Genomic DNA, 121,896 nt, shown 5'->3' on the forward strand with positions numbered 1-121,896 from the left:
AAACCTTTGATTCTAGGAAACTCGGATAAATCAGTAGCTTTGTGAGCACTGAATGAGTGGGTTTTGGAGCCCAGTGAGTGTTTTTACTTGCCCACCGTATGCAGGCTAGGATTAAAGCTAATGGCCCACCAGTTCTTGGCTCCGTTGTTTCATTACTGACTGTCTGAATATAATGCGAACCTGCATGGGCTGGGCAGCTGTGATGGTGGCCGTGGCTACTGGCTTTACACTAATCCAACCCCCATCTGATGCTTGAATGCTCTTTACAACTTTCCTGCCTTGTGTCTGACAGCTTCTGGCTCCCACACACTGACATTGGCAGACAGCTCATTATGGTTCAAGTAGGCCTGTTTCAATTCTGGAGAAAGGTATAAAAAAGATCTTTCTTATATTGAGTGGAAACTGTCTTTATGGATTGCCCCCACAGACCCTGAATCTGCCCTTCTTTGGCTATACAAAATACCTCCTCCCTCTGTCCCTCTTCTACCCGCAGGAAGTTGAAGATAGACTAATGTTCCCAGAAATGGATTCAAAGTGTGGTTTAATTCTTCTAGTTACACTTGTTTTAATTTCTTGAAAAAAAGCATACTTTTATTTTGCTTTTGTAACTGAAAAAAAAGAAACTAATTTTAAAATACTTTATTAAGGTATAATTTCATAAAGGAAAATGTACAAATCTTAACTGTATAGTTCAGTTTTTCCATATGTGTACAGTTGGCCCTCTGTATCGGCAGATTCTGCAACTGTGGATTCAACCAACCACAGACTTAGTTTTAAGACTAAGCCTCTCCCACCCTTTTTTTTTTTTTTTTTTTTTTGTATTTTTCTGAAGCTGGAAACGGGGAGAGACAGTCAGACAGACTCCCGCATGCGCCCGACAGGGATCCACCCGGCACGCCCACCAGGGGCGATGCTCTGCCCACCAGGGGGCAATGCTCTGCCCTTCCGGGGCTTCGCCCTGCGACGACCAGAGCCACTCCAGCGCCCGGGGCAGAGGCCAAGGAGCCATCCCCAGCGCCCGGGCCATCCTCTCCCCAATGGAGCCTTGGCTGCGGGAGGGGAAGAGAGAGACAGAGAGGAAGGAGGAGGGGGTGGAGAAGCAAATGAGCGCCTCTCCTATGTGCCCTGGCCGGGAATCAAACCCAGGTCCCCCGCACGCCAGGCCAACGCTCTACCGCTGAGCCAACCGGCCAGGGCCTCTCCCACCCTTTTAATACTAAGATCTTTTCAACATCCTTCTAATACTAAGATCTTCTCAAAACTAAGCTTTTCCCCACTCCCTTGACTGTTGCATGATGTGGGGTGGTGCACTTTTATGAGGAATCCCATTTATGCCTCAGATAAGTGGCTTTGTATCAGAGACTTCCTTATTTGTATATTGGCTTAAAGGCTTTAATTCCTTTTTTTAATTTTTTTTTTTTTTTTTTTACAGAGACAGAGTCAGAGAGAGGGATAGATAGGGACAGATAGACAGGAATGGAGAGAAATGAGAAGCATCAATCATTAGTTTTTCGTTGCGACACTAGTTGTTCATTGATTGCTTTCTCATATGTGCCTTGACTGCGGGACTTCAGCAGACCGAATAACACCTTGCTCAAACCAGCAACCTTGGGTCCAAGCTGGTGAGCGTCTGCTCAAACCAGATGAGCCCACACTCAAGCTGGCAACCTCAGCGTCTCGAACCTGGGTCCTCCGCATCCCAGTCCAATGTTCTATCCACTGTGCCACCGCCTGGTCAGGCAAAGGCTTTAATTTCTACACTATCAAATAAGGCAGACCAGGGGCTCTCTCTCTCAGATCCTGCCATCAGCATTGCAGAGGAGAGGCAGCCAAGATGGCGGAGTGCTGAAGGAGAAGCCAGTTTGTGCAGACAGAAGGAGATGGGGAACAGAGGTGAATAGGCTGGTGAGGTAGAAACCTTTGATTCTGGGAATACTCAGATGAGTCTGTGGCTTTGGGAGCCCTGAATAGAAAGGGAAGTGTTTTCCCACTGTGTGTATTTCTGGCCTGCCAGGTGCGAACTAGGATTAAAGGTAATGGCCCACCAGTTTTTGGCTCCATTGTTTCATTACTGTCTATCAGAATCAAATGCGAACCTGCACGGGCCAGGCAGCTGTGATGGTGGCCATGGCTACTGGCCTTACACTGTATATATGTTTTTTCTATACATACATACCTATGATAAAGTTTAGTTTATAAATTAGGCACAATATGAAAAAAAATTAGGCACAATAAGAGATTAACAACAATAACTAGTTATAAAATAGAATAATTATAACAATATACTGTAATAAATGTTATATAAATGTGGTCAAAGTCCAAATATCTTACTATACTGTACTCACCTTTTCACTTAAAGCACTTTACAGCTTTTCTATAGCATATCTGAATTACCAACATCATTATGCCTGTGCTTTAGGATCATTTTTAAGTAAAATAAGGGTGACTTGAACACAAGCACTCCCATACGGTGACAGTCATTCTGATAACCAAGACAGATACTAAGTGACTAACAGGAGAGGAGTGTATAGAATGTGGATATGCTGAATAAAGGGAACGGTCATGTCCTCGGCAGGATGGAGTGGGATGGCTGAAGATTTTATCATGCTACTCAGAATGGCATGCATGCAGTTTAATACTTACCAATTTTTTATTTCTGGGATTTTCTACTTAATATTTTCTGACCACAGTTGACTGTGGGTAAATGAAACCATAGAAAGTGATATCGCAGATAAGGGGGGACCACTGTATTTTGATTTCTATCACCATAGATTAGTTTTGTTCATTCTTGAACTTCTTTTTTTTTAAATTTTTATTTATTATTTTTTTTACAGGGACAGAGAGAGGGATAGATAGGGACAGACAGATAGGAGTGGAGAGAGATGAGAAGCATCAATCATCAGTTTTTTGTTGGGACTCCTTAGTTGTTCATTGATTGCTTTCTCATATGTGCCTTGACCGCGGGCCTTCAGCAGACCGAGTAACCCCTTGCTCGAGCCAGCGACCTTGGGTCCAAGCTGGTGAGCTTTGCTCAAGCCAGATGAGCCCGCGCTCAAGCTGGCAACCCTCAGGGTCTCGAACCTGGGTCCTTCCGCATCCCAGTCCTACGCTCTATTCACTGCGCCACCACCTGGTCAGGCGTTCTTGAACTTCTTATAAATGGAATCATATAGTACGTATTCCTTTGTATCTGGCTTCTTGGTACAATGTTTTTGAAATGCATCTATGTTGTTCTGTGTATTAGTATGTTTTTCATTTTGATTAATGCTGGTAATATTCCATTTTATGAATACATTACAATTGTTTCATTGTCCTCGTGATGGATATTTGGATTTTGCCTAATTTTTGGCTATTATGAATAAAGCCACTGTCAATAGTCTGTACAAGTCCCTTATGGACATATGAACTAATCTTTCTTAGTATATGTCTGAATGTGGCTTTAAAAAAAAAAGCCAAATAACAACAACACAGGAGAATTCCAGTTACTCTACCACCTCAGCAATCCCTGATAATGACAGTATTTTATAAGTTGTTTTTTTTTTGTTTGTTTGTTTTTTGTATTTTTCTGAAGCTGGAAACGAGGAGAGACAGTCAGACAGACTCCCACATGCACCCGACCGGGATCCACCCGGCACGCCCACCAGGGGCAATGCTCTGCCCACCAGGGGGCGATGCTCTGCCCCTCCAGGGCGTTGCTCTGCCGCAACCAGAACCACTCTAGCGCCTGGGGCAGAGGCCAAGGAGCCATCCCCAGCGCCCGGGCCATCCTTGCTCCAATGGAGCCTTGGCTGCGGGAGGGGAAGAGAGAGACAGAGAGGAAGGAGGGGGGGGTGGAGAAGCAAATGGGCGCTTCTCCTATGTGCCCTGGCTGGGAATCGAACCCGGGTCCCCCGCACGCCAGGCCGACGCTCCACTGCTGAGCCAACCGGCCAGGGCCTTATAAGTTTTTATTTATTGATTTTTAGAGAGTACAGAAGAAGAGAGAGAGAGAACATTGACGTATTGTTCCACCCATTTATGCATTCAATGGTTGATTCTTTTTTTTTCCCATTGGTTGACTCTTTTTTTTTTTTCCAGATTTAATTTTTTTTAATTCATTTTATAGAGGAGAGGGAGAGACAGAGAGAGGAGAGACAGAGAGAGAAGGGGGGAGGAGCTGGAAGCATCAACTCCCATATGTGCCTTGACCAGGCAAGCCCAGGGTTTCGAACCGGCGACCTCAGCATTTCCAGGTCGACGCTTTATCCACTGCGCCACCACAGGTCAGGCTCTTTTGTTTTTTGAATTGAACATTTGTCTTTTTCTTATTGATCTGTGGGATTTTTACATGTTTTGGATATGATTTCTTCAGTAGACTATACCTTGCCTATTTGTTTTATCAATGCTATCTTTTGCTGATCAGAGGTGTTTAATTTTAATTTAAAACAATTTATTCATTTTTTATAGTTTAGAGCATTTTCTGATCTGATTGAGAAATCTTTACTTATCCTGATATCTAAAAATTCTTCTGTGTTTTTATTTAGATGTTTGTTGAAGTTTTTATATTTTGATCTATAATCTACCTCAAATTAATTTTTGTATATAGTTTGAGTTAAGGGTCAATGTGTATCTCTCTACACATATCTAATTGTCCCAACATCATTTATTGAAAGGTCATCCTTCCCTTACTTAACTATAGTTAAGCCATGGCTGCAGGATGGGAACAGAGAAAGAGAGAGGGGTGGGGCAGGGAAGCAGATGGTCGCTTCTCCCGTGTGCCCCGACTGGGAATCAAACCTAGGACATCCACACACAGTGCTAATGCTCTACCACTGAGCCAAATGGTCAGGGCCTGCACCATTTTAATTTAACCTAACTTATTTTCTAAATGTTTTTTTTTTTTTTAATTTTTTTAAAATTTTTAAAATTTATTCATTTTAGAGAGGAGAAGGAGAAACAGAGAGAGAGAGAGAGAGAGAGAGAGAGGAGAGGGGAGGAGCTGGAAGCATCAACTTCCATATGTGCCTTGACCAGGCAAGCCCAGGGTTTCGAACCGGCGACCTCAGCATTTCCAGTTCAACGCTTTATCCACTGCGCCACCACAGGTCAGGCTTTTCTAAATGTTTTATCATGAGGAATTTTACAAACAAAAGTAGAGAGAACAGTGCAATATGTTCTCATATATCTATCACCTCAATTCAATATATTTTTTTGTGACAGAGACAGAGAGAGACAGAGAGAGGGACAGATGGGGACAGACAGACAGGAAGGGAGAGAGATGAGAACCAACAATTTTTTGTTGCAGTACCTTAGTTGTTCATTGATTGCTTTCTCATATGTACCTTGACCAGGGGGCTCCAGCTGAGCCAGTGACCCCTTGCACAAGCTAGCAACCTTGGGCTCAAGAGAGCGACCTTGGGCTCAAGTGAACGACCTTGGGCTTCAAGCCAGCGACCTTTGGGCTCAAGCCAGTGACCATGGGGTCATGTCTATGATCCCATGCTCAAGCCAGCGACCCCCCCCCCCCCCCTCAAGCTGGTGAGCCTGCGCTCAAGCTGGCAACCTTGGGGTTTGGAATTTGGGACCTCTACGTTCCAGTCCGACTCCCTATCCACTGTGCTACTACCTGGTCAGGCTCAATTCAATATTTTAAACACTATTTCTCCTCATTTACTTTATTCCCTTCTCTCTTTTCTTTGCAGAAGTATTTTAAAACAAATCCCACACACCGTGTGTTCATACCTGCAGACCCAGCGAAAAGTCCCGAAACTGAAAATCTACTTCCATAACTAGAGGACAGAGAGAGACCAAAGAAAGAAGCTGGCCACTCTAGTCTGGTAACTAATAATGTCTATTAAGGGAAATTTGCATATAAGGTGTATCTTGGGTAACTGCAAGATGAAATGGATCCCTGTGCCTCTTGGCAGGCACCCAAGAATTCAATAGGGTACAGGGGTGGAGGTGGGACTGCAGGAATAGTCATAGGTATCTGTATGTCAGTGCTGCCGATACGGAAATTACTTTACATGCTTTACTGTCCAGGTCAGGACAGTGGCCTGTTCCAGGAACCAGCACAAATGGGAGGCAGGGATGGGGTGCCATGACCATACATAACAAAACTTAAAATAGTTCTTCGGTATCATATAATATCCAGTCTATCACCTTCCCTAATGTCTCAGATATGTCTTATTCTGGGTTTGTTTAAATTTGGATCTAAACAAGGTTTACATATTACATTTCCTTATTGTTCCGTTTCCATCTTTTCTATTGTTTTTAGACTTTATTCATTTTAGAGATGAGAGAGAGAGAGAGAAGGGAGGAGCAGGAAACATCATCTCCTATCTGTGCCTTGACTAGGCAAGCCCAGAATTTCAAACCCCTGAATTCAGCGTTCCAGGCTGAGGCTTTATCCACTGCATCACCACAGGTCAGGCGTCCCTTTCAATCTTTTAAATCTCCAGTGGTACTCCTCCTCTATTTTTCATACTATTGACTTATTGTAGATTTAGCTCAATTGTTCTGTAGAATGTTCCACATTCTGGATTTGTTCCCTTTTTACAACAAATTATTTGTAATTTTCCCTTTACTGTCTTGAAGTGAAATTCAGAAAGAATGTAAGTACTGTGTTAGTTATGGCCTGGAAGAAAACAGATGGCACATACAAGCAGAGTTCAATTGAGGCCAGTTTAATCAACGGATTATTGACAAAGATGTGGGCAAAGTTAAGAGAACCAACAAGGAATAAGAAAGTAGCAGAGGGAGTGTCTCCCATCCTCAGGCCTCAGGGATTGTGATTTCCCTTTGACTGATCCCAACTGGAAATCACAGGGTATGGGGAACCGGTTGATACCTTTCATAAAGGTTGTTCTCCTAGGGCAGGGAGCAAGGGTGCAGAAGGGCAGAGAATGGATTGGGTCTGCAGGGACAAATGCAGACTACCCCTGTTGGGTGAACGAGTGTTGAGGTTTGCTCGCTTGCATTAGGGCAGTACCATGTGTGTATAGTCTGTGGAAGGCTGCCCGTGCTGATTGCAGATTGCCTTCCTGCTTGGCTGGGCTATTGTTTGCTGGAGAAAGGTTTTCCCCCAGCCTGTTTTTGCTGGAGAGTGCAGAGGTGGGCGGCGGGGGTGGGGTGGGGGGATGGGGGAGGTGCTGAGGAGCTGGGAAGCCCTGAGAGAAAGGGAAGCAGTTTTCCCTGCCTATTTGCTCCTGGCATTTTGAGACTTTAATAAACAGAATGGCCCACCATTTTCTGGCTCCCCAGTTCCTTTACCATCTGCCCAAATCCAATGAGAACCTGCATCTGCATGGCCATAATGGTGGCGGCTACTGGCCTTACAACCCCTCACCCCAGTTTATACAAACAATTTCAAAATGATAAATTTAAGTCCCTGTAATATAAGGAGAAATAAGGGGAATCTAACACATGCAATTATAGGAACATGTAAAAGTTACACACTACCTACAGTACTTCAGTGGAAGCTCTAAAGCTATCAGCAGACGCTTGCAGCTATCCATCTCTAGAATCACTGTACCTGCCAAAGCTGCACATGCACACTGACCCAGGAGTGCTGGATTGGCATTCTAATACAGAGAGCAGTGGTGTTATTGGTTTTCCAAACAAGACAGAGCACCCTCTTCCATCAGTCACATGGAAGTAGCATTCTTGGGAATCTCAGTGTATATTAAAACCATATAAAAACACTGTGTTTTTATGTGCAGAACAGATTTATGCTCTCGATTGAAATGAGTAATAAACATATTTTTCACTAAATGAATGTCCAATAGGACATCTGAAAATCATGTGAAATGTGGGACAGTTGCTGTTGTGCAGAGAATTGTCTTATGCATTGCAGGATGCATAGAAGCCCTGGCCCCACCCACTAACGCATTATAGCATTTCTCAGCTCACCACTGTGCAGAGGTGGGCGGGGGTGGGGGGGGGTGGGGGTGCTGAGGAGCTGGGAAGCCCTTCTTCCCCCACTTATGTTCTGGCAATTTTCTAAATTTTTCTCTAGTGGGTGGATCATTCCAGGAAGAATCATTGGCTTAGCCTTAGGTGATCTTCTATACTATACCTCCCAAATTACTGATTCAACTTCATCCTCTCTCCTGAATACACACTTGTAGATTCAATTTCTACCTGATGTCTCTATTTACATCACTAATGAGCATCTCAAAACTTGCATGTCAAACCAAAATATTTTTTCCCATTGATTTGAAGAGAGAGAGAGAGAGAGAGAGAGAGAAAGAGACACCAACTGTACTTGTATACTTGGTAAATAAAGCTGCCCACTTGGGGGTGAAGGGGGCAGGCACATCAGGTGGTACTTTAGCTCTCTTAACTGCAGAGATATTTAGGTCCTATACCGTATTTATCACACTGAGGGACAGTGATATGTCTCTCTCCTTATGGGAAAAATATCTTTCCACTCTACTGGCAGCCAACCTCAATCTTCCAGGGACAGCTCAGCTAAAGTGGTAAGTGCCTTATATTCAGTCTGAAGTCCTGGGATGGGATCAACCTTCAATTCACCACTTACTAGCTGTGTGACCTTGGGTGTGTTATATAACCTCCCCCCCCTCCCCAGCCTCTGTGTACTCATTTCAGAAAAATCAGAAAATACTAACAATTGTGACTAGTAAAAGAAAACCACACTCTTTGTCCCCTTCTTATGTAACTTGCACAAGCACAGCCTGGAGGAGTTTAAGAGTTTAGTTTCAAAGCTTTGGCAGGGCCTTTGTGTCTTTGTTTAGAAAAGGGAGATGCTATTAAGAGGTACCTGACTCTTCAATAGGCCTGCTCATTATTCCCAGCAGGCCTAAAAGAACACAGGTTGGAAAGGTAAGGATCAAAGAAATAAATACAACTGTTCTGCATTGCAAATAGGAGTCCTAATCCATTGTGAGAGAGGCAACTTTGCAAATTATGGGGGTAGAGGGAATGAAGTAGCTAAGGTGAAACCCAAGAGTGGAGAATTGTATCAACCTTCAGAGAAGGTAGGTGAGAAAGTGTTATATAGGACAGGAATGGGAGGGGTAGGTTCCCCCTCCTGTTCTGACACAGTCTGTGGCAGCAGGGCCACCTCCATCCCACACAGGAAGTTAGTAAACAATGCCCCTTCTCTGAGCAGAAGCAGTTCTGTGCCAGGGTGCAGGATTTAGTGTGTGAAGTGTGGGTTGGGCTCCATCTCCAAGGCTATGCTCACTGGCCCCGCGTGCCAATCCTCACTGTAGGCTACTGGGCTGCAAGGAAGATCTGCCAATAGGAGTGGACCCAAATGGAGACAGAACAAGGGTGATGCTCAGGATTCTCCCCCCTCTCAAGACATACCTGGTAGGACAGAAAAAGGAGAGGCCAAACACATAGGTTTTTGTTTTTATTTTTCTTAAAAAAATATGGAGGCCCTGGCCGGTTGGCTCAGTGGTAGAGCATCTGCCTGGCGTGCAGGAGTCCCGGGTTCGATTCCCGACCAGGGCACACAGGAGAAGCTCCCATCTGCTTCTCCACCCCTCCCCCTCTCCTTCCTCTCTGTCTCTCTCTTCCCCTCCCGCAGCCGAGGCTCCATTGGAGCAAAGATGGCTGGGCGCTGAGGATGGCTCTGTGGCCTCTGCCTCAGGCGCTAGAATGGCTCTGGATGCAACAGAACGACCCAGATGGGCAGAGCACGGCCCCCTGGTGGGCGTGCTGGATGGATCCCAGTTGGGTGCATGTAGGAGTCTGTCTGACTGCCTCCCGGTTTCCAACTTAAGAAAAATACAAAACACACACACACACACACACACAAAATATGGAACGCTTCACGAATTTGCGTGTCATCCTTGTGCAGGGGCCATGCTAATCTTCTCTGTATTGTTCCAATTTTAGTATATGTGCTGCCGAAGCGAGCATCAAACACATAGGTTTTATATGTAGCTCAGCTCTTTACCCTCTGAGAGTACTTAAAATTGCCTCTAACCTCTAATCCCAAAACATATGGAGAAAATCTACAGATTCCTTAAGAATCCAGTTAATTCTCAGGGGTTACATGTTATCCCTCTAGGTTTCTGATTCCTTTCATGTGTATCATCTCCCCTCTTTCTCCAAGTTTTATAAAAGCTACTCATTCTTTCTTTCTTCCTTTCTTTTTTTTTTTTTTTTTTTTTTTTTTTTTTTTTTTACAGAGACAGAGAGAGAGAGAGAGTCAGAGAGAGGGACAGATAGGAACAGACAGGCAGGAACGGAGAGAGATGAGAAGCATCAATCATCAGTTTTTTGTTGCAAAACCTTAGTTATTCATTGATTGCTTTCTCATATGTGCCTTGACCGTGGGCCTTCAGCAGACCAAGTAACCCATTGCTCAAGCCAGCGACCTTGGGTCCAAGCTGGTGAGCTTTGCTCAAACCAGATGAGCCCGCACTGAAACTAGTGACCTCGGGGTCTCGAACCTGGGTCCTCCGGGTCCCAGTCTGATGCTCTATCCACTGCAGAACCGCCTGGTCAGGCAAAAAGCTACTCATTCTAAGCGTTGCTTTGAGTATTAGTTATTACAGAAAATGGGGATGGGCAGGGAGAAGAAGAAAGTGTTTGCATTGAAGTGATGTACACTTAAACTTTGCCTAAGGGAAAACTCCAATCTTAAAGTTCTTTTCAGTTATCTTGCCATTCTACAGGTTTCTCACTGACATTTAACCCCATGTACACCCAATCTTCTAGAATTTTGCTAGCGCCTATCTCCCCTTTCTATCTCTTCCTCCTTCTAGAGCTGTCTTCTATACTCCAAATTTGTCTTCCTCAATTACACAGAGAAATTTAGCTTTCTCCAACTCTGAATCTGCACCATATATCTAAACCCATCAAGTGGGGGTCTTATATTTAATGGAGTCCATCTTTCTTATAATACCATTAGTTGTAAGACCTTAAGAAAAAAATGTTAGCTTTGTTCAACTATGCAATTTGCAGGTGAACCTTCTGGATAATATGATACTTAATGAATAGGAGGCATAAAATATTAGGTAAAGTTAGAAGTTGAGTGATTAAATTTTTTTTTTTATTGATTTGAGAGAGAGAGAGAGAGAGAGAGAGAGGCATGGAGGAAGGGGGAAGGAGAGTGAGTGAGAAGCACCAACTTGTAGCTTCATTGATTGCTTCTTGTATGTACCTGATTTCAGGGCTCAAGCCAAACCAGTGACCCTTTGCTTGGCCAGCAACCTTGGACTCAAGCCAGTGAATTTGGGATTATGCTAATGATCCCATGCTCAAGCCAGCAACCTAGGCTCAACCTGGCAACTGGAGACCTCAGCATTCTGGGTCGACGCTCTATCCACTATGCCACCACTGTCAGGTGGAAGTTGAGTGATTTTTTTAGCTAAGCTGAAAACTTCAGTTTTCACCTTGCTTTTCACACTGCTGGGAGATATGGAATGTTATGCAGATACAGTTTGGTCAGAAATATATTGATCTTTTATTAACTTGATCTGTAAGTAGAAGTTAAGGTCTCTCAATAGAGAAATCTTCAATTTGCCATTCCCTGAAGTACCAAAGTGACAAAGTCGGGTTATGTGGGGTCTGAGGATTATATGGTTTCACAGGGGCTTTTTATCATGGTGGTTCTTTGTGTGTGTGTGTGTGGGGGGGGGGGGCTTAAAACAACAGACATATAGTCTTTCACAATTCTTGAGGCCAGAAATATGAAATCAACGTGTTGGTGGAGTTGGTTCCTTCTAGAGGTCCTGAATAAGAATCTGTCCCACACCTCCTAGCTTCTGGTGGTAGCTGGCACTCCTTGGCATTCCTATTTGTAGACACATCACTCCTATCTCTACCTCCATCTTTTTTTTTCTTTTTTCTTTTTATTTTTTTACATAGAGAGAGTCAGAGAGAGGGATCGATAGGGACAGACACACAGGAATGGAGAGAGATGAGAAGCATCAATCATCAGTTTTTCATTGCGACATTTTAATTGTTCATTGATTGCTTTCTCATATGTGTCTTGACTGCAGGTCTTCAGCAGACCGAGTAACCCCTTGCTCGAGCCAGCGACCTTGGGTCCAAGCTGGTGAGCATTTTGCTCAAGCCAGATGAGCCCACGCTCAAGCTGGTGACCTTGGGGTCTCGAACCTGGGTCCTCCGCATTCAAGTCCGACGCTCTATCCACTGCGCCACCACCTGGTCAGACTTCCTCCATCTTTGTGTGGCCTTTTCATGTGTGTGGTGTGCACACATCCGTTTCTCTGTATAATGGTGGCTTTTAAACATTAAAACATTGTTAAAAATGTAACTCAGTGGGACTTCAATGTCCTGCTTTTATAATGATGAAGGGGAGGAGTGCTTCACCTAGGGAATGCTAAGACTAGTTCAGTTATTCTGCACAGTTTTATGTAAAGATGGAGCTGCCATAAGCCAACACAGGTCCAGAGTGTTTAATTCTCCATAACTTGGGGGCAGAGATCAAAGCAAAAGGTCTCACTTCTAGTTAAGTTTAATAAGTCAGAGAATCTGCTGTTCCAAGAAGTTAAAATACATCTTGCATGGACTTCAGTGAATCACAGTTTGTATCTTAGATAGTAGAGAGGTGAGTCAAGTGGAACTACCTACTACAAACTGGTGTGGAAGAAATTATCAAGCTGACACAGTTTCATAATCAAAATATTTAGGATTCTTTTCTTTTTTAAAGATCAGTGTTTTATTTATTTATTTATTTTTACAGAGAGTCAGAGAGAGGGATAGACAGGGACAGACAGACAGAAACGGAGAGATGAGAAGCAGTCAATCATCAGTTTCTCATTGAGCATTGCGACACCTTAGTTGTTCATTGATTGCTTTCTCATATGTGCCTTGACCGTGGGCCTTCAGCAGACCGAATAACCCCTTGTTGGAGCCAGCGACCTTGGGTCCAAGCTGGTGAGATTTTTGCTCAAACCAGAATAGCCCACGCTCAAGCTGGTGACCTCGGGGTCTCGAACCTGGGTCTTTGGCATCCCAGTCTGACGCTCTATCCACTGTGCCACTGCCTGGTCAGGCTAGGATTCTTTATCAATGAAATTTCACAAATCTCTGGCAACCTGCCAGGGTTCTTGGGAGGGACAAAAAGTGGTGATTGTTGAGTTAAGAGTGTAGATGTTGAACAACTTAGAATGTTGGGGCAGAATGTTTCTCAGGGCGTCCCAAGAACATGGCATTTGCTGCTCTTTGTCCCCAGGTCCTCAACTTACCAACATCCTGAATCTCCTTTTTCTGGTAGCTATAAGAAAATCGGGTAAGAAGAGTTGGAAACTTGGTAGCAAACAGGTGAGATCTTTTTATTTTATTATTTATTTATTTATTTGTATTTTTCCAAAGTGAGAAGTAGGGGGCAACAGATAGACAGACTCCCACATGCACCCAACCAGGATCCACCCGGCATGCCCACCAGGGGGCGATGCTTGGCCCATCTGGGGCGTTGCTCCGCTGCAACCAGAGCCATTCTAGCACCTGAGGCAAAGGCTATGGCAGGGGTCCCCAAACTACGGCTCGTGGGCTGCATGCAGCCCCCTGAGGCCATTTATTCGGCCCCGCTACACTTCTAGAAGGGGCACCTCTTTCATTGGTGGTCAGTGAGAGGAGCACATTGACAATCTCATTAGCCAAAAGCAGGCCCATAGTTCTCATTGAAATAGTGGTCAGCCCTGGCCGGTTGGCTCAGCGGTAGAGCGTCGGCCTAGCGTGCGGAGGACCCGGGTTCGATTCCCGGCCAGGGCACATAGGAGAAGCACCCATTTGCTTCTCCACCCCTCCGCTGTGCTTTCCTCTCTGTCTCTCTCTTCCCCTCCCGCAGCCAAGGCTCCATTGAAGCAAAGATGGCCCGGGCGCTGGGGATGGCTCCTTGGCCTCTGCCCCAGGCGCTGGAGTGGCTCTGGTCACAATATGGCGACGCCCAGGATGGGCAGAGCATCGCCCCCTGGTGGGCAGAGCGTCGCCCCTGGTGGGCGTGCCGGGTGGATCCCGGTCGGGCGCATGCGGGAGTCTGTCTGACTGTCTCTCCCTGTTTCCAGCTTCAGAAAAATGAAAGAAAAAAAAAAAAGATTAAAAAAAAAAAAAAAAAAAGAAATAGTGGTCAGTTTGTTGATTTAAATTTACTTGTTCTTTATTTTAAATATTGTATTTGTTCCCATTTTGTTTTTGTACTTTAAAATAAGATATGTGCAGTGTGCATAGAGATTTGTTCATAGTTTTTTTATAGTCCGGCCCTCCAATGGTCTGAGGGACAGTGAACTAGCCCCCTGTGTAAAAAGTTTGGGGACTCCTGGGCTATGAAGCCATCTTCAGTGCCAGGGCCAACTTTGCTCCCATGGAGCCTTGGCTGCAGGAAAGGAAGAGAGACATAGAGAGAAAGGAGAGGGGGAAGGGTAGAGAAGTAGATGGGCGCTTCTGTGTGCCCTGGCTGGGAATCAAACCTGGGATTTCTACACACTGGGCCGACACTACCGCTGAGCCAACTGGCCAGGGCCCTTTTATTTTATTTTTTAAAATTGATTTAAGAGCGAGAGAAACACTGATCTGTTGCTCCACCCACTCATTCATTCATGTACCCCAACCAGGGATTGAATCTGTAAGCCCCGGCATATCAGGAGGATGACCCATCCAACTGAGCTACCTGGCCAGGGCCCAGCTTGGGTCCTTTTAAAGGAAAAAAACCCCGCAAAAGTATGAGTACAAAGTTATGTACATGGATCCTAAATCTAAAGTTTCATTAGCCTCATGGTAAATATGTTTCTCTTCTTGCCTGATATTTAGAAAATTTATTTCTGTTCACTGTATTTGTGGCTATTTGTCCTTCTGGAAGGTATTGTGGAAAAGGACTGAAATCCATCATATTTGTCCCTACTGAGTGATGGCATAACATCAGAGCAGCAACTCTGGGTCACTGTAGGAACATTATAGAGAACCAAAGGTCAATTCTGTAACGAGAGAAGAAAGTAGAACAGTAGGAACCTATCTGGAAAACATCGTGTTATTTTTTACTCTTTTTCCAGCATCCTCATGCTGAATGCTTGAAGTTATTTGCACTAGCTGCACAATGAACTGTGGAGAAGAGCCAAGATGATTAGGCCAAGTTCGGCTATTTATAACCATCCATCACAGTAACACCTTCCTCCTTTTTAAAAAAAAAAAAAATTTTTTTATTATTAATTTTGAGAGAGGAGAGAGAGAGAAAGAAGGGGAAGGGAGGAGCAGGAAGCATCAACTCCCATATGTGCCTTGACCAGGCAAGCCCAGGGTTTTGAACCGGCAACCTCAGCATTTCCAGGTTGACGCTTTATCCACTGCGCCACCACAGGTCAGGCCCTTCCTCCTTTTTTATTTTTATTTTTTCTTTTTTATTTTTTTTGTATTTTTCTGAAGCTAGAAACCGGGAGAGACAGTCAGACAGACTCCCGCATGCGCCCGACTGGGATCCACCCGGCACGCCCACTAGGGGGTGATGCTCTGCCCCTCCGGGGCATCGCTCTTTTGCGACCAGAGCCACTCTAGCACCTGGGGCAGAGGCCAAGGAGCCATCCCCAGCACCTGGGCCATCTTTGCTCCAATGGAGCCTCGGCTGCGGGAGGGGAAGAGAGAGACAGAGAGGAAGGAGAGAGGGAGGGGTGGAGAAGCAAATGGACGCTTCTCCTATGTGCCCTGGCTGGGAATCGAACCCGGGACTTCTACATGCCAGGCTGATGCTCTACCACTGAGCCAACCGGCCAGGGCCCTTTCCTCCTTTTTTAAAATTTGGAAATCACACAATTTTTACGATAGCCCCTGGTTTCCTACTGTGTAGCCAGGGGATGACACAGGGGGCTACATTTTCCAGTTACCTTTTTTTAATTAATTAATTTATTTTTATTATTCATTTTAGAGAGGAGAGGGAGAGACAGAGAGGGGGGGGGGAGAGAGGAGAGAAGCTGGAAGCATCAATTCCCATATGTGCCTAGACCAGGCAAGCCCAGGGCTTCAAACCGGCAACCCCAGCATTTCCAGGTTGATGCTCCATCCACTGCGCCACCACAGGTCAGGCTCCAGTTACCTTTTAAACTGGCCCATCACTATATATCTGATATGATCTGATTTCTATTTTGAAAAGTCCCCTCTAGCTGTTGTGTGGAGAGCTGATAGTGGGGACAAGAGTGACAGCAGGCAGATGAGTTAGGGTGCTATTGCAGTAGGTTAAGCAAGAGATGATAGAGGTTTAGATTTGGTAGGTAAGACTTCAGAAAAGAGGTAAGATTCTGGATATCTTTTGAAAGGAGAGTCAACAGTACGACTAATGCATTGGATAAATGAGTATGAAGTGAGGCTGGGGATGGGAAGGGAAAGAGGATTCAAAGTTGCTTCCTACGGTTTTGGCTTGAATTACTAGATAAAATTTCAGAAGGGGGAGATGAGGTCAGGTACAGATTTGGAAAAAAAAAATCAAGAATTCTGTTTTGAGCCTGACGAGGCAGTGGCACAGTGAATAGAGCATCGGACTGAGATGAAGAGGACCAGTCCTCCAAAGGAGGGCCAGAGGACCAGAAACCCAGAGGTCGCCAGCTTGAGCACAGGCTTATCTGACTTGAGTGCGGGCTCACCAGCTTGAGTGTGGGGTCGTTGGCTTGAGGGTGGGATCATAGACATGACCATGACCCCATGGTCACTGGCTTGAACCCAAGGTTTCTGGCTTGAGCAAGGGGTCACTAGCTCTGCTGTAGCCCCCAACCCCCATGTCAAGGCACATATGAGAAAGCAATCAGTAAACAACTAAAGAGACTAAGGAGCCACAATGAAGAATTAATGCTTCTCATCTCTCTCCCTTCCTTCCTGTCCCTATCTGTCCCTCTCTCTGTCTCTTTCTCTGTCTCTGTCACATACACACACAAAAAGAATTCTGTTGTTTGTTTTTTTGTTTTTTTGTTTTTTGTATTTTTCTAAAGATGGAAACAGGGAGGCAGTCAGACAGACTCCCGCATGTGCCTGACCGGGATCCACCCAGCATGCCCACCAGGGGGCAATGCTCTGCCCATCTGGGGCGTCGCTCTGTTGCAACCAGAGGCATTCTAGCACCTGAGGCAAAGGCCACAGAGCCATCCTCAGCGCCCGGGCCAACTTTGCTCCAATGGAGCCTTGGCTGTGGGAGAGGAAGAGAGAGACAGAGAGGAAGGAGAGGGGGAGGGTTGGAGAAGCAGATGGGTGCTTCTCCTGTGTGCCCTGGCTGGGAATCGAACCCAGGACTCCTGCACACCAGGCCAATGCTCTACCACTGAGCCATCTGGCCAGGGCCGAATTCTGTTTTGATCATGAAATTGACCAAGTCAAACTTCATTGACTATGGGACACCTATTCAAACAATGCAAATGTTCACTAAAATATTCATCCATTAGAGAACAAGCTCTATAAATACCAATGCAAATAATATATTTACATAAATAAATGTTATTTCTTTTACCCTGACACAGAGACTTCCGTGTCCTGTTAATATTATAACTGTGACATCTTAGGACAAGTGGTGCAGGCCACCAGCCATGAAAACTGAGTACATCCAGTACATGGCTGGAAGAAAAAGATAAACAACCATTAGAAATGTAGGAATATTTTCCACTGAACTCTATGTACCCAGATCAAGGAAGCCCCTACCCTAGAGACTTAGCAAAGAATGAGGTCAGCTAATCACACCTCTCCCACCCTTGTAAGCGTTGCTTGCTTGCTCAGCCTAGATAGCCACCCTATAAAAAGGAGCCATTTTAGAAGCTCGGGGCTGCAGTGTTCCCTTGTGTGGGTTGCCTGCAGTCCCTGCGCAGGTTTGCAATAAAACTTATAAAATTCACTTTGTGTTTGCTGTGGTCTGTTTCCTGGGATGTAACATATGGAGGCCCCAGCGAGATTGGCCTTGTAAGACCCCTCCTCACAGAGTGGGCTGCAGCAGATGTTGGTAGCTGGCCAGCCTCTGGCAGTTGCCGTTTGGAAACTGAATTTGGCTGATTCGAAACATTTGGAGTCTCGAGACTGTTTGGTAAGGAAGCTTCCTCTTTGAATATTTGGAAACAGAGCTCTGGTTAGAAAAGGGTGTAGTGGAGCAGGTGGGACGCCACCTGATTTCTCCCCACCTGGTCAGTCGGGGAACGCAGGACGCTGCCTTCTCCCTTTGGTTTTGGTTTAGAAGTTTTGTTTGTTTTGTGTGCATATTTGGTTTGTTTGTCTGCTTTGCCCGTTGCTTCCTCACAGGATTCCTTCGAGAGTCAAGGGCCATGGGTCAGGGGCAATCTACTACCCTAACGCCTCTTCAGTACTTTCTTGATAACTTTTCTGATTTCTCTCGCAGGGCACGAGACTATGGGACTCCTGTTGATTCCGCCATGTTGCGGACTCTTTGAGAACTAGAATGGCCAACCTTTGGTGTAGGGTGGCCCTTGGAGGGCACTTTCAATTTACCCACACTCTTTGCTGTCAGAGCAAATGTCTATCAGGTCCCGCACCCTGACCAGATGCCATATATAGATGTGTGGATTGACATAGCCACAGGAAGACTAGGTTATATTAAGAAATTTTTTAAGAACTATATTAAGGGAGATAAAGTCCGGGCAGGAGGAAAAGCTGTCCTATTGGCAACCCCAAACGAAGGCAAAGGGAGGCTTCCCTCCCCAAAACAAGAAACTTTGAGAGAACAGCCACAGCCTGCCAGCAGACTTTATCCAGTAATACAAGAAGATCCAGAGGCCGCTGAGTCCTTACTAGATCCCATTCCTCCTCCATATCCAGAGCAAGCCGAGGACCCGCCTAAAGCCGCGGGGCTACCTCCCGCAGCAAGTCCACAACCTGGACTAGCCCCCTCTTGGGAAAGCCCACCCCATACCTGTACAGGAGCCAATTATAGTCATCCTAGTATGCCACCAGCTCCAAAGCCGGCACCTTTGCTTCCTCTCCAAGAAGCTGCGGGGGGGGGGGGGGAGGGTGTCCTAGGGGTTCGGCTAGATTAATTTATGTCCCCTTCTCTACTAGTGATTTAGATAATTGGAAACATCAGAACCCCCCATTTTCAGAGAAACCCCAGAGTCTAATTTCTCTTCTTGAAACCATTTTCCGTACTCATCGTCCTACTTGGGATGATTGTCAACAGGTTCTTTATACTCTCTTCACTTCTGAGGAAAGGGAAAGAATCTACCAAGAGGCTGCTAAAGCAGCATTAGGGGATGGAGATCTACATAGCCTTAGTCAAAGGCAAGAATTAGAGGAAGTTCTCCCTTCGACCCCCCCTGACTGGGACCCCAACACTTCTAGGGGACAGGAGGCTTTACACAAGTATCATGATTTCCTGCTCAGGGGTCTCCGGGCAGCAGCAAGGAAGCCAACTAATTTTAGTAAAGTCAGCGAAATCATCCAGGAAAAGGATGACTCTCCTTTGGCTTTCCTTGAAAGGCTTTTAGAAACCTATAGAACATATACTCCATTAGACCCGGATGCCCCAGAGAATAGGAAGCTCATAAATGTAACCTTTGTCTCCCAAGCGGCCCCAGACATTAGAAAGAAGTTACAAAAGTTAGAAGGATTTAATGGAGAAAATAGAATCAAGCTTTTAGAAGTTAGTCAGAAAGCTTATATGAACAGGAAGGATCCAGAGATACGAGGTGCGGAAAAGGTGGCAAAAATACTAATCGCAGCCCAACAAAAGAAACCCGCTAAAGGAAAGCCACAAAGGAAAGGGCAGAATAGTAGACCGCCTCTACACAAGAATCAATGTGCTTATTGCAAGGAGACCGGGCATTGGAAAAATGAGTGTCCTAAGCTAAAGGAGAAGAAAGGACAGGTCCTCTTCGAGGATCAAGACTGAAGGGGCCGGGGTTCCATACCATTAGGCCCCCAGGAACCCATGGTAACACTGTCCATTGATAGGAAGCCCACAAATTATAGGAACTAAATAAAGACCTAAGAGAGTGCTAGAGGAAGTATAGAGTAGAAACTAGTTTCAGATATTCAGATATTCACCTACTGACCCAAAGAAATTTTACCCATTTAGAAAATAAAGGGTAAGAATTAATATTAAGAAGATACATTGAGCCTGACCTGTGGTGGTGCAGTGGATAAAGCGTCGACCTGGAAATGCTGAGGTCACCAGTTCGAAACCCTGGGCTTGCCTGGTCAAGGCACATATGGGAGTTGATGCTTCCAGCTCCTCCTCCCCTTCTCTCTCTCTGTCTCTCCTCTCTCTCTCTCTCTCTCTCTCTCTCTCTCTCTCTCTCTGTCTCTCCCTCTCCTCTCTAAAATGAATAAAAAAAAAAAAGAAGATACATTGAGAACTCTCTGTAAATTAAAATGGCCAACTTAAGAGCAGACTGGCCAAACCAAGGATTGCTAGACCCATAGAAAACAGAGAGTCTAGCGTACTATCACCAGCACCCACCCGCAGGCAGGTGGCATGGTCAGTATGCAGCCCAGTACGGCAGCAGAGGTAGAGAAAGAAAAGGCAGCCAGGCTGCAGCTGGCTGCAGGAGAAGCAGCAGAGAAAAGGAGAAGCGGCAGGCTCCCCTCACAGTTTCGGGCACCTGCCCTTCCCCCTTGGGAATCAGGAATCCCAGGCACCCTGACTGATTCCCTTATAGTGTATATAACAAACAAACCTCTTTCTTAGCTCAAGGGCTGAGCCACTGCTTGGTCAGGCAAAAGATAACAGCTCAGTAAGCTAGAGGCCATCATCACCTTGCTACAGCCCCCTGCCCTCCTCTGCTTTGGCTCTGGAGAATCCCCACCTCCTACCTGGAGCAAGACCCGAGGAGAAGATTTAGGGAATACGGCCCCTTCTTTTTTTTTTAATTTTAATTTTATTTTATTCATTCATTTAGAGAGGAGAGAGAGGGGGAGAGAGAGAGAGAGAGAGAGAGAGACAGGGGGGAGGAGCTGGAAGCATCAACTCCCATATGTGCCTTGACCAGGCAAGCCCAGGGTTTCGAACCGGCGACCTCAGCATTTCCAGGTCGACGCTTTATCCACTGTACCACCACAGGTCAGGAAATACGGCCCCTTCTAAACCCACTGCTTTAGCCATAATAGTCAAGAATTATAAGAAAAGGGTCCTCAGGGAATTATAGGGTTACTATGTTCCTGAGGAAATTGAGGACCTTAAGTAAACTAGAATACCCCACTGTTAAGAAAATAAGTTTATAAAATTGTGTTGTTGTTTTTTTAGTTTACTACCCCGACCCTTATAATAACTTAATGTTGTAAAGCTTAAGAGGTCAAAAAAGAGGGTTAGCATCTCATTGCCAGCTGGGAAGCCACAAAATAGTAACTACATTTTGACCATTCCTTATTTTTCTCTGAAAATCAGTAGTTCATTAGGGATAATAGTTTATAACCTCTTATTGTGCATCGTACTAAATTTGTACTAATAATAAAGCATAAAGAATTGTATAGTCTGTCAAATACAAAGACTTCCTTTTTGTACCAAGGATCTGTTGTTGTAAAAAAACATTTTCTATGTTAGAAATGTATATGTTATTTCAACAGTCTTTTGTTAATTCTCCTTTTCATTTGCTATTTCATAGCCTGTGATGTTAAAATTTTAGTTTAAATATTAGGGGATATGTAATAATTCAGTAATTGTTAATTGTTCAATGTTAGGTCACAAAACCCAGAGTAACAAATATTACTATTGATTAGCTTAATAGAAGAATTCTTAACATATCAATAATAGACAGAAAAGAGAACTCTAGAGACATAATCCTGAACCTCCACCTGATTTACCACCCTATCAAACTGCAATTGTTAATCAGCTAAGTAAATAAGTACATTAGGAAAAGTGTAGAGGTAAAACTGCTCGGGTTTTATTTAATATTTCCTATGGAAATGTCATAGATTAGAGCCCTCATAGTTCCAACCGAGTTAAAGGGCAGGGTACTGATTTAAGGTAGTATAAGAACAATAGTTCAATTACAGCTGATAGTCAAGGAAGGAGAAAATAAGAAATAGTTTAAATTCTTTTTTCCAAGTAGCCTACAGAATTAGAAAGCTCAGAACCCCCTTTTCTCAGAGGAGCCTCAAGCCTGAACAGGACTGTTAGAAATCTGTACTGTACATAAGCTGCCCCACTTACAACAACTGAGACCACCTTAAGAAAATGTTTCTAATTGCCTAGCCTAAGCAGGACCCCACCACTCAAGCAAGTAAAGAAATTTTTAAACACTTTCCACCAGTTTCTGTTAGCCTAGATCAGAGAAGATACTCAGAAAAATAACCATAAGTTTATCTAAGGTGTCAGAAGTTATTCAGGATCCTCAGAAGACCCCCACAGCTTTCTTAGACTATAGAAAGCTTACAGAGTTTATACACTCCTAGACTTAGAGGAGCCAGAAGATACTAAGGCAGTCAACATAGCCTTTACATAGCATTCAGCTCTAGAAATTAGAAAAGAAATATAAGTTTTTCATTAGGTAGAAACATCGGCTGCTAAAACTAAGCATTTTAGAAGGGACATTGCTCCTCCCTCACTCTCATGGCCATAAATAACTCTGGCCCCTAAGATGGCTGGTTAGCCAAAGACGGGTAAGATTCCTGAAGTCAGGAACAACCTAAGACAGGCACAGTTGAAAAGGGGCCATCAGGAGAAGGCTTAGGAACTAGCAAAGGTGAGGCTCAAACCCTCACCCCGGAGAATACAGGAGACTGCTCTCCTGAAGTAGTGGTTATCATCCACTGTCCAGGCCACCTAGAGAGGAGGACTCTGTAGAAACTCTCAAGAAAAACCAAGCAAGCAGCTGATGATGCTACCAATAAGGTAGCCCTAAAACCAGTAGGGTTTTAGGAAATTTTAGTAACTTTTCTAGAACCCAGGTTGCCAAAGGTTTTTGGGTTTTTTTACAACCAATTAGAAAAGTCAGACTTAGAATCTAATAGAGAAAGCATAATTTCGAAGCGTTCAGTCTGTACCCAAATAAATATTAAGCAAAGTAAAGAAATTATAAAGAGAAACAGAGAGAACTTTCCCAGGTGAACATTTAGAAATAGATTTTACTAAAGTAATTGACAGGTAGAAAACATGAATCGGATCTGAAAGGAAACTTTAAACTTGTTTTAAACCGGTAGAAAGTAGCTCACCTTACTCCCCTTAGCCCTCCTTAGGGTGAGGTATACCCCCTACAGGGAAGAATTCACTCCTTTTGAGATAATGTTTAGGAGACTCCCTCCCTTCCTACCAAATCTCAGAGAGGAAATAAAACAACTAAATTAAATAACCACTCCTTCCTTAAGTACTTACAGCATGTGTCCCCAAACTACAGCCCCCTGAGGCCATTTATCTGGCCCCTGCCACACTTCCAGAAGGGGCACCTCTTTCATTAGTAGTCAGTGTACTGGAGTACTGTGTGTGCGGCCCTCCAGTGGTCTAAGGGACAGTGAACTGGCCCCCTGTGTAAAAAGTTTGGGGACCCCTGAGTCTTACAGGATCTACAGATTACTCAGCAGGCTGTCCAAAAGACTGTCCAGGAAGTGATTCCAGCACTGCCAGAAGACCTAATACATCCCTTCCAGCCTACAGACTCAGTCTAGGTAAAGAAGTACACCACCCAAGGACTGACTCCCACATGGACAGGTCCACACACCATGATCCTGACCACTCCCACTATTGCCAAGGTGGAAGGCATACCCGCCTGCGTCCACCACAGCTGGCTGAAGCTTGCAGTCCCAGCAGAGACACCCTTGTAGACAGCAGAGACTGACCCTGCCAACCCTTGTAAGCTGACCCTGAGAAGGACAGCATGCCCTGCTTCAGCCACAAACCAGAAGTTGACTGGTCCACGCGTGGCTAATGCCTAGAGAAACTCACTAAGGACCTCCTTTTTTTTTTTTTTTTTTTACAGAGACAGAGAGTGAGTCAGAGGAATGGAGAGAGATGAGAAGCATCAATCATTAGTTTTTCATTGCACGTTGCAACACCTTAGTTGTTCATTGATTGCTTTCTCATATGTGCCTTGACCACGGGCCTTCAGCAGACCGAGTAACCCCTTGTTGGACCCAGCGACCTTGGGTTCAAGCTGGTAGGCTTTTGCTCAAGCCAGTTGAGCCTGCGCTCAAGCTGGCGACCTCGGGGTCTCGAACCTGGGTCCTCTGCATCCCATTTCGACGCTCTATCCACTGCGCCACCACCTGGTCAGGCAAGGACCTCCTTTTAATTAGACTTTGGGAAGGGAGGGGAACTAAGATCAAAGGAAAGCCAGAACAAGTTGTCTTAAAAGTTAATACATGTACTACTATAAGTCCCTTAGTTAGAAGGGAAGCTACAAGGTAATGAAAAATATATGTGTACTTACACTTAACCTATAAATACTAGCTACTGAGAGGGAGGACACCTCCAAGAGGAAGTATACTTTAAATAAAATTACTTATTGCCAGCTTAGTTGTCACTAAAGGTAAAGGTTAAGATTTTTAAAATTAAGAGTTCTAACTGAAAGGAAATTGTAGTTTCAGTAATAAAAGGTATAGGTATAGAAATACTTTAGAATGAAAAAGGGAGAAAGTAAGTTATTATAAAGCCAGTTATTTCTGAATAGATATGAAAGTTCATAAAAATTAAAGGTTTATGTAAGTTGCAGAAGGTTTGTGCAAGTTGTAAGAAGTTAGTACAGAGAAGAAAAATACAAGGCAGAAAGAAATTAGTATGAGAATTTATTCTCTTCATCCCCTTGGCTCACTACGTTATTTACTGCTCTTACCGGACCCCTCGTTTTACTTATAGTAGGGAGGTCACCATTGGTTCGTGTATTATCAACTGCCTCACGCAGTATGTACAATAGAGAATTCAAGCTGTAAAGGTTGTAGTACTAAGGGCACACTATCAGCATGCCAGCACATACTAGGGAGGACCCCTGACCCAATTAGCTTATAGCTACAGCTAAAGTAGAAAATTCTCATGAGCCTCAGCAAATCTAATCTTGCTAGCAAAGGCAGGATACGTTCCTTGTGTATCAGCCCTGCAGATATTGCAGGAAAGTAGTTTATTATCTTAGAACAGTGTGTGCTTGTATGCTTTTGCAAAGATATTGTACAAACGTGCTAAAAACATTATAACCTCGTAGGTTTCGCCTATAAATACCCCTCTCCCCCTGAGCTCATCACTGACCATTGTGAGAGGCATAGTAGGCTGATCACTAGCCAGTGTATAAAACCCAAATTGATTGCATCAGTTTAGGGTCCAGTTCCAGTTTGTTGCGGTTGCACCACAGCATTTGTTCGAGAAAAAATAGATACTGTAAGACTTATGGTCTTAGCTCAGCCCTACCAGATTATACCCAGTTCGGATGAGCAATACCAAAGTTCAATGATTTGAACTAGTAAGAAGAAAATGGGGGAATGTGATATCTTAGGACAAGCGGTGCAGGCCACCAGCCATGAAAACTGAGTACATCCAGTACATGGCTAGAGGAAAAAGATAAACAACCATTAGAAATGTAGCAATATTTTCCACTGAACTCTATGTACCCAGATTAAGGAAGCCCCTACCCTAGAGACTTAGCCAAGAACAAGGTCAGCTTATCGCACCTCTCCCACCCTTGTAAGTGTTGCTTGCTTGCTCAGCCTAGATAGCCACCCTATAAAAAGGAGCCATTTTAGAAGCTCAGGGCTGCATGCAGTGTTCCCTTGCGTGGGTTGCCTGCAGTCCCTGCACAGGTTTGCAATAAAACTTATAAAATTCATTTTGGGTTTGCTGTGGTCTGTCTCCTGGGATGTAACAATAACTAGGTCAGCCAAACCAAATTTCACTTCCATTTACTTTAAAAAGTAAATACAGTAAGTAAACTCAAATAACCACCATTTTTTAAAAAGAGTTTATTTCAGTGAAATTCACAATTGCCAATAAGTATATAAAATGCTCCCAAATAACCACCATGTTTGCAGACCAAATAATGACATAAAAGTCAAGTCTCAAGATTTAATGATCAGGCCTGACCTGTGGTGGTGCAGTGGATAAAGCATCGACCTGGAAATGCTGAGGTCGCTGGTTCAAAACCCTGGGCTTGCCTGGTCAAGGCACATATGGGAGTTGATGCTTCCAGCTCCTCCCCCCTTCTCTCTCTCTCTGCTTCTCTCCCTCTCTCTCTCCTCTCTAAAAAAATGAATAAATAAAATTTAAAAAAAAGATTTAATGATCAGCAGTAGACAATTCTGAAAGAAACCTTGTTAAGTGGGGAAAAGTTTTCTGTGTGCCTTCTCATTAATTACTTGATTGGTTAATTAGTGTAGTAATCTTACATGTAAACAAAAAATATACTCAATTCCTTCCAGAAAGAAACAATTTATGTCCAGTTATGGCATCCATTTCTTCCCTGGTTACATATGTTCATTTAACAAACATGTAATGAATGCCTATTACGTACCAGGCACAGTGCTAGATTATAAAATTTTTGATCAGAACATCTTCCTTGTCCCTATGGAGCTTCAAGTTAAATTGTGGAGATAGCAAAGTAAATATTTGGGACTTCAGCAATCTGTAACACTTAATAAACTAAAACGTTCTTATAATAAACACTTAGAAATGCTGGCTAAAATTTAAAGGAATGCTCAACTGAACTTGTGAGAAGAGACAAAAATCTCCAGGGAATAAAGTGAAGAGAGAGGTGAAAATCAGGGTGGTAAACACGAGAGCAGACGATGTAGCTATCCTGGGGTAGGACTTAATCCCGGTAATCTAAAATATTCTAGGACTTATTGAATGTGGGAGGACATAAACACCAGGAAGCAAGAATCACTGGGTGCCTTTTTTTTTCACTTAATAACTTAATCTTTCTTTTAAAAAAAAAAAAGAATTTATTGGGGTGACATTCATTAATAAAATTATACAGGTGTATAATTTGGCATCAGCTGTATATTGCATTGTGTGTTCGCCACCCCAAGTCAAGTCTCCCTCCTCACCATGTATCTCCCGTCTACTCTCCTCAAGTCTCCCTTTCCCTCTTGCAGTCCCCACAGTATTGTCTGTGTCTATAAGTGTGTTTTTTTTTAAATAGAGATTTTTCTTTTTATTGATTTTGCAGAGTGGGCAGAGAATGAGAAGTAGTTGCTTCACTTTAGCTGTTCATTAGTTGCTTGTCTTATGTGTCTTAACTGGCAACCCAGTGTTTTGAACTGGTGACTTCAGTGTTCCAGGTCACTCTATCCACTCTATCCACTGCACCACCACAGGCCAGGCTATAAATTTTTTTTTATTTCCTTAACCTCTTTACCTTTTTCACCCAGCCTCCCAAACCCCATCTCCTCTGACAGAGGTCAGTCTGTTCTTCGTATCTATGAGTCTATTTTGTATGCTAGTTTATTTTGTTCATTAGATTCCACATATAAGTGAAATAATATGATGCTTGTCTTTCTCTGACTGGCATATTTTACTTAGCATAATAATCTCCAGGTCTATCCATGCTGTCACAAAAGGTGAAATATTTCCTTTTTTATGGCTGAGTAGTAGTCCATTGTGTAAATGTATCACAGGTTTTTTTTCTGCTTACCTACTGATGGGCACTTGGGCTGCTTCCAAATATTGGTTATTATAAATAATGCTGTAGTGAACATAGGGGTGCATGTATTATTTTATATTAGTTTTCAGGTTTCTTTGGATATATTTCCAGAAGTGGAATTGCTGCGTCATAAGGCACTTTTGTTTTTAATTTTTTGAGCTACCTCCATACTACTTTCACAGTGGCTGCACCAAAATGCATTCCCAACAACAGTGTTTGAGGGTTCCCTGTTCTCTACATTCTCGCCAGCACTTGTTGTTTGTTGAGTTCTTGATGATAGCCATTCTGACAGGCGTGAGGTGATATCTTATTGTGGTTTTAATTTGCATTTCTCTGATGACTAATGACGTTGAGCATCTTTTCATATGTCTGTTGGCCATCTATATGTCTTCTTTGGAGAAGTGTCTATTTGGGTCCTTTGCTCATTTCTTAATTGGATTAGGTTTTTTGTTTGTTATTTTATTATTATTTTTAGTGCTGAGTTTTATAAGTTCCTTGTAAATTTTGAATATTAAGTCCTCGTCAGATGTATCAGTGACCTTCTCCCACTCAGCATGTTGTTGATGGTTTCCTTTACTGTGCAAAAACTTTTTAGTTTCATGTAGTCTCATTTGTTTTCAAGTCTATTTAAAGTCTATTTTGTCTGACATAAGTATTGCTACCCAAGCATTTTTTTTTATTTCAATTTGCATGAAATATTCTTTTTCATCCCTTTACTTTAGTCTGTGTGTATCTTTCATTCTGTGGTGGGTCTCTTGTAAACAGTATATATATGGGTCTTGCTTTCTTGTCCATTCTGCTACCCTGTGTTTTGATTGGAGCATTTAAGTCATTTACATTTAAAGTGATTATTGATAGGTATGTATTTATTGTCATTTTATTCTTTCAATTATGCTCCTCTTTTCTTCTCCCTCCCCCTTCTCCTCCTCCTCTTTTTCTTCTTCTCATGGTTTGATGGTATCAAACTCCTGTAGTTTTTTCTTGTCTGAAAAGCTCTTTATTTCTCCTTCAATTTTATTTATTTATTTATTTATTTTTATTTTTGTATTTTTCTGAAGTTGGAAACAGGGAGGCAGTCAGACAGACTCCCGTATGCGCCCGACCAGGATCCACCTGGCACGCCCACCAGGGGGCAATGCTCTGCCCATCTGGGGTACCACTCTGTTGCAAACAGAGCCATTCAAGCACCTGAGGCAGAGGTCACAGAGCCATCCTCAGCTCCCGGGCCAACTTTGCTCCAATGGAGACTTGGCTGCAGGAGAGGAAGAGAGAGACAGAGAGGAAGGAGAGGGGGAGGGGTGGAGAAGCAGATGGGCGCTTCTCCTGTGTGCCCTGGCCGGGAATCAAACCCAGGACTCCTGCACGCCAGGCCAACACTCTACCACTGAGCCAACCGGCCAGGGCTCTCCTTCTATTTTAAATGATAGCCTTGCTGGGTAAAGAAGTCTTAGTTGTACTTCCTTGCACTTTGAATATTTCATGCCAATACCTCTGGCCTGAAATGTTTCTATTGAGAAATCAACTGGTAGTCTTATGGGAACTCCCTTGTAAATAACTAGCTGCTTTTCTCTTGCTGCTTTTAAGATTCTCTCTTTAAAAAAAAAAAAAGATTCTCTCTTTGTCTTTAGTGTTTGGTATTTTAATTATTATGTATCTTGGGTGGACCTCCCTGAGTCCATCTTGTTTGAGACTCCTGAACTTGTGTCTATTTTTACTTCACCAGGTTAGGAAACTTTTTGGTCATTATTTCTTCAAAAAGGTTTTCAATCCCTTGATCTCTCTCTTCTCCTTCTGGCACCCCTATGATACAGAAGTTGTTACATTTCATGTTGTCCCAAAGGTCCCTTAAACTCTCCTCATTCTTTTAATTCTTTTTTCTTTTTTCTTCTCTGTAGGGTATTCTTTTCTACCCTGTATTCCAACTTGCTCATTTGATCCCTCTGCTTCATCTAACCTATTGTTTATTTCTTTAAGTGTATATTTATGAAGTTTATTTTATTGATTTTAGAGAGAGGAAGAGAAAGAGTAGGAGAGAGACAGAAACATCTATTTCTGTATGTGCCCTGAGTGGGGATTGAACTGACAACCTCTGTGCTTCAGGATGATGCTCTGACCAACCAAGCTGTCTAGCCAGGGTTAGTGTATTCCTAATGTCAGTAATGTTTTCTTCATTTCCGAGTGGTCCTTTTCATGCTGCTTTAGTTCTTAATAAGTTCCCTGTAGTTCCCACTGAGTTCTTTGAGCATCCTTATAACCATTTTTTGGAACTCTGATAAATTGCTTGCCTCCATTTCATTTAGCTCTTTCTAGAGAGTCCTCCTGTTCTGTCATTTGGGGACTATTCCTTTGTCTCCCCATTTTGGCTGCCTCTTTGTGTTTTTTTTTTTTTCTATGTATTAGATAGATCTACTATGACTCCCAGTTTTTGTGGGGTAGCCTTATGTAGTAGGTGTCCTGTGGAACCTAGTGGCATTGTGCTCCAGGAATGACCTTGTGAGGATTATGTGGGTCCTCCTGTTGTAATTGAGTTTTCCCCTCCCCCCACCCCGAGTTGAGTTTTGATTGCTATTGGTCCTTCAGTGCATAAGATTAATCCTTAGGCTGGCTGTGAAGGTAAACCCCACCACCACCACCATGGTGTGAAAGTTGTTGTGCAGGTTCTGACTTCACAGAGCAGAACTCACCTCAGCATGGTTTGGTGCTGCCAATCTCACGCTGGATATTCAGCTTGTAAAGTTTACTGTATCCTGTTCTGATGTTGTCTGAATTGGGCTATTAGGTTTGTTGGTTCTGGCACTCTTGGGAGGGACTCTGGTGCAGGAAATGTGAGACACTATCCATGCCTGGCCCTTGGCAACCTGCTCAATGTGGTTTCTTCTGTGAATCCTTAGTTATAAGACTCACTCTTTCGCTACTCTTCAACTGATTATTCAGGATGATTAATCTTTAATTTAGCTGTAATTCCAGTTTTTTCCTGGGAGAGGGTGAGAATAGCTTTCATCTAGTCTACTGCCATCGTGATCACTGGGTACTATCTTGAAGGTAGGCTACCACAACCCACCTGGCAAGGCATGACACCAACTGAGGAGCTGGTCATTGGACAACAGAAGGTGGATTGGGTGGGGGAGGAGAGAAGTTTCATGAGTGAGCATTGTTGCCTCTTCCTGTATTTTTCTCCTTGCTGTGTCAGGGATATTTTTTCTCTTTTATTAAGGTATAACTTTGCAAGATAATAGAAAATATACATACAGTTCTCTGCACCCATTCCCTAGCACAGAGCTCCTAAACTCCTTGTAATTTCCTAAGTAATAAGAACACTAGAAGCAACTTTTCCTAATGTTTGATATTTGACCCTGCTTCCTGAAACAGAGCTCCTAAATCCCTTGTAATTTCCTGAGTGATAGCAGTGACTTTTGTCTAATGAGGTGACTCTTTGGTGGGTTCCTGCATGGGAGCTGGTCACCAGAAAGACCAAGCAATGATTAGAAGCTTGGAACTTTCATCCTTATCCTCTGTTCTCTGGAGAGGGGACAAAGGCTGAAAACTGAGTTAATAATTGGTCACACCTATGCAATAAAGCCTCCCTAAAAATCCCAATAGTATGGCATTTGGAAAAATTCCAATTTGGTCAATCTATGAAGGCACTGGGAGACTGGTGCATCCAGAAAGAGCATAGAAGAGCTCCTTGCCCCTTCCCACATAGCTTGCCCTATGCAGCCCTTCCAGATGGATGTTCATCTGTATCTTCCATCATATCCTTCTATAATACTTTATTTATTTATTTATTTATTTATAGAGAGATAGGGACAGACAGACAGGAAGAGGGAGAGATAAGAAGTATCAACTCATAGTTGTGGCACCTTTGTTGTTTATTTTTTATTTTATTTTTTTTAACAGAGACAGAGAGAGAGTCAGAGAGAGGGATAGACAGAGACAGACAGACAGGAATGGAGAGATGAGAAGCATCAATCATTAGTTTTTCGTTGCGCATTGCAACACATAGTTGTTCATTGATTGCTTTCTCATATGTGCCTTGACCGTGGGCCTTCAGCAGACCGAGTAACCCCTTGCTCGAGCCAGCATCTTGGGTCCAAGTTGGTGAGCTTTTGCTCAAACCAGATGAGCCCGCACTCAAGCTGGCACCTCGGGGTCTCGAACCTGGGTCCTCGGCATCCCAGTTCGACGCTCTATCCACTGCGCCACTGCCTGGTCAGGCCTTTGTTGTTTATTGATTGCTTTCTAATATGATTCTTGTATGTACCCTGACTATAGATCAAACCCGCAGCCTTGGTTTATCAGAACATTGCTCTAACTAACTGAGCTACCTAGCCAAGAATTCTTTATTCTTACAGTCATACTTCTGACACCAGGTGCGGAACCCCTTCCCCAACAAACAGCCCTTGACTGGGGGGTTCCAGCCAAGCCAGTGACCCCTTGCTCAAGCCAGTGACTTTGGGCGCAAGCCACCAATCAGGAGCTTCAATCCAGCGACCTTTGGGTTCAGGCTAGCGACCATGGGGTCATGTCTATGATCCGATGCTCAAGCTGGTGACCCTGCGCTCAAGCTGGATGAGCCTGCACTCAAGCCAGCAACCTCAGAGTTTCAAATCTGGGTCCTCAGAGTGTGTCAATGCTCTATCCACTGTACCACCACCTGGTCAGGCAGCTACTCTAACAAGTTAATCAAACCCAAAGAGGTGGTTATGGGAACCTTCAATTTATAGTTGGCTATTCAGAAGCAAAAATGACAAACTGGACTTGCAATTAGTGTTTGAAGGGGGTGGCTGTTTTGTAACTCTGAGCCCTGAACATGTGGGATCTGACACTATCTCTAGGTAGATAGTGTTAGAATTGAGTTAAATTGTAGGACACTCAGCTAGTGTCATAGAGAATTGCTTGTTGGAGAAGGGGGGCCACACCTGATGTCAGAAGTGTGACTGGAAGAGTAAAGAAGCACTGGCTGGTTGGCTGAGTTAATTAGAGCATTGTCCTGATAAACCAAGGTTGTGGGTTTGATCTCCAGTCACGTCACATACAAGAATCAACCAATGAATGCATGGATAAGTGGAATAACAAGTTGATGTTACTCTTTCTACCTTCCTCTCTCTGAAATAAATAAATTAAAAAAAAATTTTTTTTTAATAAAATAGCCTGACCAGGCAGTGGCACAGTAGATAGAGTGTCAGCCTGGGATGCTGAGAACCGAGGTTTGAAACCCCAAGGTACCAGCTTGAGTTCAGGCTCATCCAGCTTGAGCGTGGGTTCACAAGACTGAGTGCAGGATTTCTGGCTAGAGCGTCAAATCATAGACATGACTCCATGGTTGCTGGCTTGAACCCAGAAGTCACTGGATAGAAGTCCAAGGTCGCTGGCTTGAGCAAGGGGTCACTAGCTCAGTTGGAGCCCTCCCCCCCTCCCGGTCAAGGCACATATGAGAAAGAAATCAATGAACAACTAAGATGCCCCAACTATGAGTTGATGTTTCTCATCTCTCTCCCTTCCTGTCTGTCTGCCCCTGTCTGTCTCTCTCAATAAATAAAATAAAATAAAATACTCACAAAAATTTAAAAAGCATGATTACTAATATTTTTAAATAGCAAAGGAAAAACAATATTTTTTCCTCCCATACTTATATACAGTGATGTGAAGAAAGTCAGAATATTTAAAAGTAATTATCCTTCTCTTTCCCTTTCCCTTCTCTTAGAATTGTATATGGTGTGGCTGGGTGATGGTTTAGTTTGTCATTTTGTTCACAAATTGTACAATATGCAGGGGGATCATGATGGAACCAGGGAAGGAAGGAATGCCATAACTGGACATGGATTTTCTCCTTTTGGAAGGAGTTGAGTGTAATTTTTTTTTTCATGTGAGATAATTATATTGTTAGGCAAAGACATTTAAAAATTGTATATGATTAAAAAAAAAGTGGGAGGACGTTGCTTGGCAACCCATGATTGGAATGCAGAGAACATCTGTTGTTTTTCTCAATCAGCATTTTATCTCCTTTTGTAGACTGCCTCCTCCCCCACTGCACACTGACTTGATGGGGCTGTCAATCATTGTTCTCTGCCCTTCCTTAGTCAGAGGATGGCATCTAATCCCAACTAGGCCAATTGAAAATGCTTCTTCTGGTAGAACATTTTAGTATAGGAGACAGGACAGAAAACTCTTAAAACTAATTCATTCTGGGGCAGCATCCTGAAGAGATTTTCTATTTGTTTCTGTTACTTATATATCCAGAACTGCCCTATTCTTATTCTTTTTTTTTTTTTACAGAGACAGAAAGAGAGTCAGAGAAATAGATAGATAGGGACAGACAGACAGGAACGGAAATAGATGAGAAGCATCAATCATTAGTTTTTCGTTGTAACACCTTAGTTGTTCCTTGATTGCTTTCTCATATATGCCTTGACTGCGGGCCTTCAAAGCAGACCGAGTAACCCCTTGCTCAAGCCAGCGACCTTGGGCCCAAGCTGGTGAGCTTTGCTCAAACCAGGTGAGCCTGCGCTCAAGCTGGTGACCTCGGAGTCTCGAACCTGGGTCTTCTGCATCCCAGTCTGACGCTCCATCCATTGCGCCACCGCCTGGTCAGGCAGACCTGCCCTATTCTTGAATGTCTTGATACTTGGCTGCTCAGATTATCATTTGACTTACTGAATTTTCATATTTTATTTCAATAAATTCCTTTATGTTTCCCCTTAAGTTATCCAGAGTTGGTTCATATTGCTTGTAGCCAAAAGACTTTAATTAAGGCCCTGGCCGGTTGGCTCAGTGGTAGAACGTCGGCCTGGCGTGTAGAAGTCCCGGGTTCGATTCCCGGCCAGGGCACACAGGAGAAGCGCCCATCTGCTTCTCCACCCCTCCCCCTCTGTCTCTCTCTTCCCCTCCCGCAGCCCAGGCTCCATTGGAGCAAAGATGGCCCGGGCGCTGGGGATGGCTCCTTGGCCTCTGCCCCAGGCGCTAGAGTGGCTCTGGTCGCAAAAGAGCGATGCCCCGGAGGGGCAGAGCATTGCCCCCTGGTGGGCAGAGTGTCGCCCCCTGGTGGGCGTGCCGGGTGGATCCCGGTCGGGCGCATGCGGGAGTCTGTCTGACTGTCTCTCCCCGTTTCCAGCTTCAGAAAAAAGGACTTTAATTAGTAATAGTTGGTCTCTTAGCATTAAGCTTAATTAGGATAGTCTCAAAACAAAAGGACAACAAACTCAGAAGAATACCATAGACAGCATAGAGGACTCCCAAATGAGATGATATTTAGTGATCCAACTTTTTCAACACATGCATATAGCAATTTTCTTCCCAGGTATACTGCCACAATGTCTGGACTGGAAAGGTTTCAGGAAGGGTACCAGTAGTTGCTGATACATTGTACTCAGAACCATCACCTAGGTATGGCCTTATATATTTTGTACTACAAAAAACTCCAGGAAGTGCCGTTCACATAGATTATGATGTGAATGGTGTTCTTGGTGTTGTTTAGTGCAGTGACCTGTCACTCCCTTCTCATAGTCCCTGTTGTGGGACTTGGTTTCTTGTGACAGCCTCATACAACCTCCTCCTTCTCTTGAATTTTTCCTCAAATGCATAGTTGAGCTTCCCTGAAATCAGGCAAAGCCATACCAATCCATCTGATGGGTTTGTATGTATCTGAATCAAATAGAGGACAGAGATCAAGACTGTTTCTCAAGAGGTTCCGGGAAATCAACATATACAGTAAATGTTTGTGTCCCCCTCTGAATTCATATGTTGAAGCCCCAACCCCCTATGGCTGTATTTGGAGATGGAGCCTCTAAAGAAATAGTTAAGGTTAAATGTGGTCATGATGGTGGGTCTCTGACCTGAGAGTATTAGTGTCATTATCAGAAGTGACACTGGAGGCCCTGGCCAGGTTGCTCAGTGGACAGAGTTTTGTCCCAGCGTGCTGAGGTCACAGGTTCAATTCACAGTCAGGGCACATACAAGAAGCAACCAATGAATTCACAGTTGGAACAACTTGATGCTTCTCTCTCTCTCTCTCTCTCTCTCTCCCTTCCCTTCTCTTTTTCTCTCTCCCTCCCCTTCCTCTCTTTCTCAAATCAATACAAAATTTAAAAAAATAAAGAAGAGACACCAGAGAACTCTCATTCTTCCTCCTTCCTTCCCTCTCTCTCTCACTTTCCCTCTCTCGCTCTGTCCCCAGTGCATGCACTGAGGAAAGTCCATGTGAGGACATAGCAAGAAGGCAGCTGTCTGGGCCCTGGCCGGTTGGCTCGGTGGTAGAGCGTCGGCCTGGCGTGCGGAGGTCCCGGGTTCGATTCCCGGCCAGGGCACACAGGAGAAGTGCCCATCTGCTTCTCCACCCCTCCCCCTCTCCTTCCTCTCTGTCTCTCTCTTCCCCTCCCGCAGCCAAGGCTCCATTGGAGCAAAGATGGCCCGGGCGCTGGGGATGGCTCCTTGGCCTCTGCCCCAGGCACTAGAGTGGCTCTAGTCACGATGGAGCGACGCCCCGGATGGGCAGAGCATCGCCCCCCTGGTGGGCGTGCCGGGTGGATCCCGGTCGGGCGCATGCGGGAGTCTGTCTGACTGCCTCCCCCGTTTCCAGCTTCAGAAAAACACAATAAATAAATAAATAAATAAATAAATAAATAAAAGAAGGCAGCTGTCTGCAATCCAGGAAGAGAGTTCTCACCATAAACCAAATTGGACAGCACTCTGATCTTAGACTTTCCTGCCTCTAGAAGTGTGAGAAAATGAATTTCTGTTTTTGAGGCCACCAGGTCTCTGATATGTTGTTTTGGGAGCCAAGCTGTCTAAAACAGATTTAATAGGTAGGTGGAGGTAGAGAGAAGGGTATTAATAAATTTCACTCATCAGAAGCACTGACTCCCAAACTATGTCCAATCTAGCCACCTTGCTACATAAAGAAGTTAAAATTAACTAATTGGGTGTCTTTTTTGTTTGTTGTGGGGGAGAACAATTGAATGAAAAATTTGGGAGAGAGTAGAACCAACTCTTTCTATACTTTATGTTTTCTTCAACATACAATCTATAAATATCTTGTCACTATAGCAATGTAATTATCACACCACCATCACCACACAAACACACATAAAATTAAAACAAATGATATTAATCATTAGGGAAATGCAAATCAAAAACTACAATGAAATACCACTTCACAACTACTAGAATTGTTATTATAAAAAAGATAGAGGCCCTGGCAGGTCGGCTCAGCGGTAGAGCGTCGGCCTGGAGTGCGGGGGACCCGGGTTTGATTCCCGGCCAGGGCACATAGGAGAAGCGCCCATTTGCTTCTCCACCCCCCCTTCCTCTGTCTCTCTCTTCCCCTCCCGCAGCCAAGGCTCCATTGGAGCAAAGATGGCCCGGGCGCTGGGGATGGCTCCTTGGCCTCTGCCTCAGGCGCTAGAGTGGCTCTGGTCGCAGCAGAGCGACGCCCCGGAGGGGCAGAGCATCGCTCCCTGGTGGGCAGAGCATCGCCCCTGGTGGGCGTGCCGGGTGGATCCCGGTCGGGCGCATGCGAGAGTCTGTCTGTCTCTCCCCGTTTCCAGCTTCAAAAAAATACAAAAAAAAACCAAAAAAACATTGAAAAAAAAAAAAAAGATAGACAAAAACAAGTGTTAGAATGTGGAGAAATTGGAACCCTGATAAATTGCCGGTGGGGATGTAAAATGGTGTAGCTACTGTGGGAAATACTTTGGCAGTTCCTCAAAAAGTTGAACATAGAATTGCCTTATGGCCCAGCAATTCTACTCCTAGGTATATGTACCCAAGAGAATTGAAAACATATATTTATACAAACACTTGTACACAAATGTTCATAACAGCATGGTTCATGATAGTCAAAAATTAGAAACAATCTAAATGATTGTCAATTGATGAATGAATAAACAAAATATGGTATATCCATAAATTAAATAGTATTCAGCCACAAAAATAATGAAAGATTGATATATATAAGGCAACATGGATGAATCTTAAAAACATTCTGCTTAGTGAAAAAATATCAGACACAGGAGGTCACATATTGTATGATTCCATCTAACTGCATAGAATAGGCACATGCATAGAGATAAAAAGTACAGTAGATTAATGGTTGTCAGGTGCTGGGGGAAATAGGGAATGATTGCTACTAGGTATGGGGCTTCTTTATGGGGTGATAAAAATGTTCTGGAATTAGATATTGGTAAGGATTGTACAACCTTGTAAACATACTAAAACAAACTAAATGGTACACTTAGAAAGGCAAATTTTGCAGTATGTGAATTATACCTTAATTAGGAAAACTAGAAAGGATAACAAGCTGACTTCTGTATTTACAGACTTTGAACAAACAGACATTTGGTAATACCATCCAACTTTGAATTTTCTACCAAAATGCTTAGCAAGAAATAAGTACTCACCTGACCAGGCGGTGGCGCAGTGGATAGAGCGTGGGACTGGGAAGTGGAGGACCCAGGTTCAAGACCCCAAGGTCGCCAGCTTGAGCGCGGGCTCATCTGGTTTGAGCAAGGCTCACTAGCTTGAGCCCAAGGTCGCTGGCTCGAGCAAGGGGTCACTCGGTCTGTTGTAGCCCCTGGGGCAAGTCACATATGAGAAGTCAATCAATGAACAAGTAAGGAGCTGCAATGAAGAATTGATGTTTCTCATCTCTCCATTCCTGTCTGTCTGTCCCTATCTGTCCCTCTCTCTCTGTCTCTGCCACAAAACAACAACAAAAAAACCAACCAAACAAACAAAAACTTAGAGAACAAGGAGAAAGAGTTGATTATAAATTATGAAATGTTAATTAAAAAAATCTATATTGGACACAAGACTAATTATAAACGCAATACAAAATTTTACAAAATGCAAACAATACCTAACTGCATAATGTAGAAAGTCAAATTCTCCTATAACCTTATTGTATGAACTAATGTATGCTAGCAGTTTAACAAATCCTGACATCTCAAATGCCTGATAAAAGTTTATTTTTCACTTCTGAAATCCAAAACAGAATTTCATTACTGATCAATATACTACTCTCCTCTAAGCAATGATTCAGGGACCCCAACTCCTTTCATCTTATGTCTTCATCTTGATTGAACACCGAGCTTCCAAAGTTGATACAGAAGGAGAAATAACATGGAGAACTGTCCACAATTCCATTGGCCAGACCTCAGGCACATGGCCATACCTATCTGCAAGGGCGGATGAGAAATGTAGTGAGTGCCCAGAAGGAAGAGGAAAAAGATTTATTGAATTGTTGACCAGTGTCTGCCACACCCACCCCATAAATAACTCTGTCAAAAGTTCAGAGCAAAGTCCTACAACTCTTTTTGTATGCATACATTAAAATAATAGTATGTAATCACTTCTTGAACTTCTGGCTAAGATCAAGTGTAGTATCTGTTCTTATCAGTTTAATATAATAATACTTAAAACTGTTTATTCCATTGATTTGAGAAAAGGGGGGGGGGGAGCCACACCAGCGAGAAGCATCAACTCATTCCATTTAGTTCTTCCATTTAGTTGTGCACTCATTGGTTGCTTCTCATATGTGCCCTGACCAGGGATTGAACTTGCATCCGCAGTGTGCTGGGATGACACTCTATTCACTGAACCACCTGGCCAGACCCTATAATAGTAGTTTTTGTTTTTTTTAGATTTTTCTTATTGAGTTTAGAGAGAGAAGAGAGAGAAAGGTGGGGGGGGGGGTCAGGAAGCATCAACTCATAGTTGCTTTTCATATGTGCCTTGACCAGGCAAGCCTGGGGTTTCAAACCAGTGACCTCAGTGCTCCAGGTCAACACTTTATCCATTGAGCTACAAATGTCAGACTATAATAGTATTTTTTTGTAAAAATGGTATCATACTATGCATACTGTGCATGAGTAGGTTGATTCAGATATAACCCACACTTATTTGTCATCACACACAGAGTTCAGAATATACTGATTCAAACCTTGGTTACCTCAAGCAGACATTATGCACTGTTATTCATGTTTCTCATGCTGACTCAGATGCTACTCGCATACTCTCTCACATGCTTACCTGTGCAGATGGCCAATCCCAAGCAGGAAGAATTGAATGGGTAGGGGTGTTCACAGCTCTACTGAGGTTCATTTCCCTAGAAAGTTACCTTTTTAACTTCTTCAAAAGAAAGTTTTATATTTTCTAGCTTTTTATATATATGTTTTTTAAAGTATTTTATTGATTTTTTAGAGAGAGAGGAAAGAGAGAGAGAGAGGGAGTGAAGGGGGCAGACGAGTGGGAAGCATCAACTTGTAGTAGCTGCCTCTAATATGTGCCTTGACCCAGGAAGCTCAAGGTTTCAAAACAATGACCTCAGCATTCCAAGTTTATGCTTTATCCACTGCACTACCACAGGTCAGGCTGTGTTATTTTTATTTTAAGCTCAGATGCAGTTAATTCTTCTCTTCATGGCATATTATCATCATTGGTCCATGCAACAATGTTCTCTCTCTTTATTATATATGAATTTTGTGGTATGTGAATTATACTGTCTGTCTATATATAGAGAGACAAATCCTTTAATTTTATAACACAGTTCCTTTCCCACCCCTTAGACAACCACTATAATGTGTTTAATACATATCTTTGTGTTTGTGTTCTAGCAAAGTGTATTGCTTTATATCCACGTTTTAATTTGCTTAAGTGGTTTCTGTTTATAACTTATTCTGACCTTTTTAAAAAATTATTTATTTTATTCTTTGAGAGGAGGGGAGGCAGAAACAGACTCCTGCATGCGCCCTGACAGGAATCTACCAGGTAAGCCCACTAGAGGGTGATGCTCTGTCCATCTGGGGCATTGCTCCATTGTTCAGCAACCAAGCTCTTCTTAGCACCTGAGGTGGAGGCCATGGAGCCATCCTCAGTGCCCGGATGCAACTCACTCCAATGGAGCCATGGCTACAGAAGGAGAAGGTGGGGGGAGGGGTAGAAAAGTAGATGGGTGCTTCGCCTGTGTGCCCTAACTGGGAATTGAACCTGGGACATCCACATGCCAGGCTGACACTTTAGCACTGAGCCAACTGGCCAGGGCTATTTTGACCTTTTAAAATCAGCACTGTTTTTAAGTTCAGGATCCATTCATGTTGTTAAATGTACATCTAATCATCATTCTCAAATGCTATATAGTAAGTACTTCATAGTGTACATTTACCGCATTTTATGTATTCAGTCTCCAAGTGAGAGAATCACAGAGTATCTCCACTCCTCTGCACCACAGATAAAATCCTTATTGGGCTTGTGTGCAAATTTCATTGAGATATAGACTCAGGAGCTGATTTGCTGGATCATTATATATAGTACTAGAAAGCCCGGCGGTCATACAAAATGACCGCTGTTCTAGATGTTATAAATTGTAATTAAAATGATTTGTGCAAAGGTGTCTGCTAATTCAAACTGAATTACCCAGGGCAGGCGGCGAGGACGCCCCTTTGATTAGTGCCCCATGGGGTTTCCCCCTTCTACTTGCTTAATTGCTTAAAGTAGAGGGCAATGAAGGAAACCACTGGCGGTACATTTCTTAAGAGCCACCGCTAGCTCAATAAATAAAGGTGATTTAAATAATAAAATGTTAATTCATATGTCAAAGATCTCTTTGTACACATTTCTTGTGTAGATCTTTCCATCATTTTTAAGCTCGCCTTGCAGAGGACCATCAATTATTTTTAATTTTACATCCGTTCTTTCACAAACTCTTGAACAGGCAACATAAAGTTGACCGTGTCCAAATGCAGGCTCAGGTAAAAAAATGCCAACACGCTTAAGCGTTTGGCCCTGAGACTTATTGATGGTCATAGCAAAGGCAAGTTTTACAGGAAATTGTCTACGTCTCAATTGAAACGGCAACCCTGTTTGAGATGGAGCCAAATCAATTCTTGGAATGACATGTATTTCACCTTTAGAGGAGCTAGTCAAAGACTTAGCTATTATGACATTATTTTTCAATTGGAGAACCTCTAGTCTTGTACAAAGACCCCTTCTGGCGTTAAGATTTCTTTTTTTTTTTTTTTTTTTTTTTTTTTCATTTTTCTGAAGCTGGAAACAGGGAGAGACAGTCAGACAGACTCCCACATGCGCCTGACCGGGATCCACCCGGCACGCCCACCATGGAGCGACGCTCTGCCCACCAGGGGGCGATGCTCTGCCCATCCTGGGCGTCGCCATGTTGCGACCAGAGCCACTCTAGCGCCTGAGGCAGAGGCCACAGAGCCATCCCCAGCGCCCGGGCCATCTTTGCTCCAATGGAGCCTTGGCTGCGGAAGGGGAAGAGAGAGACAGAGAGGAAAGCGCGGCGGAGGGGTGGAGAAGCAAATGGGCGCTTCTCCTGTGTGCCCTGGCCGGGAATCGAACCCGGGTCCTCCGCACACTAGGCCGACGGCGTTAAGATTTCTTAACAGCATAATATTTGCTCCAATCTTTAACCTCAATTTGTGAGGTGGCATGCCAGAAGGCGGGACTATTTGAATGCCGTGGCAACTTCACCCCATTGGCTAGTACAGTTACGCAAGCAACCAATAAGCTATCGGCGACAAACAGACACTTAAGCCGCATATAATAAAGATATACATTATTAGACTACGTGCCACCATTGTGCACTCTAGAATAGTTGCACTAGACTTGATTTTCATCATGAAGAGCTCCTATTTCTCCAACAAAGCTCATCATCTCTCTAATTTCTACTATATGATTAGAAGTAAAGCAATATCGCATTGTTAATTTATATTTTTCTGACTACAATTTAGTTTAGATATCTCTTTATATGCTTATTACCCTTCTGAATTTACTTTTCTCTGTATTGCCTACACATATTTCTATCTAATTTTAAATTGGAGTTATTTTTCTTGTTGATATGCAAGAGTCCCTTGTCTTTTTCAGATCAGGATCAGCAAACTATGGCCTACAGACCAAATCTGGAGCACCTCCAGTTTTTATAAATAAAGCTTTATTAGAACAAAGTCACACCCATTCACTTACTGTGTCTATGGTTGCTTTCCTGCTACAATAGTAGAGTTAAATAGTTCTGTCAAAAATTATCTGGGCCCTGGAAGGATAGCTCGGTTGGTTTGAGCATCATCCTGATGCATGGAGGTTGACAGTTTGATTCCTGGTCATGGTATATACAGGAGTGGATAGATGTTTCTGTCTGTCTGTCTCCCTCCCTCTCTAAAATCAATAAATAAATTAAACAAATAAAAAAAATCTGGACCACAAAGCCAACCCCAAATATTCGCTGTTTTGTCCTTTACAGAAAAAGTTTTCCAAATTCTGCTCTAGATAATAATCTCTTACTTTCATTAGATATGGAAAATCTTTTCCCATTTTTTCATGTCTTATAACTTTGTCCATACAGTCCTTCATTGAACCAAGAATCTAAATTCAGAAGAATGTCACCTGTGATAAAACACAAGATAAAGCATACTTAATGCACAGGGAACTTGGCTAAGATTTCCTGGCAGAATGTTCAAAATGCCAACTGGTTTCTTTCAGTTGTCAATGATAACAAACAGGAAGAGAAAGATAAGCTAAAAAGGGAAGTGTTCAGCTTTCTATGAGAATTTAGAGGATATATGAAAGGCTCAGAAAGTCTTTCTAGCCATCAAAAGATTTTCAAAGGAAGAATATTCTTAAGATAAAGATGAAGTCAAGAGTGCATCGTCAGACTCTTTGTTAAGATTTTAGAAAGTTCATACTGTCTTTTAAGAATGCTCCTTTTCTTAATAAACAAGAGAGCTTTACGGCCTGACCTGTGGTGGCGCAGTGGATAAAGCATTGACCTGGAATGCTGAGGTTGCCAGTTTGAAACCCCGGACTTGCCTGGTAAAAGGAACATATGGAAGATGAAGCTTTCTGCTTCTCCCCTGCCCTTCTCTCTCTCTCCCTCTCTCCCCCCCTTCCTCCTTCTCTCTCTCTCCCCTGCCACCTCTCTAAAATGAATTTTAAAAAATAAAAATAAATTTGCCCTGGCCGATGGCTTGGTTGGTTGGAGCATCGTCCTGAAGCACAGAGGTTGCCAGTTCGATCCCCAGTCAGGGCACATACAGGAACAGCTTGATGTTCCTGTCTCTCTTCTGCCCTCTCCCTCTCTCTAAAATCAATAAAATAAATATTTAAAACATAAAATAAAAATAAATTTTAAAAAGAGAAAGCTTTAAAGAATCTTAAGGATTGCCTGACCGGTGGTGGCACAGTGGATAGAGTGTTGACCTAAAACACTGAAGACCCAAGTTCAAAACCCTGAGATTTCCAGCCTGAGCATGGGCTCATCCAGCTTGCGTGCAGCTTTACTAGCTTGAGCCTGGAGTTGCCAGCTTGAGCGTGGGATCATAGACATGATTCCATGGTTGCTGGTTTGAGGCCAAAGGTCTCTGGCTTGAGCAAGGGTGTCATTGGCTTGGCTTAAGCCCCTGGTCAAGGCATATATGAGAAGCAATCAATGAACAACTACGAGTTGGTGCTTTTCATCTCTCTCCCTCTTTTTTTTTTTATTACAGAGACAGAGAGAGAGCCAGAGAGAGGGATAGATAGGGACAGACAGACAGGAACGGAGAGAGATGAGAAGCATCAATCATCAGTTTTTCGTTGCAACACCTTAGTTGTTCATTGATTGCTTTCTCATATGTGCCTTGACCATGGGGCTACAGCTGACCGAGTAACCCCTTGCTGGAGCCAGTGACCTTGGGTCCAAGCTGGTGAGCTTTGCTCAAACCAGATGAGCCTGTGCTCAAGCTGGCGAGCTCGGGATCTCAAACCTGGGTCCTCCACATCCCAGTCCGACGCTCTATCCACTGCGCCACCGCCTAGTCAAGCAATCTCTCTCCCTTGTCTATCATCTCTCTCTCTCTCTCTCAAAAGAAAAAAAAATCAAGTAAAAATTTAAAAAGATGCCCTGGCTGGGCTGCTCAGTGGATAGTGTGTCCTGGAATGCTGAGGTCGTGCATTTGATCTCCGGTCAGGGCACATACGTGAAGCAACCAATGAGTGCAGAACTAAATGGAACAAGTTGATGCTTCTCTCTCTCTTTCCCCTTTCCTCTCTTTCTCTCTCTCAAATCAATGAAATTTAAAATTTTTTAAAGACTTTATTCATTTTAGAGAAGAGAGAGAGAGAAAGAGAAGGGAAGGAGGAGCAGGAAGCATCAACTCCCATATGTGTCTTGACCAGGCAAGCCCAGGGTTTTAAACCAGCGACCTCAGTGTTCCAGGTCAATGCTTTATCCACTGCACCACCACAGGTCAGGCTGGAATTTTAATATTTTTAGAAAAAATTTTAAAATAAAATATACTCTGATATTGAATAAAGTTTTCTAAATATAATTTATTAAATAAAATATATTTTTAAAAACTTCTTTTTCAAATAAATAATCTAAGATTTAGAAAGAATTAAACATGAGGAAAATTAAGGTCAAGTAAAAGTTACAATTATTTGCCTTAATAAAAAATTATTTTTTTGATATAGAAAAGATAAAGCCAAAAGATAAATGGTTGGAAAAATGTTTGCAATGAATAGAAAAGAAATTAATACCTGTAATATATAGTGAGAGCTGTAGTTTTTTGTTTTTTTGTGTGTGTTAAAAAGGCAACGCCACAATCGGCAGCAATGGCACTATAGTTCAGCCCATTAACCTTCCTCTTCTAAGTTTCTCCTCAGGAAAAGGGGCCTGTGAGAATTGCAGAGGAGGAACTACTTTCCAAAGATGTATGGAAGAGTGGATGCCTGAACAGTGCAAGGTATATTTTCAACCTTTGTTTCTCACGCACTCATAAACTAATTACTAAAGAAAAAGGGGCCCTGACCTCTTCTTCTTTAGTAACTAATTTATTTGTGCCATGAGATGAAAATGGTTGTATTTAGTCAGGGGCACTGACCTTAGTAATTAGTGTGTGTTTGTGCCATGAAAAAAAAAAGGTTGAAGATCAGATGGACTGTGCCCTGGCTGGGTAACTAAGTTGGTTAGAGCATCGTCCCAATAGGCAAAGGTTGCGGGTTCGGTCTCTGGGTAGAGCACATGCAAGAATCAACCAGTGAGTGCATGAATAAATGGAATGACAAATCAATGTCAATCTCTCTCTCTCTCCCCCTTCCTCTTTTTCTCTAAAATCAATAAATAAAAACTAAAAAAAGAGAAGTGGATTGTGTGCATAACTTCTTAAATTTACCTTTATAAGTAGACCTGCTGTAGAAGTATAGATTGCTGATGGCTTCTAACTGCTATACCGTTGAGATTTTTCACAGCATCCACATCAAGGCACACTCTCCCTGGACTAATCCCAGCCAAGGACTGAGCCCAGTGGCCATGACAGACCTGAGCCATTGCTGTCTCATGTGAGAGTTCTCTAATGGGAAATGGAGCTCCCTGCACTGCACTCCGAGACTCTTCTTACCCAATCTCCTTTCACAGTTACGCATCATTCTGAAGATTCTTCCCATCTTCCTGCTGCCTCTCACCTTTATCTTTCACAGGTTATTTCCCTCTTGGACTTCTGATTCCATCTTTGGCCTCCACTTGCAAGAGGACTCAAATTTACACAGCTTCTAAGTTTTGGCGTAATTCATTATGCAGCTATAGATAAGGAAACAGTGTGGTATGGGTGTTGCCATAACAAAAGCCTGAAACATGCGACATTGGTTTTCAAATTGCATGGCAGAGAGAGGTTGAAGGGACCTTGAGAAGAAAGGCCAGAGGCCTCAATGAGAGTGTTGGCTAAAACCTCAAGCACCTGGAGGAGGTTGCTGATAAAGGCACAAAGGAAAGTGAGAAAAATGTTATTGAAAGCTGGAGAAAAGGGGGCCCTTTCCCAGAAAGTTTGGCAACGGTGTCACATGATACAATACAGAAAATAAGAGTCTGCTTGGTGGGCTCATGGCACAGCAGGAGACCACTGTGCTGGAGCTCACTGAATGATGGTAAGAGTGGTGAGAGATGCAGTCAGGTATGTGAGGCTGGAGGCTGGGTACGGTAACATAGGGCCTTGCAGGCCATCGTACAGATACTGGGTTTTGTTCTAAGTGTGATGAAATCTTATTGGAAAGTTGAGAGGAAGGACTATTGAGATCTGACCCACACTTTCAAAGAATCACTCTGGCTGCTTGTGGAAAACAAATTGTAGGGGCCAAAGTAGAAGTAAGGAGACTTGTTAGAAGGCCTTTGCGGAGCTCAGGGCACAAATGACAGACAAGGATGGTAGCAGTAAAGGTAGTGAAAACTTGTCAGATTCCAAATGCATTTTACTAATGGGATTGGATGTAAATTATAAGAGAAAGAGAGGTGTGAAGGCTGACTCCAAAGTTTTTGGTCAGAGCAACTAGGTGAATGCAATGTCATTTACAGATACAGGAGACCCTAGGGAGGTTTTCTTGGGGGTGAGGTGGGAGGGTTTGGTGGAGGAGGGGATGATCCTGAGTTTATTTTAGATATGTTAAGTTTGAGATGATGGTTAAATATTCAAGTAGAAATGTTGGGTAGGTAGTTGTAAATACACGTCTGAAGTTTAGGAAAAGAAATCAGAATTGGAAGAATAAATATAAAAACACTCAGTATACAATGTGTATATATATTTATATATGTATTTATGTTATGGAAAAATTTTAAGCATATACAAAAGTAGAGAGAATAATATAATGAATATTCATATACCAATTACTTAGCTTAATCAATGATTAATATTTTATTAGTTTTGTCCCATCTTCCCTCACTATGTCCTGGGTTGGGAGCATTTTAAAACAAACTCAGGATATTGTTTTCCCTGTAGATACTTCTGTTTGTAGTAGATTGTTTTTTAAAGTCATGGGGCCAAATGATATCACCCAGGGAGTGTGTATAAATAGAGAAGAAGTGGGAGGACTGGTTCATGACTCTCCACCTTCTGAGGTTGAGAACAGGAGGAGAAATCAGCAAAGGAGGCTGAGAAAGAGCAGCAAGTGAGATAGGAGGTGTAAAGCCAGTAGCTGTGGCCGCCGTCATAGTTGCCTGGCTTTTGCAGGTTCGCATTATTTATTTATTTAAGAGTCAGAGAGAGGGACAGATAGGGACAGACAGGAACGGAGAGAGATGAGAAGCATCAATCATCGTTTTTCGTTGCGACACCTTAGTTGTTCATTGATTGCTTTCTCATATGTGCCTTGACCGTGGGGCTACAGCTGACCAAGTAACAACCCCTTGTTCGAGCCAGCGACCTTGGGGCCAAGCTGGTGAGCTTTTTGCTCAAACCAGATGAGCCCGTACTCAAGCTGGCAATCTCGGGGTCTCAAACCTGGGTCCTCCACATCCCAGTCCAACACTCTATCCACTGTGCCTCTGCCTGGTCAGGCTGCAGGTTTGCATTTAATTTGGACAGATGGTAATGAAGCAACAGAGCCAATAACTGGTGGACCATTTTATTCTAGACTCATACTGACCAATGAGTAAAAACAAACACATAGGCACCAAAAGCCATTCTTTCTGTTTTTTTCCTTGAATCAAAGGCCTCACCAGCTTCACTCAGTCCCCTCTGCATGCCTGCATTTTGGCTGCCTCTTCCCCTCCAACCACGTGGCCTCTCCTTCTCTACAGTGCGGTCTCTCTCCTCTTCCCTAAAATGGCCTCCTAGCTCCTCCTTTTAAAACTTTTGCCCGGGCCCTGGCCAGTTGGCTCACTGGTAGAGCGTCGACCTGGCGTGCAGAAGTCCCAGGTTCGATTCCTGGCCAGGGCACACAGGAGAAGCGCCCATCTGCTTCTCCACCCCTCCCCCTCTCCTTTCTCTCTGTCTCTCTCTTCCCCTCCCGCAGCCAAGGCTCCACTGGAGCAAAGATGGCCCAGGCGCTGGGGATGGCTCCTCGGCCTCTGCCTCAGGCGCTAGAGTGGCTCTGGTCGCAACAGAGTGATGCCCCAGAGGGGCAGAGCATCGCCCCCTGGTGGGCAGAGCATCGCCCCCTGATGGGCATGCTGGGTGGATCCCGGTCGGGCGCATGCGGGAGTCTGTTTGACTGTCTCTCCCCATTTCCGGCTTCAGAAAAAATACAGGAAAAAAACAAACAAACAAAAAAAAACCTTTTGCCCGGGACAACCCCCTCCTCCAGCAACATCTGCATAACCAAGCCCCTTCCCAAGCAAGAAGGTAATTAACTGTACCACATGAGAGCATCATCATGTGAGAAGAAGCCATCTTTAACAATAAGAGTGAATAAAACCAGAAAATACAGATGTTACAACTCATTTGCCCCAACAGGAGGAAGAGTGTGATGAACATGGCTCTGTTCTGTGTGCCTCCCACTCCCCCTCTTTTTGAAGGGGTGACTACAGAGGTTATCCTGTGCCTTTCCCACCACTATATGTATTGTACTATGTGCGTGGGGAGAGAGAACGGGCCTCTTCAGTTCACAGATCTGCTAAGTAGGAACAAGTGTCAGGGAGAGATCAGATTAGAAGGTAAATTAAGACTCTTAGGATGGCCCAGGCAATGACAAACAACAAAAAAAGAGAGGAGAAAAAAAAGAGAGAGAGAGATAAGCTAGCCTAGGCAAGAGATGATGGTGATTTGGAGTAGGTAGCAATGGAGAAAGGGATAAGTGTGAGATTCAGAATATATTTTGAAATTGGAGCCCACAGGCTTTGCTGATGTGTTGGAAGTAGGACACAAGAGAAAAAGAATAGTTGAATATGACTCCACAGTCTTTAGCTTGAAGAACTGGCTGAATGAATGTCTCCCGCAAACCCCTTTATTCTGTCTCTTATCAGAACAAAGTTTTCAAGACTGACTTACACTGCTGTCTCATTTCCTCACTGCTCACTTCTCGTCCTACTTCTGTCTAGTCTCTGCCTACTACCACTCTGCAGAATTGCTGTTGGTAATATCACCAGTGGCCACCATGTTTCTAAATCCAATGGATACTTTTCCATCTTCTTTTCATTTGATCACTCTATTGCATTTAGTACAGGTATCTACTACCTTTCTGAAATGTTTTCTTCCCTTGGCTTTCTTTTTTTAAATTTTTTGAAAAAGATTTTATTTATTGATTTTAGAGAGAGGACAGAGAGAGTGGGAGGAGGAGTGGGAAGCATCAACTACAGTAGTTGCTTCTCGTATAGACCTTGACCAGGCAGTTTTGAACCAGTGACCTCAGCATTCCAGGTCAATGTTTTATCAACTGTGCCATCGTAGTGGTCAGGCTTTTTTTTTTTTTTTTTTTTAATATTTTAAATTCCCTTGGCTTTCTTGAACCATGTACTTTTCTGATTTTCTGCTACATCTCTTATTGCTCCTTCTAAATATCCTTTTCTGGCTTTTCCTTTAACTACTATTGATATAGCTCATCAGTAGCTCTGGCTGAACCTTTTCTTGTCTCCCTTTATACTCTTTCAATCTTTGGACTCCTAAATCCACACCTCCTGTCTTCAAAGTTCCATATGTCTACCTGCATATTCAGGAGATCCAAAAACACCTCAAACTGAACATATCCAACACAGAACTCATTACTTTCTCCCCTCAATCTTTGCCTTCCTCCAGTATTCCTAGTTTCTATAAAAAAAAAAAAAACACTAAAAAAAAACAAGCCTGACCTGTGGTGGCGCAGTGGATAAAGCGTGGACCTGGAAATGCTGAGATCGCCGGTTCAAAACCCTGGGCTTGCCTGGTCAAGGCACATATGGGAGTTGATGCTTCCAGCTCCTCCCTCCTTCTCTGTCTCTCTCTCCTCTCTCTCTGTCTCTCTCTCTCCCTCTCTCTCTCCTCTCTAAATATTAATAAATAAAATAAAATTAAAAAACAAACAAACAAACAAACACCATATCCTCAGCTGCTGAAGCCAGAAAACAGATAGGCTACTCGACTACTCATACTCTCATAGACAATCGAGCTCCTGTAATTTTCACCTCTTAGATCACTCGCTCTCAAATCTGTCCATTTCTTTTCATCTAATGCTGCCACTGTAGTCCAAACCACCATCACCTCTTGCCTGGAATTCTGCATCAGACCCTCACTCTCAACCCTGCTAGACTCCTTGTATCTATCCACTTTGGCCTCCCTGCCATGGCCTGAATGTTCTTGTTCAAACACTAATAGGACCATGCACTTGCACAGTTTAAAGTCTTTCAGTGATTTCATAATACCCTCAGAATATATATTATAGAATCCTTCATAGAGTTTAGAAGCGTTTGCAAAATCTGGACCCTGCTGTCTCTTTCACTTCAATCTCATCACTTCCCTTTATTCTGTGTCCAGCCACACTGATTTTTTCTTAGTCCCTTGAACCTGCTGAGCTTCCTCTTTTGGACCTTCATACTTTTTCCCTTTGCTCAAACAGCTTTTCTTCAGTCTTTGGCTATGTATGGCCAGTAGCCGCAGCCATCATGGCCATTCACATGCAGGCTCTTATTGGATTCAGGAAGACGGTAAAGAAACAGTGGAGCCAAAAAATGGTGGGCCATTCCTTTATTGAAGTCTCTCACTGGCCGACAAGCAAACACACAGGGAAAACACTTCCCTCTTCATTCATTCAGAGCTCACAAAGCCCTGACACATTATCTGGTTCCACAACCAGGAGAATCTTCTCTGGTTTCTCCTAAAATCAAAGACCTCACCAGTCTCAGTGGAGCTCACAAAAGCCCCTCAGCTCTGGTTCCCCATCCACACCTTCATTCTCTCTGTTCTCACTCTGCAAACATGGCTTCTTTCTCTGCAAAACTGGCTTCTCTCTCTGTCTCTTCTCCTTCTGCTCTCTTCTTTTCAAAACTTTCTGGCATAAAAACCTCTCCTTCAGCAAACATTAGCAAAACAATAGCCCTTCCCAAGCAGGAAGGTAATCTGCAATTTCACAGACCACATATACCTGGTACTGCCCAGCCTCCAATGCAAACTATAGCGAGCAAACATAAAAATCATATTTTACAGGCTGACCTGTGGTGAGGCACAGTGGATAAAGCGTCGACCTGGAAATGCTGAGGTCGCCAGTTCGAAACCCTGGGCTTGCCTGGTCAAGGCACATATGGGAGTTGATGCTTCCAGCTCCTCCCCACCTTCTCTCTCTGTCTCTCTCTCTTCTCTCTCTCCCTCTCTGTCTCTCTCTCTCCCTTTCTCTCTCCTCTCTAAAATGAATAAATAAAATTTTTTAAAAAATTAAAAAAAAAACCTGATTAAAAAAAAATCATATTTTACAAACTTATTTGACCAATAGGCTCTTATTCATCCTTCAAGTCTCAAATTAAGTAACATTTCCTTAGGGCAGTCTGCACTAATCCAGCCAGATTAAGTCAGTTTACTGTTTCTTTAACTTTCTGAATGTCTGTTTGGCAGCATTTTGTTTGTGATTCTTATTGTTATTCATTGAAATATGTTTCATATTTGTCTTTCCCTCCTAGAGTAACTCCATGATGATAGACTGTGCCTGTTTTATTCACCATTGTGTCCACAGTGCCCAGGAGTCCCTGGAATGTAGTTAGATGCTCACTAAATATTTCTAGACTGGCTGACAATCAGGGAAGGCCCAAGCAGCACTGGCTTTGCACAAAGGTTACAATGAGACTACACCCCCATCCTTTTCCTCCCTTAAGGGAATTTGTAAGGGCCAAGGGAAATGGATGTACTGGATGACCTCCTGTCTAGTACAATATGAAAGAATATTCATCACAGTTTTACTTATTAGGGTGAAAAATTAGAAAAAAGCCAATATCACCTAAATGTGTAACAATGATGGAATGGTGTAAAGCCAGTAGGCATGGCCACCATTACTGCCGCCTGGCCCATGCAGGTTCACATTAGATTCGGACAGACGGTAATGAAACAACGGAGCCAAGAATTGGTGGGCCATTACCTTTTAATCCTAGCTCGCACCCAGCAGGCAAGAGATACACAGTGGGAAAATACTTCCCTTTCTATTCAGGGCTCCCAAAGCCACTGACTCATCCAAGTATTCCTAGAATCAAAGGTTTCTACCTCACCAGCCTTATTCACCTCTGTTCCCCATCTCCTTCTCTCTGCACAAACTGCACAAACTGGCTTCTCCTTCGATACTCCGCCATCTTGGCTGCTTCTCTTTCTGCAATGCTAATTTCAGGAACTGAGAGAGAGAGCGAGCCCCTGGTCTCCCTTATTTTATAGTGTAGAAGTCAAAACCTTTAAGCCAATATACAAATAAGGAAGTCTCTGATACAAAGTCACTTATCTGAGGCATAAATGAGATTCCTCATAAGAGTGCACCACCCCCACATCATGCAACAGTCAGGGTGGGGAGAAAAGCTTAGTGTTGAGACGATCTTAGTATTAAAATAGTGGCAAAGGCTTAGTCTTAAAACTAAACCTTAGGAGCCTGACCTGTGGTGGCGTGGTGGATAAAGCTTTGACCTGGAACACTGAGGTCGCTGGTTCAAACCCTGGGCTTGCCTGGTCAAGGCACATATGGGAGTTGATGCTTTCTGTTCCTCCCTTCTCTCTCTCTCTCTCTCTCTCTCTCCTCTCTAAAATGAATAAAATAAATAAAGTTTTTAAAAAAAAAAAAACTAAGCCTTAGGCTATAAGGACTCTGCCTGCATACAGCCTGTCCCCCATACCCAATGCATACTATAAGCAAGCAAACATTTATATCATATTTGCAAACTTATTTGACCCACAAATGGCTTCATATAGTACTCCACTAGTTTAAAAATATTGTCTAATATAGTTAATCCTTATTTTTCAAATCAAACCTTACATGGAGCTTAATATGTAAAATGCATTAAAATGGTGCTATTCTAGTTGAGTGGGGATGGGACAGAGCTGGATCTCTTACGTCTCCCTAGCCCCTCCCCCAAATCTGGAAGGCTGTCCTATTTCTGGATTTCTTCTCTCTTTTAAAGCCAGGGCTTTGTTTCCGCTTAGGTTTCCATGAGGCACTCCCAAATGCTTTGTTGTGTTGTTGTTAAGCTGGCTCAAATTGGTTTCCTGTTACTTGCAATTAAAAACAAAAACAAAAAACCTCGAATAATACTGTTGCAGTTTGAGATTCACTTATGTAATGGAAAGAAAATTGGCTTTGGAGTCAGAAAACTGATTTCAAATCTAGGTCCTGATTTTGAGCAAGTTAACCATTTTCAACTCAATTTTCTCATTTGCAAAGGGGATTATATTTAACTTTAAATCTTAAAAAATACTAACATATTAAGCCTGACTTGTAGTGGCACAGTGGATAAAGTGTGGACCTGGAACGCTGATGTTGCTGGTTCGAAACCCTGGGCTTGCCCAGTCAAGGCACATGCGGGAAGCAACTAACTATGCGCTGATGCTTCCTGCTCCTCCCTCCTGCTTCTCTTTCTCTTTCTCCTCTCTCTAAAATCAGTAAATAAAATATTTTTAAAAACCTAGTATATTAAAAGAATCAGCACTGAGTAGGTTCTCAACACATGTTATATGAACAATAATAAAGTCTTACCAGAGTCGCTCCTGACCCCTTCAACTTGAAGGAATTGATAACTAGATTCAGGGTAGCCAAAATTAGCAAGGCTGCCATCTTGTGGTGATTTACTGACACCGTCCAAAATCATTTAGCATATTTGAAGCAAGATGCTCAAGAACCTAAAGCTATGTGAAAGGATGGCAGACACATCAGATATCCACTGGAATGAAGATAATAACTGAAGACACAGGACAGCCTGACCTGTGGTGGCACAGTGGATAAAGCGTTGACCTGGAATGCTGAGATCGCCGGTTCAAAACCCTGGACTTGCCTGGTCAAGGCACATATGGGAGTTGATACTTCCTGCTCCTCCTCTTCTCTCTCTCTCTCTCTCTCTCTTTCTTTCTCTCTTCTCTCTAAAATGAATTTTAAAAAAAGAAAAGAAAGATACTGGACAAAGGGAATTTGATCATTGGCAAGCACAAGAAATAAAGAACATAAGACTGAACTTTTAGAAATTAACATGAAGCAGAGAAGTCAGGGAAAGAAACAAAAGAAGTGATTGATGAAGGAGGAGAAGTAAATAGTAGTTGGCTATATCACTTAAGCCAGGGCTGACATTTATATTTGTGTTGATAGCCAACCTAACCCTGTCTTTCATTTTTCAAGACTTCAACAGCCATTAACAAAAGCCAACTGACACCATAATCCTTATAATACCATTGCCCAGGCTATTCAAATGCCATTCTTTCTTTTTTTAAGTGAGGGGAGGGGAGATAGAGAGATAGACTCCCACATGTACCCCAACTGGGATCTACCTGGAAACCTCATCTGGGGCCGATGCTTGAATCAATAGAGCTATTCTCAGTACCGGGGCCAACACTTGAACCAACTGAGACACTAACTGTGGGAGAAGAAGACAGAGAGCAGGGGGAGAGAGAAGGGAAGAGAAGCAAATGGTCACTTCTCATGTGTGCCCTGAATGGGGATCAAACCTGGGATGTCCTGCTGCTGAGCTGACGCTCCATCCACTAAGCCAACTAGCCAGCGCCAAGATCCTTAATTTAATCACACCTGCAAAGTCCTTTCTGCCATGTAAAATAGCATTACCACAGGTTCCAGTGATTAGGATGTGGACATCTTCAGAGAACCATTATTCCACACACCACAGTGCATTTTTCTCAATTCTATATTCAGTGACATGACATTGGCAGTTTAAAATTGGCTCTGATGGGAAGGTTCACACTGTAGAAATTAGCAAATTCTACAAATCAGGGATTTTACCCCTGGAGAGCTTACTGTTAAACTTTACGGTGATGCATGGGCTGAATGAGATTACTGAGGTAAAAGATAATTGTCATAATAGAGAAAGGGAGAGTTAAGGATATAATCCAGAGGATGCCTAGTGTACCTCCTACTCCTGCCATGTTTAGTGCAGAAAATTATGGGAATATCATACAGGCAGGGCCACCAAGGTCTCTACTCCTTTAAGAAAAAAGGTTTGGATCACCTCTAGAAAACTTATTTATATGATTAAGTTCTATTTAATACAATATAAGTGAAAGTTATATATGCCACTTCTGGATTGGGGCCTTTAAAACAGTAGTATGCCTCCTTTGTGCCCTCTTCTTTTCCCATCACTATGACCCAAAGGAAGTCAGCTGTTGGTTGAAGACAAAGAGAGTATGGAATGGGGAGTGGATACGTGAAGTCAAAACTATCAACTAAGGCCCTGCAATCAGCTGTAGAAAGGTTTACCTGCCTTGTCAGTTCAACAGTTACATACTGTATCTAATTTTCTTCTCCTTTCCTCCCAACCCCCAATATATGTAGCATGTGGTATGTTGTGGTGGTTGACTTTAAATAAAGTTCAATTCATAGACTTAAGAACATTGAAGTAGGATCATTATGGAACTAGAGGAAGAAAGAACATTTTCCAGCGATCCTGGACTTTAAGCTGGATAATGCAATTGATGAGACTTTGGCTGATTTCTGTTTGAGGGTGGGGATAAGTATAATGATGATGATTTAGGTGATAAAGGAAAGTTGTTTTAGTTAAAAGTTTTGTTTTGTTTCATTTCTTGAAATCAAAATATAGAAAGAAGGGTATATATTGCTGTTGGGCAGTCCCAAGTGTTTATTATCATGGACTTCGATCATTCTTATTGGACACTTAGCATCTGTATCCCCTTCATATATACTGCTCACAAAAATTAGGGGATATTTTGAAATGAATATGAAGCGATAAAATATCCTCTAATTTTTGTGAGCAGTATATTTGGGCAACATCCAAAACAGAAAGAGATCAAAGCTGATCGTGTTCACCATAACTATCCTAGTGTCACAATTGATTTATCTAGTTTTACAGCCAACAGCACAGGCCCCAACTTGGAATCAAAAGGTAATGATATAAAGAAGTAATGATATAAAGAACTGTGGGGTACTTTTCTTAAAATGGGACAGTAGTGGCAGTGGTTATGGTGACACCATCCATTGTGTCAATATTTCAACCTTATTTTGCTTCCTGGTAGTCTTCACCAGAGACACAGACAATAGACTCTTTATATTGAATAGTAATTGTTACTACTCATTCAGTATTTACCTTGAGTCAAGTATTTTGTAAATTTTTTCTCCTAATTATTATATCAACCATTCAAGATGGATATTAATATCCTCTGAGGTTAACTGACTTGACCAAGATTACAGTTAGCAAGTGGCGGGATTCAGGTTCAGGTCAGAGTGATGCCAAAGCCAGATCTTAACCACTAAATTATATTGCCAATATTCCTCTTGCCAACTTGTCATTTTTGGACTTGAAATCCTAATGCAGGCTGAAGCCTGCCTGCAGCCCATCCCAGGAGGGGGAAAAAGATGGGTTTGCATAGATTATTGTCTGTCATCAGCCCCTTCTGGCAGGGGGATATAGAATCTGCCCAAATGCAGACAGGCTCTGAGCCAGGCTGCACAGATGCAGGCAATCCTCCGAGCCAGGCTGGGGAACACTCCAGATGAACCGCCAGACTTCTGTGTCTGAAATTCTGAGAGATAAGGAAGAATCTTGGGTGACACTTTCAGAGACAAAGAGATCTGTAGGCTTAGAAATGTGCTGAAATCTAGGCAAAATGAAAAAATGACAGTACATGAAGAGGGGGCATGTGTGAGAATCAATCAACTCTCTGTTGTCACTTCTTTTTTTTTTAATTTTTTTTTAAATTTTTATTTTTATTCATTTTAGAGAGGAGAGAGAGAGACAGAGAGGGAGAGAGAGAGGAGAGAGAGACAGAGAGAGAAGGGGGGAGGAGCAGGAAGCATCAACTCCCATATGTGCCTTGACCAGGCAAGCCCAGGGTTTCGAACCGGTGACCTCAGCATTTCCAGGTCGACGCTTTATCCACTGCGCCACCACAGGTCAGGATGTTGTCACTTCTTGCTTGCAAAATGATTACCTGCACTCCTTTAACCTTGTCTCTTCCCAAGGCTGGATTTTGAAGTCTGAGGCTCAAAACCCTAAAACCTTGATCCAGTCTTCCTCCTGCCTTCCATTCACCCATGCTCCAAGTCTCAGAGCCACCTTGGCCCCTTTCATCATTTTCATTTAGTCAACATTTCCCACAAGTATCTATTGAGTATCAGTTTTGAGCCAGAGAGGCAAGGACTCTAACCTCAAGTTACTTACAGAAAAAGAAGTCATTATAAGATAATTGCATGAATAATTAAGGACGGTGAGACCTGCTAGGGAGGAAAAGTAGTATTCAATGGGAGTCTAGACCTAGACTGAAAGTTATTCAAACTATTCCCTTTCCATTTGTCTTCTTCCTCTTTATTTTTTTATTTTTATTATTTTTTACAGAGACACAGAGAGAGAGAGTCAGAGAGAGGGATAGATAGGGACAGACAGACAGGAACGGAGAGATAAGTATCAATCATTAGTTTTTCCTTGCGACACCTTAGTTGTTTATTGATTGCTTTCTCATATGTGCTTTAACCGTGGGCCTTCAGCAGACCGAGTGACCCCTTGCTCGAGCCAGCGACCTTGGGCTCAAGCTGGTGAGCCTTGCTCAAACCAGATGAGCCCGCGCTCAAGCTGGTGACCTTGGGGTCTCGAACCTGGGTCCTTCCGCATCCTAGTCCAACGCTCTATCCTCTGCGCCACTGCCTGGTCAGGCTTTTTTCTCTCTCTCTCTCTCTTTTTTTAAGATCTTACTTGTTGGTTTTTAGAGAGAGGGTAGAGAAGGGAAAGAGAGAGAGAAAGAAAGAGGAGAGAGAAGTGGGAGGCATCAACTCATAGTAGTTGCTACCTGTATGTGCCTTGATTGGACAAGCTCAGGGATATGAACCGGCAACCTCAGGTTGACACTTTATCCAATGCGCCACCAAGGGGCAGGCTCTCCACTTTATTCTCTTCCTCATCACTGTTCCCTTCATAAGAATGGTAGCTTATGCATTGTCCCCTCTCCTGCAACCCCATACCACAGCCTTGATTCAAGTTCTCGATACATTTTTTTATCTGTCTTCTAACAGGTCTTCCTGCCCCTTTTATTGCTCACTCAAACTCATGCTCTACACCACAGTTAGAGTTTCTAAATGCAATCTGACCAGCTCTTCCTTGCTTTCACATTAAGGTTTTACCTCTCTTGCCTGGCACAGTTGGACAGCTTGCTGGGCCTCTTTTTTTTAACCTTATCTCCTATTCCTCTCCTACAGGAATTTTGCACCTCAGCCAGTCACAGATTGACATCTCCACTATTTTTTGCTCTAGATGTTCTACCCATCTATCTCAGTCCAGCAAATGACTACTCTGAATTAAAGCGTCTCACTGAATATGTGCTTGATGAGAGCCCTCCATGGATGAAACAATAGGTACTGGGCAAGATCAGTGAAGAGGAAACAGCTGGAAGCCAATAGCCAGCCCATGTTCTGATGATCCCCTCAAGTGACACTGTTTCCACAACAGACTATAAGCTCCATGAGGACAGTGACAGGGTCTGACTTGTCCACTACTGTGGCCCTAGTTGTGCCTGGTACAAAGTAACAGGGTTCCTAGCACAGAGGAAGAACTATTAATTTATTTTGAGTTTAAAGTGAGAGTTTATTAATGCCATGAGACAGAAAGTGGCTACTCCACAGTTCAAAAGTGACAGATACTCTTAAACTGCCTCCCACTAAAATTATTAAGTGCTTACGTTTCGAGTCTTTAAAAGATTAGAAGTTTCCTAGGTAACCATTTCTCATGTGTGCATTCTTTACCAAAAAATCACTTTATAAAGTGGTTTCACATAGGTTAATGCTTCTCTTTCTTATTATAACCTCATATATTATTACCCCATTATATAGATGGAGAATTTTTTCCTTTCTTTCTTCCTTCTCCTTCCTGTTTCCTCTTCTCTCTACTCTAGTATGCATGTGTGGTCTTGGAATTTCCTGTCTCTGAGAAAGAGATTCAGAAGGGCTAAATGGAGAGGTGATTACAATGAGGGCCGCGGATGCTACTTGCTCTGAGTTGCACATAAATGAAGCACTCAAATATAACCTTTTGATGTTATGTCTAAATCAAGTCAAAATTTGTATGTGTGTGCTTCTGACATTGTTTTTTGGTAAACGTTATTTAAAATATACAATTTCTGTACAATATTGTCTTGTCATTTTTCTTTTTTGTGTTTTTTTTTTTTTTCTGAAATTGGAAACAGGGAGGCAGACAGACTCCCCCGCATGCGCCTGACCAGGGTCCACCCGGCATGCCCACCAGGGGGTGATGCTCTGCCCATCTGGGGCGTTGCTCTGTTGCAACCAGAGCCATTCTAGCGCCCGAGTGAGAGGCCATAGAGCCATCCTCAGCGCCCGGGCCAACTTTGCTCCAATGGAGCCATGGCTGTGGGAGGGGAAGAGAGAGACAGAAAGGACGGAGAGGGAGAGGGGTGGAGAAGCAGATGGGTGCTTCTCCTGTGTGCCCTGGCTGGGAATCGAACCTGGGACTCCTGCACGCCAGGCCGACGCTCTACCACTGAGCCAACTGGCCCAGGGCTTGTCATTTTTCTTTTAAACATACTGGGCATCATAAAATTTGGAAGAGGCCCAGGTTCAGATAAGTTAGGTACTGATAAAAGTCTGACCCTTTGTTAAGGGTCTAAGCCAGGCTTAGAACCCAGATGTCTCCTTATCCAAAGGACAGGTAAAACTGACTCAAAACTGCCCCAAATGATTCCACTATGGTTTATATATAGGTTAATAAGCTCATGGGACTTAAGACTCAGAGAGATGTGTTTCTTTCAAAAAGGTACAATAGTTCCTTTGTGACCGTGGCAAATAATTCAGCTTCCTCATTTGAAAACTGGAGGCCATAATGGCACCTACCGCAGAGTGTCCCTATTAGGATTAAATGAAAATGCACTTGAAGCATTCAGTACAGTCCTGGCATGTAGTCAGCGCACAGTGAATGGTAGTTCTTATTATAAGAACTTTATTTGTTGAATGAATGACTCTGGCATATAACATCTGCATTCAACTTGAAGCAACTTGTCATAGTTGTTCAATCGGAGGGATGGGAACTACAGCACTCGCTAATTTTTTCTGGAAATAAATCTGTGTGGGAGGATAATCACTGGTTGTTAAATGTGATCCTTGAGGCAACAAAGCACTGATCCCTGAACTGAGTGGCAGCTGGCTGGGCACGCCCAGCTCGGGGTGAGGCTGCTTCAGAAGCGGGTTTTAGTGGAGCGGAGCAGTTTCTCTAATTCTGCTCAATTATTCTCAGAGACCGCACCCTGCGCGCCGGGAGGAAGGACTCAAAAACCGCGGGGCGGAGGCTTCCGCGAGGCCCCAGACCTGACCATCTATGGTCAGAGCGCACCGAACAAACAGGAAATGGAGCGAGCTTCCACCTTCCAAGCCCGAGTAGCGCGAGTTTGGCAGCGGCGGACACGCCCAGAAACCCAGGACTGAGCCCACGCGCTCTCCCTTACCCTCTCCCCACACCCAGCCTCTGAGGGACACCCAGAGAACTCTGTCCAAGGGGGCCTTTTCAGGTCACAAATGGGGAAACCGAGGTAGCCACGCCCAGAGAGAGGCGGGGCTTCGTTTCTAACGCCACGCACAGTTGACAACCGCCGGGAACTCCGATCTCCAGAAAAACCTACCGCTTGGTCCCTCCAAGACTCCTTCTGGAATGCTGTGAAAAGACACTGGCCTTTGCCATTAAAACTAAACTAACAAGGAGAGTTGGCCACCCATCGGTCCTCCTTATCCCGAGGTCGTGCTTAGGCAGTAATTGTGTCCCTTCATTGGTCTGGGCGATTGCGGCTTCTACAGTTGAAAGGCGTGGCTAGCCTAGAGCACGCCCCACAATGTCGCTCCCATCTCGGGGCGGGCCTCCATTGCTTGTGCCCCCTGGGCTAGCGGGTACTCTCCCGGGCATGATGAGTAGGAAGTGGACTCACGAGCGGGGCGGTCGGACTTCTTCCCCGGCCCTCCTCTAGTCTGTCGTTTCAGCCGGCCGTTCACTTCCGGTGGGGGTGCCGCGCCCAGTGAGGGCCCGGAAGTGGGTCGCGCGAAGATTGCTGGGCGGTTCTTGCCGGAAGTGGAGAGCGGCTGTTCGCAGTCCCGAGGTGAGGCAGAACTCTGAGGTGAGCGTGCGCTGCCGGGAAGGGACGGGGGTCCTCTCCGCGGCCCACTGGTCCCTGGCGTTATTTAGTGGTCTATGTTTCTGACCTATGCGAGCGTGGTGAACCCTGCTGAGGGGCTTGGGGCGGAGGCCCCCAGGACGACCTGGAATCTTGGGTGCGGTCTCTTGAGATGGGGCCGGGGTGACCACCTGAGCCGGGCTGTCCTGGGGAGGCCTTTCCGCTGGATTTCTCAGTCTCGTTCATCAGCCTCAGCGGAAGCCTGATAGCTAAGGTGTCCTACCTGACAGGAACCTCCAAGACCTTAATAGTCTTCAACCATCTCGTCCCCATTGCACGAACGGGTAAATTGATCTGGGAGGCTGGTCTGCAGTCATCATATAGGGAGTGAGGGAAAGAATCGGAATCATGACTTAAATTACTTAAATCTAAGCCCAAGTCCTTTCCGCGTTCATTTCCCGGGAAACTCTGTCTTGAAGCGGTCTTCCTGTGATGTCTTCTCTTGAGCAGCGGCAAGTTAAAGACTGCTTGAACTTTTTATTTATTTATTTGTTTATTTATTTATTTGTTTTTGGATTGCCTGGGGAGTTTTTAAAAATAAGGGCAAGTCCTTGTATTTGCATTCAGTTCGTCTTCCCTTCCTCTACTCTGTTACTCTTATTCTTAAGAATCAAGTTAACTTTATTGAGGATGTTGCATCGTTCTCTTTCTGAAATCAGATGGCTCAGGTTTGGTCTTGTCTTATTGCTAAGTGTCTGTAGCCATAGATGCCTTATTTAACTTATTTGCACCTCATTTTTTTCTATATTAAAAAAAATGTTTATTTTAGAGAGAGAGGAAGGCAGAGAGAGAGACAGGAACATCAATCTTTTCCTGCATGTACCCCGACCAGGGATTGAATGAGCAACCTCTGCATTTTTGGGAGGATGCTCTAACCAACGGAGCTATCCCGCCAGGGCTCTTTTTCATCTTTTTAAGTGGCAAGCGCTATGCACCTCACAGAATTAAATTTAGTACAAATTGTGTTTATTCTATCTCAGGCATTCTGCCACATCCAGGAAATGCAGTTTTGAAACAACACCAGCTAGACACTGCCATCATGGAGCCAACAGTGTTTGCAGGGATGTTTAAAAAGTAAACATAAATACGATGAGTTTTAGGAAAGAACAGGGTGCTATGCAAGTATGTAACAGGGGCTCAGGAAAATCTCTTCTGCAGAAGCATAGTTTAAGTTGAATTTTGGAGGATGAATAAGAATAAGTTTGATGAAGAGAGGATGACAACCTTTTAAGACAAAAGTTAGAAGTGTGTCAGTTGAAGTTCTTTGTAAGGATCCTTGCTCAAGTGAAAAACAGCGCAGCCAAGTACATTCATCATTCGCCGATTATTTCTTGAGCCTTTAATATGTGTGAGGTACATATTAAATGAGGCACTTGGCCTTGGTAGCTAAGAATACAGTTGTTCTTATGGAGTGGAGGAGGAGACAGACAAGAAAGTGGGGATAGCTTACAATGTTATAGTGAGCACAAGGCTGAGACAGTAGAAGAGGAAAACCTGAGCCAGGTTTTCAGGCTTTGAGAAGAAAGTGGGAGGCCAACTCTTGCAGTACTTTTTTTTTTCTTTTGTGAGAGAGATGGGGGGGAGGGGGATAGGAAGGGAGGTAGATGAGAAGCATCAATTCGTAGTTGCAGCACTTTAGTTCATGATTTCTTCTCATACATCCCTTGATTGGGGGGGGGGCTTCAGAAGTAGATGCTGAGCCAGTGACCCCTTGCTCAAGCCAGCAACCATGGGGCCATATCTATGATCCCATGCTCAAGCCAGCAGCCCCGTGCTCAAGTTGGTGGGTGAGCCTGCACTCAAGATGGCAACCTAGAGGTTTCAAACCTGGGACCTCAGTGTCCCAGGTTGATGCTCTGTCTGCTGTGCCACCACTGGTCAGGCTTGCAGGACTTATTTACTGCGGTGAATCTGGAAAAGGGATTTCCATGCAAAGAGTACAAGTGCAAGGACATGGAGGTCTGGACATGTGAAAGACCATGACTAGTACATTGTGACTGGAATTCTAATAATGCTTGAAGAAGAGGAGAGAATTGGAAATGGTGAGGTCAAATATGAAAGACCTTGTAAACCATGCTGAGGAATTTGGATCTGACCCTGAAATCTGTGGGGAGGCTTTGAGGATTTTATTTAGGAAAATGATGTGGTTGGATTTGTTTCGGGAAGTTCAGTCAAGTGGGAAGAGAAATGATGAGGAAGTAGACTGGTGTTTGGAAGTATTGCCATAATCATGACTTGAACTAAAACAGTGACTTTGGGAAGGAGAGGAGGAACCAGATTTGAGCAGTATTAAAAAGATGGAATCCATAGAACTGGAGGCTGATTGTTTATGGGAATGAGGAAATATGAGTAGTCTAGGATGATTGCCTGGTTTTCTGGCTTAGGGAACTGGGTGGTACCATTCACCAGGATAGGTAATGTGAGAGGGAGGGGTGAGTTGGGGAAGTGGCATGGAAAGAAAATTAATTTTGGACATACTAAGTTCGGGGTGTTTGCAGCACATGCAAGCAAAAGAAGCAGCAAGAGCAAAGATGTGAAGGCAGGAAAGGGTTGACGTTGTTCAGTGAGGTACTGGAACCTGGAGTTTATGGCAGAAGACCAGAAAGAAGTAGATGCCTGCCAGGTTATGAATGGTTTTTGATGCCTTGTTTAAAGCATTTATATTTTATTCTGTAGTTGGCAGTTTGCTTATTATTTGAGTTCCTGCAGTCCAACATAAAGAAATTTCTATAGCCCTGACTAGGCAGTGGTGCAGTGGATAGAGCATCAGCTGGGATGCAGAGGACTTGGGTTTGAAACCCTGAGGTTGCTGGCTTGAGCGCAGCATCACTGGCTTGAGCATGGAATCATAGACAAAACCCCATGGCTGCTGGCTTGAGGCCAGAGGTTACTGGCTTGAAGACCAAGGTTGCTGGCTTGAGCAAGGGGTCACTAGCTCTGCTGAAGCCCCCCAGTCAAGGGACATGTGAGAAAGCAATCAATGAACAACTAAGGTGCTGCAACAAAGTATTGATGCTTCTCATATCTCTCCCTTCCTGTTTGTCTATCCCTGTCTATCCCCCACACACACACACACAAAAAAAAAAAGAGACAGAAATTTCTATAGGCATTTCCTGCCTTTTTCTTCCCCCAAAATACTTGAACAATCAGGTGAACATAATTTATGTCTCAGAGAAGTTTAAATAAAATGGTAGCAGTGAAAGTACTTTGTGAAGCACAGCTTGTCATGCAGACTGAGAGTGGTGGTATTGTTAAGATTTGGTGAGTGTATTTTTGCCTTGAGGAGGTTAGCTGTTCAGTTTGTAAAATGTTGTATCCAACACGAGGGGATTTTTTTCTCATCCCTTTTCTTTTATACATACATTTGTTTAGTTGTAATTATTTTTTTAACCAGGGACTCTTTTAAAAGTAACTTCCTTCTTTTAGTTTTCTGTGAAGCATTATGAGTCAGAAATTCATTTTACTTAAAACAAGCAAATGCATTGAAAGTTGAACCTTCTGGTTTGAAGTTTAATCCCAAGATTTGAAATCTGAGGATTGTTAAGCCATATCTTACCCAGTCCTAATGGTTATTCCTTTGAATTGTCATCATCAGTTTTTTTCCTTTACTTTCTGCTACTTGGGTTTGTTTCCTATACTTCATCTCTACCACAATGAGACTAATCTTAAAAAGAAACCATTTTCATCTCATTACTCTTCATATTCCCATTGTCTTCATTGGATGTTGTTGTTTGACATTCTAAATTAGAAAGGCCTAAACTCTACCACATTAGTATTTTATTTGTACCTCTTGTGCTTCCCTTTTGCTCATTACCATTAGGACAGGGTTTTTCAACTTTGGCACAGTTGACATTTTGGGCCAGAGAATTTTTTGTTGTGGGGTTATCCTGTGTGTTATAGGATTTTAGCAATATCCTGGGCCTCTACTCGTTAGATGCCAGTACCACTTCCTCAATTGTGACAACCAGAAATGTTTCCAGACATTTCCAAATGTTTCTTGGAGGACAGAATTGTTCCTGATTGAGAACCACTGCATTCAAAAGTATCACAGCTATCATTGTACAATGTCTTATTGTTCCAACTAATTTCTCTGAGGGTGGGCTCCATGGCCATGCTTAGGACAGTATATGGTACCCTGTAATGAATGAATCATGTGTTTCATCAAGACCTCAAGAATTATTGTTTATTCAAGGAATTCCTGGGTAGTCTTTGAAGGACTTGACATTTTGATTTGTTTTCTTCATCAGAGGATGATCTTAATAGAGAAATGCTATTGATCAGGGCATTCACTAGACTAGAGGAAAGCTTGTGTTAATTGACAGTGCAAGCTGAGAGATTTTTACAGGGTGAGGCACAAGTAGTTTTACAGATGTGAGTACATGAAAGAGTTTATTCTTGTATTATTTATTATTGTATTATTTTCCATATAAACAATTATAAACTTACTTTTGCCCCATCCTATATATTGAGAATATATAAATTTCTGTTTTTTCATGTTGCCTGCATATAGACAGCTTGGTTTAGAGGACAAGGATTATCATCATTTATTTTAATTTTTTAAATTGATTTTAGAGAGACAGAGAGAGTAAAGGAGAGAGAGAGAATTCATTTGTTGTTCCACTTAGTTGTGCATTCATTGGTCACTTCCTGTATGTGCTGTGACTCAGGATCAAACCTGAAACCTTCATGCTTTGGGATGACACTCTGACCGACTGAGCTAACTGGCCAGGGCATATTATCATTTATTTTAAACTGCATATAGTTTATGATGTTGTATTCAATGCTTATTTTTATTTATTAGATCATTATAGTTTTACCATCTTTAATGCAGCTACAGCATTCACCATGAAATTTTTTTCTTGATATACTATCATATAAGCCTATAAAAAGAATCATAGCCCTGGCCGGTTGGCTCAGCGGTAGAGCGTCGGCCTAGCGTGCGGAGGACCCAGGTTCGATTCCTGGCCAGGGCACACAGGAGAAGCGCCCATTTGCTTCTCCACCCCTCCGCCACACTTTCCTCTCTGTCTCTCTCTTCCCCTCCCGCAGCCAAGGCTCCATTGGAGCAAAGATGGCCCGGGCGCTGGGGATGGCTCTGTGGCCTCTGCCTCAGGCGCTAGAGTGGCTCTGGTCGCAATATGGCGACGCCCAGGATGGGCAGAGCATCGCCCCATGGTGGGCGTGCCGGGTGGATCCCGGTCTGGCGCATGCGGGAGTCTGTCTGACTGTCTCTCCCCGTTTCCAGCTTCAGAAAAATGAAAAAAAAAAAAAAAAGAATCATAGCTCTAAAATATTTCTCATGTACAACACAGCTTTGTTTGCCTTGAAGTATTACCAAACCTGTCATGTAAAACTTTTCCATCCAATTGGAAAATAGTTATAGTTGAAATGTTCCATGGAAGGAATGAGCTTGCTTTTTTTGTTTGTTTTCTTATTTTTTCCTCCAGAGGTCATAAAAATTCCTGTACTTAAGTTAATTATAGACTTATAGTCACAGATCTTTTCATACATCTAATTGTAGCTGAATCGTGGCTAGGGACAGTTGGCATCCTTGAATCTATCTTTATGCATGAGAATGGGAAATGTTCTGTTTAAAGCAACTGCCCAGCTGAAATCAGCCAATGCAGTTTTTCCTTATACAATGTCAAAGGTGCTTGCTAAATGCTCTTATGCGGTTAGTCTTCATAATATTCCTTGAATATAAGAGAAAGAGTGAGAGAAAGAGAGCCTGACCAGGCTGTGGCACAGTGGATAGAATGTGGGCCTAGGACACCGAGGACCCAGGTTCGAAACCCTGAGGTTGCCGGCTTGAGCGCAGGCTCATCTGGCTTGAATGCAGGGTTGCTCTCTTGAGCCTGGGATCATAGACATGACTCTGTGGTCGCTGCCTTGAGCCCAAAGGTTGCTGGCTTGAAGCCCAACGTCGCTGGCTTGAGCAAGGGGTCACTGGCTCAGCTGGACCCCACACACACACCAAGGCATCAATGAGCAACTAAAGTGCTGCAGCAAGTTGATGCTTCTCCTTTCCCTTCCTTTTGTCTGTCTGCCTCTCTCTTGCTAAAGAGAGAGAGAGAGAGAAACCCATTTCTACAGTTACCTGTTTGCTGTTGGCTGTTGAAACAGTTCCCAAGTCTGACTTCAGCTTGTACACTACTACTAGCTTTCCTTACTCCTGGAGTTTGAGATAGAGGACCATGTTAAGGAGGGAACAGGAGACAGGTGCTGATACTGAATTGGATTCTTTCCCTCCCTAGAAGATAGTCCTTTCTTTCTCTTAATCTAAGCCTCAGATGGCAGTGACTCAGGCACTAAAATGTCATTGGTTTCATCAGTGAAACCAAATGCTTGGGGAAGAACACTGGCTCCTGATTTGGGTTAGATTTAGATGGCATCTTTACTGGGGCAAAGTGGTGTCTGTCTGTTCTTTGGTTTCTGGGTTAAAACAGACAACTTGTAAGTATCTGTTAGCATGTCTAGGTTTTGCTTTGTGGCTGAAGTGTTAGAGCCTAGTGATGAGAATTTCTATATTGTTAGAAGTAGAACTAACGCCTTATAACATTGTTAAAGTTTGGAAAATAGAGGGGCAAATTGTCCAAAACCCCATCACTCTGATGTGACAAATACTTTAAATTTTGTGTTTTCTTCAAGTCTTTTTCTACAGTGCATTTAACTATTGTGCTATAATTGGAAGTCTAAGCTAACATTTTAGTGAGCATCTTCCCACCTATCATTTTTCCCACATTAGGATTACTTTCTTAGGATAACATCTCAGAAAGAGAATTACAAAGTCAAGGCCAAGAGAAGTATTTTGAAGCAGATCAGTTGTACTACTATAGTACCATGTTTCCCCGAAAATAAGACAGTGTCTTATATTAATTTTTGCTTCTAAAGATGAGCCAGGTCTTATTTTCAGGGGATGTCTTATTTTTCCATGAACAAGAATTCACATTTATTGTTGAACAAAAAAATCATTTTATTAATATACTGGAGTCATGTCATCACAAACATCAGCATAACCAGCCAAACTCTGAATTCCATCAAGAATTTCTTGTGACTCTATTTCTTTCTTTTTTTTTTAATTTTAAATTTTATTTATTCATTTTAGAGAGGAGAGAGAAGGTAGAGAGGGAGAGAGAGAGGAGAGAGAGAGACAGAGAGAGAAGGTGGGGAGGAGCTGGAAGCATCAACTCCCATATGTGCCTTGACCAGGCAAGCCTAGGGTTTCGAACCGGCGACCTCAGCATTTCCAGGTCGATGCTTTATCCACTGCGCCACCACAGGTCAGGCAGTGACTCTATTTCCATGTACAACAATCTACTCTGTTTTCCCGAAAATAAGACAGTGTCTTGTATTAATTTTCGTCCCCTGAAGACGCACTAGGTCTTATTTTCAGGGGAGGCCTTATATTTCTAAGCTTGAAAAAAAATGCACTAGGTCTCATTTTGGGGGAAACGGTATTCAGGCTGACTTGTATAGTTTCTTTCTTTTCAATTTCATTTTAAGTTAGGACTTAGAGAAACAACTATCAGACAAAGTAGAAAACATTTTCAGCATAGCAACTTCCTACTCAAGTAGAAATTCATATCACTGGCTTAATTGCCTGATGAAATGAGACAAGAACTGCAGGAGTAACCTAGTTCCATTTACTTTTGAACGACTTCCTTGAATAGAAGGAATTGGGTTGTTTGAATTGTTAGAATGATGAGTATGAAGCAGCTTTAACAGGTGTCCCTAACCATTTCTGATTTTTTCAGACCACAGAAGAAATTGCTAGAGAATCAAGGTTCTAGGTTTTTTTTTGCTCTGCGTGATATCCCTCCAAGAGCCTACCCATTTTTGTGACTTCATGACATTTCTTTGCCAATAACTTGCAGATATTGATCTCCTGCCTTGATCTTCTTCAAGCTTTATTTCTAACCAGTTACTAGACATTTCTTATTAGAAGCTTCATCTCTTCTCACTCTGCATATCCAAAACTGACCTCATCTTTTGCCTAACTGGAACACTGCAGAACATGTTTCTGCCCATATGTCATTATTCTCGTAGGCGACTGGATTTACAACTCTGAAGTCATCTTGGACTCTCTTCTCTGAATGCTGCTGTATACTCAATAGTCAGTGCTACACAGTTATTACTTGTTCTGTGTTTAATGCACACTTGTTTTGTGTGATCTCCAAGGGCAAACCAAGATCAGTGGGTGGAAGTTGCAGGGAAGCCAATTTTGCCTCCATATAAGGAAGAACTTCTAAATATTTTGAGCAGTATGAATGCAGTGGGCTGCTTCCAGAAGTCTTGGGTTCTCCATACTGAAGGTATTTGAACAGAGGCTACCTGACTAATTGCTGGGAATGTTGAAAAGACTCTTCTGGCATCAGATGGGAGTTTTTACAAGATGATTCTAGACTCTCTCCTAATCTTGAAAGCCAGTGATTCAGTGCGTTTTGTTTCTCCTTGTGGATTCCCTTAGGTCAGAAAAACTGTTTTACCATTTTATTTCCACAGCACTTAATTTAGGTGCTGGTCACTTAGTTGCCTAAAACTGATCGTTTGTAGGTTAATTGATTCTCTTCATTTGGTTTCTATATCTGGTTAGACACTAGATGTGGATTTTTAACTTTGAAATATAAAAATAATATTTTGTAGTTGCTTTATTTTATAGCTAGATGAATAATGGCTTTCACCCTTAGACCCTAATATCTTTCCTTTTTTCCAAATCCCATTCTGTTTATCAGACAGTATTTGTGAAATTTTGTTTATTTTGTTATTCCATCAGTCAGAATCCTTGAATGGTTTTACACTTATCACATCAAATTCAAATACTGCCTAGCTTTTCCGTGCCCTCCATAACCTAGCTTGACTTTCTTATTCAGCCTCTTTTTTCATACTTAAAGCTGCATGATCTATGTGGGCTAACCTACTCATATTTGCTGTATATAGCCTCCTGGTTCTCTCCTCTTGCTTCTGATTACTCTGGAATGTCTTCCCTTTTTTCTTTTATCTTTTCTATCAAGATGACCCACTTCCTTCCTAAAACTAGATTACTACCTTCAGTCCTCAGTGATTTCTTCTGAGCTGTCAGACTACATAATTAATTATTCAGTAGAATTCAGAATCTTACAACATTCTAAAGAAAAAGCTTTAGTATAAAGGCTGGTACTTTGCCTGACCTGTGGTGGCGCAGTGGATAGAGCATTGACTTGGAATGCTGAGGTTGCCGGTTCGAAACCCTGGACTTGCCTAGTCAAGGCACATGCCAGAACCCTGGGCTTGCCTGGTCAAGACACAGGCAAGAAGCAACTAGCAGTTGATGGTTCCCGTTCCTCCCAATCCCACCTCCCTCTCCCTCTCTCTCTCTCTCTCTCTCTCTCTCTCTCTCTCTCTTCCCCTCCCTTTTCTCTAAAATTAATAAATAAAATCTTAAAAATAAGTAAACATAAAAATAAAGGCTGATACTTTAACTTTCCTTGATCCAAGTGAAGTTAGACAATCTCTGATAGAACTTTTAAAAATATAGGCTTCAGTCTTTATTACATTGACATTTCATGTGCATTGTCCTTCCCAGTAAAAATGAAAGCTTCTGGAGGGCAGAGACTATATGTCTTCTATTTCTTCAGTAGCTGCCACAGTGCTAAGCACCTTCATTTTATGAGCATCTCTTCTGTGTGCCAGGTTGTTCTGGGTGCTGTGAACTAATGGGCTGGAGTTGAGGAAAGAGACCTGATACATATCCATCCTCCTGAAGGCCTCTATTCTAGTACACAGTATGCAGTGGTAACATTTTACATTTGATCTGCATTTTAAGGCTCCCAAAGTAAGTACTCCTCTATAAAATGTACTCCTTTGAGCCTGACTGGTGGTGGTACAGTGGATAGAGTGTCAATCTGGGACGCTGAGGTCCCAGATTCAAAACACCAAGGTCACAGGCTTGAGCCCAAGGTCACAGGCTTGAGCAAGTGGTCGCTGACTCAGCTTGAGCCTCTCTACACCCAGTCAAGGCACATATGAGAAGCATTCAGTGAACAACAAAAGTGACGCAACTACTAATTGATTCTTCCCATCATTTTTCCTTCTTTGCTCACTCTCTCTGTCTCTTTTGCAAAAAATAAATAAAATATACTTCCTCAATTTTTTAAAATTTAATTTTATTGATTTTAGAAAGAGAGAAAGAAAGACAGACAGAAATATTAATCTGTCTCTGTATGTGTCCTGACTGGAGATTGAACCAGCAACCTTTGCATATCCAGATGATGGTCTAACCATCCAAGCTCTCTAGCCATAGTCTTAAAAGAAGCAACAAATTGGTAATATATAGCACAGCCATTAGGGAGTTTATTTTCCTATAGAATCAGTTTGAAGATCTCTATAGCAAGGTGGTTTGTGCCCAAGAAGGCAGCATTTTGAAAGATTGGGGTGTTTGTAAGATCCTAAAACAGATGAGCCAAAAAGGAAAAAGGGGGAAAATACTTTTCCCCAGACTTATCAGAGAGAGGAGATAGCCCAACTTGTGTTTATTTATTTATCCGCCCCTACTGCCACCCAGGAACTCTTACCAAACCCCACTATTTATAGTGCCTAGTACACTTATAGTATGGGAATTACAAAGACAAGACATGGTTCCTCACAATGGTTGGAGGAAAATTACCTGTTGACTATTAAATAAGTTGTTATTTTAAATTTTATTTTATTGATTAATTTGAGAGGGAGAGAGAGACATTGATTTGTTATTTTACTTAGTTGTGCATTTATTTGGTTGATTGTTATGTGTGCCCTAACTGGGGGGTTGAACCCGCAACCCTAGCATATGGGAACAACACTCTAACCAACTGTGCTACCTGGCCAGTGCTTAAATAAATGAGTTGAAACCTGTGTGTTAAATGTGTGGTAGAGATAAGTGCATGCGGTTCCAGTATGTGGGAGTACATACTGGAAATGCTTCTTGGAGAGGTGATACCTTAGATAAGACTTAATGGACAATAGGAATTCTGAAGAGGGGGCAGATTGGAAGGAAAAGCATGCCACACTTCCTGGAAAAGGGCAATACCTTAGCTGAGACTTAAAAGGCAGTAGGAGTTCTGCTATAGGGCTGACTGGGAAGAAAAAGTAACCAAGCAAATATAGCATTATAAAGGCTCAGAAGTGAGAGATAGTATGACTGTCTGGAAAATGCAAGTAGTCCTGTATTACTGTAGTGTGCTGAGAAAAGGTGTGGCAAGAGATTAAACTGGATGAGTAGTAGGTGACAAAGCAGGACCAGATTATGGAAATCTTGTTTGGACTTTACTCTGAATGCCCTGGGTAGTATTGAATAGTATTAAATAAAAGACTGTCATATTTGCATTAAGAAGGATCGCTGTGGTAATATGGAGACTGGATAAATAGAGTGTATTACTGGAATTAGGAGGACTGGTGGGGAGGTTATTGCAGTAATCTAGCAAAAGTCAAAGACTGAATTTTTGTCAAAATGAAGGCAAGGGTAATTATAAAGGAGATTTGGAAGATGGAGACTGTGGGTTTTGAAAACTGATTAGATTTGGGGAGTAAGGAAGAAGATAATTTAGTTAACATTTATGGAATCCTTGTTAGTTTTTAGGACTGAGCCAGCTACCTCTACATTTTTTGTTTTTTCAAATACAAGCAAAAGTTTATTTAGAAAGTCAAAGCAGTGGAAGAAGGGAGCCAGCTGGACTGTGTGGGCTCAGGAAACAGTTACAGAGGCAAAAGACCCTTGGAGCTTAGGAAAAAGAAAGGCAGAGAGAAGGAAAGGTATGGGCAAACTGCAAGGAGAGAGAGCTCAGGTATTTCCTCTTGATTCTCACTGCAGCCCCTTGGATTTTGTACTGTTGTCTCCATTACACAGATAAGGAAGATGAGGCTCAGAAAGTTTGATAACACAGTCACAGAGCCAAGTAGTGCTGTTATTCAAACCCCAATCTGTCTGACTTCTCTAAAGACAATACTGTTGTTTGTTTTTGTTTTTTTGGTTGTTTTATTTGACAGAGAGTCAGAGAGAGGGACAGATAGGGACAGACAGACAGGAAGGAAAAGAGATAAGAAGCATCAATTCTTTGTTGCGGCACCTTAGTTGTTCAGTGATTGCTTTCTCGTATGTGCCTTGACCAGGGAGGGTGCTACAGCAGAGCAAGTGACCCCTTGCTCAAGCCAGTGACCTTTGGGCTCAAGCCAGCAACCATGGGGTCATGTCTATGATCCTGTACTCAAGCTGAATGAGCCTTTGCTCAGGCCGGTGACCTTGGGGCTCGGGGTTTTTAACCTGGGTCCTCCACATCCCAGTCTGATGCTCTTTCCACTGCGCCTCCACCCTGTCAGGCTAAAGATAATACTCTTAATCTGCTATACTTTATTGCCTAACTCAATGGTCCCCAACCCCCGGGCCGTGGAGCGGTACCGGTCCACAGAGAAAGAATGAATAACTTACATTATTTCCGTTTTATTTATATTTAAGTCTGAACGATGTTTTATTTTTTAAAAATGACTAGATTCCCTCTGTTACATCCGTCTAAGACTCACTCTTGACACTTGTCTTGGTCACGTGATACATTTATCCATCCCATCCTAAAGGCCGGTCCGTGAAAATATTTTCTGACATTAAACTGGTCCGTGGCCCAAAAAAGGTTGGGGACCACTGGCCTAATGGTTACCAGGTTACTAGCTTGGTCAATCAGGTGATTCCTGAGACAGTGTGGGTGGGAAAGATGATACGTTCTCTTTTTCACATTTCAGCTTGAGATGCCTTTGGGATATCCAAGTAAAGATGTCTAGGAGGAAGCTGGATCTAAAATTCTGAATCCCAGAGAATGGCCTGCACTGGATATGCTGCTCAGGGAGTTCTTAGTCTGTAGCTGGTTGTGGTTGTACTACATGGCAAGCCAGCTGGCTGGTACTCTGATAATGGTAGTGGAAAGCTTGGGAGTGGACATGACCACCTAAAGAATGTGAATGTGTGCATAGACAGTGAGACAAGGTGTATCTTTGGTCCCTTCAGTTCTGGATGTTCTTTCCCATATCATCTCACATTTCATTCTACCCCCACCAAAAACAAAAAACTATGTACTGTTTCATATTTGGTTAGTGGTAGAATGAGATCAGTTATAAAGGATTGCTGTATTGCCCTTTTCATTCTGCTTAAGTTAGACAGCAGAACTGTAGCTTGTTTAGGAAAGCTTACAAGTGAAATAGGGGAGCCAAATGTCAAGAAGCTACATTAAGCTTTTAAGATCCGTAAGTGTTCACCAACCCTGGCAGTCTTTGGAGACACTTGTACTGTTTCCATGTTAACACTGGTCTCAACTTGTAGATGAAGGGAACATGTTTTAGAATGGATGGTATCTGTTAATGGAAGATAGCTTGGGGGTTTATTACTTTTGCTGCCTTTTCCCTTTGGATTTACTGAATGTGATAAATTATATGTGCCTGTCCCTGGACAGTATGCACAATGGGCGCCAGTTCAGGAACTCAAGTGATTGGTAGCATAACATGAGGAAGACAATATCAGCTACTTCGAGCCTTCTCCATTTGAGAGTAGAGTAGAGAGCTGGAGGCTTCTGCTGCATCTCTAGGCCAGGGAATGGAAAGGTTTATTTGGTTCGCATTCTTACTTTTTTCTTTGATTCTCTTTTAAATAACATTCTCTGGCAAGTCACTGGACCCAGAGACACCAGAGTCCATACACAGAAAAGAATGGACAGGGATACTTTATCTTGTGGGCTGCTTATCTCTTCCACAGGTAGGACAATGTGTTGAGATATTCTGGCATGTCATCTTTGGGAGAATTGTAATTGCTGTGGTCATTTTAGGCAGCTTCAAAGCAGTCGAGTTCATTGGCTTCAGTTACCTGAACTATTTAATGCTTTGAAATGGAATCTCTCCAAGTCAAGGCTTTGATTGAAATTTCACTGATTTTTATGAGATCACTTATGGTCTCAAGCATTTTGTGTATATTGATAACATTTTTTTAAAGGTAAGGTATATGTTTTTATTTTCTTTTTTTTTTGAGAGGTGGGGACACAGAGAGAGGAGAGAGATGAGAAGCAGCAACTCATAGTTCCTTCACTTGAGTGGTTCATTGATTGCTTCTTTTATATGCCTTGACCAGAGTGCTCAAGCCAAGCCAGTGACCCTGTGCTCGAGCCAGCAACTCCACGCTCAAGCTGACAAGCCCGTGCTCTAGCTGGCGACCTCAGGGTTTCAAACTGGGGACCTCAGCATCCCGGTTGACACTCTATCCACTGCACCACCACTGGTCAAGCTATTGATAATATACTGCTCTCAAAAATTAGGGGATATTTTATCACTTCGTATTCATTTTTGAAATATTCCCTAATTTTTGTGAGCAATATATTTAACACTTATTTATGTGTATAGGATGGACAACTTTCAGAATATTTATCCCTTTGGAGTTTTGGGATGTTATACTTCAGATTCATTAACTTCACTATTTATTTTTTCTTCTTCTTCAGTGAGAAGTGGGGAGGCAGAGAGACAGACTCCTGCATGCGCCCCAACCAGAATCCACCTGGCAAGCCCCCTACCAGATGATACTCTGCCCATCTGGGACAGATGCTCTGTTGCTTGGCATCCAAGCTATTTTAGTATCTGAGGGGAAGCCATGGAGCCATCCTCCTTGTCCAGGGCCAACTTACTGCAACTGAGCCATGACTGTAGGAGAGGAAGAGAGAGAGAGAAGGGTGAAGGGGAGGGGTGGAGAAGCAGATGGTTTCTTCTCCTGTGTGCCCTGACCAGGAATCAAACCCCAGACATTCATATGCCAGGCTGACACTCTACCACTGAGCCAACTGGCCAGGGCTTTTTTTTTTTTAAGTGAGGGTAGGAGAGAAGGAAAGACAGACAGGAAGGGAGAGAGATGAGAAGCATCAACTCATAGTTGCAGCACCTTATATGTGCCTTGACTGGGGAACTCCAGCTGAGCCAGTGACCCCTTGCACAGCCGGCAACCCCACTCTCAAGCTGGGTGAACCGTGATCAAGCTGTCGACCTCGGATTTTCGAACCTTGGTCCTCAGCGTTCCAGGCCAAGGTTCTGTCCATTGTGCCACCACCTGGTCAGGCAACTTCATAAATATTTATTGAACACCTTCTACCTGTCAAGTAGTGGTCTAGATAGTAGAGCATAATAGGAAACAAGTCAGAGAAGGTCCCTTCTCTGGTGGAGCATGCTTTCTTTAGGATATTAGACATTGAATGAGGCTAGTTTAGATAAATTAGTACTTATAAAAGATCTGTAAGAATTTGTAAGAATGGATTTGTCTGTTCTTCACATGATAAATATCCTATTCATATCTTGGTTTTAGTCATTCATATGCAGACAGCAAGAAGTTGTAGGAAAAAATACTGAACTTAGTGAGTACTGGCTTCCCTATTATCTTGTCATGTGACTATAGGCAAGTCATTTAACTTTTTTTAAAAATTATTTTTATTTAGTTATTCATTTTAGAGAAGATAGATAGAGAGAGAGAGAGAGTTAGAGAGACAGAAGGGGGGGGGGGGAGCAGGAATCATCAACTCCCATATGTGCCTTGACCAGACAAGCCCAGGGTTTTGAACCGGCGACCTCAGAGTTCCAGGTCAACACTTGATCCACTGTGCCACCACAGGTCAGGCCACTAAGTCATTTAACTTTACTGGAATTAAGTTTTCAGTGGGTGGCTCAGTGAATAGAGCATTGTCCAAGCACGCCGAGGTCACAGGTTGATCCCTGGTCAGGGCATGTATGAGAAGCAATCAATGAGTGCACAAGTAAATGAAACAACTAAATGGAACAACGAGTTGATGCTTCTTTTTTCCTTCCCCTCCCCCCTTCTCTCAAATCAATGGAAAAATTAAAAAGAAAAAAGTTTCTTATCTTTAATGAGAGTGTAATAATTTTTTCATTCCTGAATAGTTGGAAGGCACAAACTAAGATAATGTATGTGACTATACTTTGTAAATTCTAAATTTTGTCGTAATATACCCTATTTCCCCGAAAATAAGATATCTCCCCAAAATAAGACCTAGTGCAATTTTTTTTTTTTATACAGGGACAGAGATAGTCAGCGATAGGGATAGATTGGGACAGACAGACAGAAACGAGAGAGATGAGAAGCATCAATCATCAGTTTTTCATTTTGACACCTTAATTGTTCATTGAGCCTGACCAGGCGGTGGAGCAGTGGATAGAGCGTCGGACTGGGATGCAGAGGACCCAGGTTCGAGACCCTGAGGTCGCCAGCTTGAGTGCGGGCTCATCTGGTTTGAGCAAAGCTCACCAGCTTGGACCCAAGGTCGCTGGCTCAAGCAAGGGGTTACTCAGTCTGCTGAAGGTCCACGGTCAAAGCACATATGAGAAAGCAATCAATGAACAACTAAGGTGTCGCAACGCACAATGAAAAACTAGTGATTGATGCTTCTTATCTCTCCATTCCTGTCTGTCTGTCCCTGTCTATCCCTCTCTCTGACTCTGACTCTCTCTGTAAAAAAATAAAAAAATAAAAGGGACATTTCATAATTGTTCATTGATTGCTTTCACATATGTGCCTTGACCACGGGCCTTCAGCAGACCAAGTAACCCCTTGCTTGAGCCAGCGACCTTGGGTCCAAGCTGGTGAGCTTTTGCTCCAACCAGATGGGCCCGCAGTCAAGCTGGTGACCTCGGAGTCTCGAACCTGGGTCCTCCGAATATCAGTCCCATGCTCTATCCACTGTGCCACTGCCTGGTTAGGCAAGACCTAGTGCAGTTTTTTTCAAACTTAGAAATATAAGGCCTCCCCTGAAAATAAGACCTAGTGCATCTTTATGAGCAAAAATTAATACAAGACACTGTCTTATTTTCGGGGAAACAGTAGGTTGCTGTACATGGAAATAGAGTCACAAGAAATTCTTGATGGAATTCAGAGTTTGGCTGTTTATGTTGATGTTTGTGATGACATGACTCCAGTATATTAATAAATGTTGATTTTTTTGTTCAACAATAAATGTGAATTCTTGTTCATGGAAAAATAAGACATCCTCTGAAAATAAGACGTAGCACGTCTTTAGGAGAAAAGTTAATATAAGACCCTGTATTATTTTGGGGGAAACACGGTAAATATTCAGTAAGTATTTGAGTGAGTCAACATTTGCTTTCAGTGAACTTCTTTTCCTGGGTAGTTCTTGCTTAATGAGGTCTTTATGATTTTGCAAATATGCTAGGTTACATTTTAATCTTATTTTATTATTAAATGATTCTGTTCCTCAGAATTGGCATCCTCTCCACCCCCCAAGAGTATTATGTCTCTTCTCCTTAGGTACTTTGTAATAATAAAACAAATGACATTTGATCTGTTTTAGCAGGTGGTGCATTATGGCTGATATGCAAAATCTGGTAGAAAGATTGGAGAGGGCTGTGGGCCGCCTGGAGGCCGTATCCCATGCCTCTGACATGCACTGTGGGTATGGAGGCAATACTCCGCAAGGTAAGCAGTAATACATACTGCCCAGCCGACTACTTTGAAGACTCAGTGTCTTGGCCTGTAATTTTTCTCTCACAGTGTATTCTCTCCTTTGGAGCTAACTTTCCAAAATGCTTAATCTAGAAAGTTCATTGCCTGTAATTTATATTGCTGTAAACAGATAAGGGAGGAAGTGACTTGTGCAGGGAGGCCTGTGGTTAAGTTATTTTAATGCAAGAACTTCCTGCTTGTGTGCTATTTCCTGTTCTTTCTTTAGCAAAATGACTCCAGTGTGAGACAGATGACAAGTAATATTAAAATTTTCTTTCTCAAAATGTTTGGAAAATTGGCCGGTTTGCATGTGCACCAGTTGACTCATAGAATATTAGAGGCAAAAGGAACTTTAAGGGGTCATTTTGTTTATTTTCATTTTATACATAAAATTAAGCTCAGAGGAAAAATGACTTAGTCAAGGTAACACAGCCAGTTAGTGTTGGTATTGGTTTTGGATCCCAGGTTTCCTGATTCATGTTCTAGTATTCTATTTATGGTATAACCTTGCCTCTACACTTGCATATGGAAGTGCCTTTTAACAAACAGTTTTTTGATGCATGACATTTGTGGTGTGTCTGTCTTCATCAGGAGCAGTTCCCTATGTGCAAGCATTCGACTCACTGCTTGCTGGTCCTGTGGCGGAGTACCTGAAGATCAGTAAAGAGATTGGAGGAGATGTGCAGAAACATGTAAGGATGTTCTGCCCTTTTTTCCCTCTTTTAAGGCTTTCGTCAAATCCTATTCATTCTTGTTTTAAGAGCCCCTTGCAAGTCTCCTGGTTCTTTTCTGGCTAAGTTCAGCTTGGAGTTCAGTCCAGGCACTGGAACCATTCCTTAAATTTTTTTAGACCTCCTGCTTTTATCACTTACTCTGTATAAGCTTATTTTATACAGATAACTTGCTTGGTGCATAAAATATGTTCGCTTCGTCTTTGTAGTGAGACCTGCTACCAGTCTCATCACAACATGTTATATAACCAAGCTTAGGGTGGCTTATTCAAAAGAGCCATTATCATGACTTAGCAGTTATAAAACTATGCTTGATAGTTTTTGGTTATGCTAATGTGAGTTATTTTCACACTTATCCCACAGCAAGAATATGAAGTAGGCAATGACAGATGCCTCGCCACCCACCTCCCTTCATGTGCTGCCACCTACATCGTCACCCCCCCCCCCCCACGCACATAGATATATTTGGTCTCTCTCTTTGGGACCCATAATCTTCCAGCTAGTCTCCTCAGTGATTCATTGTAAACAGTAACCATGTTTAAGATCGTACTGACCCTTCAGTAGGACTGGCTGCTTGATCTTTGGAACATCTATTTTGAGCCTTTTATGTACTTACCATCTGTTGGCAGTGGTGTTAACTCTACAGAGTGGGACTAGGACTTACATAGGGGTGTTGGGGGCTTGTATTTTTACTGTTATGCACTCTGTAACATTTGAAAAAATTTTTAAATGTGTATCACTTTTATATATATTTTAAAAATGAAATCTAGAAGAAATAGGTTATCTTATTTAAGTTTTTATATTTTAATTGTGCTATATATAGTCCCATGATTCTTAAATTCTTTTTGACCATGACTCTGAATAAGAAAATACATATTTGCCCTGGCCGGTTGGCTCAGTGGTAGAGCGTCGGCCTGGCGTGCAGAAGTCCCGGGTTCAATTCCCGACCAGGGCACACAGGAGAAGCGCCCATCTGCTTCTCCACCCCTACCCCTCTCCTTCCTCTCTGTCTCTTTCTTCCCCTCCCGCAGCGAGGCTCCATTGGAGCAAAGATGGCCCGGGCGCTGGGGATGGCTCCTTGGACTCTGCCCCAGGCGCTGGAGTGGCTCTGGTCACAACAGAGCGATGCCCCGGAGGGGCAGAGCATCGCCCCCTGGTAGGCAGAGTGTCACCCCCTGGTGGGCGTGCCGGGTGGATCCCGGTTGGGCGCATGCGGGGAGTCTGACTGTCTCTCCCCATTTCCAGCTTCAGAAAAAAAAAAAAATACATATTTGTAACAAATATGTTTCACAAAATAATATTTACACTACTTGTACAGCACTTATTTTTTAAGTGAGAGGAAAGAAGATAGGCAGACTCGCACATGTACCCTGACTGGGATCCGCATGGTGACCCTTGTCTGGGGCTGATGCTCTGCCCATCTAGGGCTGTGCTCACAACCAAGATATTTTTAGTGCCTGAGGGGAGGCTCCATGGAGCCATCCTCAGTGCTCTGGGCCAGTGAACTTGAACCAATTGAGCCATGGCTGTGGGAGGAGAAGAAAGAAGAGGGAGGGTAAGGGTGGAGAAACCGATGGTTACCTCTCCTGTGTGCCCTGACCAGGAATTGAACCTGGGACTTCCACATGCCAGGTTGATGCTCTACCATTGGAGCCAACTAGCCAGGGCCTGTTCTGAACTTTAAAAAATTTTTTCTTTGGGAAATAATTTCAAGCTGATGTACTACACTTACTGTTTTATTTTGTTCTATTTCATTTAATAAAGTACTGGTTATGACTCACTAAGTTGATCTGATTAATTACCTATGAACGGATCATGATCCAGTTTGAGAAATGGTTTCAACTTAAAGGTGTAAATACCTTGAGCATTTTAGGGATAAATTTAGGGCTTTGCTTTTATTCCTACCTCTGCTTTTTGAGAAAAGAGGTGTTTTTTTGTTTGTTTGTTTTTTCAGTTAACTTCCTAGCACACTGTATTGTGCAGTTTCTAACTTGATTTCATCTAAGGGTAGCCCTGATTATCGTAATTTCCTGGATATGCATCCCTGATGAGTTTCAACAGGAATCGTGGTACATGTAACTCTACTATCAGTCCCTAGAATCTGGAATACCTGAGGAGAGCAATGTGAGGTGCCTGGGTTGCTACCAAAGTACATGGATGTGGAGGTTTCAGGTTTTTCTTATCAGGACCTCTCCCGTTGTAATGTGTCATCGATAGCTGATTCTTTTCCTTTCCGGCAGGCGGAGATGGTCCATACAGGTCTGAAGTTGGAGCGAGCTCTCTTGGTTACAGCCTCACAGTGCCAGCAGCCAGCAGGTGTAAGTTCACTACTAGTTGGTTTTGTTTTGGTTTGATGCTCAGGGGAGGTTTAGAGGTTTCTGCTGAGCTATCACAACATACTAAAATAAACCTACCTGACTCATGTACTATATGATCACACCAATTTCCAGAAGTAGAGTCATTTAAAGTGCCATTCTGGGAAGGTGCTATTGGGTGTTTATTGGGCTCTACTAGCCTTTCTTCTGTCATTTTACTTAGGTTTGTAGTTATGCCTGGGACTTGGTTGCTTCTCTTTTTTCTTTTTTTAAGAGAAAGCTTATATAAAAGGTCATAGAGGTAGAAGTGAGTTACAGAAGAAATGGGTTCAGGAAATAAGTTACAGTGGCAAAATAAGGGCCCTTGGAGCTTAGAGAGAGAGGCAAGGAAAATGTGCCTGGGGGAAGAGGGTGGGGAAAGGCGTGGGTGTGCTCCATAGAGAGAGTCGTGCTGCTTCTCTTAATAGACAGCCTTTTTTTAGCCTCTTGGTTAAGTCTAAATTCATCATATTGTCCCCTAAACCCTTTGGGTCACAGAGAGTGGTCCTCTTGCTTCACTGTGAAGTGGGCTCTAATAATGCTGTGGAGATCCTAAAACTTCTGAAGTACTGCTTCTCCCCTTTAGCTCTACTTCTGTCTCAAAATTTTATGCTGCCAAGGTGTCAAAATGAATTAGAGCCTGACCTGTGGTGGCGCAGTGGACAAAGCGTCGACCTGGAAATGCTGAGGTCGCCGGTTCAAAACCCTGGGCTTGCCTGGTCAAGGCACATATGGGAGTTGATGCTTCCTGCTCCTCCCCCCTTCTCTCTCTCTGTCTCTCTCTCTCCTTTCTAAAAAAAACAAAAACAAAAAAAAACAAAACAAAAAAAAAATGAATTAGAGAAAGTTTAGATTTTTCTTGGAGCCAAAGATTTTAGTTTTGTTATTTTGGCATTTGGCTTTCCTGGGCAGAAGGGTAAAAAAATTCCTGCTAATGCTGTATTAAAACCTTTGGACTCTTGGCCCTGGCCGGTTGGTTCAGTGGTAGAGCGTCGGCCTGGCATGCAGGAGTCCCAGGTTCGATTCCCGGCCAGGGCACACAGGAGAAGCGCCCATCTGCTTCTCCACCCCTCCCCCTCTCCTTCCTCTCTGTCTCTCTCTTCCCCTCCCGCAGCTGAGGCTCCATTGGAGCAAGACTGGCCCGGGCGCTGGGGATGGCTCTGTGGCCTCTGCCTCAGGCGCTAGAGTGGCTCTGGTTGCAACAGAGCGACACCCTGGATGGGCAGAGCATCGCCCCCTGGTGGGCGTACCGGGTGGATCCCGGTCGGGTGCATGCAGGAGTCTGTCTGATTGCCTCCCCATTTCTGGCTTCGGAAAAATACAAAAAAACAAAAAAAAGAACTAAAACCTTTGGACTCTTGGCATACATTAGTAATGTAAAAAATAGAATAAGATGCCTGACCTGTGGATAGAGTGTCGACCTGGAGCACTGCGGTTGCTGGTGTACAACCCTGGGCTTGCCTGGTCAAGATACATAAGAGAAGCAACTATGTACTATTAATTGATGCTTCCCGCTCCACCCCCACCCTTTCTCTCTCTCTCTCTCTCTCTCTCTCTCTCTCCAAAATCGATACTTTTTGAATGGCTAAAGAATTTTGTTTAAATCTTTTCTCTAAAACAAATCAGGCAGCTGAGACACCTATTATATTTGCCTTCCTTTAAGCTAGGGATTGGTAGACAACATCCTGTAGGCCAAATCTATTTTATACCTATTTTGTAAAAGGAAATTTTTGGAACACAGCCATGTCCATTCTTTTATGTGTTTTCGGTTGCTGCTTAATGCACTACAATGGCAGAGTTAAGAAATTGCAACAGAGACCGTATGGCCTGCAAAGCCTGAAGTGTTTATTGTCTTGCTTTTTACAAAAAGTTTGCTGACTCTTGCTTTAGACTGCTTTCATACTAAGAGCATAGAATTGAGATGTTCAGGAAAACTGAGCTTTGGAAAAAAGATCAAAACATAGAAACACAAGGTCCATCTTTTTTGCTAAACTGCCTGCTCAGATGCCAAGCACCCTAACTGCATTTGATTCAGCAGTCTTCTGCTCTGCAGCTGCTGGATGGCTGGCAATGTGTTGAAGGCCATAAGGATTATAAAAGAGGTCTTAGACAAAGCCCTTGTCTTTAAAGAATTAATGAGGAAAAAAGACATTCACATGTGTTCATTAATATTTTGTGCTGGTGTGTGATACAGTGCCAAAATCAGTTATGCCAACAGTAAATGCTGTAGGAGGCCAGTGTGGCTGGAGTTGGAGCACTGTTCCTTATGAAGCATGAGGAACATTTGGATAGATTGAAAAAGGAGATGGCATCTTGAGTAAAAGCCCAAGAAATGAACTAGTATTTCCTATTAGTGGGACAGAAAAGGGACTCAAATGGTAGAATTTTGTGATACAGCCAGAGTATGGGTCCTGATCATGAAGAACCACAAAATCTGACCTGAGGGAATGGAACTCTTTAAGGAGAGAGAGAAATGATAAGCAGAATTTTAGCCATATGAATTTGTGTGGGATGAATACAAAGACTATTTATTTTTTACATAATACTACAAAGTTTATTTGAATGATTATTGTAGTCCATAAAGAATTCTTGCCTTGCCTAACCTGTGGTGGCACAGTGGATAAAGCCTCAACCTGGAACACTGAGGTCGCCAGTTCGAAACCCTGCACTTGTCTGATCAAGGCACATATGGGAGTTGATGCTTTCTGCTCCTCCCCCCCTTTCTCTCTCTCTCTCTCTCCCCTCTCTAAAATGAATATTTTTTTTTTTTAATTTAAAAAAAAAAAAGCTTGCCTTCAGGATCAGAGCTGACCAACGTATAAAACTTATATAGAAAGACTCTAACATGAACCTTTTCTTGCATCTTTTCCTAGAATAAGCTTTCTGATTTGTTGGCTCCCATCTCAGAGCAGATCCAAGAAGTGATAACCTTTCGGGAGAAGAACCGAGGCAGCAAGTTGTTCAATCATCTGTCAGCTGTCAGCGAAAGTATCCAGGCCCTGGGTTGGGTGGCTATGGTGAGCAGTGCAGCTTCCATGGGAGGGAAGGGATAGGATGAAAAAGGTAAGGAGGTGGTAAGGAGATAGCACTGGAGAGGCTCTGAGTCACTGACATCTTCTCTTTCTCTAGGCTCCCAAGCCTGGTCCTTATGTGAAAGAAATGAATGATGCTGCCATGTTTTATACAAATCGAGTCCTCAAGGAGTACAAAGATGTGTAAGTCCAGCCGTTCCTCAAGGGGTAAAGGACAAACTGAGCAGGGCACTTGCTGGAGTACTGCTTTGGGCTTAAGGCTGCCTTTGACTGCTTTGTTGGTTCTCCTATCTCAGGGCTGCTTTCTGGGAAGTTTGGTAGATATTGGCTCATAGAAGATGTATTTGCAAGCAGGAAGTGTTTCTCTTTCCACTTCTGCTTCTCTAGGGTTTGTGGACACCCTTTCAGTCTTCTAATGTGTACCCTTCCATGTTTAGGAGGTTTTGCTAGAGATAAAATGGACTAATAATGCCTTTTATTTTATTTATTTATTTTTTTTTTATTTCTCTGAAGCTGGAAACAGGGAGAGTCAGTCAGACAGACTCCCGCATGCGCCTGACCGGGATCCACCTGGCACGCCCACCAGGGGGCAACGCTCTGCCCACCAGGGGGCGATGCTCTGCCCCTCCCGGGCGTTGCTCTGTCGCCTGGGGCAGAGGCCAAGGAGCCATCCCCAGCGCCAGGCCATCCTTGCTCCAATGGAGCCTCGGCTGTGGGAGGGGAAGAGAGAGACAGAGAGGAAGGAGAGGGGGAGGGGTGGAGAAGCAGATGGGCGCTTCCCCTGTGTGCCCTGGCCGGGAATCGAACCCGGGACTTCTGCACGCCAGGCCAACGCTCTACCACTGAGCCAACCGGCCAGGGCCTAATAATGCCTTTTAATTTGCCTGTTTAGATGAGATTTTGTTCCTTTGTTGAGGATTTCTAACTGGCCTAGTGGCAAAAGTTTCAGTAACATTTATTAGGAAATTGCTCTATTGTGTGGTTAGTAAAGTGAGAGGAAGACTATCTGGCCAGTGCCGGTATTAAGGGGAGTCACTGTATGGAGTGATTTTAGGTAGCTATTACTTAGCTGCATAGCTACCCAAACCACCCTTCGTTTCTTCTGTTTATCATCAGTTAACATTTGTTGAGTAACTACTCTGTGAAAGAAGTAAGCTGCATGTGCGTGAAGTATGTCCCAGAACACCAGGCACCTCCTTGATCCTCCTGGCAACCTGGAATTACACATCATATGTTTTTTATTATAATCCCTCATTGTAAAGTTGAGAAAATTAGGTCTTACGCTAAATAACCATAAAGTCTTTTAGCTCAGGTGTAAGAGAGGAGACTTGAACTAACTGCAGTGCTGTTTCTATCATGTAATGCTGAATATTTTCTCCTAAAGGGAAATTTTCTTGGGGGGGCATATTTTGACACAAGGCACTGTGCTACACAGCAGTTGAGTTTTTTGGGAGTCCTAGAGTTCTACAGTTATGCTCAAGAGATCTTCATTACGGTTTTATGCATAAAAAAAAGAATGACTCGCCTGACCTGTGGTGGCGCAGTGGATAAAGCGTCGACCTGGAAATGCTGAGGTCGCCGGTTCGAAACCCTGGGCTTGCCTGGTCAAGGCACATATGGAAGTTGATGCTTCCAGCTCCTCCCCCCTTCTCTCTCTGTCTCTCTCTCTCTCTCTCTCTGTCTCTCCCTCTCCTCTCTAAAATGAATAAATAAAAAAAGAATGACTGCTTTTATTAGTTTTATATATTAGGTTTTGCTAAGGTCTATTATGAACAAATAGTTTTGCTACATTAAAAATTTTTTTGGAAAATACTGCTATAAGAAAAAGAGATAGAATCTGAAGTTCTTATCTGGATGGACTTTGGTCTATTAGGGAATAGGTTCAAGAAAAAGAGAAAACTCAGTGGTGATAGAAAACCTTCTATTGAGCATAGCCTGAGAAACACTGGGCAGGAGGATGTGAGCTCACAATGGCGGGGGGAGGTCTGGAATGTACTCTGACTGCCTGTGATGAATTCTTTACTTTTTCCAGGGATAAGAAGCATGTGGACTGGGTCAAAACTTACTTGAGTATATGGACAGAGCTGCAGGCTTACATTAAAGAGTTTCATACCACTGGACTGGCCTGGAGCAAAATGGTCAGTGACTCCTCCCTCCTTTCGTTTATCCAGCCAGGATAGGGTCCACAGGTTTCGTAGACTTTGGCACTACCAAGATCCACGAGGCATGCTAGTCTTCTCAGTGGAGGGGAGAAGGAAAGGGAAAGGGACTTAAAGAAAGCAAGGATCAGAGAAGGAATATTCATTTCAATTTTAGTAAACATGGTGAGGGACAGTGATTGGGCTGGATAGGGAGATAGATGAATAAATTACATTATTCCAGCACTCTTGAGCTTAAAAATATAGATATAAAACCCCAATATGAGTTACCAAGCTAAATATTATAATAAAGATACACAACAGAGTATGAGAAAAAGGAGTGATTCTCATTGGGATTGTACCGTATACTCTGAACTGAGACTTTTTGCAAGTATAAGGCAGTGAGAAGTGGGAGAAATGGGGATACTAGCAAACAGCATAGCTTAACCAGAGTAAATCCAGAGTAAATGTAGAGATTGCTCATCTCTGGCTTTAAGGAGAGATAGAAAGATTTACGAGAAAAGGTAGAGAAGGCAGGTAGGTTGAAAGTTTTTGAGTGTAAAATAGGCGATAAGTATCATAGATATTTGAGCAAGAAAGTGATAATGATCAGATTTGTCCTTAAGAGAGTCTCAGTTTATAGATTAGGGATAAGGGTGCATGCTCAGACTAACTGTGGAAATGCTCATGGTCCTAGTGGCTCATACAGAAGAATTTGCAGGAGATAGAATCAAAGTAAAAGAAAGATTTAAAGAGATTGAGGGGGTTGAAAGGCTCAAAGAAAATTGAACAGTCAAGCTTGGATGGTAATGTCTTTCACTGAGATAGAGACAAGGGGGTGATTATACAAGTGGGGAGTGGGCAGATGATGACTCAGTCTTGGACTTGCTGAGTCTGAGATACTGGTGACACACTTAAGTCGATTTTTAGAAGCATGAATTTAAAGCTGGAATTAGGTAGAGGCTAAAGGGAAAATTTGAAGGTTGAAAAGAGCTGAGTTGGATCCTTGGGAAAGAGGGAGAAGGAATAAAGCCAAGCCTTTTTGGATAGGAGCATTAATTGCATCAAGGGCTACAGTGGACATATGTGGGACCCAGCTGGAAATGGTACAGAGGGAAGTGAGGATGACTATGTTGTCTGCATTTGTTGTTCCAGGGGCCTGTGGCAAAAGAACTGAGTGGATTGCCATCTGGACCCTCTGCTGGATCAGGTCCTCCTCCCCCCCCACCAGGCCCACCTCCCCCACCAATGCCCACCAGTTCAGGGTCAGATGACTCTGCTTCACGCACAGCACTGTTTGCGCAGATTAATCAGGGGGAGAGCATCACACATGGTGAGTACTTTGGCAAGAAGATTTGGTACAGTAAGTGGCTTGGGCCAGATCTTACCAACTAGAGACTGGACAGTTGATACACCAGAACTCTGGTTTGTGTATGGGTGAATTAATTTGCGATGTTACATTCCTTTAGGTTGCCCAAAGGAACAGCAAAGTTGTCTTAAATGGAAATGGGGTGATTATCATTGGGGAAAGCCCTATTAGGAAAAGTGATTTAATATTAAGTGGCATATATAGAGTACCTTTTGAGCCAAGACATGATGCTGGCAATTAAATAAATTTTTTTGTTTTTATTAAATGAGAGGGTGAGAGGCAGGGAGGCAGAGACAGACTCCTGCATGTGCCTCAACACATGCAGGATCTAGCCAGCAAGCCCCCTACCGGGTGATGCTCTGCCCATCTGAGGTTGCTGCTCTGTTGCTTGGCAACTGAGCTATTTTAGCGCCTTAGACAAGGTCATGGAGCCATCCTCAGTGCCCTGGGCCAACTTGCTCAAACCATTTGAGCCATGGCTGTGGGAGAGGAAGAGGGTGGGGGGCAGGGGTGCGTGAAGAAGCAGATGGTCACTTCTCCTGTGTTCCCTGACTGGGAATCAAACCTAGGATTTCCACACATTGGGCTGATGCTGTACTGCTGAGCCAACCAGCCAGGGCTGCTGGCAATTTTCCTGAGATTTTCCATGTCAATACATGGTCTATTTGGGATGTCATTGTGTTGGGGGTTAACTTCCTCAGAGGATATATAATAGTCTTGGAAAATTTGCATAAGAGTTACCTAATGTTGGTATACGAAAAGTAGACAGCAGGTGGAAGTCTAAATTATTCAGCCTTGTTTTAGGGATCTACCTAGAAAAATATCTAAAATAAAGAACAAGTTTTATAGTATTTATAGTAACTAAAAATAATATAACAACCTAATATCTTAACAGTAAGGAAGATGGTTAATTGTAGTATGTCTTCTTGATGAAATACTGTGCAGCCATTAAATCTCTCTACAGTGAACCAAGCAGTGTGTAAGAAGAATCTAGTATTTAAACTACCACCATTGGGAGTGATGGAGCTAAAAACGCCACTCAGTATTGGTTACTAAGATTGGGCCATGTTCAGGAGCAAGGAGTGGGTTAGCCTGCTGACGGTGATTATGTAGTCTTTTCCCTAAATTAAAAAAAAAGAAATTTTTAGAAACTAATTAACATGAGCCCTGGACAGATAGCTCAGTTGGTTGGAGCATCATCCCAAAGCACAGAGGTTGCGGGTTCAATCCCCAAACCAGGGCACAATAGGAACAGATGGATGTTCCTGTCTCTTTCTCTCTAAAATCAATAAACAAAAAAAATTAACATGAAAAACTTTTTATTAAAGTGTTAACTGGTTAACAACCAAATTTAACTGTGTATAGTTACACCAAATAAAAAACAACTATCAATTGAAAAATTTGGAAGGAGGGTTTCAAGTGCTAACACTGATTTGAGGGGGAGCAGTTGGTTAGCTGTAGGTGAGCATTTTTTGTTGTTTTCTTAGAAACTTTACTATTACATACTATTTTTTCTTCCTCTGTTGCTTTAAAAACTACATACATATTTTTTGAGTATATATTTGGTATGTGTCTTTCTAGATCTTTTCCTGTACATTTAATACTCATCCCCCCCATACATACACATATGCCATGTTTTATTTTTTTGAATGGAACTTATATAAGTTAACCTGGGGCAGAAGAGAAATGATAAAAGTGCTTCTTTAAAATTGCTTGAGGCTCTTGGCTACCTCCTTGCCTTGAGCCCGCTCGCGAGTGTAATAAACTTTTTCTTCTATTTTACCCATAAAATTGCTTGAGGCCCTGGCCGGTTGGCTCAGTGGTAGAGCGTTGGCCTGGCGTGCAGGAGTCTTGGGTTCGATTCCTGGCCAGGGCACAGGAGAAGCGCCCATCTGCTTCTCCACCCCTCCCCCTCTCCTTGCTCTCTGTCTCTCTCTTCCCCTCCCGTAGCCAAGGCTCCATTGGAGTCAAGTTGGCCCTGGCGCTGAGGATGGCTCTGTGGCCTCTGCCTCAGGCGCTAGAATGGCTCTGGTTGCAACAGAGCGACGCCCCAGAGGGGCAGAGCATCACCCCCTAGTGGGCATGCCGGGTGGATCCCGGTCGGGTGCATGCGGGAGTCTGTCTGACTGCCTCCCCATTTCCAACATCAGAAAAATACAAAAATAAATAAATAATAAATAAATAAATAAATAAAATTGCTTGAGAGAACATCTCAAAGGCTCTAGTTTTTGGCTTTGAATTTTTTAAGGCTCAGTCTAACTTCTGAGAGCAGAAGTTGGTTGTTGTGTCAGCCCAAAGCCCTGATATGAAAGACGGAAACAAGACAGCCTTGTTGTTCTTATAGCCCTGAAACATGTATCTGATGACATGAAGACTCACAAGAACCCTGCCCTGAAGGCTCAGAGTGGCCCAGTACGAAGTGGCCCCAAACCATTCTCTGCACCTAAACCAGGAGTCAACCCATCCCCTAAACCAGCTACAAAGAAGGACCCTGCTGTACTTGAACTGGAGGGCAAGAAGTGGAGAGTGGTGAGTTAATAATGCCGGGACTGGAGGAACAGGAGTGGATGGGGCTTCACGGAGCACAGCCAGATAGATGCACGCAGGGTTCTGGCTTAGATTGCAAGAAGGAAAGTTTGGGATAGCATGTTTGGCATGTGCTTAGTGGTGAGATTGCTGAAATGGGTGTCTCTTTAACAGGAAAATCAGGAGAATGTTTCCAACCTGGTGATTGATGACACAGAGCTGAAACAGGTGGCTTATATATACAAGTGTGTCAACACGACATTGCAAATCAAGGGCAAAATTAACTCCATTACAGTAGGTGAGTTCATATCCTGCTGAGGGCTGGAGCCATACCTGTCCTGTTTGTAAGATTCTTAAATATATTAAAGTTATACTGTTGACCTGCTCCCTTTCTTCTCCTAGATAACTGTAAGAAACTTGGTCTGGTGTTTGATGACGTGGTGGGCATTGTGGAGATAATCAATAGTAGGGATGTCAAAGTTCAGGTAACTTGATATTTTGGCTCCTTCCTTGGGTCCCTGAGGAATTAATTGAAAGAGACAGCCGACCCACAGATGTTGCTGTGGTGGGAATCTGATTCTACAAAGTCTGTAAGCTGAGCTGCTTTGGATGTGGTCAGAGAGGAGTTGGCTCTTAGAGAGAGCTCTTTCCAGCACCCATCCCAGCCTGCCCTTAGTATCCAATATCTTGTGCACCTGTGAGCTTTTTATGTAGCTGCTGCATCATGTGAACCAGTGAAAGCTTTTCCTATAAATTACTGTTGTTCTCCCAGCTGCAGGCACTTAGTGTTCTTGGTGTTCTCTGTAGGTAATGGGTAAAGTGCCAACCATTTCCATCAACAAAACAGATGGCTGCCATGTTTACCTGAGCAAGAATTCCCTCGACTGTGAGATAGTCAGTGCCAAATCTTCTGAGATGAATGTCCTCATTCCTACAGAAGGCGGTGATTTTGTAAGTTTCTTTGGCTTTTATTAGTATGATCTAAAAACAGAAGGGACTGAAAACATCTTACATTAGACAAATCTAGTTGATGGGCATTCTGCACTGAGTGGCTCAAACCCATCGAAGCATGAGGTAGTCCCCGCGAAGCAGCGCTCCATACAAGGTGGTGTCTGCTTTTCTTAGGTTGAAGGGATTGAGTCACAGCACACTGTTGATTGGTGCCACGGAGCTATACACATTCTCATCTACACCTCATGGGCTTAACAGTCCAAGGGTCAGTGGTCAGTGAACAGTAAGGAACAGATTCAGTCCTACACCTGGCTTTGGAGCCTTTATTCTTCCTACACTGCAGTGCTCCTGTGTGGGTGGTAGGGGAGCTGGAAGTAGATGTAGCACTGCCGGTTTTTCAGGTGGGTTGTTGCTGTCACTACATCCTGCCTGCTCTCAGAGCTTAGTAGAAGCAGGCACTGGAAGAAAAGTGTCAAGCTGAATCCCAGCTTATTTTTTGGCTCAGATTTAAACCTGTTGTTTCTTTATTTGCAGAATGAGTTCCCTGTCCCTGAACAGTTCAAGACCCTATGGAATGGGAAGAAGTTGGTCACCACAGTGACAGAAATTGCCGGATAAGCGAAGTGCCACTGGGTTCTTTGCCCTCTCCCTCACACCATGGGATAAATCTGTATCAAGACGGTTTTTTTCTAGATTTCCTCTACCTTTCTGCTCTTAAACTGCTTCTCTGCTTTGAGAGGCACAGCTACCTGCCTTCACTGAAATATACCTCAGGCTGAGATGGGGTGGGAGAGCAGGTCAGTTGATCTTCTGCAGGAAGGCACAGCTTTTCCATATCAGCTCAACCACACGGCCAGTCCGTCCTTACGGAACCGCAGACCAGGACTGGTGTGTTTTAGCTTTCAGCCTTTGGGATTATTCCACCAACAGTCTTTGGGGAAGAATAAAGCTATACCCAGGAATTAACAGCTCAGAGTGTTCACACAAGTTAATCTTTTCCTAACAATGAGCATGAAGGTAGCAGAAGCTGGTGTGATTCCAGCTGGTTCTTCTAACCAGACTAATTTTTCACTTTTGACAAGTGAGACAGGGGTTGCACGGGACCAAAGGCTGAAGCTTGACCATCTAGTATCCCAAGCAAAATTGTTTCCTGTCATTATTCCTTTTATTCTGCATTCCATCCTGGCTCCACCAGCGCCTGAGATGGTAGGTTCATTTGTGGGACCTGTGCTGGGGAAGTGCCCTGCACCCAGCCAGGTTAAGGAGTCTTGGATCCTTTCTTTTTCTGGGATCCCTGCCCAGCTCCTTCCTACAGAGATGACTTAAAAAGAAAAAGGAAAATCACACCATTCCAAGGAATCTGGCATTCCTTCCTCTTTCCATGCTAGGTGCCTGTCATCCACCTTCACTGTCTCCTTCGCCCTGTCATGCTCAACAGCTTTTGGCCTCTGTCCAGGCACCTGAACAAAGGACTAAAATCTCCACTGCTGGCTGGTTTTAGGTCTTATGTAAGAATCTTGCACAGCATTGCTAATGTAAATTTCAGTTTTTCCCGCTAGGACAAACACATACCAAAATATGCAACTTTTGGTGGGAAGAGAGATTGTCCTGTGACTTCTACCCATTTCCTGAGGCCTGTAGAAATAAACCTTTATGTACTTAAAAGTTATACAGAAAATAGAATAAAATTAATACCAAACTTGTGTACTTTTTACCTGTTATTTCTTGTACAGAGATGTAAGAATGTTGAAAACAAACATGACACCAAGGATAAGAAGCTACTCTTTATTTTAAACAACCTCATACAAATTTTTTCACATCCCTCCCCCCCACTCTTGCCCGTAAGCCTCATCTTTTAGTTGAAAAATAAGGCTTGAGAAAGGTGAAGGGAAATCATCAAGGGTCAGCTTGACAGCACTAACATGGTACTTCTCATGTGGAGTTCAACATCTCCCCAAACTGGTATTCTGCACAAGTCTTCCAAAAAGTGTCGGTGGGGTTTTCACAGGTGGGAGAGGAGAGGCTAAGATGTCCATGCTCAAATAGTGTGGGGAATGGTAAAGTAAGGTTAATTTTCTTTATCACAACAGGAATTCTCAGAGTCCTTAATATTCCCATATGGGTTGATCCCCAAGAGGAGAAGAAGGGTATGTAATATTCCCAACTTTTTGAGCAAGCAATCTTTTTTTTTTTTTTCAGAGAACACATCAGAAACAAGTTTGGAGTGTGCTGGTAAATAGGATGTTTTGAGGTGGCAGTTAGCCTGATCTCTTCACATTTTTCCTCCCATTCTCTGCTAATGCTAATATAACAGTGACTTTAGAACCCAGACCGCTAGTCATGTTAGTGAAGGACCAGTTAAGGATGGAATGGAAAGAACCAGCTGCCTCATTTTTCATTTCTATTTCTACATTTTTCTTCTCACACACACACACGTCTAAGTTCAGCAATACATACACTTCCTCCCTTCAGTAATCCAATTGGGTGTTCCTTCCCTCCTTTTGCGACAGCAACTAATTTATCATTACCTGAGGAAACAAAGTGCTACCGAAGCAAGATGGTGAACTGGTGCAATCTAATAACTGCTAAGATACCACAGAAGACAACATATTCAAAGAGAGGAGGGCAGCCTCAGATTATGCAGCAACTAAGCAATAGTTTTACAAGCACTGGTTAAATCCCCACCAGCAAAACAATATGTGAATACCGGAGGCTTGGGTATCGGCCTTCTCTTGGCTTGAAATATGGCTAGAATCATGTGAGAAAGATGTTTGTCCTTAGAATCTGTCATCGCTTTAGCTTGTTCAGTCTCTTCTGGGCCTAGGCACAGCTCTGGCAGTGACTGCAGCAGACTGTTTCCTTAGTCAGCTTGACTACATCAAATGGTTGTAAAATAATCTGTGGTTATTAACTAATTAAAGTTGGATTCAACACCATATGCTGATAGGATGAAGCAAAGGATAAGATTTGGATCTTAGATCTTTCCGAGCAGGGCATCTTACTTAGATGATGATGAGAGAAAAGGGTTAGTTGCAGGCTGGATCTGAGCTCAGGCTTGGGCATAAAGGGACTAGTCTTCATTGGTTTGTAAGTGCCAGGGCTCCCTGAGCTCTGGTGCCAACTGCAAAGGTTTCACTCAAGGAAGGGTATGATGTGGGCATAAAACCAATCTTCAGACAGCTGAAGATGATCCCCTTCTACAGCCAAGAATACTAGTTGTCCTGCATTGTCCATTTCTTTTAGCCCTAGGCGGTCCTGCAGAGAGAGGCCATAATTAAAAGGCTTAATGAAAAGGTTTGGAGTAAAAGTAAAGAAATAGAATGTTAACCTGAGATATATTTTTAAAATGCAGTCTTTTCCCTAAGCATTACAATTTGGGTATATTGGCAAAAACGCCAAAAAAAGATACCTATTTTTCCCCCTAAGCATTAAAAACATATGCAGTTGAGGTTATTCTAGAGTTTCACATTCTGTATTATGAAGTTTCCCAGTGCTTCTGGAGAACAAAATCCTCAAAATGTCAGTTACGTGGAACTGACCTAAAACAGGAGAACATTAGCTTTATAAAACATATCCAGCCCTTAGATAACAAACTTGGGACACTTTCATATCTTGCTGTTGAAAATGTTATTGGCCCTGACCAGTTGGTTCAGTGGTAGAGCGTCGACCTGGCATGTGGTAGTCCCAGGTTCGATGACCAGTCAGGGCACACAGAAGTGACCATCTGCTTCTTCCCCCCAACCACCCCTCCTGCAACAATGGCTCAACTGATTTGAGCATGTTGGCCCCGGACACTGAGGATAACTGTGGAACCTCTACCTCAGGTGCTAAAAATAGCTTGGTTGCAAGCATGGGCCCCAGATGGGCAGAACATCAGCCTCAGGGGTCACCAGGTGGATCCTACTTGGAGCACATGTGGGAGTCTATGTCTCTATCTCCCCTCACTTAAAAGAAAAAAAGAAAAAATGTCATTACCCATAGCCTATGTACTGCAGAACAAATATGGTGGGGAGATGAGCAGTTATGACAGAATGTTGCTGCTATGGCTACCATCGGTTGGAGTTTCTAAAACTTAACAGACCCTAGTTTCCCTTTCACCTCACCCAAGAGGGACACCAAATACAGAAGAAAAGCCAAGAGATATGACAGCCTTCTGAAATTTCAAGAAATTCTAGTAGAGGTAATTGGTTCAGACACAAATAGCACTTGGTGCGTTTTGGGGAGAGTCTATCTCCAACATAAAATCTTCACTGTGGAACTGGAGGTGGTGAAATGCTATAACCTCTGAGAAACCACCTAGTGTTCAAAAGTTCACAACACTAGTCCCATTCACTCCTGCAGGAGGAGCTCCCCTTATCAGAGCCTGATTTAAAAACAGAACTTCCACATCTATTAAAGTATTAAAGTAACACCCATTTCTTCTCTGTTTTCATTATGCCTGGGGGACTTCTTGGATTTGATCCAGTCTGCATCTCAGCAAAGCCAGTTCTAAACCTTTTTATCAGAAGGAAGGAATCAAGAGATGCAACCCTTGAACATGGTTAAAAATCATGAGGTATAGGTTCTTCGGCCTTCAGAATGTAGATTTCTGAAAACCAGCACCTAACAGACTAGTGCACTGGTCAGCAGCCTAACCAGCCTCATCCCATCAAATATGGGTCAGATGCCTCATGATCACTTACTGCTCTGGGGTGTACAGCACAGGGTCCATCACTCAAGAACCCAGCAGTTTCAGCAGCTGGGAGCTGAAAGGGACAGCACATCTCCCCACCCCCACCCTGTTACCTGTGTGTACAGAGTGGTTTCCTGTAAAGGAATGGTTTCCTTGTCTTGGCCACTTCTGTAAAATCCAAACCACTAAAGGAAAGAAGGAAGAAATATGCGGGTCAAACACATGGCACAAACTGCCAAACTAATTTAAGCCTGGCTGGTAGCTACGACTACCAATAAATTGAACATCATGAAGCCAGAAAAAATAAGAGTATGATTTGAGTCATCTAGGTAGATTGTGAGAGATGAGTTAATCTTTCCAAAGAACTTTCCAATTTCCCAAAATTTCTGCTTTCTATAATTATGGAGCAGCTACCCTGTGAAAATCCTTGTGCTGAACCCTAGACATTCTAGATATATAGTCACTGTTTTCAAAAAGCTCTAGTCTCATGAGGCATGGAAACATCTAATTGTTTAGCAGGAGTGTCAGCAAATTTTTCCGTAAATACCAGATACAAAATATTTTTGGCTTTAAGAGCCACAAGGTTGCAAATACTCAATGCTCTCATAGTAATGCAAAAGCAGTCACAAAAAATACTTTTTAAAACGTGTTCCAATGAAACTTTATTTATGGACACCGACATCTGAATTTCATATAATTTTTACATCATCAAATATATTTTATTTTTTCAATCATTTAAAAATGTATGGTTCCTGAGATTATCATTAGAGTCTGGAAAAAAAAATGTATACACCTGACCAGGTGGTGGCACAGTGGATAAAGCATCAACCTGGAATGCTGAGTTTGCAGGTTCGAAACCCTGAGGTTGCCATCTTGAATGCGGGCTCATCAACATGATCCCATGGTCCCTGGCTTAAGCCCAATGTTGCTGGCTTGAGCAAGGGGTCACTGGCTTAGCTTGAGTCCACTGGTCAACACACATATGAGAAAAAATCAGTGAACTAAAGTGCTGCAAATATGAATTGATGCTTTTCATCTCCCTTCCTGTCTCTCTCAAAAAAAAAAAAAATTGTCAAAAACCATCCTTAGTTCACGGGCCATACGAAAACAGGTGGCAGGCTGGATTTGGCCAGCAAGCCATGGTTTGCTAGTCCCTGCTGGTTTGATTGATATGATGAGTGCTGGAATAGAGGCTGATTGATTCTAGAAAAGAGAATAAATTCTACTCGAAACAGGGACGGTGTTCTGAATGGAGGAAGTGGTTTGGGTTTGGCCTTGAAAGGTGAATAGAAGCTTGTCAGGTGGAGAAGCCTGGGGCAGGGCATTTTAAGAGACTTAAAAGATTAAACAAAGGCACGCAAGAGAAAAAGCATATGCCAAGTTTGGGGCGTTTCAAGAAGTACAATGCAGTTTGATCAGAGAGTATGAAGTGGGTAGTGAGGGAGATTAGCTTGGAGAAACATGATGAAGCCAGGTTGAGGCAGGCCTTCCGTGTCAACCTTAGGCATTTATAGACTTTGGGCTGATGGTTCTGAACTTTTTGTTGGGTCATTGGTCTCTTAAAATCTAATCAAAATTATTGGCCTGGGCCAGGTAGCTCAGTCAGTTAGAGCATTGTCCTGAAACTGCAAGGTTGCAGGTTGGCTTCTCGGTCAGGGAATACATGGGAAGCAGCCACTGAATGCACAACTAAGTGGAACAACAAATAAATGCTTTTCTTTCTTTTACTCTCTCTCCCCCCATTCCTCTGTCTCTCTAAAATCAATCAACTAAAAAATTATTTTTAAATTATAGACCCTTCCTCAGAGAATGGTACTTATCATTTTGCATACAATTATGGGGATGGGAGTTTACAACCCTCATTGTCCTGAGGTCTGCAGACCTCAGATGAAGAACCCATGCTCTACACAAAGGTGGGTGGGAGGGACTAAGGTTCCCCCACCCCCAACAGGTAGCTGTATTTTAATGCCATTTGCTCTAATGGTCTCCTGGCATGCTGTGGCCTGCCCAAGCAGTGTCTCACCTCAGAATCCACCGGGTCCACAACTGAATCATTGAGGAATTTCACCATCACAAACTTCTTCAGGGCCATCAGGTTTTTCTTGTAGGACTCAATGATGCCCTGGAGGGAAAGGCCAGCGGTGTCTCAGAGACATCAACATCGGGTTCCAGCAGGGGGGCTAAAGCCCGTCAGTGCTCCGGTCTCCCTGACCCTGGACCACCATGTTTCCTCCCCATGGTACAAACTGCTGCTTCAGCTTCCTGACCAGAATATACCTTGTACAGCCTTTCCCTACCATCCTCTCTGACTGGCATGTCCCACCAACAATGGTGCCGTTAGTCTGTCACTGCACTCCACAGGCACCGTCATACAGGTTCAAGACGTCCAGCCAGAGAAAGCCAAGGCAAAAGAAGAAGCTGGAAATTGAGTGGTTTTGCTATACTATCGTTCCCACCCTCTTTCAAAAAAAATTGTTTTAGGCCCTGGGCGGTTGGCTCAGCGGTAGAGCGTCGGCCTGGCGTGCAGGGGACCCGGGTTCGATTCCCGGCCAGGGCACATAGGAGAAGCGCCCATTTGCTTCTCCACCCCCACCCCCTCCTTCCTCTCTGTCTCTCTCTTCCCCTCCCGCAGCCAAGGCACCATTGGAGCAAAGATGGCCCAGGCGCTGGGGATGGCTCCTTGGCCTCTGCCCCAGGCGCTAGAGTGGCTCTGGTCACGGCAGAGCGACGCCCTGGAGGGGCAGAGCATCGCCCCCTGGTGGGCAGAGCGTAGCCCCTGGTGGGCAAGCCGGGTGGATCCCGGTCGGGCGCATGCGGGAGTCTGTCTGACTGTCTCTCCCCATTTCCAGCTTCAGAAAAATACAAAAAAAAAAAAAAAAATTGTTTTAAAAGAACCTTCCGACAAACACAATAAATATAAATTGAGCCATCTACTATAGTTTACCAGAATCTCCCAAACCATGCTGGTGTTTGGGACACTCAGTCTCCTTTGCAGTCTCTCTTCTAAGTAAATCTCTTTTCTGAGAAAATGTGACCCAAAAGGGACCCACCAGAAGGCTTGCCTCACTAAAACAGCAGGTGGAAGCCAGCCAGCAACCCACCGAGCTGACCGTGCTTCGACACTAGGAAAGGGAAAGGACCTACGGGCAGAAAGCCAACTGGATTTCAGCTTCCCTAAAAGGAACTGGACCTCAGGAGCACTGGCTCCCCTGCCAAAAAACAGAACTTCTGTCTCATGGGTTCTGCCTGGGATATTTTAGGTAAACAGTCATTGCTGGTCTTTTTATAAATGCCCCAAATAAAAAAATGAATACACAACTCCAATAGCCTGGGTTGGGTGCTTACTTGCTCCTGATTAATATCTGCCAAGAAGACGCTATGGTTGCGGTACATGTCCTCCTTTATGGGGTCGTGCCAATATTCTGCTTGCACCAGGCTGCAGGGAGAAAAAGGAATCAGGGTGACCAAGCCGAGTATCAGTATGCCTCTGTGCACAGGTCACCAAGAAACTTCGAAAGACCAGAGCCCTCAAGTCCTGGGCCTTGACCCTCTATTAAGGAAGATAAGATTTCTACCTACCAAACAGTTCATCAGCTAGACACCTGAGGTGAGGATGTGCTATTTAACACAGTCCAGTCCTAAAGCTTAGGAGAAGGACTCACCAATATGGTTACCCTGTGGCACTGAGCTTTAGCATACTTCTCATGCTTCCAGGTCATGAAGGCACATGCTGTCCCCTCCCACAACCCCAATCCCTTCACCGTCCTTGGCTTCCTACTCATACTGCAAGAATCAGTTCAATCCCACCACCTCTGCCCCCTCTTCATCTATCTCTTCATCCATCTTGCCATCTTCAGATAGGGATGGAGCTCTAACCTTTCAATTGTAAAGCACTTACCATACTACTGAATGATGATACTAGTTTTCAGGTTTCTGGTATGTCATGCAATTTTTTTATTTTTTTTTATTTTTTTTAGATTTTATTTATTCATTATAGAGAGGAGAGAGAGAGAGAAGGGGGGAGGAGTAGGAAGCATCAACTCCCATATGCGCCTTGACCAGGCAAGCCCAGGGTTTTGAACCGGCAACCTCAGTGTTTCCAGGTTGACGCTTTATCCACTGTGCCACCACAGGTCAGGCCTATGTCATGCAATTTTTAAGAACAAAAGGCAGTAGCTTGACCAGGCAGTGGCACAGTGGATAGAGTGTCAGACTGGGACCCAGAAGACCCAGGTTCGAGACCCTGAGGTCGCCAGCTTGAGCGCAGGCTCATCTGGTTTGAGCACAGTTCACCAGCTTGGACCCAAGGTCACTGGCTTGAGCAAGGGGTCACTCGCTCAGCTGTAGCCACCACCACCCGCATCAAGACACATATGAGAAATCAATCAATGAACAACTAAGATGCTGCAACAAAGAATTGATGCTTCTCATCTCTCTCCCTTCCTGTCTGTCTGTCCCTATCTATCCCTCTCTTTGACTCGCTCTATCACACACAAAAAAACCCAGCAACAAAAAAACAAAAGGCGGTATTTGATGATTATAATACTATTATTTCAGACACAGATTAGCAGTTCTCTTCCCACTTTTTTTTTTTTTTTTTTTTTAGATTTTTGTTTGTTTGTTTGTTTATAGATTTTTGGAGAGAGGGAGACTGTGAGAAAGAGGAGGGGGGAGAAGCAGGAAGTATCTACTCATAGTAGTTACTTCCTGTATGTGCCTTGACCAGGCAAGCCCAGGGATTCAAACCAGCGAATGTTGACCTCAGCATTCCAGGTCAACGCTTTATCCACTGTACCACCACAGGTCAGGCCTCTTCCCACTTTTTTACTTTCTCTCCACTCTCTCTCCACATTCCCTTCCCTTCCCTCCCCTCCCAGCCCTCCTCCACCAAAACTGACCCTCCAGCCCGAAGTCCTCCCAGCAGCTATCCCTACTTAGTTCCTGCATCTATACAGCGGCGTTCCAGCTGGAAAAATGGGGAAAGGGAGGCGTTAGAATATGGGTGGGACTCTATCTCAGTTTGGAGGGAAAGGTCAAATTTTCTACAACAGGAGCCCAGCCGACTGGAAGAGCAGCCCAGTGGCAGTGGTCCTGAAAGTGCCACTCCACAGCACAGGTGGCACTGACCCCCAATGGACCAGAGATGATGGCAGCTCCTCACGCCCAGGAGCAGAAAGGACTGAGCTTAAAGGAGGCAGCAGCAATTGGACTCTCAGCAGTCAGACTGACATCCTCTAATCTGTTTATCAATGTATTTGAGAGTTTTTAAAGGTTTAGTTTCTCCAATTTTAAAAATATTATGAACTCTGAACATTTATAGAATGCTGGTATGAGTAGTGCTCTTGTTTCGTTTCAGTATTATCACTTTCCGTGTGAGTACTGGTCTCGTCTCTCCCCTACAAGACTGGGAGCTCCCCAGCAGTGACTGTCTGGCAAAGGGCCGATTGCCAAATAAGAAAGAATGGTGTAGAGATGTAGACAAGCAAGGCAAGAAGTAGGCCTGGCCCTGAAGGAGGGTAGGATTTATAGATGTGATGGGAGTATAGTTAGAACAAGGGAGGAAAAAGCTTCAGGAGTGGGTGGTTCACTGTCAAATGCTGAGAAATGATGAGCACTTAGCACACATATTTTTCACATCGGTGGCCAATCAAGTTTCTTCAGAAAATGTAAGTGAAAGAATACAAAGATCTCTGGATCTTTCCAGGCCAGGCTTTGGTGACTCCAAACAGCAGTGGGGAGGCCTAATGGCTAAGGATCAAAGAAAGCTCAAAAGATCAAAAAGGCTTCCTTTTTGTATGAAAAGGAAACAGCTAAGAAGGGCAACAGGGAGAAAGGAAGGGCATTTTGTTTCGTAGGAAGCCTGGTGCACATGGCACAGCCAAGGGGAAGGACGTGAGGATGAGCAGAGGCTGGAAATGCTGCAGAAGGTGGGGAAGTTGGGGACAGGAGGCTCTTCAGGAGGTAGACAGAGGAGAAACATGGGTTTGTACTATTACCTCCTTTTTAGCACTGAAGGGCTGGCTTCAGAGAGCTTAAGTAACTCTCCCTAAACTACAGAGTCAGCAATAGAAAAGGTAAAATATGAGCCTAAATCTGTCTGAGTCTACACTCTTTCCAGTGCAGCATGTGAAGAGGCAGGAAAGGACAGCTCCCAAGCCAGACCTTCCCAACCACAGGCCACCCTTGGTGAGATAAGCCTCTACCCTGAGGCTCTAAGCATGAGGCTTGGAGATAATAATAGTAACATAGCTCTTAACTATATATCAGGTCTATTCTAAGCACTTTATACATACATATTAACCTATTTAATCCTTACAAGTAGTCCATAGGGTAAGTGCTACTATTATACTCATGTTTACAAATGAAGCAACCACACTCTGAGAGATTAAGTACCTTGCCCAAGGTCAAAGTGTTAGTAGTAAGAGGGCCAAAACACAGGAAGGGAAGATTAGGCTTTTCAACACAAGGATGTTCTGTGAAAGTTGTTTGTTATGAGAAATTGAAAATGATGAAATGTTTGCAACATGGGACTCAATAAACTGTGAAGTCATATAATAAAATGCCGTGCAGCAATTAAGATGAATCAGATTCGCCTGACCAGGCGGTGGCGCAGTAGATAGAGTCAGACTGGGATGTGGAGGACCCAAGTTCAAGACCCCGAGGTCACCAGCTTGAGTGCAGGCTCATCTGGTTTGAGCAAAAGCTCACCAGCTTGGGCCCAAGGTCGCTGGCTCGAGCAAGGAGTCACTCAATCTGCTGTAGCCCCCCCCCCCCCCAAGTCAAGGCACGTATGAGAAATCAATTGATGAATAACTAAGGAGCCACAACGAAGAATTGATGTTTCTCATCTCTCTCCCTTCATGTCTGTCTGTCCGTCTCTCTGACTCTGTCTCTGCCACAAAATAAAAAAGATGAATCAGCTTCATGAATATGTAATAACATGTTTAGATCTCAAAAACATAATATTGAGAAAAAGTCATTTGTAGAATGAAATGCACAATACCATATCCATTACATAAAATTTTAAATATACAATATAACACTACATATTTATTGATTTGTGTACAATGCAAATTTTTTTTTTTTTTTACAGTGACAGAGAGAGTCAGAGAGAGGGATAGACAGGGACAGACAGACAGGAACGGAGAGATGAGAAGCATCAATCATTAGTTTTTCGTTGCGCATTGCAACACCTTAGTTGTTCATTGATTGCTTTCTCATATGTGCCTTGACCGCGGGCCTTCAGCAGACTGAGTAACCCCTTGCTCGAGCCAGAGACCTTGGTTTCAGGCTGGTGAGCTTTTGCTCAAACCAGATGAGCCCGCACTCAAGCTGGCGACCTCGGGGTCTCGAACCCGGGTCTTCCAGTCCAATGCTCTATCCACTGTGCCACCGCCTAGTCAGGCTAAAAATTTTTAATAGAAAGGTGGTATTCTGCTTTCTTAATGGGGTTTGTCACTGTGGACAGAGGGCAGAGAATGGGCGAGATATGTATAAAAATTCAATTTTATCTGAAATTAAATTTTCTGAAATTCAATATTCTGTTCTTAAAAATACCTGAGGCAGGCCCTGGCTGGTTGGCTCAGTGGTGGAGCGTTGGTCTGGCGTGCAAGGGGTCCCGGGTTCGATTCCCGGCCAGGGCACACAGGAGAGGCGCCCGTCTGCTTCTCCAACCCTCCCCCTCTCCTTCCTCTCTGTCTCTCTCTTCCCCTCCCGCAGCGAGGCTCCATTGGGGCAGAGATGGCCCGGGCGCTGGGGATGGCTCCTCGGCCTCTGCCCCAGGCGCTGGAGTGGCTCTGGTCTCAGCAGAGCGACGCCCAGGAGGGGCAGAGCATTGCCCCCTGGTGGGCAGAGCGTCGCCCCCTGGTGGGCGTGCCGGGTGGATCCTGGTCGGGCGCATGCGGGAGTCTGTCTGACTGTCTCTCCCCATTTACAGCTTCGGAAAAATACAAAAGGAGGAAAAAAAATACCTGAGGCAAATGACAAAATATTAATTTTAGGTACACAGTAGTTTGTTACATTACTCTCTATGCTTTTATGAATGGTTGAAAGTAATCTGAGGGAGCTTGAGTGGTTGCCTCAGTATTACTAGGAAACTGTGGCAAGCTGAGGGCAAAGGTGTGGGCAAAGCAGGACAACAGAAGGAAAGCACTCTGAGAGCCGTGGGGGAGGGGCTGCAGGCCTGCCAAGCAAGGAGCATGCAGGCTGGGAGCCAGGGACCAGCCTAATGCTGGTGGGAGAACAGAGCTTGCACAGGGGAAGACGAGGGGCCAAGGCTAGGGCAATAGTGGGGTGGGCTAATGGCAGGAGAAAATGAGGAAGCAGAAGTCAGGGAGGGCTGCCAGCACCTCAGAGGGGAACCAGAGGGCAGATTTCACAGTCAGAAGGTGAGAGAGAGAGAGCAGTCACATTCACCATTACTCATTGTCCCCACTGTGCCTGGCTAGGGCCTGGTGTTTGAAAACACTTCTTCACTGCTTACTCAGGGTATTCGAGTATCAAGTTTGCTTTGCTATGGTTAAATTATCTAAACAGTATAGAAAACATCTGCTGGGGTCCCTGCCTAAATTAAAACCACTCTCCCTTGTGAGGAAACCACACCCTTCCAGCCCCCTCCCACCAGTGACAGGGGCAGGTGTGGTTGGCCACATCATGAGACCACATGGGTACCTGACCTGATTTGGGACATGGTCCCTTCCTTAAGAACACAAAGATTCTAGCTCCAGACTGAGATAATCTGAATAAACTGTGCTGGCCACCTTTCCCCAGGGCAGGACGCTGGTCTGTGTGGAGAGAAACAAGAAGCAGTGACAGGGACCGAGAAGCAATGACGACAGCTGGGGAGAGACTGCCTCAGCTCTCAAGGGCTCCCATTTGTTTTGTTTTCTTTTCTTTTCCCTCCCTCCCTCCTTTTTTTTTTTTTTTTTTTTTTTTGCGAGAGACAGACCGGAAGGGAGAGACACAAGTGTGAACTCATAGTTGCATCACTTTAGTTGTTCATTGATTGCTTTCTCATATGTGCCTTGACCAGGGGGCTCCAGCCAAGCCAGTGACCCCCTTGCTCAAGCCAGTGACCTTGGGCTGAAGCCAGAGACCTTGGGCTTCAAGCCAGCGACCATGGGGTCATGCTGATGATCCCACACTCAAGCCACCCACCCTGCGCTCAAGCTGGTGAGCCCACACTCAAGCTAGCAACCTCAGGGTTGTGAACTTGAGTCTTCCGCGTCCCAGGTTGACACTCTATCCACTGCATCACCACGTCAGTCTCAATGGCTCCCATTTCTTGATTTCAGTCCCTCTGAGGCTGTGGATACCAAACTATGAATTTCTTTTAAAATTTACTTTGGCTTGATTTGGTTCTTCCTTGCAACCAAGAAAGATCCTCCCTAATACAAAGGCCAACCTAGGACAACACTGCAAAGAGAAAACTATTTCCTTTTGTCAGGTTAAGCTCTCATCATCCCCCTTCCCAGCACTCTACTTGGACTACTTGCCTCTTTTATTTTTTTTTTAATTTTATTTATTCATTTTTAGAGAGGAGAGAGAGAGAGAGAGAGGAGAGAGAAAAACAGAGAGAGAGAAGGGGGGAAGAGCTGGAAGCATCAACTCCCATATGTGCCTTGACCAGGCAAGCCCAGGGTTTCAAACCTCAGCATTTCCAGGTGGACATTTTATCCACTGCGCCACCACAGGTCAGGCGGACTACTTGCCTCTTTAAATCTCATATTGACATGTGTTAAAATGAGATATTTACAAAGAAACTTTAAAAATAAAAAGCAGGCCTTGGCTGGATTGCTCAGTGGATAGTGTCAGCCTGAGGTACAGATGTCCCAGGTTCAATTCCCAGTCAGGGCACACAGGAGAAGCAACCATCTGCTTTTCTCTTCCTCCTTCTTCCCCTTCTCTCTCTTCTCCTCCTGAAGCCAGTGGCTCAACTGGTTCAAGCATCGACGCTGGGCGCTGAGGACAACTCCATTGATTGGAGCATCGGCCCCAGATGGGGATTGCTGGGTGGATCCCAGTCAGGGCACATGCAGAAGTCTGTCTCACTATCTCCCTTCCTCTCACTTAAACAATAAAGAGCAAACTTGTCCTGGCTGAATAGCACAGTTGGTAAGAGCACTGTCCCGAAGTATAGAGGTTGCCAGTTCACTTCCTGGTCGGGGTACATATGGGCACATACAGGAACAGATCTATGTCCCTGTCTCTGTCTCTCTCTCCCCCTTTCCTCTCTCTCTAAAATCAATAAAATAAACAAAAAAACAAAGCAAACAACTCTATAAAATTAGAAAATTATCCTACAAATTAATCTGTAAATGAGCTGAGAACTAAGAATGCATTTCCCAGGGAAACTGTCATAAATGGTGAGCTGTGCCCTGGCTGACAGTTTAGGTCATCTACAATGTTATGAAGCAAATGTCAAGTGATTCCACTTCTCTCCATCGCACTCGTCTTCCTATTCCCTTCCTATAACCTCCAGATAGCTTCCCATGATGTTCAGAAGAAAAGCCAAACTCCTTATGTGGCCTATAAGCCCTTGCATGATGTACTTTTTTTTTTTTTTTAATTTTTTTTACAGAGACAGAGAGAGAGTCAGAGTGAGGGATAGACAGGGACAGACATGATGTACTTCTTGCTTCTGTCACTAGACTCTCATCACCTTGGCCTAGAACAAGCCTAACTTGTCTCAGGCTTGATGCCTTTGTGCCTGCTGTTCCCTCTGCTTGGTCCCTTTCCGTAGCTCCTCCTATGCTCCTTCCTCCTCATCCTACCGATCCCGGCTTAATTATCTCTTCTTCAAAGACCGTTCTGTCCAAAGTAGGCACCCCTTCCATTACTCGCCATCACTGCATCCTGCTTATTTCCACCAGCGCCACAGCATTATTCAAGGCCCCCTAGTGCACCTGTTTGCTTAGAGGTCCCCTTACCCCACTAGTATGTTCTGTCATGAGAACAGGGACTTTAGTTGTCTGTTTTCCATTGTATCTGTGAGATTTGCAACAGGACCTGACAAACAAGAGAAGTTTCACTATTTGATGAAATTATGGATGAAATACTTTACAACCCTAACAAAACAAAACCACTGCAATACTTAGAAACAAATAGGAAGCTAAAGTTGAATTAATATTTTAAACACAGCACCACTAATGGTCACAGCTCAAACCTGCCTATGTAATATGAACTGAGCGCTACACTGCATGCTTTACACTCAATTTGTTTAATCTTCACAACCCTTGCCTGACCTGTGGTGGCGCAGGAGATAAAGCATCGACCTGGAATGCTGGGGTCTCCGGTTCGAAACCCTGGGCTTGCCTGGTCAAGGCACATATGGGAAGCAACTATGAGTTGATGCTTACAACTCCCTCTACCCCTCCCATCTCTCTAAAGTAAATTAAAAAAAAAAAAAGCTTTAATCTTCACAACCCTGCAGCGAAGTACTATTAACCTCACAGTAGAGATGAAGAGACTGACTCAAGCCCACTCTCACAGTTAGACAATACAGACCTGAGCTGCTCCAACAACCCCCTAGAAGGAGGGTATGGAAGGCCATTTTTTCTTTTTGCATGTCTGAAGATGCTTTTATTTTCCCTTCACATCTGATTCTTATTTTGGGTTTGGTAGTGAATTCTAGGCTGAAATCATTTCCCCTCAGAATAGGAAGGTCCTGCACCATTGCCTTCTGGCTACTACGGTTGCTGTCAGTCTGCTGCCATTTGGACTCACTCTGGCAAGCGGCCTCACTAGGATTTAGTCTTTATCCCTGTGTTCTGAAATTTCACAAGAATATACCTTAGTGTGGGTCTTTTTTTCCTTCCTTTCCTTGGCTATTTGGTGAATCCTTTCTGATCTGGAAACTCATGTCTTATAGTTGTTAGAAGTTTCCTTGTATTACTTCTTTAACAACCTTCCAATCCACCCTTCCTCTGTTCTCCTCTTGAAATTCCTATTAGACATTGGGCTTCCTAAATGGTATCTCTAATTTTTTCTGTTCTTCCCTTTCTTCTACCTCTTTCAGCTTTTTTTGTTTTGTTTTGTTTTTTGTTTTGTTTTTTTTCTGAAGTTGGAAACAGGGAGGCAGTCAGACAGACTCCCGCATGCGCCCGACCGGGATCCACCCAGCATGCCCACCAGGGGGCGATGCTCTGCCCATCTGGGGCATTGCTCTGTTGCAACCAGAGCCATTCTAGCGCCTGAGGCAGAGGCCATACAGCCATCCTCAGCGCCTGGGCCAACTTTGCTCCAATGGAGCCTTGGCTGTGGGAGGGGAAGAGAGAGACAGAGAAGAAGGAGAGGGGGAGGGGTGGAGAAGCAAATGGGCACTTCTCCTGTGTGCCCTGGCCGGGAATCGAACCCGGGACTCCTGCACGCCAGGCCGACGCTCTACCACTGAGCCAACCGGCCAGGGCCCTCTTTCAGCTTTTGGTCTAATTTCTAAGAGAATTCCTCAACTTTATATTCCCATACCTCTTATAAATTTTATTTATTTAATTATTTATTTATTTACTTATTTATTTACAGAGACAGAGAGAGTCAGAGAGAGGGACAGACAGGAATGGAAAGATGAGAAGCATCAATCAGTTTTTTGTTGCATGTTGCAACACTTTAATTGTTCATTGATTGCTTTCTCATACGTGCCTTGACCGCGGGCCTTCAGCAGACTGAGTAACCCCTTGCTCGAGCCAGCAACCTTGGGCTCAGCTGGTGATCTTTTTGCTCAAACCAGATGAGCCCTCACTCAAGATGGCGATCTTGGGGTCTCGAACCTGGGTCTTCCACATCCCAGTCTGATGCTCTATCCACTGCGCCACCACCTGGTCAGGCCCTCTTAAATAAATTTTAAAAGTTTATCTTATTTTTACTTTCCAAGAGCTCTCTTATTCTCTGATTGTTGGTTTTCTTTGCATTCTGTTCTAGTGTCACGGATGCAATCTCTGACCTCTGAAGATAATTATAGGCTTTTTAAATTTAGGTTTTCTTCTGCTCTAGAATTGCCATCTGTTTCTTCCAAGTTCCTTTTTGCTTTTTGTTTTGGTCTGCATTTCATGTTGGAAGCCTTCCTCGAATGTCAGACTGGGAGTCCTTAGCTCACTGTTCTTACTTAAATAGAGGTATACAAAACTGACCAGAGGCTCTTCACACAAGACAGAGCTTATTTGCACAGTAGGCAGGAGTCGTCTTGACTTGTAGAAGGCTGAAAACATCAACCCATAGGTCTTTTCTCTGGGGCCAGTTTTTCTAGAGGGTATCCATCAACCTTCCACTTATCAGGGAGTAAGCCCGGCTGCTATCATTCTCCGAGTGGAGAGAGAGGAAAGGGGAGTCGATGGAGATGGGTTTTCAGTATAGCACCAGACCACCCTCCTGGGCTTGTGATCTCAAAGTCTGGTACTTCTCTAGTTAAACCGCTCCAGAAAATAAAATCCCCTTCTCTTGTTAGGGTCAGGGAGGAGCAATCAGTTGGATGTGCACTTATGGGAATTGAGGACTCTGATCACTCCTTGTAGATTTTCTCTTCCAAAGTTTCTTATGCATCTAAATCCTGAGCCATTTGGAGCTGTAAAAAGTGAATCTCCTCTCTTCCTATCTGTGCATCCCTCCACAGACACAAAGACCTCAGCATATTCTGCTGTTAAAATACTTTACTCATTCATCTGCTCTCTGTTTTTCAAAAACTTATTGACATCCTTCATTATCGCTTATCTCTTTTCCTGTTCTCTTTGCCCTTGTGGATCTATCACTTTATATTCTTTTGCTACCACTTTATTAAAGTTTAAAGAGGAAGTGAAGATAAACACATCAATCTACTACTTTAAATCAGTATTTAGGTACCATTGTCCCTCCAGCCCCCAGCTGACTGCTCATTTAGTTGGATTTTTTTTTTTTTTTGTATTTTTCTGAAGTTGGAAACAAGGAGGCAGTCAGACAGATTCCTGCATGCGCCCGACCGGGATTCACCTGGCATGCCCACCAGGGGGTGATACTCTGCCCATCTGGGGCGTTGCTCTGTTGCAATCAGAGCCATTCTAGCGCCTGAGGCAGAGGCCATGGAGCCGTCCTCAGCGCCCGGGCCATCTTTGCTCCAATGGAGCCTCGGCTGCGGGAGGGGAAGAGAGAGACAGAGAGGAAGGAGAGGGGGAGGGGTGGAGAAGCAGATGGGCGCTTCTCCTGTGTGCCCTGGCCGGGAATCAAACCCGGGACTCCTGCATGCCAGGCCAATGCTCTACCACTGAGCCAACCAGCCAGACCTGACTGCTCATTTATAGTTACTAAAAATTCTGATTGCCAAGGGTTCGTCGGGTTCACAAAAGAGAAAAATGGGGGGATGAGTTTTTCTGAGGTATCTGAGCTAGAATTAGAATAAAGAGTAAATTAAGAATAAAATGTAAAGAGGACCTACATATCCATAAGAACAAAGAAAATGCAGGACATAAATAACCAAGTTATAGCTAGTCAAGCCATGTAAGAGGGTAAAGCATAGCAGTGGTATGAGTTGCTTGAGAGGGATGAAGATGGAAATATAAAGTATCTTAGTTTCCTTCACTGACCATCAGGTGGCACTGCTGACCCATGACAGCTTTGTACCTTGGAAAATGGCTTCAAGGAACTGTTGTATTGAAGAATTGTTATTAGATAAGAATGACAGCCCTGACCGGTTGGCTCAGCGGTAGAGCGTCGGCCTGGCGTGCAGGGGGACCCGGGTTCGATGCCCGGCCAGGGCACATAGGAGAAGCGCCCATTTGCTTCTTCACCCCCCCCCTTCCTCTCTGTCTCTCTCTTCCCCTCCCGAAGCCGAGGCTCCATTGGAGCAAAGATGGCCTGGGCACTGGGGATGGCTCCTTGGCCTCTGCCCCAGGTGCTACAGTGGCTCTGCTCGCAGCAGAGAGGCCCCCCGGAGGGGCAGAGCATCGCCCCCTGGTGGGCAGAGTGTCACCCCTGGTGGGCGTGCCGGGTGGATCCCGGTAGAGCGCATGTGGGAGTCTGTCTGACTATCTCTCCCCGTTTCCAGCTTCAGAAAAATACAAAAAAAAAATCTGTTCTCCAATATTAACAGTAATTCCTTAGGCTTAGTACTTTCTAAAGAATTTTTGTTTTTAAGATGGACATTTATTCTGTTGTGATTACATTTTTCCTCTATAGAAAAATGCGTTTCATTTTTTAAATTAATATTAAAGCAGTTTTAGGTTTACAATAAAATTGAGTAGATAGTACCGAGATATTTACAAAAATTAATCTCACTTGACTGTCACCAGCAACTACTTCTAGAATCATGTGCATGATGTTAGCAAGGAAGTCATCACGTTTTCTTGCAGTGACAGCTCTGAGTCCTTTTCGGTGACCATACATACCGTTCCTGAATAGCTTTGTTGTAAGCCCCAGCATTCAGTGTTTTTCTGATCAAGTCACAGATGTGAGAGCTCGCTCCTGGGCAACGAGGGAGTCCAAAAACACCTAGAGTAACGGAAGACGAATATCCATTCCTTCAATAATCATGTATTGAATACCTACTATGTATCAATATAAGACACTGTGAGAAACAAACAAAAAAATAACCAGAGCTTGACCCTGACTTCATTCATGTATTCCTCAAGAGAATATTATATTGAGGATTAATACTATAATCAGCTTCCTCCTGGTACTCCCACAGTCTTTTCTGCCTAAGGACCTTTGCACCTGCTCATCCCAGGAGGATGTACAGGTAAACCTCAGAGGTACTGCAGGTTCAGTTCCAGACCAAGGCAATAAAGCACATATCTTAATGAATCATTCAAAATTTTTAGTGCATATAAAAGTTATATTTACACTATGCTGTAGTCTATTAAATGTGCAACAGCCTTAGGTCTAAAAACACAGTGTATATACCTTAATGAAAAAACGTTATTGCCTGACCAGGCGGTGGCGCAGTAAATAGAGCGTCGGACTGGGATGCGGAAGACCCAGGTTCGAGACCCTGAGCTCACCAGCTTGAGCGTGGGCTCATCTGGTTTGAGCAAAAGCCCACCAGCTTGAACCCAAGGTCACTGGCTCCAGCAAGGGGTTACTCAGTCTGCTGAAGGCCCGTGGTCAAGGCACATATGAGAAAGCAATCAATGAACAACTAAGATGTTGCGACGCGCAATGAAAAACTAATGATTGATGCTTCTCATCTCTCTGTTCCTGTCTGTCTGTCCCTGTCTATCCCTCTCTCTGACTCACTCTCTGTCTCTGTAAAAAATAAGTAAATAAATAAAATTAAAACAAAAAAAACAAAAAAACATGGGCCCCAAATTCTTTGACAGCCCAAAGACTACAAAGACATGATTATCAGGGTTTCGCCATTAAAAAAAAAACAAAAAAAAACGTTATTGCTAAAAAACACTAACCATCATCGGAAATTTCAGCGAGTAGTAATCTTTTTGCTGGTGGAGAGTCTTCCCTGACTGCTGATGAAAGTGCAGTATTTGTGAAGCACCCTAAAGCGAAGTGCAGTATAACAAGGTATGGCCTGAACGGGTGGTGGCGCAGTGGATAGAGTGTCAGACTGGGACACGGAGGACCCAGGTTCTAAACCCCAAGGTTGCCAGCCTGAATGCAGGCTCATCTGGTTTGAGCAAAGCTCACCAGCTTGGACCCAAGGTCACTGGGTCTTGATCAAGGGGTCACTCGATCTGCTGTAGCCCCCCGTCAAGGCACAGATGAGAAAGCAATCAATGAACAACTGAGGTGCCGCAATGAAGAACTAACTGATGCTTTTCATCCCTTCCTGTGTGTCTGTCCCTCTCTCTGTCTCTCTCTCTATCTCTGTCACACACACAAAAAAACAAGGTATGCCTGTACCTCTTCTCTTGCTGCTTCAATGGGTGGACTCATTTGCATCTCACAGGTCTCAGCTTAGAAAAGTCTTATCTGACTGCCCTAACTCAAGTAGTTCCCAACCCCATTTCCTTCCCCTCCCCTGCATACACTTCCATCCTCACCATCCTCCTCAATAACATTTTTGGGGTTACCAGGCATAGTTCTGAGCACATACTGACAATAATTAATTTAATCCTTACAACCACACTGTTGAATAGAAATCATCATTTGCCCCATATTACAGATATGAAACTTTAAAACAGGGAGGCTCAATACCTTGTGCAAGGTTGGATAATAAATTATATGGCCAGGAGAGGCACACAGGCATTTCTGGCTCCAGAGCCCACAACCTTTAACCAGTACCACCACAATTCTGTCCCTCGAGTGTTAACCCATTTTTCCTTTATCCTAGTCACCACTGTCTGTATTTATTTTATTTGTGTCATGTCTATTCTCCTCCCCATCCCCAGCCCCAACTAGAATGAAAGTTTTAAGAAGGCAGGGACCACCTGACCAGGTGGTGGCGCAGTGGATAGAGCGTCGGACTGGGATGCAGAGGACCCAGGTTCGATATTCCGAGGTCGCCAGCTTGAGCACGGGCTCATCTGGTTTGAGCAAAAGCCCACCAGCTTGAACCCAAGGTTGCTGGTTCCAGCAAGGGGTTACTCAGTCTGCTGAAGGCCCACAGTCAAGGCACATATGAGAAAGCAATCAATGAACAACTATGGTGTCGCAATGCGCTACGAAAAACTAATGATTGATGCTTCTCATCTCTCTGTTCCTGTCTGTCTGTCTCTGCCTATCCCTCATTCTGACTCTCTGTCTCTGTAAAAAAAGAAAAAAAAGCGTTGCAATGCGCAATGAAAAACTAATAATTGATGCTGCTCACCTCTCTCCATTCCTGTCTGTCTGTCCCTGTCTATCCCTCTCTCTGACTCACTATCTGTCTCTGTAATAAATAAATAAATAAAATTTTAAAAAAAGAAGAAGGCAGGGACCTTGTCTGTCATGTTTCTAGGTTTTCAATAAATATTTGTTGAATGAACAAATGATAAAGCTGTGTTTACCAATTTGCCCTTGAATAATACTTCGTTTTTTTAAAGTATTTCCTACTTATTATTTTACTTCATCCTCTGAAAAGTTCATACAAGAAGAGCAGGGCCTTACTTTAGTTTCCCTCATCTGTGAAAGGGACCTAAGATATCAAATTACTTCACCATCGGTAGTGGTTAATTGGGTGAATCCAGTTTCCTGATTATAAGGAGAATCCTTCTACCCCTACACTACTCTACCTGACAGGTATATACCCATCAGAACAGAGATAAGTTCCAATCCAAAGATACATCCTACCCCAAAAGTTTATAATTCTGTCTAAATAGAAAACCTGTTGTTCTTCAAAGGATTTAATTGCTACTCTTAATTTTACAGACAAAAAAAGGCGTAGATATTATTCTTTGCCGAAGCCTAAATTCAAGACATCACCAATATCAGGAAACAGGAAAGGTTGTCAGACTTTCCTAATTCCTTAATCACCACCTGCTATGTGGCTGCAACCATCTTACCTCCAGGAAATCATGTCAATTAAACTGGAAAGAAGTAGATGGCAACCTAATGATTCACCTGTGTTCTAGGCCTATGGAACCCAAAGTCTCTTCCTATTTCTTTGGGAGTGCTGGCTAGTTTACTATAAGGTGGAAAAAGCAGAATTTTGCAAAGATAGCTTACTTCTTGTACAAACAGAGCTGCTAGAATTAAAAAAAAAAAGTGGTCATGTGAGTTAGAACATAGAAGAAAGGAGGCAAAGAAGCTAAAGTTACCTTGATGTTGCCCTCCAACTGAGATCAGATTGACCATGGGAGGGGAGGGACATCTCTGAGCCACTGCTCTCCTGAGGGGAAACAAAAAAGGATGATCAGGTCTGTCAGATGGAAATGTATCACCACCAACAAACAGTTTCCCAGACTAAGATACGTCATTCTCTGTGGTTCCCCAAGGCCACAGAGCTGCAGGACTTTCCTCTGATATGACCAAACACAGATCTTTGTTCTTTCCATAAAGTTCCGTAAAGCTTCCTACATGGGGACATTTTAGAATAGTTTCCCTTCCAAGATAGGGGAAGAGCCAAGAAGAATCAGAGTGGATCTGTTCAAATAAGAGAAAAAGAAATCAACTCCATGTCACTGGTATAACAGAAAGGAACTTACAGAAATTGGCCTCCCTGGGAGAATCCCATGGCGTTGTAGCCTTGCTGCAGCTTAGGATCCTTAGCAAGAATGTCACACACTGTTTTTACTTGGGAATTGACATTCAAGAAGAAGCTGTTCTCCACATCCTAAAAGAGGAGCCACAGGGAAGTGAGAAGTGGGGGTGAAAACAAACACTGGCGTCTTCTCTAAGAGGTAAACTTGTTTAGGCTGGTATCTTCACATAAGCCACTCATGAGTTAAAGGGTCATGGCATGATTTGCTGCTAAAAACACAAGGTAGCATTTTAACACATTCTACAAAATGAGTCAGCAAGCCTTCTAAAGAACAGAGCTATGAAGAGCCTTACCTCCATCATGGTCTTCCCAATCTCTAGAGATAAGACGTAAATTCCAGGTATTTTCTTCTCAACCATTTTTTTGATAGCACCCATGCTTAAGGGATTACAACAGCTGTCTCCTAGATAACAAAGACAATGGAGGGGAATGCATGAACCAAAACATTATAATTTTTTTTTTTTTTTTTTACTGAGAGAGTCAGCGAGAGGAACAGACAGGGACAGACAGGAACAGAGAGATGAGAAGCATCAATTATCAGTTTTTTGTTGCAATACCTTAGTTGTTCATTGATTGCTTTCTCATATGTGCCTTGACCGTGGGCCTTCAGCAGACTGAGTAACCCCTTGCTCAAACCAGTGACCTTGGGTCCAAGCTGGTGAGCTTTGCGCAAGCCAGATGAGCCCGCGCTCAAGCTGGCAACCTCAAGGTCTTGAACCTGGGTCCTCCGCATCCCAGTTCAACACTCTATCCACTGCGCCACTACCTGGTCAGGCCATTATTATTATTATTAATTAATTATTATTACTTTAGGTGAGAGGAGAGGAAGATATCAAGGCAGACTCCTGCGTGTGCTCCCACCAGGATCCACCTGGCAACCCCATCTGGGGCTGATGTATCAAGCTATAGTATTATTAGTGCCTGAGGCTGAAGAACTCTAAGGGAGTGATCTTCAGTACCTACCCAGAGCCAACACTCACCAATAGAATCACTGGCTGCTGAAGGGGAAGAGAGAGAGAAGAGGGAGGGAAAGGGAGATGAGGAAAAGCAGCTGGTCCTTTTTCCTGCGTGTCCTGATCCAAAATTGAACCCAGGGGGTCTATACGCTGGACCGATGCTCTATCCACTGAGCCACTGCCCAGGGCCACAACATTATTTTTAAAAAATGTTTGTGCTTCAAAGGGCATTATCAAGAATGTGAAAAAGTAACATATAGTATGGGAGAAAATATATATTAGCAAAACATACATCTGATAAGGGTTTAATATCTAGAATATACAAAGAACTCTTACAACTCAGCAACAAGATGACCTAATTAAAAATGGAAAAAAGGCCCTGGCGGGGTGGATCAGTGGGTAGAGCACTGTCCCAAAATGCTAAGGCTGCAGGTTCAATCTCTGGTCAGGGCACATACAAGAATCAACCAATGAATGCATAAATAAATGAAATAACAGATTGATGTTTCTTTCTCTCTCCTCCTTCCTCTCTCTCTCTAAAGATAAATCAATAAAATAAAAAAGAGAGAGATAGAAAGAAATAGGAACCCTTGTACATTGCTGGTGGAAATGTAATATGATGCAACCATTGTGAAAAGAAGTTGGTAGTTCCTCAGACGTTACCATATGACCAGTTATTTCACTTCTAGATATATACCCAAGAGAAATAAAAACATTTGTCCACACAGAAATGTGTACATGAATGTTTCTAGCAGCATTATTGGTAATAGTCAAAAGGCAGAAATGACCCAAATATCCACCAATGGATGAATGAACAAACTGCAGTGTATATAACACAACAGAATAGTGTTCAGCATAAAAAGCAACAAAGTACTGACTCATGACGCAATGTACATGAACCTCAAAAACATACACGAGGCCCTGCCGGTTGGCTCAGTGGTAGAGCGTTGGCCTGGCGTGCAGAAGTCCCGGGTTCGATTCCCAGCCAGGGCACACAGGAGAAGCGCCCATCTGCTTCTCCACCCCTCCCCCTCTCTGTCTCTCTCTTTCCCTCCCGCAGCCGAGGCTCCATTGGAGCAAAGATGGCCCAGGCGCTGGGGATGGCTCCATGGCCTCTGCCTCAGGCGCTAGAGTGGCTCTGGTAGCAACAGAGCGACGCCCCAGATGGGCAGAGCATCACCCCCTAGTGGGCGTGCCGGGTGGATCCCGGTCCGGCGCATGCAGGAGTCTGTCTGACTGCCTCCCTGTTTCCAGCTTCAGAAAAATACAAAAAAAAAAAAAAAATACATGAAATAAGCCAGATATAAAAGGTCACATATTGTATGACTCCTTTTAGATGATATATCCAGAATAAGAGAATCTGTACAGACAGAAAACAGAACGAACATTTTCAGGGGGTTGTGGGAGAGGGAGAATGAAGAATGATTATTTAATGGGTACAGGAGTTTTTTGGGGTGATAAAAGTTTTGAAACTAGAGAGAAGTGACAGTTGCACAACCCTGTAATTGCCACTGAAGTGTATACTTTATTATGGTTAACTGTATCCTATGTGAATTTTACTTCAATAAAAAAAAAAGAACAGGTCCTGGCTGGTTGGCTCAGTGGTAGAGCATTGGCTTGGCATGCAGGAGTCCTGGGTTCGATTCCCGGCCAGGGCACAACACAGGGGAAGCGCCCATCTGCTTCTCCACCCCTCCCCCTCTCCTTCCTCTCTGTCTCTCTCTTCCCCTCCTGCAGCAGCCGAGGCTCCATTGGAGCAAAGATGGCCCGGGCACTGGGGATGGCTCCTTGGCCTCTGCCCCAGGCGCTAGAGTGGCTCGGGTCGCAACAGAGCGATGCCCCGGAGGGGCAGAGCATCGCCCCTGGTGGGCGTGCTGGGTGGATCCCCGTCGGGCGCATGCGGGAGTCTGTCTGACTGTCTCTTCCCGTTTCCAGCTTCAGAAAGAAAAAAAAAAACTGCTTGTCAAGGTCTTTAGTGGTCTTCATATTGCTAAATCCAATGACCAATTCTCAGCCTTTATCTTACTTGACCTGTCAACATTCCATACAGTTCCCTTACTCTTGAAACATTTTCACCTGTTCCCCAGGCTGCTGCACCCTCCTGACTTTTCTCCACCTTCCTGGTTGTTCCATCACTGTCTTCTTTGCTGATTCCTCCTCACCTCCTCAACCTCCACATGTTGGGAATGCCTCAGGACTCAATCTTCAGACCTCTTCCCTCTTCTGTGTACACTCCTCACTGCCTTGGTTATCTCACCCAGTCTCCTGGTTGTGTTTTTTTTTTAATAGGGCTGTATTTTTTTTATTTATTTTTTGTATTTTTCTGAAGTTGGAAGGTGGGAGGCAGACAGACTCCTGCTTGCAGCCAACCGGGATCCACCCGGCACGCCCACCACAGGGGGGTGATGCTCTGCCCATCTGGGGCGTAGCTCTGCTGCAACCAGAGCCACTCTAGCGCCTGAGGCAGAGGCCACAGAGCCATCCTCAGAGCCAGGGCAAACTTTGCTCCAATGGAGCCTTGGCTGCGGTAGAGGAAGAGACAGACAGAGAGGAAGGAGAGGGGGAGGGGTGGAGAAGCAGATGGGCGCTTCTCCTGTGTGCCCTGGCCAGGAATCGAACCCGGGACTCCTGCACGCCAGGCTGACGCTCTACCACTGAGCAAACCGGCCAGGGCCAGTCTCCTGTTTTTTTGTTTTTTTGTTTTTTAACCTTGCTTTAGAAAAATCTTTTTTTTTTTCTTTTTTCTTTATTCATTTTTAGAGAGGAGAGAGAGAGGGAGAGAGAGAAAGACAAGAGAGAGAGAAGGGGGGAAGAGCTGGAAGCATCAACTCCCATATGTGCCTTGACCAGGCAAGCCCAGGGTTTTGAACCAGCGACCTCAGCATTTCCAGGTCAATGCATTATCCACTGCGCCACCACAAGTCAGGCTCTCCTGGTTTTAAATACCAGCTATGTGCTGAAGGTTTCCCCAACCTAAATCTCCAAACTGTATCTCTCTCCTAGACCCCACACTCCAAATGCCTCTATAATATCTCCTGGATGTCTAACAAGCATTTCAAATTTAGTAAGTTCAAAAGCAGACCCTTGATTTTCTCCCTACCCCAAATGTGCTCCCCTTCAGGTTCCCCTCTTTGGCAAATGACAACTTTATCCTTTGAGTTGTTCAGGCCCAAACCCATATAGTCATCCTGCTTCCTTTTTCTCTCATACCACATCTCATCTGTTAGCAAATCCCATTGGTTCCACCTTCAAAAATTCCAAACTGATCACTTCTCCATATTACTATACTGTTTCAAGCCACCGTCACCTCTTGATTAAATTACTGTAATAGCTGGTGAACAAACAATGCAATCTACAGATGATGTATTATAGAATTGTGCATCTGAAACCTATATAATTTTATTAACTAATGTCACCTCAATAAATGCAATAAAACATTTAAATAACTAAATAAATAAATTACTGTAAGAGCTTCCTAACTTATCTTCCTGCAAATGTCCATGACCTCCTACAATCCATTCTCAACTAGAATGGTCCTTTTAAAACATAAGACTATGTCACTCCTCTCAGATCTCACTGCCAAAGGCTTCCTATCTCATTCCAGCCAAAGTCCCTACAGTAGCCTTAATAGGACTAACAAAAGCTGCAGTCCCCACACCCCCACCTCCAACCTAACCCCCTCTTTTCTTTTCCTTGCTCACTCAGTTCTGGCCACACTGACCTGAATGTAGTTTCTTGGACATATCAGACATACTTCTGCCTAAGGTGTTGCATTTGCTATTCCTAGTAACAGCCTCATGGCATCTTCCTTGTACGCTTCAACTTCAGGTCTTTGCTCAGATGTCACTTTCTCATGAATCCTTTCCTGATCTTGCTCTATAAAATTGCAAGCCTCCATCTTCGGTTTCTATTCCCCTCCCTGTTTCTTTCCATAGCACTTAGCATCATTTGGCATACTTTGTGTTTTACTTATTTCTTTATAGTCTGTTCCAAAAGGGTAAAGAATTTAGTCCGTTGTGTTCATTACCGTATTCTCAGCATTATAGGTGCTAGAAAACTCAGTGTTAAATGTATGAATGAACTACAGGTGCCTAACATATCTCTGCCTAATGTGTGAATGAATAAAAGAATGAGTGGAATGAAAAAAAGGTTCATGCTGCCAGAGCCCAGCTCTCCTGTGCATGTGCCAGAGGCTGCATCCCGACGCCACTGCTGTGAGGATGTAACGAGTCGGCACCTAAAACCCGAACGCAGTGCACTGCCCTCTGTGAGCGCTCACACAAGGACAGACCTTCCCCTTCTCCCTTCCCAATGCAGAGTAGCCCCCAATTCTAACGTCGGGCCAGCCGGCTTCTCCGTGACCGCGGACCTCGCCCATCACACTCGCACTTTGCAGACCCGAACCCAGACTGGGAGAGACAAAGAGTCGCCAAACCCTTTGCACCCTCCTCTCGCTTACTCACCCATGCCATGCCACATCACGAGCGGCGTTGGTGCCGGCGGGTCGAGGTGCCACCGCCCCCGGGCAGCGCCGGACGCCGGCAGGAAAGCGACGGCCAGGAGCCACAACCAGCTGGGCGACGCCATCTTGACTCAATCACGTGAAGTACTGCGCGCCAGGGCCCGCGCGGGTCCGCCTGCTCCACGCCTCCGCCCGGCTCCCGCGGGCTGGGCGTGTAGCGTGGTGCTCTAGCTGTAGACTGCCCGCCGCGGTGACTCAAAATGAATACTAACGTTTATTCAGCACGCACATCACATCAAACACTATTCTAAGTGCTTTAAATCTCTTAACTGATTTATCCTCTTAACCACTGTATACACTTCTCCCCATTTTACAGTCAGGACACGGAGGCACTGAGAATTTGGGTAGGGTGCCAAGGTCATAGAAACAGCAAATTGTTTTTATTTTTAGTGAGAGGAGGGAGATAGAGAGATAGACTCCTGCCTGCGCCTGGACTGGGATACACCCGGCAACCTCCCCCTCCCCCCCCCCCCATCCCCATCCCCATCTCCATCTCCATCTGGGACTGATGCTTAAATGAACCGAGTTATATCCTCAGTGCCCCTCAGCGCCAGGGGCCAAGCTGGAGCCACTGGCTGCGGGAGAGAACT

The 121,896-nt window shown here is 43.7% G+C and overlaps 2 protein-coding genes, 1 non-coding gene and 1 pseudogene across 6 annotated transcripts; 2 read left to right on the plus strand and 2 right to left on the minus strand.

The window, feature by feature from the left end:
• Positions 1-9,763: 9,763 nt before the first annotated feature.
• On the minus strand, positions 9,764-9,870 carry LOC136401886 (U6 spliceosomal RNA). The gene has a single exon (XR_010750811.1). It is a non-coding gene; the product is annotated as a U6 spliceosomal RNA (small nuclear RNA).
• Positions 9,871-38,789: 28,919 nt separating this feature from the next.
• On the plus strand, positions 38,790-38,930 carry LOC136401778 (U2 spliceosomal RNA; annotated as a pseudogene).
• A 22,301-nt stretch (positions 38,931-61,231) lies between these two features.
• On the plus strand, positions 61,232-93,766 carry CAP1 (cyclase associated actin cytoskeleton regulatory protein 1). 4 transcript variants are annotated; one of them, XM_066375974.1, is made up of 13 exons: positions 61,232-61,411; positions 78,811-78,935; positions 79,554-79,654; positions 81,934-82,011; positions 84,921-85,064; positions 85,177-85,262; positions 87,112-87,217; positions 88,373-88,550; positions 90,931-91,115; positions 91,287-91,410; positions 91,515-91,597; positions 91,920-92,063; positions 92,598-93,766. In XM_066375974.1, the coding sequence occupies exons 2-13, from the start codon at positions 78,824-78,826 to the stop codon at positions 92,679-92,681; spliced, it is 1,425 nt and encodes a 474-aa protein (XP_066232071.1). In that variant the 5' UTR covers positions 61,232-61,411; positions 78,811-78,823; the 3' UTR covers positions 92,682-93,766. The 4 variants fall into 4 exon arrangements, with proteins under 4 accessions (XP_066232071.1, XP_066232072.1, XP_066232070.1 ...); XM_066375975.1 differs by having other exon boundaries at positions 61,232-61,393; XM_066375973.1 differs by having other exon boundaries at positions 61,233-61,393; positions 78,814-78,935.
• A 68-nt stretch (positions 93,767-93,834) lies between these two features.
• On the minus strand, positions 93,835-121,386 carry PPT1 (palmitoyl-protein thioesterase 1). Its single transcript, XM_066375949.1, has 9 exons — positions 121,248-121,386; positions 116,122-116,231; positions 115,773-115,900; positions 115,386-115,456; positions 112,083-112,185; positions 100,081-100,171; positions 98,759-98,857; positions 96,849-96,920; positions 93,835-95,318 (listed from the first exon to the last, which is right to left on the minus strand). The coding sequence occupies exons 1-9, from the start codon at positions 121,369-121,371 to the stop codon at positions 95,196-95,198; spliced, it is 921 nt and encodes a 306-aa protein (XP_066232046.1). The 5' UTR covers positions 121,372-121,386; the 3' UTR covers positions 93,835-95,195.
• Positions 121,387-121,896: the final 510 nt, after the last annotated feature.

This window comes from Saccopteryx leptura, chromosome 3 (assembly GCF_036850995.1).
Source record: "Saccopteryx leptura isolate mSacLep1 chromosome 3, mSacLep1_pri_phased_curated, whole genome shotgun sequence".
Classification (NCBI taxonomy): Eukaryota; Metazoa; Chordata; class Mammalia; order Chiroptera; family Emballonuridae; genus Saccopteryx; species Saccopteryx leptura.

Excerpts from the sequence above, each read along its gene's own strand:
- CAP1 (XM_066375974.1), top strand. The coding sequence starts at position 78,824 with ATGGCTGATATGCAAAATCTGGTAGAAAGATTGGAGAGGGCTGTGGGC. Across the intron at positions 88,551-90,930 it reads GGGGGAGAGCATCACACATG|CCCTGAAACATGTATCTGAT; the intron begins GTGAGTACTTTG and ends TTGTTCTTATAG. Across the intron at positions 92,064-92,597 it reads CTACAGAAGGCGGTGATTTT|AATGAGTTCCCTGTCCCTGA; the intron begins GTAAGTTTCTTT and ends CTTTATTTGCAG.
- PPT1 (XM_066375949.1), bottom strand. The coding sequence starts at position 121,371 with ATGGCGTCGCCCAGCTGGTTGTGGCTCCTGGCCGTCGCTTTCCTGCCG. Across the intron at positions 112,186-115,385 it reads AGTTGGAGGGCAACATCAAG|GTGTTTTTGGACTCCCTCGT; the intron begins GTAACTTTAGCT and ends CCGTTACTCTAG. Across the intron at positions 98,858-100,080 it reads CAGATATTAATCAGGAGCAA|GGCATCATTGAGTCCTACAA; the intron begins GTAAGCACCCAA and ends CTTTCCCTCCAG.